We start from the raw sequence: 144,179 nt of genomic DNA on the forward strand, positions 1-144,179 counted from the left end.
TATGCAATTCCCCCAAAATTAGAAGTGCCGGTACAACGCTCCGGACAGCTCCGGCCCAAGTCAAGCACTGCTTGCTGACATGTATTTATAGTGTCACGGCCCCTTCTCTGCAGTGCAGGGGCGGTTCCTCCTGCAGGCAGAGGAGGATCGTTAGTGATTGGAGCTGGCGTGATTGGAGCCACCTGGGCTCAGGACATTTAACTGCTTCACTAACCTCTCTCTCCCTGCTCCTCCAGGTATGATTCTGTTTTGTTTGTTCCTTTGTAGGTTTACTTAGTTTCCACTCAGTCATGTTCACACACACAGATTCATGCATCCATGCCCTTTACATACACCCTACATTATGACATTTCCACACCTCATTCCTTTTTCTTTGTTTTAAGTTAATAGTTTGGTTTACAATAAAGAACTTTTTTGATTGGCCTATACCTGTTCATGTCCCCTCATTTTTGCCACAGGCTATGAGCTGGCCTGTGACAATAGCATGTCAGCTAAAAAGACTGGTACTCAGGCTGGACAAATACCATCTAATTTATTTTTGTCCTAGAAAATACACAAACTTATGAGAACAGGCATGTTGTTTTATCACTAATAGCACACTAAGCCCCCGAATGCTAGCTAGCGCTTACTAACCTAGTCCTTGATCATGAATCCCAATTCCATAAATGCAGAATTATTGAGACCTAGTGCTAACCCAAATAACATGCCTGTTCTCATAAAAGTAGCTAGCTACCTAACCTGCAAATCCAGGTTAGTTATCAATATCTTTGTCTGAGTTGAAATGAATTTGCTAGCTAACATGAGCTAGCAGGGATCTAGCTAGCCAGTTTGAGTTGAAACATTATCTATAGTAAGCTGGCTAACGTTACATCCTATCAAACCTGATTGTCAGGTGCAGCGTTAGCAAACCTTATTTTATATTACATTACACATTAGGGAGAGGCTATGTATTTACCTGCACTGAACAAAAATATAAACGCTACATGTAAAGCACAAAGAGCTGAAATAAAAGATCCCACAAATGTTTCATATGCATCTCTCAAATTGTGTGCACAAGTTTACATCCTTGTTAGTGAGCATATCTCCTTTGCCAAGATAATCCATCAACCTGACAGGTGTGGCATATGAAGAAGCTGATTGATCATTACAATAAAAGGCCACTCTAAAATGTGCAGTTTTGTCTCACAACACAATGCCACAGATGTCCCAAGTTGAGGGAGCTTGCAATTGGCTTGCTGACTGCAGAAATGTCCAACAGGGCTGTTGCCAGAGAATTGAATGATCATTCCTTACCATAAGCCAACCAGAACGTCATTTTAGAGAATTTGGCAGTACGTCCACCCGGCCTCACAAACACAGACCACGTGTAACCACACAACCCCAGGACCTCCACATCTGGCTTTTTCACCTGCTGGATTGTCTGAGAGCAGCCAGCTGGACAGCTGATTAAACTGTGGGTTTGCACAACCAAAGAATTTATGCACAAACTGTCAGAAACCGTCTCAAGGAAGCTCATCTGCATGCTTGTTATCCTCAACAGGGTCTTGACCTGACTTCAGTTCAGCATCGTAACCGACTTCAGTGGGCAAATGCTCACCTTCGATGGCCACTGGCACACTGGCGAAGTTTGCTCTTCATGGATGAATTCTGGTTTCAACTGTACTGGGCAGATGGTAGACAGCATGTATGGCAATGTGTGGGCGAGCGGTGAACAGAGTGCTTAATGATGGCGGTGGGGTTATGGTATGGGCAAGCATAAGCTACGGACACAATTGCATTTTATCAATTTGAATGCACAGAGCTAGCGTGACAAGATCACCTCATGTTTCAGAATGATAATGCACGGCCCCATGTCGCAAGGATCTGTACACAATTCCTGGAAGCTGAAAATGTCCCAGTTCTTCCATGGCCTTCATACTCACCAAACATGTCAATCATTGAACTTGTTTGGGATGCTCTGGACCAATGTGTGAGACGGCGTCTTCCAGTTCGAGCCAATATCTCAAGGCAATCAGACTGCTAAACAGCAATCACTAACTCAGAGAGGCTGCTGCCTACATTGAGACCCAATCACTGGCCACTTTAATAAATGGATCACTAGTCACTTATACAATGCACTCTAAATAATGACACTTTAATAATGTTTACATATCTTACATTACTTATATCACATATATATAAACTATTTTATACCATCTATTGTGTTTTTGCCATCGCTCATTCATAGACTAACATGTACATATTCTCATTCACCCCTTTAGATTTGTGTGTATTAGGTAGTTGTTGGGTAATTGTAAAATTACTTGTTAGATATTACTGCACTGTCGGAACTAGAAGCACAAGCATTTCACTACACTCGAATTAACATCTGGTAACTATGTGCATGTGGCAAATAAAATGTGATTTGATTTGATATCCAGCAACTTTGCACAGACATTGTAGAGGAGTGGCACAACATTCCACAGGCCACAGTCAACAGCCTGGTCAACTGTATTCGTAGATGTGGCAAATTTTGTTCACACCAGATACTGACTGGTTACCTGATCCACACCACTACCTTTTTTTAAAGGTATCTGTGACCAACAGATGCATATCTGTATTCCCAGGCAAGTGAAATCCATAGACTAGGGCCTAATTCATTTATTTCAATTGACTGAGTCCTTTATATTAATTTTAACTCAGTAAAAATGTTAATTGTTGCATGTTGCGTTTTTTTTTGTTTTGTTCAGTGTATAATCTCAAAACGGTGTACCCTATATGCGGTATAGTTACATAAGAGTATCAGCTAGCTAGCTAGCTACTCACCACACACCAGTCACATCCATCATGTTTTTGTTGTATGTTATCCATTACTTGCCATCTTGCTGAATACATTAGAACTTTGCACCAACTTTAAGGAAGCCCATTTTCACTCCTATGCCAAGCAAGTGTGAGTGCGTTGCAGACTTGACAACATGTCCACAGCACATGGCAGCTGGGGGCGGACCACATCTTGTTGTCTCTGGGCAATTGGACATGTAAGTCATCCATACCCAACCCATTCATATCCCTTCTGACGCACTCACTTCGAAATCTCGTTTTTTTCCCTATTTATACTTTGTAGTTAATTTTGACACTAGAATTAATGTTTCTGACTCATATCAGTGACACATAGGCCGTTTATAACCAGGTAAGTTGGTTCTAGGAGGCAGTTCCCCTTTAACCTCTTATGGCTAGGGGGCAGTATTTTCACGGCTGGATAAAAAACGTACCCGATTTAATCTGGTTACTTATCCTACCCAGTAACTAGAATATGCATATACTTATTATATATGGATAGAAAACACCCTAAAGTTTCTAAAACTGTTTGAATGGTGTCTGTGAGTATAACTGAACTCAAATGGCAGGTCAAAACCTGAGAGATTCCTTTACAGGAAGTGGCCTGTCTGACCATTTCTGGAACTTCTTTGCCATCTCTATCTTTTACTAAGGATCTCTGCTCTAACGTGACACTTCCTACGTCGTCCATAGGCGCTCAGAGCCCGGGAAAAAAACAGAATGTCGTCATCCCAGCCCCAGGCTGAAACACATTATCGCCTTTCTCAAGTGGCCGATCAAGGGACTGTGGGCTTAGGCGCGTGACCTGGCCGCCCCCGTCTTTGTGATTTTTTTTCCCCTCTGTTTGCCGAAAAGGAGATTCCCGGTCGGAATATTATCGCTTTTCTACGAGAAAAATGGCATAAAAATGTGATTTTAAACAGCGGTTGACATGCTTCGAAGTACGGTAATGGAATATTTAGAATTTTTTTGTCACGAATTGCGCCATGCGCACGACCCTTCTTTACCATTTTGGATAGTGTCTGGAACGCACTAACAAAACGCCGCTATTCGGATATAACGATGGATTATTTTGGACCAAACCAACATTTGTTATTGAAGTAGCAGTCCTGGGAGTGCGTTCTGACGAAGACAACAAAGGTAATGAAACTTTTGTAATAGTAAATCGGAGTTTGATCAGGGCTAAACTTGGTCGGTGTCTAAATGGCTAGCCGTGATGGCTGGGCTATCTGCTGAGAATATTGCAAAATGTGCTTTCACCGAAAAGCTATTTTAAAATCGGACACATCGAGTGCATAGAGGAGTTCTGTATCTATAATTCTTAAAATAATTGTTATGTTTTTTGTGAACGTTTATCGTGAGTAATTTAGTAAGTTCACCGGATGTTTGCGGGGGGTATGCTAGTTCTGAACGTCACATGCTAATGTAAAAAGCTGGTTTTTGATATAAATATGAACTTGATTGAACAAAACATGCATGCATTGTATAACATAATGTCCTAGGGTTGTCATCTGATGAAGATCAAAGGTTAGTGCTGCATTTAGCTGTGGTTTTGTTTTTTGTGACATTATATGCTAGCTTGAAAAATGGGTGTCTGATTATTTCTGGCTTGGTACTCTGCTGACATAATCTAATGTTTTGCTTTCGTTGTAAAGCCTTTTTGAAATCGGACAGTGTGGTTAGATTAACGAGAGTCTTATCTTTAAATGGCTGTAAAATAGTCATATGTTTGAGAAATTGAAGTAATAGGATTTTTAAGGTTTTGAAAATCGCGCCACAGGATAGCCGTGGCTGTTACGTAGGTGGGACGAATTCGTCCCGCCTAGCCTAGAGAGGTTAACGAGAGTCTTGTCTTTAAAATGGTGTAAAATAGTCATATGTTTGAAAAATGCTCTGAAACCAAAATACCTTTAGTTTTGGTGATCCTCTCAGCTCCGGCTCATTTTCAAGTCCTCTGGTGGTTACAGTCATAACCCTGGAATGGGTAGCAACATAGAAAGAAGCTGGATTGATGAAAACGATGTCCATTTCTTAGATTAACAGCTCATTTTTTAACTTCTCTAGGGCCAGCGGGACGAAATCGTCCCACCTACTCAATAGCCAGTTGAATCCCGTGGCGCGATATTCAAATACCTTAGAAATGCTATTACTTCAATTTTTCAAAAAATATGACTATTTTACACCATTTTAAAGATAAGACTCTCGTTAATCTAACCACACTGTCCGATTTCAAAAAGGCTTTACAACGAAAGCAAAACATTAGATTATGTCAGCAGAGTACCCAGCCAGAAATAATCAGACACCCATTTTTCAAGCTAGCATATAATGTCACATAAACCCAAACCACAGCTAAATGCAGCACTAACCTTTGATGATCTTCATCAGATGACACCCCTAGGACATTATGTTATACAATACATGCATGTTTTGTTCAATCAAGTTCATATTTGTATCAAAAAACAGCTTTTTACATTAGCATGTGACGTTCAGAACTAGCATACCCCCCGCAAACATCCGGTGAATTTACTAAATTACTCACGATAAACGTTCACAAAAAACATAACAATTATTTTAAGAATTATAGATACAGAACTCCTCTATGCACTCGATGTGTCCGATTTTAAAATAGCTTTTCGGTGAAAGCACATTTTGCAATATTCTCAGTAGATAGCCCAGCCATCACGGCTAGCCATTTAGACACCGACCAAGTTTAGCCCTGATCAAACTCCGATTTACTATTACAAAAGTTTCATTACCTTTGTTGTCTTCGTCAGAACGCACTCCCAGGACTGCTACTTCAATAACAAATGTTGGTTTGGTCCAAAATAATCCATCGTTATATCCGAATAGCGGCGTTTTGTTCGTGCGTTCCAGACACTATCCAAAATGGTAAAGAAGGGTCGAGCGCATGGCGCAATTCGTGACAAAAAAATTCTAAATATTCCATTACCGTACTTCGAAGCATGTCAACCGCTGTTTAAAATCAATTTTTATGCCATTTTTCTCGTAGAAAAGCGATAATATTCCGACCGGGAATCTCCTTTTCGGCAAACAGAGGAAAAAATCACAAAGACGGGGGCGGCCAGGTCACGCGCCTAAGCCCACAGTCCCTTGATCGGCCACTTGAGAAAGGCGATAATGTGTTTCAGCCTGGGGCTGGGATGACGACATTCAGGTTTTTCCCGGGCTCTGAGCGCCCATGGAAGACGTAGGAAGTGTCACGTTAGAGCAGAGATCCTTAGTAAAAGATAGAGATGGCAAAGAAGTTCCAGAAATGGTCAGACAGGCCACTTCCTGTAAAGGAATCTCTCAGGTTTTGACCTGCCATTTGAGTTCAGTTATACTCACAGACACCATTCAAACAGTTTTAGAAACTTTAGGGTGTTTTCTATCCATATATAATAAGTATATGCATATTCTAGTTACTGGGTAGGATTAGTAACCAGATTAAATCGGGTACGTTTTTTATCCAGCCGTGAAAATACTGCCCCCTAGCCATAAGAGATTAAAATGCTGTGAAATAGTCATATGTTTGAAAAATTGAAGTTTTTGTATTTTTGAGGAATTTGTATTTCGCGCCACGCCTATCATTGGATATTGGAGCAGGTGTTCCGCTAGCGGAACGTCTAGATGTAAGAGGTTAACCAAGTTTATAAAATCCTCACAGATCTAAAATGTATCTTGATTCGACTAAAATGACAAATTTACAGATATAATGAATATTACCTGATTTGCACATTGACACCAGTGGGTGAAAGTCTCTTCTCACTGCCGCTATATCTCTGACACAACGTCTGTCAGAGATACAGACATACAGCCGGGAAGAACTATTGGATATAAAAGCGATGTCAACTTACCATCATTACGACCAGGAATACATCTTTCCGAAGCGGATCCTTTGTTCAGACCTCCACCCTGGACATGCGATCTTATCCCAGAGGCTGACCCAAAACAACACGGTCGCCGCAGGAGAGGCAGATGAAGCGGCCTACTGGTCAGACTCAGAAGGCGAGCATACCATCCCACTCTTCCGAGCATATTACTCACCATTGTCCAATCTCTAGATGACAAGGTGGACGAAATTAGGGCACGAGTAATCACAACAACATACAGGAACCCAAGTAATTTTGCTCACGCGACCTAGAGTTCCTTACAGTCAAATGCCGACCGCATTATCTTCCAAGAGAATTCTCTTCGATTATAGTCACAGCCATGCATAATCCCCCCCCCCCCCCCCCCCACCCCAAGCAAATCCCTCGTCGGCCCTGAAAGAACTTCATTGGACTCTATGGAAACCATACATCCTGAGGCTGATTTATTGTAGCTGGGGATTTGTTTTATTTTATTTATTTCACCTTTATTTAACCAGGTAGGCTAGCTGAGAACAAGTTCTCATTTACAACTGCGACCTGGCCAAGATAAAGCAAAGCAGTTCGACACATACAATAACACAGAGTTACACATGGGATAAACAAACATACAGTCAATAATACAGTAGAATAAGTCTGTATACAGTGTGTGCAAATGAGGTAGGATAAGGGAGGTAGGGCAATAAATAGGCTATGGTGGCGAATTACAATATAGCAATTAAACACTGGAATGGTAGATGTGCAGAAGATGAATGTCCAAGTAGAGATACTGGGGTGCAATGGAGCAAAATAAATAAATACAGTATGGGGATGAGGTAGTTGGATGGGCTATTTACAGATGGGCTATGTGCAGTGATCTGTGAGCTGCTCTGACAACTGGTGCTTAAAGCTAGTGAGGTCAGATATGAGTCTCCAGCTTCAGTGATTTTTGCAGTTTGTTCCAGTCATTGGCAGCAGAGAACTGGAAGGAAAGGCGGCCAAAGGAAGAATTGGCTTTGGGGGTGACCAGTGAGCTGAGATAAGGCGGGGCTTTACCTAGCAGAGACTTGTAGATGACCTGGAGCCAGTGGGTTTGGCGGCGAGTATGAAACGAGGGCCAGCCAACGAGATCGTACAGGTCGCAGTGGTGGGTAGTATATGGGGCAGTGGTGGGAAGTATATGGGGCTTTGGTGACAAAACGGATGGCATTGTGATAGACATTTACATTTACATTTAAGTCATTTAGCAGACGCTCTTATCCAGAGCGACTTACAAATTGGTGCATTCACCTTATAATATCCAGTGGAACAACCACTTTACAATAGTGCATCTAAATCTTTTAAGGGGGGGGGGTTAGAAGGATTACTTTATCCTATCCCAGGTATTCCTTGAAGAGGTGGGGTTTCAGGTGTCTCCGGAAGGTGGTGATTGACTCCGCTGTCCTGGCGTCGTGAGGGAGCTTGTTCCACCATTGGGGTGCCAGAGCAGCGAACAGTTTTGACTGGGCTGAGCGGGAACTGTGCTTCCTCAGAGGTAGGGAGGCGAGCAGGCCAGAGGTGGATGAACGGAGTGCCCTTGTTTGGGTGTAGGGCCTGATCAGAGCCTGAAGGTACGGAGGTGCCGTTCCCCTCACAGCTCCGTAGGCAAGCACCATGGTCTTGTAGCGGATGCGAGCTTCGACTGGAAGCCAGTGGAGAGAGCGGAGGAGCGGGGTGACGTGAGAGAACTGCGGGGTGACGTGATAGACTGCATCCAATTTGTTGAGTAGAGTGTTGGAGGCTATTTTGTAAATGACATCACCAAAGTCGAGGATCGGTAGGATGGTCAGTTTTACAAGGGTATGTTTGGCAGCATGAGTGAAGGATGCTTTGTTGCGAAATAGGAAGCCAATTCTAGATTTAATTTTGGATTGGAGATGCTTATTGTGAGTCTGGAAGGAGAGTTTACAGTCTAACCAGACACCTAGGTATTTGTAGTGGTCCACATATTCTAAGTCAGAACCGTCCAGAGTAGTGATGCTGGACGGGCGAGCGGGTGCGAGCAGCGATCGGTTGAATAGCATGCATTTAGTTTTACTTGCAGTTGGAGGCCACGGAAGGAGAGTTGTATGGCATTGAAGCTCGTCTGGAGGTTAGTTAACACAATGTCCAAAGAAGGGCCAGATGTATACAGAATGGTGTCATCTGCGTAGAGGTGGATCAGAGAATCACCAGCAGCAAGAGCGACATCATAGATGTATACAGAGAAGAGAGTCGGCCCGAGAATTGAACCCTGTGGCACCCCCATAGAGACTGCCAGAGGTCCGGACAACAGGCCCTCCGATTTGACACACTGAACTCTATCAGAGAAGTAGTTGGTGAATTGTAACAAAGCTAACCTAAATTCTATCATCATATCGAATGTGCGACAAGAGCTGATAGCTTTCTGGATCATTGCTACTCGAACCTCCGTGATGCATACAAGTCCTCCCCCACCCTGCCTTCGGCAAATCTGACCATGACTCCATTTTGTTGCTCCCAGCCTATAGACAGAAACTAAAACAGGAAACGCCCGTGCTCAGGTCAATACAATGCTGGTCTGACCAATCGGATTCCACGCTTCAAGATTGCTTCGATGATGTGGTCTGGGATATGTTCCGGATAGCCTCAGACAATAACATTGATGTATACGCTGACTCGGTGAGCGAGTTTATTAGCAAGTGCATCGGAGATATCGTTCCCTCTGTGACCATTGAAACCTTCTTTAACCAGAAACAGTGGATTGATGGCAGCATTGGTGTGAAAGTGCGAACCACCGCTTTTAATCATGGCAAGGCGACCGAAAACACGACCGAATAAAAACAGTACAGCTATTCCCTCAGCAAGGCAATCAAACAAGCAAAGCATCAGTATGGAGACAAAGTAGAGTCGCAATTCAATGGCTCAAACACGAGACGCATGTGGCAGGGTCTACAGTCAATCACAGATTACAAAAAGAAAACCACCCCTGTCGCAGACACCGACGTCTTGTTCCCAGACAAAATAACAACTTCTTTGCTCGCTTTGAGGACAATACAGTGCCACTGACACGGTCTGCTACCAAAGACTGTGGGCTCTCCTTCTACGTGGCCACGTGAGTAAAACATTTAAACGTGTTAACCCTGGCAAGGCTGCCGGCCCAGACGGCATTCCTAGCCGCGTCCTCAGAGCATGCGCAGACCAGCTGGCTGGTGTGTTTGGGGACATATTCAACCAATCCCTATCCCAGTCTGCTGTCCCCACATGCTTCAAGATGGCCTCCATTGTTCCTGTTCCCAAGAAAGCTATGGTAACTGAACTAAATGACCATCGCCCCATTGCACTCACTTCTGTCATCATGAAGTGCTTTGAGTGACTAGTCAAGGACCATATCACCTCCACCCTACCTGATACCCTATCCATTTTGCTTAACAGCCCAATAGGTCCACTGACGAAGCAATCGCCATCACACTGCACACTGCCCTATCCCATCTGGACAAGAGGAATACCTATGTAAGAATGCTGTTCATTGACTACAGCTCAGCATTTAACAGCATAGTACCCTCCAAACTCGTCATTAAGCTCGAGTTCCTGGGTCTCGACCCCACCCTGTGCAATTGGGTCCTGGACTTTGACGGGACGCCCCCTGGTGGTGAAGGTAGGAAACATCTCCACCCCACTGATCCTCAACGCTGGGGCCCCACAAGGGTGCGTTCTCAGCCCTCTCCTGTACTCCCTGTTCACCCATGACTGCATGGCCATGCACACCTCCAACTCAATCATCAAGTTTGCAGATGACACTACAGTGGTAGGCTTGATTACCAACAACGATGAGACAGCCTACAGTGAGGAGGTGAGGGCCCTCGGAGTGTGGTGTCAGGAAAATAAGCTCTCACTCAATGTCAACAAAACAAAGGAGATGATCGTGGACTTCAGAAACAGCAGAGGCAGCACCCCCCTATCCACATTAAAGGGACAGCACTGGAGAAGGTGGACAGTTTTAAGTTCCTCTGCGTACACATCACAGACACACTGAAATGGTCCACCCACAGTGTGGTGAAGAAATTTGGCTTGTCACCTAAAACCCTGACTAACTTTTACAAATGCACAATCGAGAGCATCCTGTCGGGCTGTATCACCGCCTGGTACGGCAATTGCACCGCCCACAACCGCAAGACTCTGCAGAGGGTAGTGCGGTCTGCACAACACATCACCGAGGGCAAGCTACCTGCCCTCCAGGTCACCTACAGCACCCGATGTCACAGGAAGGCCAAAAAGATCATCAAGGACAACAACCACCCGAGCCGCTGCCTGTTCACCCCAGTATCATCCACAAGGCAAGGTCAGTACAGGTGCATCAAAGCTGGGACCGAGAGACTGAAGAACAGCTTTTATCTCAAGGCCATCAGACTCTTAAACAGCCATCACTAACAGAGAGGCTGCTGCCAACATACAGACTCAAATCTCTGGCCACTTAAATAAACAGACTTAATAAAGGTATCACTAGTCACTTTAAATAACGGCACTTTAATCATGTTTACATAGAGGGATCACTAGTCACTTTAAATAACACCACATTACTCATCTCATGTACATACTGTATTCTACACAATCTACTGCATCTGCCTATGCCATCACTCATCCATATATTTATATGTACACATTCTTATTCATCCCTTTACATTTGTGTGTATAAGGTAGTTGTTGTGAATTTGTTAGATTACTTGTTAGATTTTACTGCACAGTCGGAACTAGAAGAACAAGCATTTCGCTACTCTCGCATTAACATCTGCTAACCACGTGTATGTGACCAATAAAATTTGGGACATTCCCATCAAAGTGTGTTGATTTCACTTCCTGTCAAAACACAACTAGGAAAACTGGTTTGCGATATAAATTAATAGCTCAGCTTTGCTTCTGATTGCAAAATCATTTTTTCTACTGCCAAGTCAAAAGCGCACCTGCCCATTTAATACACAAGCAGTCCACATGCACTGTAAACAAAGGTGGCTGCCAGATCTCACAATGCTTGGGTAGGTGTCAAGTCAATTGTATTTGTCACATGCGCAGAATACAACAGTGAAATGTTAACTTACAAGCCCTTAATGAACAATGCAGATTAAAGAAAAATAAGTGTTAAGTGACAAAATAGATGAGAAAAACATTTAAATAAAAATAACAAATAGTTTGTATTTGTATATATTATGGATCCCCATTAGCTGATGCCAAAGCAGCAGCTACTCTTCCTGGGGTCCAGTAAAACTAAGACAGTCTACACAATTTTTAAAACATTACAATACATTCACAGATTTCACAACACACTGTGTGCCCTCATGCCCCTACTCCACCACATATCTACAGTACTAAATTCAGGTGTATGTATGTATTTATGTTATTTCCCCTTTATTTAACCAGGTAGGCAAGTTGAGAACAAGTTCTCATTTACAACTGCGACCTGGCCAAGATAAAGCAAAGCAGTTCGACACATATAACAACACAGAGTTACACATGGAGTAAAACAAACATACAGTCAATAATACAGTAGAAAAATAAGTCTATATACAATGTGAGTAAATGAGGTGAGATAAGGGAGGTAAAGGCAATAAATAGGCCATGGTGGCGAAGTAAATACAATATAGCAATTAAAACACTGGAATGGTAGATTTGACAGTAGATGAGTGTGCAAAGTAGAAATACTGGGGTGCAAAGGAGCAAAATAAATAAATAAATACAGTAGGGGAAGAGGTAGTTGTTTGGGCTATTTATAGATGGGCTATGTACAGGTGCAGTGATCTGTGAGCTGCTCTGACAGCTGGTGCTTAAAGCTAGTGAGGGAGATAAGTGTTTCCAGTTTCAGAGATTTTTGTAGTTCGTTCCAGTCAATGGCAGCAGAGAACTGGAAGGAGAGGCGGCCAAAGGAGGAATTGGCTTTGGGGGTGACAAGTGAGATATACCTGCTGGAACGTGTGCTACGGATGGGTGCAGCTATGGTGACCAGCGAGCAGAGATAAGGCGGGACTTTACCTAGCAGGGTCTTGTAGATGACCTGGAGCCAGTGGGTTTATTGGCGACGAGTATGAAGCGAGGGCCAGCCAACGAGAGCGTACAGGTCGCAGTGGTGGGTTGTATATGGGCTTTGGTGACAAAACGGATGGCACTGTGATAGACTGCATCCAATTTCTTGAGTAGGGTATATATGCATAGTGCGTATGCTAACGTGTGTGTGTGTGTGTGTGTGTGTGTGTGTGTGTGTGTGTGTGTGTGTGTGTGTGTGTGTGTGTGTGTGTGTGTGCCAATGTTTGTGTTGCTTCACAGTCCCCGCTGTTCCAAAAGGTGTTTTTTTAATTTGTTTTTTTAAATCTAATTTTACTGCTTGCGTCAATTACTTGATGTGGAATAGAGTTCCATGTAGTCATGGCTCTATGTAGTACTGTGTGCCTCCCATAGTCTGTTCTGGACTTGGGGTATGTGAAGAGACCTCTTGTGGCATGTCTTGTGGGGTATGCATGGGTGTCCGAGCTGTGTGCCAGTAGTTTAGACAGACAGCTCGGTGCATTCAACATGTCAATACCTCTCATAAATAAAAGTAGTGATGAAGTCAATCTCTCCTCCACTTTCAGCCAGGAGAGATTGACATGCATATTATTAATATTAGCTCTCTGTGTACATCAGAGGCAAGCTGTGCTGCCCTGTTCTGAGCCAACTGCAATTTTCCTAAGTCCTTTTTTTTGTGGCACATGACCACACGACTGAACAGTAGTCAAGGTGCGATAAAACTAGGGCCTGTAGGACCTGCCTTGTTGATAGTGTTGTTAAGGAGGCAGAGCATTGCTTTATTATAGACTGACTTCTCCCCATTTTAGCTACTACTGCATCAATATGTTTTGACCATGACAGTTTACAATCTATGGTTACTCCAAGCAGTTTAGTCATCTCAACTTGCTCAATTTCCACATTATTTATTACAAGATTTAGTTGAGGTTTAGGGTTTAGTGAGTGTATTGTTCCAAATACAATGCTTTTAGTTTTAGAAATATTTAGGGCTAACTTATTCCTTGCCACCCACTCTGAAACTAACTGCAGCTCTTTGTTGAGTGTTGCAGTCATTTCAGTCGCTGTTGTAGCTGACGTGTATAGTGTTGAGTCATCCGCATACAAAGACACTGACTTTACTCAAAGTCAGTGCCATATGGTTAGTATAAATTGAAAAAAGCGATGGGCCTAAGCAGCTACCCTGGGGAATTAGACAAGTAACTCTTTATCCATATTATAGCAGGGGGTGTAAAGCCATAAAACATCAGTTTTTCCAACAGCAGACTATGATCGATAATGTCAAGAGCTGCACTGAAGTCTAACAAGTTAAAGAGCAGCAGTAAAATAACAGTAGTGAGGCTATATACGGGGGTGCCAGTACAGAGTCAATGTGCAGGGGCACAGGTTTTTTGAGGTAATTGAGGTAATATGTACATGTAGGTAGAGTTAAAGTGACCATGCATAGATAATAACCAGAGAGTAGCAGCAGCGTAAAAGAGAGGGAGGGGAGGGGGGGGGGGGGGGCAATGCAAATAGTCTGGGTAGACATTTAATAGCTGTTCAGGAGTCTTATGGCTTGGGGGTAGAAGCTGTTAAGTATCAGTTCTGAATCAAGTATAGGGTATACTGGGGGAAAATGTTTCCTAATGATCAAGCTTTTGGTGGCGTTCCCCCCAACTACATTGCATTGCATCAACCAATGATTGTGCTCCACTTTATTGACTGCACAGTTGAGCATTTGATTGCTATATCATATGATATGGTTAGCTGATATGTTAAAGTTCATTGGCGCCGGAGGAGATGGCTGCCGTTTTACAGGCTCTTAACCAATTGTGCTATTGTGTGTGTTTTTTTGCCTTATTTGTAACTTATTTTGTACATAATATTTCTGCCACCGTCTGCCACTTATGACCGAAAAAAGCTATCAGGACAGCAATTACTCAAACCGTACTGGACCGCATGGCCATGCACGCCTCCAACTCAATCATCAAGTTTGCAGACGACAATACAGTTATAGGCTTGACACACTATTCAACAGCCAGTGAAATAGCAGGGCGGCAAATTCCTAACAACAAAAATCTCATAATTCAAATTTCTCAAACATACAACTATTACATCCCATTTTAAAGATACACTTCTCGTTAATCCAACCACATTGTCCGATTTCAAAAAGCCTTTACGGTGAAAGCATAACATTAGATTGTTTAGGACAGCGCCGAGACAAGAAAAACCACACAGCCATTTTCCAAGCATGGAGAGGCGTCACAAAAAACAGAAATACAGCTAAAATGAATCACTAACCTTTGATGATCTTCATCAGATGGCACTCATAGGACTTCATGTTACACAATACATGTATGTTTTGCTCGATAAAGTTCATATTTATATCCAAAAACCCCATTTTACATTAGTGTGTAATGTTCAGAAATGTTTTGCCTTCCAAAACTTCCGGTGAATGAGCACATCAATTTACAGAAATACTCATCATAAACGTTGATAAAATATTAAACTGTTATTCAAAGAATTTTAGATACACTTCTCCTTAATGCAACTGCTGTGTCAGATTTCCAAAAACTTTACAGCGAAAGCACACTTTGCAATAATCTGAGTACAGCGCTCAGACAACAACAACAAGCAATACAGATACCCGCCATTTTGGAGTCAACTAAAATCAGAAATAGCATTATAAATATTCACTTACCTTTGATGATCTTCATCAGAATGCACTCCCAGGAATCCCAGTTCCACAATAAATGTTTGTTTTGTTCGATAAAGTCCATAATTTATGTCCAAATACCTCCTTTTTGTTCACGTGTTTAGTCCACTACTCCAAATGGAGGAAGCGCACGCAAAATGTCACTACGAAAAGTTTAAAAAAAGTTATATTTACGTTCATAGAAACATGTCAAACGATGTATAGCATCAATCTTTAGGATGTTTTTATCATAAATCTTCAGTAATATTCCAACCGGACAATTCCAATGTGTTCAGAAATGAAAAGGAACACAGCTCACATGCCACTGAGCTCATGTCATTCTCTCAGTCATCTGACTCCAGGACCTCTTATTCTCACCCCATTCGCAGTAGAAGCATGAAACAACGTTCAAAGACTGTTGACATCTAGTGGAAGCCTTAGGAAGTGCAAAATCACCCCACAGACACTGTATACTGGATAGGCAATCACTTGAAAAACTACAAACCTCAGATTTCCACACTTCCTGGTTGGATTCTTCTCAGGTTTTTGCCTGTCATATGAGTTCTGTTATACTCACAGACATCATTCAAACAGTTTTAGAAACCTCAGAGTGTTTTCTATCCAAATCTACTAAATCTTCTGGGCCCGAGTAGCAGGCAGTTTAATTTGGGCACGTTATTCATCTGAATTTCCGAATACTGCCCCCTGTCACCAAAAAGTTAAGAATTTAGGATGTTTTTAATGAGATTAAAAAAAGACAAGGTAGCAAAAATTATCGGACAACAGTCCATGATATCTCAAAAAGACACCACACAACAAACTACCAATAGCAGGTGTTTCTCATAAGCAATGAAATAGTAGCCTGCCTGTCTATTCCATAGCGTGTGTGTGTGTGTGTATGTGCATGCTATAATATCAATAATTGTTTCCTAGAATGCATCTATGTTTGCATAACCAATTCTGTGTAAATCCCGGAAATCTTCAATCCGTCCGTCCTGTTTACCCGCCATGTCAAGTGTGTTTGCGTGTGGTAATTGGATTTGTGTATATGCAGTATGTGTATATACATTAGTGTTTGATTGTGTTTCTATGGTGTATTTGGGTTTCTGCGTGTTTATATTACTTTCTGCTGCATGTTTGTCTTTGTATGTGAGCAGTGTGTTTGTATGTGTGTGAGAGAGAGAGAGATATAAAAAAGGAAATTCAATAAGACAGACAGACAGAAACATATTTTTTTGCACTTTTGCCTGTACAGAAAACTTCTGATCAGCTTATTTGTCTGCATCCTCTACACTGCAGTCTACTGTTTAAAGCACAGCTCTCAGACCAGCTAGCTCTCAGACAACTGGGCCCATATTCTTAAAGCATCTCATAGTAGGAGTGCTGATACAGCTTCAGTTTTAACTTTTGATCATAATGAATAAAATCACATGGACAAGGGGGACCTGATCCTAGATCAGCACTCCCACTCTGAGATGCTTTGTAAATATGACCCCTGACCTCAGTTCAGTTTCTCATCTGTGGTAAATTGCCTATAGATTGCAGTCATCAATGACAAGGACACAAAGTGATGCGGAAGACTTCCAAATGCATGATGGGTTGTTTCTTTCCACCGATCTTCTCTCATGCTTTACTTTGTGTCAACTGGGTATTTACTAAAAAAAATAAAAAAAATAAGCATCTGTGAAGGAGTAGTAAATACATTTGTGTGGAGAATAGAGAAGGAACTAAGAAGTATTTTACAGGAGAGAAGAGAGCGAGTACAGTTCACCACCTGTCTGTGCATTGGTGGACAGCGCCTGGTGCTGAAATTAGTTCAAGGAGATTTGTTTCCAGGAATCTTTACCAAAGCTCATCTAGCTATTCATCTAGCGTTTCATGCAACCTATACCACTCTGGAGTGTCAGTTATTTAACTGTGTAAATGAGAAAGAAAAACATTTTGTTTTGTTTTTTAAATGGTGTATTTCAAATGTAGCTTTGGTTTTATTGTAGTGTTTAGGCTATACTAGTGATGTCTTTGAAGGACTGCTGAAAGATAAGCCTGCGGGATAAAAGAGAAACAAACCAACACAAAAACAAACATTATGTCACTCTGAAAAAACAGGTCCACAGCCAAACACACCACACAATACATGATCAGTTGCCTTGGATACAATCCTGAACCCATATCACCCTGAATGATAGAACACAATCAATCTTTGTGCTAGAACATGACAACAACCTGGATGTTTTATGCCATGATTAAATGTTATGCTGTTATAATGATTTTATAATGAGGTGCACCTGATGAACATGACAAAGCAAATGAAAGGAGTCTGTGTTTTTCTTCCTTTTGACCTTGATGGAAGTATTTACATGGCCATAATTCAGTAATAATTCAAAAATAATGCATGCATGCTTTACATACAGATCACACATCAACCCCTATGGGTCACATCAACTAAGCCTTTACACCAGGTGCAAAGTTTGAATCGTTAATTTTATTTTTTGCATTCAACTCCACTAGTGGGGGAAGCTTACAGAAATGAAACCATTCCCGGTTTCAGGATCATGGACAGCTATCACTCGAACGCTATGGCTGCGTTTTGTGACTGAGGTTAAATATCTCATATTCTATTTTGCCATCCATTAGGCTACTTGTTGAGCTGACTCTCCTGTCTCTCGAGTCCTCACTATTTTCTAGACTCTGTTTTAGCTTTCAGAGTAGCTGGATTGCTACTGATGCGGCACCTTCTGAAAACAGACCCTTCGGGTGCGTCAGAATGGAACGGTCGCAACTCTAAAGATGTCGCGCACGACACAGCACCTCCAGAAAGTGTTCCAAGAAGAACATGATTGCGACAACTAACCCAGGACCAAGATGACAGTGGACATCAAAAGACAACATCTCAGGCACTTTGCCGCCTAGCAGACACGTAAGCGAAAATCACTGTGCTGACATAGAACCCAGCCCTCATCCGAGAGCCACCACCGGCGGATTCAAGGCGAACGTAAATGCAGGTTGCCGTAAAACGGGTCTACACAAAGGACCAGTGCTGAGCGCAGGCTAGAGCAGAGGAGGGGGAAGCGAGACATGTTGCTACAGAAAACTAGCATCTTCATCGGAGAGCCATGGAGAACGCGGCCCCATCAAATCACGGCTTAATCTCCTCCAACACATTTATTGAATGTGAATTACAGATCATCGCGGAGGTAAACCAGCAGCACCACCTACGATATAACATTTAAGAGGTGAAAAACGCAAATTAGACCCCAAGTCAATGCATGTTGTGGCAGAGAAACCCCCACGGTGGAGTCGGCCGGTGAAGAAGCGCGTTACCAAAATATGACCAGGGGTGCTTGGACGTGTCTGCAGCAAGAAGACGGCTTCAAAATCTGGCTACAACCCCGCGAGAACGAAAAGCCATTCACCGACTCAGAGAGGGCCCAGAGATGGCGACTGTCCTTGGCTTCACTCTTGTTTGTAACCATTCTGCTCTCTGATCACTTATGGTTCTGCGCCGAGGCGAAATTGACAAGGACCCGTGATAAGTTTGCATTGACGGACATGGGAGTTTACCCATCTGCAAACCCAATCCCATCATCCAACCTCCATTTAGCACACAGCAGCCTCCGAGAAAACGAATATGCTATTTTTGTAGGGAATTCTACCAAACCTTTGTGGCGACTTGAAACTTGCCACCGCGATAGTTTATCTAAAAACTGCTTTACTTTTGATGACGCCGACCATTTGTGCAAGGACCTTTCGGAAAAAGAAGGGACCCGGACTGTAAATATAAGTGATTTGTACCTTTCCTTTTGTAATTCTTATTCTCTTTTGGATTTGTTTTACGGGTCTACGAGTCCGGACAATCTGAACTGCAGTCTTGACGTGATTATTGATGGCGATGTGGCGAGGTGCAGCCTGTGCGTCCAGGCGTACCAGCGCTACGACCAACACGCCCTGGAGAAATATGAGGAATTTGAGCTTATGACTCAGAAATATGAAACGGATGCATATTCAGTGAGAACATGCATGGATGAATGTAAGGTAGGCTGACGGGGATCGTCCCCCAATATGTTGGTTTTGCCTAAATAGATGCAGTTTGGTCCCATACAGTCGTCGATCGTCATGGTAACGGATGTCAGATTCAAGGAGATCCTCTGCTCTCTTACCAGAAGGCTCAAACAGGATGAGAAACATATGGCCTTGTAGTCTAAGGTCTTGCATGTGTGTCTTTGGTTGCTTTTTCCACAATTGAGGAGTTTTAAATCGGTTGTGGAATGGAGAAAGAGCCAGGCCTTGAGGTGTCATAACTTTCCTTCCACAGGCTTCACAATATCACTAGAAATAGGCTATTTCCAAGCAAATATCAGCCAGATTTACATGTTAATTCTTTCTGTAAAATGTTGAGTTAGATATTTTATTTTAGTGCTAGGCTAGTATATGGCAAAGACTACAATAGCTACTACTATTTTCCTATTCATGCATTATCCCGCACCGCACCACACGCAGGTGGTGGTCTTTTTTCAGTATTGTGCTGCGCATGCGGTGTAGCGGCCACTCGGTGCCAGGTGTTCCGCCATGGCCACTCCACTCCACATTGAGTACATTTCAATAACGTTAATAGGGCACCGGTGGCTTCCATGCCTAATCCGCCGAGAGGCCTTTTCCCCCGTCGCATTTGGCACTGCTCGTTATTCACCTGCTGTATGTAGCCTAGGGAAGTCTTTTATCAGTCGTAAACTCGACAATGGCGTTGACACAGAATTACGACAGCTGCTCTCTTTTTATCACATAGTCATATTTGAGGTATAAATTATGTGGCCTGGAGGAAGCTCCGACCCTGTAGTATTGTTTTACACTTCACCGACTGGTTGGTCAAGAGCCATTAAAATAGAGGCCTATGTTTCAGTGCACCCTTGCCATCTCTATTCGATAATTGTATGCAACATTCACGAGTAGCCTGCTTGGAAAACATCGTTTAAAGTGCATTCAGGGTTTTTGGTGTTAGATTTCCTGTACCTTTAGAGTTTCAGTATAGAATTGTTGTTTAGTTTTAATGTATTTTTTTTTTAATAGTCGACAGCCACCATGGACGTGTGAGAGCTGTCCATGGTGCTGAAATCCATCTATAGAAAGGCGACGCTCCAAGCGAATGGCAGCCAGGCGGTCAGTATTCATGAACCAGTCAGTGACAACAAACAAACAAATCATAATAAATCATCAATTAAATAAATGCATTTGCTTAAATATGACTATGAATATGTAGGCCCACATAGGCTACAGTAGCGCACCTCATCTTATTCATTCACGTGAAAGATCAACAAAACAGAGGGAGATTGATTCAAAATGTTTTATTCAACATTGTGGAAATCGTAAAGTAGGCCTATATTGTTGTTGGTTGACTGTTGAAGTTTAATGCTCCATATGCTGATGATGCACCAGTAGATTAGATAGACCTAGCCTACATGATATCCAAAGCCACACAGGGGGGTCACAGTGTGGGGTCGAGTTGCTTCTAGACACTGATCTTGGGTCAGTTTCGCCTTTTCCCCCACTAATGGTTAAGGCTAGAATTGGGGGTGGGGGAAATGGGGCACCACCTGAAGTGCTCTATGAAAACAGGTGTCTGTAAACCCGACATATGAGTCATGATAGAGTGTGTGTGTGTGTGTGTGTGTGTGTGTGTGTGTGTGTGTGTGTGTGTGTGTGTGTGTGTGTGTGTGTGTGTGGTGCTGAAAAGACAGCTCCCAGCCTCCCACCAATAGGCCAGGAATCACTGTGATGAGGATGCAGTAACAGCCACGCTATTTTATGACGATTTTGGCAGGATACTTTTGGCAGGATGCTTTCATCCTTGTGAAGCTTATTGTGGTTCGATAATGATGAGGTAACAAAACCAAAACATTGGCCTACATGCTCATATTTGTTTGATAATTATCAAGGGACATCTCCATCACTACGAAATGTTGGTTACGATTAGTTCTCTCTTATCAGTATTTTCAGTTAATTTGTAAAAATGTTTCTTTTGATGAATTTCATCCTCTTTTTCTCTCTCATGCTGTCTCAACCTCTCCTCCAGTACTACCTCCATCCCTGGTTTTGACAGGCAGATGATGGATGTTGAGGACATCACTCTAAACCCCAAAGCCTTTTTAACTCAAATACATCTAGTAAGTTGTACTCAAAGTCAAGGAAAAGTCATTATTACTTAATGTTAATATGGCACTGACTCAAAACTAAATGAGAAGTCACACCAACAATTTTTTTTAAAGATACAGTATGATAACAAACTAACTTTTTTCCCAGCATACTCTACTGCAGGTAGATTTATTGGAATTGTTTTTAATATCTGTGTTTATGCATGTATATTGAGTGATTGATTGATTCAATGTTATGCTACACAAAAATACTTTTTGTAAACTAATCCAATCATTGAATTTTTGCAACGATAAGTGAAATGGTTGTTAACCCTAGCAGTCATTATGAATGCAGATTGCGGGTGAATACAAATCTCAACTGTTGGATAGATTAATACAGACTAGATTCCAATAGGAATTACACATCACTTTGCAAGCCAGCATAATGTCATTTACAGTTAGTGTTTAAAAATGTTAGTACATTTCCCAGGTTTTCCAGAAATCCTGGTTGGAAGATTACAGGAAAAATGTTTGGGGAAAGTTTGCAACCCTACTTGTGAACTGAGTTTCAGGCCACTATACAAGACCTTCTCATATATGTAATGGTTCAATTATAATGATAATATTCACCTAGGAACTCACTTGGGGAAGGCCAAAGGACTGAAAATTGATAAATTCAACAACCATGTCTCAGTCACTAACAAATACAGTCATGGGTGGAAACTATACAAATGGATCAAAAAAAGGCAAGGCACACTGGGAAATTATTAAAATCAAATCAAACTTTGTCACATGCGCCGACTACAACAAGTGTAGACTTTACTGTGAAATGCTTACTTACAAGCCCTTCACCAACAGTGAAGTTCAAGAAGAGTTAAGAAAATATTTACCAAGTAGACTAAAATAAAAAGTAATAATAAAAAGTAACATAATATCGAGGCTATATACAAAGGACAGGGTACCGAGTCAGTGTGTTAGTTGAGGTAATTTGTACATGTAAGTGGGGTTTGAAGTGACTATGCATAGATAATAAACAGTGAGCAGCAGCAGTGCCCCCCACTGCTGCTACTCACTGTTTATTATATATGCATAGTCAATCTTATGGCTTGGGGGTAGAAGCTGTTGAGGAGTCTTTTGGTCCTAGACTTGATACTCTGGTACCGCTTGCCGTGTTTAGCAGAAAAAACATTTCTATAACTTGGGTAACTGGAGTCTCTGACAATTTTATGGGCTTTCCTATGACACCGCCTATTATATAGGTCCTGGATGGCAGGAGCTTGGCCCCAGTGATGTACTGGGCCGTTCGCACTACCCTCTGTAGCGCCTTATAGTCAGATGCCGAGCACTCACGTGCTGAGGGGCTGTGTACTTACCACCTGTGGGGCGGCCCGTCAGGAAGTCTAGGATCCAATTGCAGAGGGAGGTGTTTAGTCCCAGAGTCCTTATCTTAGTGATGAGCTTCGTGGGCACGATGGTGTTGAATGCTGAGCTGTAGTCAATGAACAGCATTCCCCCCGTTCGGTATTCCTTTTGTCCAGGTGCGAAAGGTCAGCGTGGAGTGCGATTGAGATTACATCATCTGTGGATCTGTTGGGGCGGTATGTGAATTGGAGTGGGTCTAGGGTGTCCGGGAGGATGCTGTTGATGTGAGCCATGACCTGCCTATCAAAGCACTTCATGGCTATTGACGTGACTGCCACAGGGTGGTAATCATTTAGGCAGGTTACCTTTGCTTCCTTGGACACAGGGACTATGGTGGCCTTATTGAAATGTGTAGGTATTACAGACTCGGTCAGGGAAAGGTTGAAAATGTCAGTGAAGTCACTTGACAGTTGGTCCGCACATGCTTTGAGTACACGTCCTGGTAATCCGTCTGGCCCAGCGGCTTTGTGAATGTTGACCTGTTAAAAGATTTTGTTCACATCGGCTACCGAGAGTGTTATCACACAATCATCCAGAACAGCTGGTGCTCTCATGCATGCTTCAGTCTTGCTTGCCTCGAAGTGAGCATAAAAGGCTGGTAGGCTCACGTCACTGGGCAGCTCGCTTTTGAATTTCCCTTTGTAGTCCGTTAGTTTTCAAGCCCTGCCACATCCAACGAGCATCAGAGCCGGTGTAGTAGGATTCAATCTTTATCCTGTGTTGACGCTTTGCTTGTTTGATGGGTCATCTGAGGGCATAGCAGGATTTCTTATAAACGTCCGGATTAATCTCCCGCTCCTTGAAAGCGGCAGATCTAGCCTTTAGCTCGATGCGGATGTTGCCTGTAATCCATGGCTTCTGGTTGAGATATGTACGTACAGTCACTGTGGGGACAACGTCGTCGATGCACTTATTGATGAAGCCAATGACTGATGTGATGTACTCCTCAATGCCATTGGATGAAACCCGGAACATATTCCAATCTCTGCTAGCAAAATGGTCCTGTAGCGTATCATCCGCGTCATCTGACCACTTCCGTATTGAGCGAGTCACTGGTACTTCCTGCTTTAGTTTTTGCTTTTCTCTTGTTGCATGTGACATGCTGGTAAAAATTTGGTAAAACTGATGTAAGTTTGCCTGCATTAAAGTCCCCGGCCACTAGGGGTACCACTTCTGGGTGAGCATTTTCTTCTTTGCTTATGGCCTTATAGAGTTGGTTGAGAGCGGTCTTAGTGCCAGATTCATTCTGTGGTGGTAAATAGACGGTAGATAGTGTGGTCTATAGCTTATCATAAGCTACTCTACCTCAGGCGAGCAATACCTCAAGACATTGCGCACCAGCTGTTATTGACAAATAGACACACACCCCCACCCCTCGTCTTACCAGAGGTAGCGTCTCTGTTCTGCCGGTTCATGGAAAATCCCGCTAGCACTATATTGTCCGTATCGTCGTTCAGCCATGTCTTGGTGAAATATCAATGTTACAGTTTTTGATGTCCCGTTGGTGTGATAATCTTAATCGTAGGTCATCAATTTTATTTTCCAATGATTGCACGTTAGCAAGAAGAACGGATGGCAGTGGGAGTTTACTCGCCTACGGATCCTCAGAAGGCTTCCCGATCTGCGGCCCCTTGTCCTGAATCTTTTCTTCACACAAAAGGCGGGGATCTGGGCTGGTTCCAGTGAAAGCAGGATATCCTTCTCGTCGGACTCGTTTTAAAGGAAAAAGTTTCTTCCAGTCCACGGTGAGTAATCGCTGTTTTGATGTCCAGAAGTTATTTTTGGTCATAACAGACGGTAGCAGCAACATTATGTACACAATAAGTAAAAAAAATTGTTACACAAAACGCGATAAAAAAATAAATAAAAAAAATAGCACAATTAGTTGGGAGAATGTGAAACGTCAGAAATGTTCTTCAGCACCATCTTGATTGGAGGCGTGGCTTAGTTGGGGCGGTAAATTAATAATGTACCTTAATAATATACCATTTGTATTACTGCTCACTTCAGCTATTTAAGTTACGTTTCTTAACTTATTTTTTTTGGAAATCGTTTTACTGAAAATGTTTGAGTAGCCAGAACTTATCCGGTTTTAAAGTGTAAAGGGTGTGTTTATCTCGCTCTCTCTTTCTCTCTCATTGATGAGACATGGACAGGGAGTCTTGTCCCAGTGGTGTGTATATGAACTCAGAGAGGTGATAGCACGGTCACCCACCCTTTATTAACTTTGGTATATATCTCACTGTCCAATTACGGTAAAGTATTACAGAGCTTCAGTATTGGAACAGTTATTCCAACCCCAACAATCATGCTTGCATTCCAAACGGCACCCTATTCCCTATATAGTGCACTGCTTTTGATCAGAGCCCTCAAAATTAGTGCACTAAGTAGGGAATAGGGTGATTTTTGTGTTGTTTCTATCTTTAACTACATGCTTTTGCCAGAGTCACTATGTTAGACTGGTCCTATATCTGTTTGTGCTGGCTTGCCAATTCCTATTGTCAATGTTTGGTGTGACAATGAGAATAGGAGTTGACAAGATGGCGCAAATAGATCTGGTACCAGGCTAGAGTCGCTATGTGTCACAATATAGCGTGCCTGATGTAATGCGTTCTGTTGACCAATTGACTGCTGTCACAAGGGGCAGGTTCACAGAGAGGTCACTCTTCAGAGAGTTGTATGGAAACATCTGGACATAGATACTTGTGGCTCAGTTGGTAGAGCATGGCGCTTGTGTGTGTGTCTGTGTGTGTATGTGTGTGTTTAAGTAGTAGTTGGTGGCACTTTCAATTGGTGGACGGGCTCCTAGTAATGGCTGGAACAGAATTAATGGAATGGTATCAGCCATTACTATGAGTCATCCTTCCCTCAACGTGCGTGATCCCTCTGGATTCCCCCCCTTGTCAGACGACCAGGTCATGTAGAATCAGGGTTGGGTAGGTTACTTTCTAAATGTAATCCGTTACAGTTACTAGTTACCTGTCCAAAATTGTAATCAGTAATGTCACTTTTGCGGGATAAATCAGTGTTAAAGTTTACATAGCTGGCCATATATGAATGTTACATTTTACTTTATGGGTTGGCGATGTAGGCTTCGTCTAACCCATCGCTTTCTACTTGCGAAAGTATTCACCCCCTTGGCATTGTGCCTATTTTGTTGCCTTACTTCCTGGAATGAAAATAGATTTTTGGGGGGTTTGTATCATTTTATTTACACAACATGTCTACCACTTTGAAGATGCAAAATATTTTTTGTTGTGAAACAAACAAGAAATAAGACAAAAAAACTGAAAACTTGAGCGTGCATAACTATTTACCCCCCAAAGTCAATACTTTCTCTTGGGGTATGTCTCTATAAGCTTGGCACATCTAGCCATTTTTGCCCATTCTTCAAGGCAAAACTACTTCAGCTCCTTCAAGTTGGATGGGTTCTGCTGGTGTACAGCAATCTTTAAGTCATACCACAGATTCTCAATTTGATTGAGGTCTGGGCTTTGACTAGGCCATTCCAAGACATTTAAATGTTTCACCTTAAACCACTCGAGTGTTGTTTTAGCAGTATGCTTAGGGTCATTGTCCTGCTGGAAGGTGAATCTCCGTCCCAGTCTCAAATCTCTGGAAGACAAACAGGTTTCCCTCAACAATTTCCCTGTATTTAGCGCCATCCATCATTCCTTTAATTCTGACCGTCCCTGGCAATGAAAAACATTCCCACAGCATGATGCTTCCACCACCATGCTTCACTGTGGGGATGGTGTTCTCGGGGTGATGAGAGGTGTTGTGTTTGCGCCAGACATAGCATTTTCCTTGATGGCCAAAAAGCTAAATTTTAGTCACATCTAACCAGAGTACCTTCTTCCATATGTTTGGTGAGTCTCCCACATGCCTTTTGGCAAACACCAAACATGTTTGCTTATTCTTTTCTGGCCACTCTTCCATGAAGCCCATCTCTGTGGATTGTACGGCTTAAAGTGGTCCTATGGACAGATACTCCAATCTCTGCTGTGGCGCTTTGCAGCTCTTTCAGGGTTATCTTTGGTCTCTTTGTTGCCTCTCTGATTATTGCCCTCTTTTTTCATTTTTTTCACCTTTATTTAGCCAGGTAGGAAAGTTGAGAACAAGTTCTCATTTACAACTGTGACCTGGCCAAGAATAAAGCAAAGCAGTTTGACACATACAACAACACTGAGTTACACATGGAATAAACAAAACATACAGTCAATAATACAGTTGAAGGAAATCTATATACAGTGTGTGCAAATGAGGTAAGAAAAAGGAGGTTAAGCAATAAATAGGCCATGGTGGCGAAGTAATTACAATATACCAATTATACACTAGAGTGATTGATGTGCAGAAGATGAATGTGCAAGTAGAGACACAGGGGTGCAAAGGAGCAAGATAAATAAATACAGCATGGGGATGAGGTAGTTGGATGGGCTATTTACAGATGGGCTATGTACAGGTGCAGTGATCTGTGACCTGCTCAGACAGCTGGTGCTTAAAGCTAGTGAGGGAGGTAAGAGTCTCCAGCTTCAGTGATTTTTGCAATTCTTTCCAGTCATTGGCAGCAGAGAACTGGAAGGAAAGGCGGCCAAAGGAGGAATTGGCTTTTGGGGTGACTAGAGAGATATACCTGCTGGACCGCGTGCTATGGGTGGGTGCTGCTATGGTGACCAGTGAGCTGAGATAAGGCGGGGCCTTATCTATCAAAGACTTGTAGATGACCTGAAGCCAGTGGGTTTGGCGACGAGTGTGAAGTGAGGGCCAGCCAATGAGAGCGTACAGGTTGTAGTGGTGGGAAGTATATGGGGCTTTGGTGACAAGACGGATGGCACTGTGATAGATTGCATCCAATTTGTTGAGTAGAGTGTTGGGGGCTATTTTGTAAATGACATCACTGAAGTTGAGGATTGGTAGGATGGTCAGTTTTACGAGGGTATGTTTGACAGCATGAGTGAAGGATGCTTTGTTGCGAAATAGGAAGCCTAGATTTAGAGTCTAGATTTAATTTTGGATTGGAGATGCTTAATGTGAGTCTGGAAGGAGAGTTTACAGTCTAATCAGACACCTAGGTATTTGTAGTTGTCCACATATTCTAAGTCAGAACCATCCATCCAGAGTAGTGATGCTGGGCAGGCGGGCAGGTGTGGGCAGCGATCGGTTGAAGAGCATACATTTAGTTTACTTTCATTTAAGAGCAGTTGGAGGCCACGGAAGGAGAGTTGAATGGCATTGAAGCTCGTCTGGAGGTTAGTTAACACAGTGTCCAAAGAAGGGCCAGAAGTATACAGAATGGTGTCGTCTGCAATTGGGGGGTATCAGAGAATCACCAGCAGCAAGAGCGACATCATTGATGTATACAGAGAAGAGAGTCGGCCCGAGAATTGAAACCTGTGGCACCCCCATAGAGACTGCCAGAGGTCCGGACAACAGTTCCTCCGATTTGACACACTCAACTCTGTCAGAGAAGTAGTTGGTGAACCAGGCAAGGCAGTCATTTGAGAAACCATTCAAATCAAAATCAAATCAAATTTATTTTTATATAGCCCTTCGTACATCAGCTGATATTCTCAAAGTGCTGTACAGAAACCCAGCCTAAAACCCCAAACAGCAAGCAAAGCATGTGAAAGAAGCACGGTGGCTAGGAAAAACTCCCTAGGAAAAACTCCCTAGAAAGGCCAAAAACCTAGGAAGAAACCTAGAGAGGAACCAGGCTATGAGGGGTGGCCAGTCCTCTTCTGGCTGTGCAGGGTGGATATTAAAACAGAACATGGTCAAAATGTTAAAATGTTAAAATGTTCATAAATGACCAGCATGGTCAAATAATAATAATCATAGTAGTTGTCGAGGGTGCAACAAGCACGTCCGGTGAACAGGTCAGGGTTCCATAGCCGCAGGCAGAACAGTTGAAACTGGAGCAGCAGCACGGCCAGGTGGACTGGGGACAGCAAGGAGTCATCATACCAGGTAGTCCTGAGGCATGGTCCTAGGGCTCAGGTCCTCCGAGAGAAAGACAGAAAGAGAGAAAGAGAGAATTAGAGAGAGCATATTTAAATACACACAGGACACCGGATAAGACAAGAGAAATACTCCAGATGTAACAGACTGACCCTAGCCCCCCGACACATAAACTACTGCAGCATAAATACTGGAGGCTGCATAAATACAGCATAAATACTCAACCATTGCTGTTGAGTCTGCCGATAAGAATGTGGTGATTGACAGATTTGAATGCCTTGGCCAGGTCGATGAATACGGCTGCACGGTAATGTCTCTTATCGATGGCAGTTATGATATCGTTTAGGACCTTGAGCGTGGCTGAAGTGCACCCATGACCAACCCAAGACCAGATTGCATAGCGGAGAAGGTACGGTGGGATTCGAAATGGTCGGTAATCTGTTTTTTAACTTGGATTTCGAAGACCTTAGAAAGGCATGGTAGGATAGATATAGGTCTGTAGCAGTTTGGGTCTACCCCCTTTGAAGAGGGGGATGACCGCGGCAGCTTTCCAATCTTTGGGAATCTCAGACGATACGAAAGAGGTTGAACAGGCTAGTAAGAGGGGTTGCAAAAATTTTGGCAGATCATTTTAGAAAGAGAGGGTCCAGATTGTCTAGCCCGGCTGATTTGTAGGGGTCCATATTTTGCAGCTCTTTCAGAACTTCAGCTATCTAGATTTGGGTGAAGGAGAAATGGTGGGGGCTTGGGCAGGTTGCTGTGGAGGGTGCCGGGCAGTTGACCGGGGTAGGGGGAGCCAGGTGGAAAGCATGGCCAGCCGTAGAAAAATGCTTATTGAAGTTCTCAATTATCGCAGATTTACTGGTGGTGACAGTGTTTCCTAGCCTCAGTGCAGTGGGCAGCTGGGAGGAGGTGCTCTTATTCTCCATGGACTTTACAGTGTCCCAGAACTTTTTTGAGTTTGTACTACAGGATGCAAATTGCAAATCCTTGTCTGGTCCGTGAGTTTTGGTAAGCAGCCCTCTCTTTGCAGGTTTGTTGGGATGCCATATTCTTTCCATTGTTTAATAATGGATTTAATGGTGCTCCATGGGATGTTCAAAGTTGCAGCTATTTTTTTATAACTCAACCCTGACCTGTAATTCTCCACAACTTTGTCCCTGACCTGTTTGGAAAGCTCATTGGTCTTCATAGTGCCCCTTGCTTTGACAAGGTTGGCTCAAGGAAGCAGGAGAGGCAGAGTCAAGCGCAGGAGACAGAAAATCTGTGAACACACTTTTAATGAGCATCCACAATGTCCGAACACGGTAGGGCAGGGCGCATACAAACAAATGCTCCAAAACCCAAGCTTAAACACTAAGCAGGGACGCAGCCCACAATAACCTCTGCGGCAAACAAAAACACAGGCAGAGGGAAAACATTCGTTCCTCAAACGACATAAGTCCTGACATAGAACAATCACGCACAAAACACAAACCTACCTAGCTAGACTAACCCCCCCCAACTAACAACTAAAACAAAACAGGTGCGTGCCTAACCTAGACCTAACCAACAGAAAGTGAAACAGAATCGATGGCAGCTAGTAGGCCGGCGACGACGACCGCCGAGGGGCGCCACCATCCGTCGGTGTCGTGACATGCTTAGTGGTGTTGCAGACTCTGGGGCCTTTCAGAACAGGTGTATTTATACTGAGATCATGTGACAGATCATATGACACTTAAATAAAGTCCACCTGTGTGCAATGTAACTAATTATGTGTCTTCTGAAGGTAATTGGTTGCACCAGATCTTACTTAGGGGCTTCATGGCAAAGGGGTGAATACATATGCACGCACCACTTTTCCATAAAAATAAAAAAAATTAAACAAGTCATTTTTTCATTTCACCAATTTGGTCTATTTTGTGTATGTCCATAACATGAAATCCAAATAAAAATGTATGTAAATTACAGGTTGTAATGCAACAAAATAGGAAAAACGCCAATCGGGGTGAATACATTTGCAAGGCACAGTATATGGCTCCTATTGCAGGCTGGTCACTAGAAACACACGTCAATTTCAAACATTTGAAAAGGGTCCTGAGGACTTCGTTATATGCCGTCCTCGGCGCTCACCATAAAAATATCCCTTCAATTATTATTTTTTATTATTTAGTTTTATACTTTCACCAAACCATAGCCCTAACCTTAACCATACGGAATTAATACCTAAACTTAACCCTTTGAGATGTTTCTGTTTTAACCCTGTAACCACGTGAATTTATGGGTCAAAAATCGACGTTCATCCAAATACGTCAAATCCCGAAGTGAAACTATGAGATCAAGTTGCCTACTGACTCTTATAGGCCCCGTTCACACTCAAGTTGTACAACGGATGTACAAAACGTTCAACAAAATAGTTACAACAAAGATCTTCTCTGTACCGGTTTCCACCAGCATCTTCACAAGTTCCTTTGCTGTTGTTCTGGGATTGATTTGCACTTTTCGCACCAAAGTACGTTCATCTCTAGGAGACAGAACGCGTCTCCTTCCTGAGTGGTATGACGGCTGCGTGGTCCCATGGTGTTTATACTTGCATACTATTGTGTGTACAGATGAACGTGGTACCTTCAGGCATTTGGAAATTGCTCCCAAGGATGAACCAGACTTGTGGAGGTCGACAATTTATTTTCTGAGGTCTTAGCTGATTTCTATTTATTTTCCCATGATGTCAAGCAAAGAGGCACTGAGTTTGAAGATAAGCCTTGAAATACATCCACAGGTACACCTCCAATTGACTCAAATGATGTCAATTAGCCTATCAGAAGCTTCTAAAGCCATGACATGATTTTCTGGAATTTTCCAAGCTGTTTAAAGGCACAGTCAACTTAGTGTATGTAAACTTCTGACCCACTGTAACGTTCGTCGTAAGGAGTGGACCAAAATGCAGCGGGTATATTTATCATCTTCTTCTTTATTGAAGGAAAAACACTTAAACAGAAAAAAACGACGAAAACAGTCCCGTAAGGTACACAGACTATACAGGAAACAACCACCCACAAAACACAAGTGAAACAAACCCCAACTAAATATGGCCTCCAATTAGATTCAACGACAACCAGCTGCCTCTAATTGGAGGTCCTACCAAAACCCCAACATAGAAATAGAAAAACTAGATAAACACATAGAAATAGAAAATGTAGAACATAAACCAAAAAACCCAAACCACACAAAACAAACAACCCCCTGCCACGCCCTGACCAAACTACAATAACAAATAACCCCTTTTACTGGTCAGGACGTGACACCCACTGGAATTGTGATACAGTGAATTATAAGTGAAATAATCTGTCTGTAAACAATTGTTGGAAAAATTACTTGTAAACTATCAATATAAAGTCGCACACTCTATGTATAATCTCCCAGCAATTTAATGGGTATTTACCAACGTTTCGGCATCACTGTGCCTTCCTCAAGGTAATGTCATGAATACTTGAACCAGGTTATGTAGGCACACAGTGCAATTAGTGTAACCAATGACAGTGGTGAGGGGTGTGTCATAATCATTAAGTTAATACAAATTAATTTGTGAAACTGTTAAAAAATAGTATATGGTATTTAAATATATTATGCTATTGTTATCATATAGAAACATAATGGAATATTGTACATCATATTACCGTCAACATACATTATTGTTTCATTCAATTTCACATAATTTCGTATTTCATTTTTGTTACAGAAACTGTTTGGCCATAATGACCATTGTTATTTTTGGAGGAAAAAGGGGGAGGCTTGCAAGCAGAAGATACCATCCCAACCGTGAAGCACGGGGGTGGCAGCATCATATTGTGGGGTTGCTTTGCTGCAGGAGGGACTGTTGCACTTCACAAAATAGATGGCATCATGAGGATGGAAAATTATGTGTATATATTGAAGCAACATCTCAAGACATCAGTCAGGAAGTTAAAGCTTGGTCGCAAATGGGTTTTCCAAATGGACAATGACCCCAAGCATACTTCCAAAGTTGTGGCAAAATGGCTTAAGGACAACAAAGTCAAGGTATTGGAGTGGCCATCACAAAGCCCTGACCTCAATCCCATGGAAAATATGTGAGCAGAACTGAAAAAGCATGTGCGAGCAAGGAGGCCTACAAACCTGACTCAGTTACCAGCTCTGTCAGGAGGAATGGGCCAAAATTCACCCAACTTATTGTGGGTAGCTTGTGGAAGGCTAGCCAAAACGTTTGACCCAAGTTCAACAATTAAAAGGCAATGCTACCAAATACAAATAAATAATTGAGTGTGTATAAAAATCTGACCCACTGGGAACGTGATAAAAGAAATAAAAGCTGAAATAAATCATTCTCTCTGCTATTATTCTGACATTTCACATTCTTAAAATAAAGTGGTGATCCTAACTGACCTAAGACATTTTTACATGGATTAAATGTCAGTAATTGTGATAAACGGAGTTGAAATGTTTTTGGCTAAGATGTATGTAAGCTTCCGACTTCAACTGTATATATATATCCATTGATTCTTGAAGAATATAACTTATAAATAGTTTAAGGGGTAACATTTAAATGTCTTGCAATGGCCTATTCAAAGCCCCGACCTCAATCCAATTGAGAATCTGTGGTATGACTTAAAGATTTCTGTACACCAACAGAACCCATCCAATTTGAAGGAGCTAGAGCAGTTTGCCTTGAAGAATGGGCAAAAATCCCAGTGGTTAGATGTGCCAAACTTATAGAGACAAACCCCAAGAGACTTGGGGGGGGGGCATAGTTATGCACGCTCAAGTTTTCTGTAAATCAAATGATACAAACCCTCCAAAAATCAATTTTAATTCCAGGGTGTAAGGCAACAACATAGGAAAAATGCAAAGGGGGTGAATACTTTCGCAAGCCACTGTGGCTACAGTTCGGTTCCCAGGGCTGAGGGCTGGCTCCTGAAACGACTGGCCGCTGATTGAGTTAGCATGTCAGCACCGCCACTGGTGAACGTGACTCTGCCCCACCACCCCCCCCGATGGAACAGCATTGTGGCTGTGTGTGTGTCTCCTTGGAAGATAAGGCTCTCCTTTCCTCTACTGGGGTGTGTGTGTGTGTGTGTTTGTTGCGCTATACTACATGCTGTGGGTACACCCTGCGGGTACACCACCCCACCATAGCTCCCTCCCTCCTTTCCTCCCACCATCCCTGAATGAGGTACAGCCTAATTCAATCACAGCTATGGTATGCTTGTTTTCCTGAATGAGGGAGGAAAGAGGGAGAGGGGGAGAGATTCTGTATGTGTGTCTGTGTATGTGTGTGTAAAGAGAGGGAAAGGCAGGGAGAGAGAGAAAAAGAATGAGGGAGCGAGAGAAACAATATAGATTATGAATGTGTTTGTGAGATATATTATTATATTATAGAGAAGGAGATGTAAAAAAGTATTCTGTGTGTGGGTGGGGGGGGGGGGGGGGGGGGGGGGAGAGACAGAACAACAACAGCCAACTGTGATGAGTGGGAGGGAAACTCAGGAGGAGTAGGAGGACTAGGAGGACTTGACAGGTGTCTCCCTCGAGGGTGGCGGATAAAGATACTGTGAGTTAGTGAAAGGCAATGAATGATGTCTCAGGATATGTGTGTGTGGTTGTGTAGGATTACAACAGGAAATAAATATGACTAAACAAAGTTGTCATCTGTGTCGTCATTGTCAGTGTGGTGAACTGTATAAGGTGTGTATACTGTGCCTTTGGAAAGTATTCATTACCCCTTGACTTTTTTCAAAATGTTGTTACGTTACAGCCTTATTCTAAAAATGGATTAAATAAACGATTTCCGCCAGTAGTCTACACACAACACCCCATAATGACAAAGCTAGAACAGGTTTTTAAAATGTTTTGCAATCCCCCCATTCAAACAGAAATACCTTATTTAAATAAGTATTCGGTAAGCGGTACCGGAGCGCCAAGTTTAAGTCCAAAAGGCTTCTTAACAGCTTGTACCCCCAAGCCACAAGACTCCTGAACAGCTAATCAAATGGCTACCCAAACTATTTGCATTGTCCACACACTTTTACACTGCTGCTACTCTCTGTTTATTATCTATGTATAGTCACTTTAATTCTACCTACATGTACATATTACCTCAATTACCTGGACTAAGCGGTGCCCCCGCACATTATCTCTGTACCGGTACCCCCGTATATAGCCTCGCTATTGTTATTTTACTGCTGCTCTTTAATTACTTTTTACTTTTATTTTACTTATCTATTTTTTACTTAACGCTTATTTTTCTTAGAACTGCATGGTTGGTTAAGGGCTTGTAAGTAAGCATTTCACTGTAAGTAGTCGGCGAATGTGACAAATAAAATTAGATTTTATTTTATTTGATAATCAGACCCTTTGCTATGAGACTCGAAATTGAGCTCAGGTGTGTCCTCTTTCCATTGATCATCATTGAGATTTCTACAACATGATTGGAGTCCAACTGTGGCTAATTCAATTGATTGGACATGATTTTGAAAGGCACATACCTGTCTATATAAGGTCCCACAGTTGACAGTGCATGTCAGAGAAAAAAACAAGTCATGAGGTCAAAGGAATTGAGCGTAGAGCTCCGAGACAGGATTGTGTTGAAGCACAGATCTGGGGAAGGGTACCAAAACATTTCTGCAGCATTGAAGTTCCCCAAGAACAAAGTGGCCTCTGTCATTCTTAAATAGAAGACGTTTGGAATAACCAAGACTCTTCCTAGAGCTGGCCGGCCGGCCAATCTGAGCAATCGGGGGAGAAGGGCCTTGGTCATGCAGGTGACCAAGAACATAATGGTCACTCTGACAGAGCTCTAGAGTTCCTTTGTAGAGATGGGATAACCTTCCAGAAGGACAACCATCTCTGCAGCACTCCACCAATCAGGCCTTTATGGTGGAGTGGCCAGTTGGAAGCCACTCCTCAGTAAAAGGCACATGACAGCTCGCTTGGAGTTTACCAAAAGGCACCTAAAGACTCTCAGAGATGAGAAACAAGATTCTCTGGTCTGATAAAACCAAGATTGAACTCTTTGGCATGAATGCCAAGCGTCACATCTGGCGGAAACCTGGCACCATCCCTACGGTGAAGCATGGTGGTGGCAGCATCATGCTGTGGGGATGTTTTTCAGCGGCAGGGACTGTGAGACTAGTCAAGATTGAAGCAAAGATGAACAAAGCAAAGTACAGAGAGATCCTTGATGAAAACCTGCTCCCGAGCACTCAGGACCTCAGACTGGGGCGAAGGTTCAACTTCCAACAGGACAATGACCCTAACCACACAGCCAAGACAATGCAGGAGTGGCTTCGGGACATGTCTTTGAATGTCCTTGAGTGACCCAGCCAGAGCCTGGACTTGAACCCAATCGTACATCTCTGGAGAAACCTAAAAATAGCCATGCAGCAATGCTCCCCTTCCATCCTGATAGAGCTTGAGAAGATCTGCAGAGAAGAATGGGAGAAACTCCCTAAATACAGGTTTGCCAAGCGTGTAGCGTCATACCCAAGAAGACTCATGGCTGTAATTGCTGCCAAAGATGCTTCAACAAAGTACTGAGTAAAGAGTCTGAATATGTAACGTTCGTCATGAGGAATGGACCAAAGCGCAGCGGGTTGAGTGCTCATAATTAAACTTTTAATGTGAACACTGATAAACAACAAAACAAGAAAATGATGAACGACGACAAAACAGTCTTGAAGGCAACACAGAGCAATACAAGAACAACCTCGCACAAAAAGGATGAGAGCAGAGGAGAGAGAGTTAGCTTTAGCAGTGCGGAGAGCCTCCGTGACACAGAGAAGAGCAGTCTCAGTTGAATGCCCAGTCTTGAAACCTGACTGATTAGGATCAAGAAGGTCATTCTGAGAGAGATAGCAAGAGAGCTGGCCAAGGACGGCACGTTCAAGAGTTTTGGAGAGAAAGGAAAGAAGGGATACTGGTCTGTAGTTGTTGACATCGGAGGGATCGAGTGTAGGTTTTTTCAGAAGGGGTGCAACTCTCGCTCTCTTGAAGACGGAAGGGACGTAGCCAGCGGTCAAGGATGAGTTGATGAGCGAGGTGAGGTAGGGGAGAAGGTCTCCGGAAATGGTCTGGAGAAGAGAGGAGGGGATAGGGTCAAGTGGGCAGGTTGTTGGGCGGCCGGCCGTCACAAGACGCGAGATTTCATCTGGAGAGAGAGGGGAGAAAGAGGTCAAAGCACAGGGTAGGGCAGTGTGAGCAGGACCAGCAGTGTCGTTTGACTTAGCAAACGAGGATCGGATGTCGTCAACCTTCTTTTCAAAATGGTTGACGAAGTCATCCGCAGAGAGGGAGGAGGGGGGGGAGGGGGAGGAGGATTCAGGAGGGAGGAGAAGGTAGCAAAGAGCTTCCTAGGGTTAGAGGCAGATGCTTGGAGTTTAGAGTGGTAGAAAGTGGCTTTAGCAGCAGAGACAGAAGAGGAAAATGTAGAGAGGAGGGAGTGAAAGGATGCCAGGTCCGCAGGGAGGCGAGTTTTCCTCCATTTCCGCTCGGCTGCCCGGAGCCCTGTTCTGTGAGCTCGCAGTGAGTCGTCGAGCCACGGAGCAGGAGGGGAGGACCGAGCCGGCCTGGAGGATAGGGGACAGAGGAAATCAAAGGATGCAGAGAGGGAGGAGAGGAGGGTTGAGGAGGCAGAATCAGGAGATAGGTTGGAGAAGGTTTGAGCAGAGGGAAGAGATGTAGAGGAGAGAGTAGCGGGAGAGAGAGAGCGAAGGTTGGGACGGCGCAATACCATCCGAGTAGGGGCAGAGTGAGAAGTGTTGGATGAGAGCGAGAGGGAAAAGGATACAAGGTAGTGGTCGGAGACTTGGAGGGGAGTTGCAATGAGATTAGTGGAAGAACAGCATCTAGTAAAGATGAGGTCAAGCGTATTGCCTGCCTTGTGAGTAGGGGGGGAAGGTGAGAGGGTGAGGTCGAAAGAGGAGAGGAGTGGAAAGAAGGAGGCAGAGAGGAATGAGTCGAAGGTAGACGTGGGGAGGTTAACCTCTATGGGCTAGGTGGGATGCAGGCGTCCCACCCGTGGTGCACTCCATCAACAGCAGGTGCATTTCAAGAGCGGCAAATTTGAATCCAAATAAATGTCAAAATTCAAATTTTTCAAACATACAACTATTTTACACCCTTTGAAAGATAAACATCTCCTTAATCTAACCACGTTTTACGATTTCAAAAAGGTTTTACGGCGAAAGCATAAATTTAGAGTATGTTAGGACAGTACATTTACAAGAGTTGTGTGTAATGTTTTGTCAATTCAAAGACAGTCAATTCAATCTCCATCAGATGACACTCCTAGGACATTATGTTAGACAATGCATGCATTTTTAGTTCTATCAAGTTCATATTTATATCCAAAAACAGCGTTTTACTATGGCATTGATGTTGAGGAAATCGTTTCCCTCCAATAACCGGCAGTCAAGTCAGCACCAAAAATTAAATAATTAAAATTAGAAAACATTGGTAAAATATTATATTGTCATTTAAAGAATTATAGATTTACATCTCTTGAACGCAATCAACTTGCCAGATTTAAAAATAACCTTACTGGGAAATCACACTTTGCAATAATCTGAGCACTGCGCCCAGAAAAATACGCGTTGCGATACAGACTAGTCGTCATGTTGGGGAGATCTAAAATCGAAAATACTATGTAAATAATCCATTACCTTTGATTCTCTTCATCAGATGTCACTTCCAGGTATCACAGGTCCATAACAAATGTAGTTTTGTTCAAAAAAGCTCATCATTTATGTCCAAAAATCTCCGTCTTGTTAGCACATGATCTAAGCCCGCCGGACTTCACTTCATGAACGAGGGGAAAAAATATATTTACGTTCGTTCAAACATGTCAAACGTTGTATAGCATAAATCATTAGGGCCTTTTTTAACCAGAACATTAATAATATTCAAGGTGGACGAATGCATTCTCTTTTATAACGTATTGGAACGAGGGTACCCAACATGAACTCGCGCGCCAGGTGTCTAATGGGCCATCATCGTTCCATGGCTCTTGTTCGGTCAGATCTCCCTCCAGAAGACTCAAAACACTTTGTAAAGGCTGGTGACATCTAGTGGAAGCAATAGGAAGTGCCAAAATATTCCTCAGCCCCTGTGTTTTTCAATGGCATAGGTTTAAAGGTAATACAACACATCAGGTATCCACTTCCTGTCAGAAAATGTCTCAGGGTTTTGCCTGCCAAATGAGTTCTGTTATACTCACAGACACCATTCAAACAGTTTTAGAAACTTTAGTGTTTTCTATCCATATATAATAAGTATATGCATATTCTAGTTACTGGGTAGGATTAGTAACCAGATTAAATCGGGTACATTTTTTTTATCCAGCCGTGCAAATACTGCCCCCTAGCCCTAACAGGTTAAAGTCACCCAGAACTGTGAGAGGTGAGCCATCCTCAGGAAAGGAACTTATCAAGGCGTCAAGCTCATTGATGAACTCTCCAAGGGAACCTGGAGGGCGATAAATGATAAGGATGTTAAGCTTGAAAGGGCTGGTAACTGTGACAGCATGGAATTCAAATGAGGAGATAGACAGATGGGTCAGTGGAGAAAGAGAGAATGTCCACTTGGGAGAGATGAGGATTCCAGTGCCACCACCCCGCTGGCTCGATGCTCTAGGGGTATGCGAGAACACGTAGTCAGACGAGGAGAGAGCAGTAGGAGTAGCAGTGTTATCTGTGGTAATCCATGTTTCCGTCAGCGCCAGGAAGTCTAGGGACTGGAGGGTAGCATAGGCTGAGATGAACTCAGCCTTGTTGGCCGCAGACCGGCAGTTCCAGAGGCTGCCGGAGACCTGGAACTCCACGTGGGTCGTGCGCGCTGGGACCACCAGGTTAGAGTGGCAGCGGCCACGCGGTGTGGAGCGTTTGTATGGCCTGTGCAGAGGAGAGAGAACAGGGATAGACAGACACATAGTAGACAAGCTACAGAAGAGGCTACGGTAATGCAAAGGAGATTGGAATGACAAGTGGACTACACGTCTCGAATGTTCAGGAAGTTAAGCTTACGTTGCAAAAATCTTATTGACTAAAATGATACAGTACTGCTGGCTGGTGGAGTAGGCTAGCTAGCAGTGGCTGCGTTGTTGACTTTGAACGTGTAGCTGGCTAGGTAACCTCGATAGTTTCAGTACTACACCTTGTCATGATACAAAGCAACTTTGTAGCTAGCTAGCTAACATAACACTAATCAAGACGTTCCTTGTAATGTATTTAGTTTCTACAATGCTGCTTGTCGGTAATAGTTGGCTGGGTTAGGAAAAATGCCGTCGCGGGGGACGGAAATAGCTGGCTAGCTAACCTCGATGGCTGGCTAGCTAACAATTATCGAGCTATGACAAAGACAACTAAGTAGCTAGCTAGGTAACACTGCACTAGTCAAATCGTTCCGTTGTAAAGTATTAGTATCTACAGCGCTGCTAGTCGGTAACGGTTGGCTAGCTGGCAGTGGGTTAATGATGACTAGGTGTGTTGACTAAGTCAGGCGCCGCGTCGCGGCTGGCTAGCTCACCTCGATAATACTCAAACTACACAATTATCTTAGATACAGAGACAGCAAAGACAACTATGTAGCTGGCTAACTAACACTAACACCACACTAATCAAGTCGTTACGTTGTAATGTAATAGTTTCTGCAGTGCTGCTAGTCGGTAGAAGTTGGCTAGCTAGCAGTGATGACTAGCTAGCTAGCAGCTAGCAGTGTTGACTACGTTAGGAGGACGAAGATAGCTAGCCTCGATAATTACTCAATTACTCTAAACTACACAATTATCTTTGATACAAAGACGGCTATGTAGCTAGCTAAGAAGAATTGCTCAGATCAAACAAATCAAGCCGTTGTAATGTAGTGAAGTGTAATATTACCTGTGGAGCGAAGCGTGGTGCGACTGCTCGCTCCAAACTTGAGTAACTTAAAGTACAACCCGAACCATATAAAACAAATACCCCCTGCCACGTCCTGACCAAACTACAAAATAACCCCTATACTGGTCAGGACGTGACAGAATACTTATGTAAATATTTCTAAAAACCTGTTTTTGCATTGTCATTATGGGATATTGCGTGTAGATTGATTAAATAATTTTTTTCCTTCACCAATTTTAGAATAAGGCTTTAACGTAACAAAATGTGGAAAATGTCAAGTGGTCTGAGAACTTTCCGAATGCCAGTCAAATGTTTAGACACACCTACTCATTAAAGGGTTTTTCTTAATTTTTTACTATTTTCTACATTGTAGAATAATAGTGAAGACATCAAACTATGAAATATTACATATGGAATCATGTAGTAGCCATCAAAGTGTTAAACAAATCAAAATATATTTTCATTTTTAGATTCTTCAAAGTAGCCACCCTTTGCCTTGATGACAGCTTTGCACACTCTTGGCATTCTCTCAACCAGCTTCATGAGGAATGCTTTTCCAGCAATCTTGGATTTCCCACATATGCTGAGCACTTGTTGGCTGCTTTTCCTACACTCTGCGGTCCAACTCACCCCAAACCATCTCAATTGTGTTGAGGTCGGGTGATTGTGGAGGACAGGTCATCTCATCCAGCACTTCATCACTCTCCTTCTTGGTCAAATAGCCCTTACACAGCCTGGAGGTGTTTTGGTCATTGTCCTGTTGAAAAACAAATGATAGTCCCACTAAGTGCAAACCAGATGGGATAGCGTATCGCTGCAGAATGCTGTGGTAGCCATGCTGGTTAAGTGTGCCTTGAATTCTAAATAAATCACAGACAGTGTCACCAGGAAAGCACTTCCACACCATCACACATCCTCCTCCATGCTTCACGGTTGGAACCACACATGCGGAGATCATCCATTTACTTACTCTGCGTCTCACAAAGACACAGCGATTGGAACCAAAAATCTCAAATTTGGACTCATCAGACCCAATGACAGATTTTGATTGTTTGTGTTTCTTGGCCCAAGCAAGTCTCGTCTTATTATTGGTGACCTATTACATTTACATTTACGTCATTTAGCAGACGCTCTTATCCAGAGCGACCCTATAGTCGTGGTTTGTTTCCAGCAAATCAACCATGAATGCCTGATTCACGTAGTCGTCTCTGTGAGATGTGTATGTTACTTGAACTCTGAAGCATTTATTTGGGCTGTATTCTAAGGTGCATTTTACTTTAATGAACTTATCCTCTGCAGCAGAGGTAACTCTGGGTCTTCCTTTCCTGTGGCGGTCCTCATGAGAGCCAGTTTCATCATAACACTTGATGGTTTTTGCGACTGCACTTGAAACTTTCAAGGTTCTTGACATTTACCACATTGACTGACCTTCATGTCTTAAAGTAATGATGGACTGTCGTTTCTCTTTGCTTATTTGAGCTGTTCTTGCCATAATATGGACTTGGTCTTTTACCAAATAGGGCTATCTTCTGTATACCACCCCTACCTTGTCACAAAACAACTGATTGGCTCAAATGCAAATGAACTTTTAAGGCACACCTGTTAATTGAAATGCATTCTAGGGGACTACCTTCATGAAGCTGGTTGAGATAATGCCATGAGCTGCCAAGAGCTGTGCAAAGCTGTCATCAAGGCAAAGGGTGGCTACTTTGAAGAATCTCAAATATAAAATATATTTTCATTTGTTTAACATTTCTTTGGTTACTACATGATTCCATATGTGTTATTTCATAGTTTTGATGTCTTCACTACTATTCTACATTGTAGAAAATATGGAAAAACCCTTTAATGAGTAGGTGTCCAAACTTTTGACTGGTACTGTACATCACATAATGTATGTTGTGTAAGTCATTTGTGAGCTTTTGAAATTTTTTCCTCTTGAAAGATAGTAAACATGATCAGTCAGTCCATCCATCCACCCACCCATCCATTTATCCATCCATTAGAATATCCTCGCTCTGAAGGTTTATTATAGCTTTACTGTAAGTATTTTTAATGTAAAGCTAAAAAAAGTTACAATAAGTAATGCCAAAATTCAAGTTACTCAGTGGTTGGACCACATCATCATGGTGAAAGGTAAATCGTAAAGATGAAATACCTGAGTGAATGTATTTTAGGCTTTCACTGTTAGTTTTTTTCAATTGCTCACAAGCATCAGTCAATACTGAAGCCACTTTTTAAAAACTCTTCACACAGTCTGCATTACCAACATGCATCTTGGCCAAACAGTTAATCTCACCTCCAAAACTCAATTAAACCACCAAAACGCTTCATACATATCTCAAAATAAGCTCGTTCGACCATAACACTGGCAACAATTCTCACTCAGAAAGCATACATTGTCACTCATAACACACTGACCTAAAAAACATTGACAACAGGGAGCATTACATAAATAATTAACTTTTTTCTTTGGAGTCTGAATGATTTCACAAAAATAAGTATTTCATTATAGAATAAGAATAACACCTTTTCACTTTATTGACTGTACTAAAGTATATGTACAAGAATGAATCAGAAATGCAGCAATTTGCTTCAATAGCCTTTATTCTTTTCTATATCTTTGCATATAATAATTTTCTTGTGAAAAATAAAAAGTTTAAAAAACAAATTCCTGAAATTCCAGGGCTGCAATAATAAGTACAAAAAATTACATCAACAACATGTATAGTCTAATCACTCATACTGTACAGTACTGTGGGTGTTCTAGTTCTCCCTCTCTCCTATTTGGCCACAAGTTCTCATCAACATCACATCTTATGTCTTCTCTGGTGATGCATCTTGGAAAGTATCTTCTGGAATGTCTAATCCAACCCTGGCAGTCTTCAGGAGAAGTGTCTCCACACCCTGCATTCATGGCATCCGTAAGGACATATGGTCATGTGGATGGTGATCATAAACCTTCCACCTCCACGCAGAGAAAACTCCTATGGGGTTTAGGAAGGGGGAGTATGGCGTCAGGAATAGTACTGACATCCTGGGATGTGCAGCAAAACAGTCTGTGACTGCAGCAGAGTGGTGGAATGCCACATTATCCCACACAATGAAGGTAGGGGAGTTTCTTGCCCCTCTCTCCTCCACTGGCACAAGTCGATTATGCAGGTCATCCAGAAAGTAAATGAGCCTCTCCGTATTGTAGGGGCCAATGAGTGGTTTGTGTAACAGCAAACCATCATTGGACAGTGCTGCACACATTGTGATGTTAGCTCCTCTCTGGCCTGGGACATCCACGGCTGCTCTCTGTCCAATCACATTTCTTCCCCTGCAGCGTTTTTTGCCAGGTTGAATCCAGCTTCATCCACAAAGATGAATGTATGTGCAGATTGTCTGGCTTCCATCTCCATTATTCTCCAAAATCGAGTAAATATACAGTTTTACAGTACTTTACATTACGCATAGCTGTGTATGTACCCTGTTTGGCAACGAGACTAAAAACAGGACACTTGGGTAGGCTTTCAGCTGAGATTTTTCAATATGGTTTCAATATGTTTACTGCAGAAATGCACAACATTTGCCATCATTCTGTTTTGAATGTGTTTTTAACAGTTTTGGAAACAGTGTGTTAGCATTTGAAAAACATGTGCTACAAATATATAGTTTTGCAGGTGGTGGAGTATGAATGAGAAAAGAGTTCATGGATTTCGAAGAATGTGGTCATTGAATGCGTTTTGTGTGAAAGCAATGAAAAATGATTCACAGTTTGGTCCACATACACTTCTGTTTCACTGACTGTGTGAAGCGTTATGACAATGTGACTTCAGTTTTGACCAATGCATGTTAGCAATTGAAAAAAATGTAATAATTAAGAGTCTTTTGACGGACCTGTGTGACAATCTAAGTAACATAATAACAAATCCCCTTCAAAAACAGTCAATTTAAACTACAGATCATGGGCTCCTTCTCAATCCACCACATCCGTCTATGTCGGCCTTTCGCATCTGCGGTGGAAGTTGGCCGAGCTACAGCGGTGTTTGTCAGACTATGAGACATCCCGAAAATCGTTCTTCTCACAAAAACGACTGTAACGTCCCAATGGTTTGGTCTACAAATATGACCACTCTATGGAAATATGAGACTCTCATGAACATGATGGTGTTCTCCCTTTTGCCTTACGACCCCAAAAAGTGTCACAGGACTCGTAAGAAGGTAACCCTTACAAATGAATGGAAGTATGGATGTAGTTTTGTGCCACCAAAAATAAGGGGTTAAATATATGTTCAAAAAACTAAAATATTTCCTGATCTTTCTTATAACTCCTCGACATAGGACAGACACTTCAAAACCTTATTCATTATTATGTATTTTTTTACTGTCTTTTTTTTGCCATTTATGAAGGTGTAATTCAACGTTTCTATGGGCTACAGTAGTGAAGACCAAATTCAATATTTTATCAAATAAAAATAAAAAAGATGCCTAAAGCGTTCCTAAAATTCTAAATCATATAGCTAAATGATCCATGGTCAGACCATCTTAAAACAATTCCATACATTAGCTTAGTAGAACCCCCCCCATTTCCAGGCTTGTAAGACATATGACAAATAATTAACCTTTTTCTGTTTAGAAACATATCGACATCATGAATGGACATAAATGGAACATTATGAGTATTCATGACTGTGTGTATTTGTGTGGGCATGACTGTGTGTGTCTGTGTGTATGTTCATGATTGTGTGTGTCCATGTTCATGATGACTGTGTGTTTGTGTGTGTGTGTGTGTGTGTGTATTGTGTGTATGAGCATGTTCATGACTCTGTGTGTGTGTGTGTGGGGGGGGGGGGGAGGGGTTCTACCTGTCTGCCCCCTCTTGAAATTGTATCTGCATGTTGGAGGGCCTGGACATTATGAGGGAGTATTAGCAGTGAGAGGGGGAGCGAAAAAGAGTGAGAGAGAGAGATGGCGAGAGAGAGAAAATGCAAATGCTAGCATTTTCTCTGTTTCACAGGTGTGCACAGGGGCCTTTGTGTCTCTCATTAGCACCAATGCTATCATCTTCTAGGGCCTGGCGGGAGGAGCACAGAGCTCTCTCTCTTAGTCTCTCTTTCTTTGCTCCCATTTTCTCTCTCTCTCTCTGCTTCACTCAAAAAATAATGGGTTAAAACAACCCAGTTTGGGTAAATATTGGACAGAACACATGTTGGGTTATTTTGACCCAGCCAGTTGGGTCACTTAGTTGGATTGTTGGGTAATTGAGCAATGGGTAGCCTACGAAACAGATTTGAGGAGGTAGCGAGGTAACTTTGGCCAACTCTGAGTTCAACTCGGGGTAACTGGTTATACAAAAGTGGCAAACCTTTTTGCCAGGCAATGAATCCTTCATACCTACCCTACTTTAGGGCAGGCTAACTCACGGCTAACTCCACTTACCCTGAATTAAATTTGACATGTATTCATGGCTGCCAAAGGTAGCCAGGCTTCTCCCAAAAATAGACCAAGAAAAAAACATTGACATTTTTTAATAATTTATCTTTCATCTCTGTTTCATAACTTTCTTTCAGTTCGCAAGAGGCTGAATGTATCTCGCCCTAGAAAGCATCCGAGCGAACGAAACTGTAGCCCTGTATCTCGGTATGTGTAGCGTATCTATATGATGCTTTCTGGTCAGAAAGAGTGTGACATTCTTGCCGCCCATACCATTGAATGCAAGGGAAGCCAACTAGCATTTGACCTCCCTTGATAGAAACAAATATAACATAATAGCCAATCAGCTTTGAGCTAAACTGAGCAAACTCAGCTGTGAATGCTCTTATTGCACCAAAACAAAGTGTCAAGGGAAGCCAGTTTGAATTTGGCTTCAGACCAATCACATCACAAGGCAAATGTCAATATTGACAGAACATTTTTAATTGTTGCATCTTGTTGTGTTGTTATCCACCAGGGGCTAGGTAGGTAGCTAAAACTGCCCCTTTCCTAAATTAGCCATGGATGGAGATAGGGATTTGGACTTGGGGTTTTATTTAATTCTCCAACCATAAATCCATACCCCTGCCCCTGACCTGAATGTTTTAAGCTAATGTTAACTAGCTGGCCTGGCAGGAGTTAGGTTAGCAAGCAAGAATTTTAGCCAGGTAGCCTAGGACAGCAAAAACTAAAAGCGTGTACTGTATGACAGAGTCATAGACTGTTTAGGCAACATTAAAGAGAAGGATGGCATTTGTGTTTCTCTACAACTAGGATGAGTCAACATGTTTTTTCTACACACACACATGCATACACACACACAGAAATCAGTACCATGGACAGCCACATCATATTTACCTTATGCGATTGGTCTAAATCGTTTTCGGTATCTTTTAGTTGTCACTGTATTAGACTAAGCATAGGTGATTAGATGATGTTGAAATGTTGAAGTTGAAATGGTGCTTTGCAACTTGCAGTAATTCTCCGTGGTTCTAAATCAATAGTTATTTAGTAGTCCAAAAATGTCGGAAACATTACCTTGCTTGACCATGCTGTAGGTCATGTAACTGTTTGTTAATTGCAATATGTTTTGTGAACTTCACAGGACAGATGATGTTTTCCTATTTGTAATGAAACAAATATATGGTTGAATTTATTCTGCCACTGTGACTTATTGTCTCGGCCTTAGGCCTACAGATCACGCTGTCAAGGCATATGAACTAACAGGTTATAAAGCAAACAACGCAATTATCACAACACACAGGTTGTTATTTGGCTTTTTTTTCTGGATTGGCTTCCCCAGTGATTTTACCCATGCACTGTTACTGCTGAGCCATGAGTTGAGGACCAATGAAATTAGATTTCCTCTCTCTTGCAAGATTGCATCATCATCCCCTTCATTTGTGAAAGATGACAGAGCCAATATTTTATTAATCAAATGTTTATTCATGTTTTAATTTAATGTTAAATATATCACATTAAAATTTAGTAATGACAAAATGCATTTTAAACTTCACACACTTTTTTACAACTTAATACAATTATTTTATCAACAGAAGTGGGATTGATAAGCACACAAGTCAGCATTAATGATAAGTAATAAAGACATCACTTCTAAAAGCCTATTTCACACCATAGCTTGCTGAATTTGCTAAATAACTTTTCTTTCATTTTGATTTTGGCACAAATGAAAAGGTGGCACTGACTCGCCCATGGATCGATGTTTTAGCATTGTTTCAATGAAGAGTTTGGCATTTAACTAGCCATGTGCGAAAAGCATGCTCAGTTGCAAGCCCGCAAGAGTTAGTGGCATGCGGACGAGCAATATCCACCGTAGCAGAACAAATGAAGCCTGAGTTGGAATGTGAAGCTAACTGAAGCTGGTTAGCTTTAGAAAACCCTGAGTAGATCTACAATGAACAAAAATATAAACGCAATATGTAAAGTGTTGGTCCCATGTTTTACGAGCTGAAATAAAAGATCCCATATGCACAAAAAGCTTATTTCTCTCAAATGTTGTGCACAAATTTGTTTACATCCCTGTTTGTGAGCATTTCTCTTTTGCCAAGATAATCCATCCACCTAACATGTGTGACATATAGAGAAGCTGATTAAAAAGCATAATCATTACACCTTGTGATGGGGACAATTAAAGGTCACTCTAAAATGTGCAGTTTTGTCACACAACACAATGCCACAGATGTCTCAAGTTTTGAGGGAGCATGCAATTGGCATGCTGACTGCAGGAATGTCCACCAGAGCTGTTGCCTGAGAATTGAATGCTCATTTCTCTACCATAAGCTGCCTCCATTGTCATTTTAGAGAATTTGGCAGTGCGTCCAAATGGCCTCACAACTGCAGACCAACTGTAACCACGCCAGCCGAAGACCTCCACATCTGGCTTCTTCATCTGCAGGATTGTCTGAGACCAGCCACCTGGACAGCTGATGAAACTGGGCTTGCACAACCAAAGAAGTTCTGCACAAGCTGTCAGATATCGTCTCAGGGAAGTTCTGCGTGCTCGTCGTCCTCACCAGGGTCTTGACTTGGCTCCAGTTTGGCGTCGTACCTGACTTCAGTGGGCAAATGCTCACCTTCGATGGACACTCTAGAGAAGTGTGCTCTTCATGGATGAATCCCGGTTTCTACTGTACTGGGCAGATGGCAGACAGCGTGTATGGAATCGTGTGGGCTGCTGTCACGTCCTGACCAGTAAAAGGGGTTATTTGTCATTGTAGTTTGGTCAGGGCGTGGCAGGGGGTGTTTGTTTTGTGTGTTTCGGTGTTTTGTGGTTTAGGTTCTATGTTATCTATTTCTATGTTTATATCTAGTTTTCTATTTCTATGTTTTTTTTCTCAATGATCTCCAATTAGAGGCAGCTGGTTGTCGTTGTCTCTTATTGGAGGCCATATTTAGTTGTGTTTGTTTCACTTGTGTTTTGTGGGTGGTTGTTTTCCTGTATAGCCTGTGTTGCCTTACGGAACTGTTTCGTAGTTTTGTTTATTTTGTTCAAGTGTTATCTTTAATAAATTAAGAAGATGAGCACTTTACCCGCTGCGCCTTGGTCCAATCCCTACGATGCCTATGACATTTGCCGATGTCAACGTTGTGAACAGAGTGCCCCATGTTGGCAGTGGGGTTATGGTATGGGCAGGCATAAGCTACGGACAAACAAAATTGCATTTTATCGATGGCAATTTGAAAGCACAGCAACAGCATTTTCCAGTTACCGCCAATATCTAGCAATTTCGCACATCTATTGAAGAGGAGTGGGACATCATTCCAAAGGACGCAATCAACATCCTGATCAGCTATCAACATCCTGATCAACTCTATGTGAAGGAGATGTGCAGCACTGTATTAGGTAAATCGTGGTTGACTGGCTGTCTGATCCACTCCCCTATCTGCATTGTTCTCAAGGGCTGACCATGTTCGGTGTTAATTAGTTTCAGGTACACATCTGAAGCTTTTGGAGAGAGGATATTTTGGCTGCGTTCCAGATCCTCAATCATTTTACAGATGTGTAAATAGCATTGTCTGAGATCCTGAGGCCTATTGTCGTGCAATTCATCCACCGCTATCATTTCATGTTTCAGCATGATCATGCACGGCCCCACGTTGCAAGGATCTGTACACAATTCATGGAGGCTGAAAATGTCCCAGTTCTTCCATGGTCTGCATACTCACCAGACATGTCACCCATTGAGCATGTTTGGGATGCTCTTGATCAACATGTATGACAGCATGTTCCAGTTCTTGCCAATATCCAGCAATTTCACATAGCCATTGAAGAGGAGTGGGCCATCATTCCAAAGGCCACAATCAAAATCCTGTCAACTCTATGCGAAGGAGATGTGTCGCGCTGCATGAGATAAATCGTGGTCACACCAGATATTGACTGGTTGTCTGATCCAATCCCATACCTTTTGTGTATTGTTCTCAAGGGCTGACCATGTTCGGTGTTAATTAGTTTCAGGTACAAACTTGAAGCTTTTGGGGAGAGGATGTATTGGCTGCGTTCCGGATCCTCAATCATTTTCTAGATGTTTAAATAGCATTTTCTGAGTCAGAACGGCCAATAAGGGCAGGAGCCTTTCTACTGTTTCTGTAACATGAGGCAGCTTGACATACATGTACACCCCTTCCCGGAACAGGATGCTAGTCTGTCATAAGGCCTTTCCAGAAGTGTGCACTTGCACAACTTGCACACTTTCCTTCATGTATTTAAAAGCACCTGACTTGTGAAGGCGAAGTGAGTTTCCAATATTGTTAAACCCATGTGGAAAAATTTTACAAATCATACAACCAGAATCGCTCAAGCAAACCGGAAAACAATAGTTAACCTTAGATTTCCCTAGATTTTAAGTACACAGGCTGTGGGCTGGCATGATTCATTACAATATGGCTGAATTCAATCAGAAGCAAAGAAGATCAGAGAGCACGATTTACATTTAAAGGTAATGTTTCCATGTTATGTTAGTATTGTGGAGTAAATACAAAGTTGTTGATTCATCGTAAATTTTCTCCTATCACAGTCATTAAACTCTATAACTGTTTTAAAGTCACCATTCTCCTCATGGTGAAATCCCTGCGTGGTTTCCTCCCTCTCCGGAAACTGAATTAGGAAGGACGCCTGTATCTTTATAGTGACTGGGTGTATTGATACACCACTCTTCGGGTTGGTACAGTCATACTGTTGACACTATGGTGTTGTGTCTATTTTGAATCTCTTGAAACATGATCCCTGTGAGAGGCCATGTACAAAACTTTGATATACTGAGTTTCTTCCAAATATTGTGCAGACATACTTTCTGTTTTATCACAAAAATGTCAGTTTATTGTCTTGTTACTTCAATGTTGTGCTAACTAAAAGCCATAAAAAAATGTGTCGTATCACAACCATTGTGTCAAATGTGCTGTACATCAGTTATACAGCCTGAGTATGTATGGGGCCAGAGAGTGACTAGTCACCCTGCATGAGAGAGACAAACAAATGTTACGTATAAGCAGGTCAGATCTTGGGGAAAAATGCAACTATAAGTCAGTGGCAATGGTTGTTATATAACTCTTATATGCCTTTTAACCGTTCTTATAATTGTGTAACAAAGGTCATTAAACGTGGGACAGTGGTCAGCATTGGGCTATTAATGACTGTCCAAAAGTCATGCATTTGTGTAAATTTGCCTGTATGCTCAATAATACTCTGTAGGCTATTACTAAGCGAAGGCATATATTCTCAGTCTTTCTTATTCTCATTGTCTTTCTATGTTTCTTCATTGATCAAACTGCTGTAGATGTTGTGTGTGTGTGTGTGTGTGTGTGTGTGAGAGAATTTGAGTTTAAATGCACATTTACAACCACAGGTTATGTTGTGTGTGTATATATATATATATATATATATATATATATATATATATACAGTTGGAAGTTTACATACACATAGGTTGGAGTCATTAAAACTCGTTTTTCAACCACTCCACAAATTTCTTGTTAACAAACTATAGTTTTGGCAAGTCGGTTAGGACATCTACTTTGTGCATGACACAAATTTTTCCAACAAATGTTTACAGACAGATTATTTCACTTATAATTCCCTGTTTCCCAGTTCCAGTGGGTCAAACGTTTACATACAGTAAGTTTACTCTGCCTTTAAACAGCTTGGAAATATCCAGAAAATGATGTCATGGCTTTAGAAGCTTCTGATAGGCTAATTGACATCATTTGAGTCAATTGGAGGTGTACCTGTGGATATATTTCAAGGCCTACTTTCAAACTCAGTGCCTCTTTGCTTGACATAATGGGAACATCTAAATAAATCAGCCAAGACCTCATAAAAAAATCGTAGTTCTCCACAAGTCTGGTTCATCATTGGGAGCAATTTCCAAATGCCTGAAGGTACCACGTTCATCTGTACAAACAATAGTACGCAAGTATAAACACCATGGGCCCACACAGCTGTCATACCGCTCAGGAAGGAGACACGTTCTGTCTCCTAGAGATGAACGTACTTTGGTGCGAAAAGTGCAAATCAATCCTGAATGCAACAGGTGTAGACCTTACAGTGAAATGCTTACTTACGAGCCCCTGTCCAACAATGCAGTTTGAAAAAAAATAAGTTTAAGAATAAGAAATAAAATAACAAGTACTTAATGAGCAGCAGTTGAATAACAATAGCGAGACTATATACAGGGGGGTACCGGTACAGAGTCAATGTGCGGGGGCACCGGTTAGTTGAGGTAATATGTACATGAAGGTAGAGTTATTAAAGAGACTATACATAGATGATAACAAAAGAGAGTAGCAGCGGTGTAAAAGGGGGGGAGGGGGGCAATGCAAATTGTCTGGGTAGCCATTCGATTAGGTGTTCAGGAGTCTTATGGCTTGGGGGTAGAAGCTGTTTAGAAGCCTCTTGGACCTAGACTTGGCGCTCCGGTACCGCTTGCCGTGCGGTAGCAGAAAGAACAGTCTATGACTAGGGTGGCTGGAGTCTTTGACAATTTTTAGGGCCTTCATCTGACACCACCTGCTTTAGAGGTCCTGGATGGCAGGAAGCTTGGCCCCAGTGATGTACTGGGTCGTTCACACTACCCTCTGTAGTGCCTTGCTGTCGGAGGCCGAGCAGTTGTCATTCCAGGCAGTGATGCACCCAGTCAGGATGCCCTCGATGGTGCAGCTGTAGAACCTTTTGAGGATCTGAGGACCCATGCCAAATCTTTTCAGTCTCCTGAGGAGGAACAGGTTTTGTCATGCCCTCTTCACGACTGTCTTGGTGTGCTTGGACCATGTTAGTTTGTTGGTAATGTGGACACCAAGGAGCTTGAATCTCTCAACCTACTCCACTGCAGCCCCGTCGATGAGAATAGGGGCGTGCTCGGTCCTCTTTTTCGTGTAGTCCACAATCATCTCCTTTGTCTTGATCACGTTGAGGGAGAGGTTGTTGTCCTGGCACCACATGGCCAGGTCTCTGACCTCCTCCCTATAGGCTGTCTCGTCGTTGTCGGTGATCAGGTCTACCACTGTTGTGTCATCGGCAAATTGAATGATGGTGTTGGAGTCCAGGTGGGAAAGGGTAGTGTGGAGCGCAATAGAGATTGCAACATCTGTGGATCTGTTGGGGCGGTATGCACATTGGAATGGGTCTAGGGCTTCTTGGATAATGGTGTTGCTGTGAGCCATGACTAGCCTTTCAAAGCACTTCATGGCTTCAGACGTGAGTGCTACGGGTCAGTAGTCATTTAGGCAGGTTACCTTAGTGTTCTTGGGCACAGGCACTATGGTGGTCTGCTAAAAACATGTTGGTATTACAGACTCGGACAGAGAGAGGTTGAAAATGTCAGTGAAGACACTTTTGCTAGTTGGTCAGCGCATGCTCACAGTACATGTCCTGGTAATCCGTCTGGCCCTGCGGCCTTGTGAATGTTGACCTGTTAAAAGGTCTTACTCATATCGGCTGCGGAGAGCATGATCACACAGTCTTCCGGAACAGCTGGTGCTATGATGCATCTTTCAGTGTTATTTACCTCGAAGCGAGCATAGAAGTAGTTTAGCTCATCTGGTAGGCTCATGTCACTGGGCAGCTCTCGGCTATGCTTCCCTTTGTGGTCTGTAATGGTTTGTAAGCCCTGCCACATCCAAGCGTCAGAGCCGGTGTAGTATGATTCAATCTTAGTCCTGTATTGATGCTTTGTTTGATGGTTCGTCGGAGTGCATAGTGGGATTTCTTAAAAGCTTCCAGGTTAGAGTATAAATGGTGCCGGAGAAGAATCAGACATTTACGCGCCCCCAACCGATTGTGTTTTTTGGTTCGTTTATTTGCGTTGTTTGTAACTTATTTTTTATATTATTTTGTACATAATGTTGCCTCTACCGTCTCTTATGACCAAAAATAACTTCTGGACATCAGGACTGTGATTACTCACCACGGACTGGCAGAACCCTTTTTTTCCTTTAACGAGCCTGACGAGCCCGACGTGAACGATATACTGCTTTCTTGGGAACAGGCCCAGATCCCCATGATTTGCGTGAAGAGAAGGTGGAGAAAAAGGGGCGGGAGGGCGGGCTGCCTTTTTGAGAATTCGTAGGCAATCGAATAAACCCCCACTTCCATTCTGTTAGCAAACGTGCAATCTTTGGACAATAAAATAGATGACCTACGCGGAAGATTAAACTACCAATGCGGCATTCAAAACTGTAATATCTTATGCTGCACGGTGTCGTGGCTGAACGACGACACTATCAACACACAGCTGGCTAGTAAGACAAGGGTCGGCAGACTATGTATTTTTGTAAATAACAGCTGGTGCACGATATCTAAGGAAGTCTCGAGCTATTGCTTGCCTGAGGTAGAGTATCCCATGATAAACTGTAGACCACACTATCTACCTAGAGAGTTTTCATTTGTATTCTTTGTAGCTGTTTACATACAACCACAGTCAGAGGCTGGCACTAAGACAGCATTGAATGAGCTGTATTCCACCATAAGCAAACAAGAAATTGCTCATCCAGAGGCGGCGCTCCTAGTAGACTTAAATGCAGGGAAACTTACATCTGTTTTACCTAATTTTTATCTGCATGTTAAACGTGCAACCAGAGGATAAAAAACTCTGTACCACCTTTACTCCACACACAGAGACACATACAAAGCTCTCCCTCGCCCTCCATTTGGCAAATCTGACCATAATTCTATCCTCCGGGTTCCAGCTTACAAGCAAAAATTAAAGCAGAAAGCATCAGTGACTAGATCAATAAAAAAGTGGTCAGATGAAGAAGATGCTAAGCTACAAGACTGTTTTGCTGGCACAGACTGGAATATGTTCAGGGATTCCTCCGATTGCATTGAGGAGTACACCACATCAGTCATTGGCTTTATCAATAAGTGCATCGATGACGTCATCCCCACAGTGACCGTACATACATACCCCAACCAGAAGCCATGAATTACAGGCAACATCCGCACTGAGCTAAATATATACAGTGGTTTCTCCTTTAAAAGTTGCAAGTTTACGCCGCGGGACTTAGAGGTCCTTTGTGGTTTAGTACGGTACCCTGCGTCACCACTTCATTGCTCCAGACCAGAGAAAGGGGGAGGTAGAGCTTTTGGGTCCTACTGTCTCTAACTGACAATGAATGGGCGACATAAAGCTAGAAACTGATATTTGTGCACAACATCAGTATTACTTACTAAAACTGTTGTTACACTAAGGTTTTTATTCTTTTATTTTGTTAGTAAAATAATCCTCTTATTGTAGTACTGTAGGCCACTCCCGACTGGTCACGTTGTACAGCGGCTGAGTGGCGCAACGGTCTAAGATGCTGGTTCAGTACCTGTGCTGGACTTGACTGGGAGACCCATGAGGTTATTTTAGGTTTTTGGTTTTTCTCCCTCTAAAAACAGAAATAAATCATTCTAAATAACAAACTGGATTTATTTACAAATTAGTAATAATGTCTCACCCCATTTTCAAGAATGGTATTTTTCTCGCTGATTTTACGTTATTTGAAAACGAAATCATCTCCAAAATATTATTCTTTTTTAAACAAAGCAATTATTATTATTATTCATTTAGAATTATAAAAAAGACCGTTGGATATTCTCACAGATATATTATTAACCCTGTTATTAGCAGGACAATATATATTGGTCATATTGGTCATGGCTCCCGAGTGGCGCACAATGGGACTGCCAAGCAGTTCTCCAGCAGTATCCAACGAAAGTGCGCGAGGTTCAAGGCACGAGGGCAGGGGGCACAGGATGGGCCACAGAGCCGCACACAGAAGACCGACCTAGCCCATGGGGAAGGAAGGAGGAGGAAGGGGGAGGGGGTGGACCCCCACCCTGCCACACTGGCAACATTTTAAGGGCATTGCACTAATAATGGCGCTGCCTAGGGAAACGTTCCCGCTGTACTGTTCTTAGTGCCAGTCTGCACATTCAAACTAAAACATTGTAAGTAATAATGGCATATTTATGCATTCATTAAAAAAAGAATTATAAAATTAGGGTGGAGAAATGTTATCTTAGTGTAACCTTTATTTAACAAGGCAAGTCAGTTAAGAACAAATTCTTAATTACAAGGACAGCCTACCCCTTCCTCCCTTTCTGAGAATTGAACCCCGGTCTCCCGCAATGGATTCTTTAGCTAAATAGCCCAGTACTGTACTCCCGACCATCACGTTGTACAGCGCCATATTTTCCATTCCATCCTAACGGAAACCTAGAGTGTTTTTCGTTTCCGTTGGAATAGAAACACCATAATATTAATCAAATGAATTTAGCAAGTACCAGTCAAAAGTTTGGACACACCTACTCATTCCAGGATTTTTCTTTATTTTTACTATTTTCTACATTGTAAAATAATAGTGAAGACATCACAACTATGAAAAAACACATATGGAATGAGTTAAGAACAAATTGTTATTTACAAGGACAGCTTACTCCTTCTTTCCCATCGGGAAATTGAACCCCGGTCTCCCGTGTGCCCGCATTCTCTAGTACAGCCATTATTGAAAGCTATCAAATGCTTCTCAATGATGCCCTCTGGTGGTTGAACTAGCACTAACTAGCATTAATGGTACCAGTGGTTCACACTTAAATAACGGGCCATAGAATTCTGCGGCAACATGCAAGCTGCACCGCAGTACGCTGCAACTTTTAAAGGAGGAACCACTGTATGTATGTGTGTGTGTGTGTGTGTGTGTGTGTGAGTGAATATGTATGTAAGGGTACAGTAAGTGTGTGTGTGTGTGTTGATGAAAGTATCCCCTCCCTCCACTTGCATCTTGATATCAACTATGCCTCTATCTCTCTATCCACAGTCAAGTCCCTCACTACGCTGACATATTCAATTCATTTAGCAGGCTGGCTTGGCCATGTCATCATCTTGACCATTTTAATCATCCTGATGGGATGCATGCAGCTTAGCCAAGAGTGCACTCTAAGGCTGCGTCCCAAATAGAACCGTATTCCCTATATAGTACACTATTTTTGACCATGACCCAAAAAGCTCTGGTCAAAAGTAATGCACCATGTAAATAATTGGGTGCCATTTGGGACACAAACTAACTCATCCCTACCAGAGAGCAGATACTAACCTACACTGAGGTGTTCAATTTAATTCTGCATAATGGCTGCATACGCTCCAGATTTCTATAGTTCGAGCTAATGTTCCAAACAAACTGAATCAAATTTTATTGGTCGAGTACAAATATTTTGTCGATGTTATCATGGGTGTAGCGAAATGCTTATGTTCCTAGCTCCAACAGTGCAGTATTACCTAACAATACAAAATAATACACGCAAATTAAGAAAGGAATTAAGAAATATAGAAATATTAGAATGAGCAATATCAGAATCCGGAATATAAATATACACTGAGTATACCAAATATTAAGAACACCCTCCTAATATTGATTTGCACCCCCACTCCCCTTTTGCGCTCAGAGCAGCCTCAATTCATCAGGACATTACAAGATTTGGAAATCGTACCACTGAGATTCTGGCCCATGTTGACTCCAATGCTTTCCAAGGTTGTGTCAAGTTGGCTGGATGTCCTTTGGTTGGTGGACCATTCTTGATACACATGGGAAACTGTTGAGCATGAAAAATCCAACAGCTTTGCAGTTCTTGACACAAACCGGTGTGCCTGGCACCTACTATCATACTCTGTTCAAAGGCACTTAAATCTATTTTCTTGCCCTTTCATTCTCTGAATGAGACATACACAATCCATATCTCAATTTTCTCAAGGCTTAAAAATACTTAAACTGTCTCCTCCCTTCCATCTACACTGATTAAAGTGGAGTTAACAAGTCATTATAACTTTCACCTGGATTCACCTGGTCAGTCTGTCATGGAAAGAGCAGGTGTTCTTAATGTTTTGTATAGTCAGTGTATACGATGGTGTGTATAGACATTATGGACAGTATATGAGTAGAAAAGGTGTGCGCAGTAGTAGTTATATAGGATGAGCAATAAGACCCGAGGAGGTGTGGTATCTGACCAAGGCATTCGGAAAATATTCAGAACCCTTGACCTTTTCCACATTTTGGTATGTTACAGCCTTATTCTAAAATGGACTAAATTAAATGTTTTCCTCATCAATCTACACACAATACCCCATAATGACAAAGCAAAAACAGGTTTATAGAATTATTGCTAATTTCTTAAAAATAAAATACAGAAATACCTTACATAAGAATTCAGACCCTTTGCAATGAGACACGGAATTGAGCTCTCCATTGATCATCCTTGAGATGTTTCTACAACTTGATGGGAATCCACCTGTGGTAAATTCAATTGATTGCATATTATTTGGAAAGGCACACACCTGTCTATATAAGGTCCCACAGTTGACAGTGCATGTCAGAGCAAAAACCAAGCCATGAGGTCGAAGGAATTGTCCATAGAGTTCCGAGACAGGATTGTGTCGAGGCACATATCTGGGGAAGGGTACCAAAACATTTCTGCAGAATTGAAGGTCCCCAAGAACACAGTTGCCTCCATCATTCTTAAATGGAAGAAGTTTGGAACCACCAAAACTCTTCCTAGAGCTGGCCCCCTTGCCAAACTGAGCAATCGGCGGAGAAGGGCCTTTGTCAGGGAGGTGACCAAGAACCCGATAGTCACTCTGACAGCGCTCCAGAGTTCCTCTGTGGAGATGGGAGAACCTTCCAGAAGGACAACCATCTCTGCAGCACTTCCCCAATCAGGCCTTTATGGGAGAGTGACCAGATGAAAGCCACTCCTCAGTAAAAAGCAGTAAAAAGCACATGACAGCCCGCCTGGAGTTTGCCAAAAGGCACCTAAAGGACTCTCAGACCATGAAAAACAAGATGCTCTGGTCTGATGAAACCAAGATTGAACTCTTTGGCCTGAATGCCAAGTGTCAGGTCTGGAGGAAACCTGGCACCATTCCTACAGTGAAGCATGATGGTGGCAGCATCATGCTGTGGGGAAGTTTTTCAGAGACTGGGAGACTAGTCAGGATAGAGGGAAAGATGAACGGAGCAAAGTACAGAGAGTTCCTTGATGAAAACCTGCTCCCAAGCGCTCAGGACCTCAGACTGGAGCGATGATTCACCTTCCAGCAGGACAACGACCCTAAGCACACTGCCAAGACAATGCAGGAGTGGCTTCGGGGCAAGTCTCTGAATGTCCTTGAGTGGCCCAGCCAGAGCCCGATTGAACATCTCTGGAGAGACCTGAAAATAGCTGAGCAGTGACACTTCCCAACCAACCTGACAGAGCTTGAGAGGATTTGCAGAGAAGAATGGGAGAAACGCCCAAAATACAGGTGTGACTCATTCCAAACCATCACAATTTGGTTTCGGTTGGGTGATTGTGGAGGCCAGGTCATCTGATGCAGCATTCCATCACTCCTTCTTGGTAGAATAATCCTAACACAGCCTGGATGTGTGTTGAATCATTGTCCTGTTGAAAAACCAATGATAGTCCCACTAAGCCCAAACCAGATGGGATGGTGTGTCGCTGCAGAATGCTGCAGTAGCCATGCTGGTTAAGTGTGCCTTGAATTCTAATTAAATCACAGACAGTGTCACCAGCAAAGCACCCCCACACCATAACACCTCTCCTCCATGTTTTATGGTGGGAAATACACATGCAGAGATCATCCGTTCACCCAAACCGCGTCTCAAAGACACAGCGGTTGGAACCAAAAATCTCCAATTTGGACTCCAGACCAAAGGACAAATGTCCGCCGGTCTAATGTCCATTGTTTGTGTTTCTTGGCCCAAGCAAGTCTCTTCTTCTTATTGCTGACCTTTAGTAGTGGTTTCTTTGCAGCAATTTGACCATGAAGGCCTGATTCACACAGTCTCCTCTGAACAGTTGATGTTGTGTGTGTCTGTTACTTGAAAAGTTCTTGACATGTTCCATATTGACTGATCTTCATGTCTTAAAGTAATGATGGACTGTCGTTTCACTTTGCTTATTTAAGCTGTTCTTGCCATAACATGGACGTGATCTTTTACCAAATAGGGCTATCGTCTGTATATCTTCCTACCTTGTCACAACACAACTGTTTGGCTCAAATGCATTCAGAAAGAAAGAAATTCCACAAATGAACTTTTAAGAAGGCACACCTGTTAATTGTAATGCATTCCAGGTGACTACCTCATGAAGCTGGTTGAGAGAATGCCAAACGTGTGCAAAGCTGTCATCAAGGCAAAGGGTGGCTATTTTGAAGAATCTCAAATATAAAATATATTTTGATTTGTTTAACACTTTTTTTGTTACTACATGATTCCATATGTGTTATTTCATAGTTTTGATGTCTTCGCTATTATTGTACAATGTAGAAAATAGTAAAAAAAATAAAAAATGTGAATGAGTAGGTGTTCTAAAACCTTTGACCAGTAGTGTACGTAAATGTAATATTTCCGTAAATGTTTTAAAAGAAATTAGCAAAAATTTGTAAAAACCTGTCTTTGCTTTGTAAATTATGGTTATTGTGTTTAGATTGATGAGGGGGAAAAAAAACTATTTAATCCATTTTAGAATAAGGCTACAGTATAACTTAACAAAATGTAGGAAAAGTCAAGGGGTCTGAATAATTTACAAATGCACTGTACATACCACGGCTAAGGGCTGTTCTTAAGCACGACACAACGTGGAGTGCCTGTATACAGTCCTTAGATGTGGTATATTGACCATAAACCACAAATCCCAAATGTGCCTTATTGCTATTATAAATTGTTTACCAATGTAATTAGATCACAAAAAATATATATTTTTGTCATACCCGTGGTTTGTGATCTGATATTCACTATATACAGTACCACGGCTTTCATCCATTCAGCATTCAGGTCTTGATCCCCCCAGTTTATAACACAGTATATACTGTTCATATGAAGTGGGTAAAACAGTATGTAAACATTATTAAAGTGACCAGTGTTCAATGACTATATACACAGGGCAGAAGTCTCTAAGGAGCAGGGTTAAGTACCGCTAGTAGCTGGCTGGTAACAGTTACTACAATTGGGGGCAGGGTACTGGGCGGAGGCTAGCTAGTGGTGACTATTTAACAGTCGGATGATCTGGAGATGAAAGCTATTTTTCAGTCTCTCTGTCCCAGTTTTGATGCACCTGTACTGTCTCCGCCTTCTAGATGGTAGCGGGGTGAACAGGCCATAGCTCTTGTGGCTGGGGTACTTGATACTTATCTCGGCCTTCCTGTAACACCAGGTGTTGTAGATGTCCTGGAGGGCAGGCAGTGTGCCTTGGTGATGCGTTGGACTGACCGCACCACCCTCTGGAGAGCTGCGAGGGTACAGTTGCCGTACCAGGCTGTGATACATTCCTACAGGATGTTCTAAATGGTGAATCTGTAGAAGATACACCATTCTACTGTGAAGCTGCATGCCACCTGACTATCAGCTATACTAATCTGTATTTATCTATGAACAGTTTTTAACTGAACTGTAGCAAGTACAGGAATAGATATATTCTGAACAAAAATATAAACGCAACATGTAAAGTGTTGGTCCCATGTTTCATGAGCTGAAATAAAAACCCCAGAGTTTTTCCATATGCAAAAAAAGTATTTTGTGCACAAATTTGTTTACATCCCTGTTAGTGAACATTTCTCCTTTGCCGAAATAATCCATCCACCTGACAGGTGTGGCATATCAAGAAGCTGATTAAACAGCATGCTCATTACATAGGTGCACCTTGTGTTGGGGACAATAAAAGGCCACTTTTAAATGTGCAGTTTTGTCACACAACACAATGCCACAGATGTCTCAAGTTTTGAGGGAGCATGCAATTGGCTGACTGCAGGAATGTCCACCAGAGCTGTTGCCCGAGAATTTAATGTTCATTTCTGTACCATAAGCTGCATCTAATGACTTTTTAGAGAATTTGGCAGTACGTCCAACCGGCCTCACTACCGCAGACCACGGGGGTGGGGCTTTAATGGGGAAAAAATCTTTCTGATTGGCTGGGCCTGGCTCCCCATTTGGTGGGCCTGGCTGCCTAGTGGTTGGGCTTATGCCCACCAAGGCCCACCCATGACTGCACCCCTGCTCATTCATGTGAAATCCATAGATTAGGGCCTAATTAATTAATACAAATGTATTAATTTCCTTATATGAACTGTTACTCTGTAAAAACATATAAATTGTTGCATTTCTTTCTTAGTCTACATGGACCCTGATAAAAGTAATGTCCTATAGAGGCCTCCTGAGTGGCGCAGCTGTCTAAGGCACTGCATCACTGCTTGAGGCAGTATTTCCTCCAACACAATGGTGTGGCTGGCGGGTGGGTGTTAAGGAGTGCAGTTTGGCGGGTCATGTTTCAGAGGACGCATGACTCGACCTTCGCCTCTCCCAAGCCTGTTGGGGAGTTGCAGTGATGAGACAAGATCGTAATTAGATATGATGAAATTGGGGGGTAAAATACCCCAAAATATATATATATTGTACTATAAAGGGAGGCCATACTTTATTTGGATTTTCATACTATCAACAAACTATCTTTTGATAAGTTACTGCTTGCTAAGGTTACCGTTAGGGTTAGCTTTAGAATAACGGTTAAGGTTAGGATTAGAACTAGGGTAAGGTTTATGGTTAGTAGATAGTTAGTTAGTTGAAATGTTGCTTACCTAAAGGAAAAAGTGTGCCATTTGGGACACAGGCAATCATGTGGAGTGCAATAAGTCTGTTTTTCCTCGGCATTATGTTTCTATCGTCAACAATTTGAATGTTACGCTCTGTTATAGGCAACTTATCGCATGAGTTACCGGGACAGATAATAAAGTAGGAAGTGGCATCAGGAGGATTGATAGGATACTTCATATGAAGGCTATTGCAGCCTAAAGTCTAAGTGAGGAAGCCTGTAAGGTCGCCACTGGTCCAAAGGAATATTCCCTTACATTTAAATGATCTACTGTATGTGCTTGTAGTTAAGTCATGGGAATGTGTCTAAGTAACAGCATACGTTCAGTTCATTGTCACACTGTTCGGTATTTATTGTACAGTATAGCCTTAGGAGTTTGAACGATGGTGTTAAACTGTAACATCAAGACCAGGATTCATCCTGTAAATCACCATAGACTGCCATGCAAATGTCACACAACAACATTTAACCTGTGTTTGTATAGATGGGTTTGTCAGCGAATGGGGCCAAAATAACTCTTATTAAAACCTCTTGAGGATACCGTAGGATGGGGGCGCCACAGCGCATTTTGAAAAAAAATCGTTCCCATTTTCAACGGCCTACTAATCAAACTCAGAAGCTAGGGCATGCATATACTTATTATATATGGATAGAAAACACTCTAAAGTTTCTAAAACTGTTTGAATGGTGTCTGTGAGTATAACAGAACTCAAATGGCAGTCAAAACCCCGAGACCGATTGAAACAGGAAGTGGAATTCTGAATTGTGGACTCGACTTCTCATCTTTCCTTATTAATCACACCGTTAACAATGGTTCAGTGAGCACTTCCTATTGCTTCCACTAGATGTCGCCAGTCCTTTCACAGTGGTTTGAGCCTTATAGAGTCAAAACTCAGTGAATGACACGAGTTTGAAATTGGTCACAGGGGATGGGCCATCACCATTATGACGCCGGCGGCCATGTCTGCCCCCACCTTTGGATACGGTTTTAAAGGCCATGACATCATCCCCCTCGAATCTTATTGGCTCTCTTGGTGTTACAGGCCCTGAAGATTTATTTTATACAACGTTTGACATGTTTGAACGAACCTACATGCGGGAGCATTGCATTTTATTCTGAACTTCAGCCCTGCGCTTGGAGAGAGCCATAGGACGCGCTACCAACATCAGGCTAATGGAACGTGAAGTATGGACTTTTTGACCGAAAATACATCTGTTGTGGACCTGGGATGCTTTCTGATGAAGACAACTAAAGGTAGGCGATTATTGACAATATTATACAAGATAAGATGTGACATGCGATTCTTTCCAAGATGGCGCCGAGCTCTGTATATTAGCTAATTTTCTGAGTATCGCATCTCCTTTTATCGCAAAGTGTGATTACCCAGTAAAGTTAATTTAAAATCTGGTATGACGGGTGTTCTCAAGAGATATTCATCTATAAATGTTAGATTGACAATATACATTTAAAAAATCGTTATAGGATAGTAATTTAGGGAAATGTAGCATTGTTTACCGGGACGCTTTTGAGGGGAAATTATGTAGTCAACCTCAGACAGAGATGTAAAATGCTGTTTTTATATATAAATATGACCTTTATTGAACAAAAGAATGCATGCATTGTATAACATGATGTCCTAGGGGTGCCATCTGATGAAGTTTGTAAAAGGTTAGTGCTGCATTTAGCTGTTTTTTGATTATATGTGATGCAAGTGGTTGGTCGGAAAATGGCTATGAAGCTGCTTTTTACGATGGACTCATCTAATATAATCTAATGATTTGCTTTTCCTGTAAAACCTTTTTGAAATCGGACGACGTGGGTCGATTCAGGAGAGGTGTATCTATAAAAAAAATATATATATATTATAATTTTTTTTTTTAAATTATTATTTTTTTTTAATGCTAATTGGCGATATGATTTTTCGCTGGATTTTGATCCCGGTGACGGGATGAGACGCTGAAGAGGTTTTAAGACTAGTTGGTCAAGGTCTTAAAACTGCTGTACTAAGACCTACTCTTAAGACTTTTAAGGCCTACTTTGAGTCCACCTCTGAGATTGACATGAAACACCTGCAGTACCCTTGATCATTGCGGCCTAATGCAGAGCATCAAACAGTGTAGAAGGACCATGTGATGTACCTCCAATGCTTTGAAATCGGATACTTCCCAATAAATCAATCGATCAATCAAATGTATTTTTAAAGCCCTTTTACATCAGCAGATATCAATGACTCCTCGGACCTCTGCTTCACAATCATAGGTGTTTACAGAATCCCTCTCGACCTTTACATCTAACTTCTCTATCTGCAGTGTGAAAACTGTGTTTGTGTATGTGTGTTACCTAGCTGTGGCTGGTGTCCTGTGTGTATTCTGTAAAATAGTTGTCTATTTGCCCTATAGCTCTTTGTATGTAATGTGAAGGATCAAGACCTGTATGCACAAAGCGTCTCAGAATAGGAGTGCTAATCTAGGATCAGTATTTTGGCATGTGTATGTTTACTGTATATGAGACCTGCAGGTCTCTTGACACCTGTGCCAGGAGTTTTTGCTAAGAGTAGTGCTAATATTAGGTTTCTGCCTTAAAGCAGAAAAGAAAAGAGGCGTGTGTCTTTCTCATCCATTGTTGGTCTTATCAGCCCAGCGGGACCTTTCATACGTAATCTCTGCGGTTTGGTTCAGCTGTTCAACCGATCAGCTGGTAGGGAGGCGAAGATTACTGTCAGCTCCTGCCGTTGTGCAATGGAAAGGTGAATTAGCCTAGCACAGAGGGACGCTACTCACGCTAGCCTCGCTCACAGCACCGTTTCCTCTCCATCTCACTGTCTGTGGCAATGGAAGCCTGTGTGACATACATGGCACTGAATTTTGATAGTGTGTGACAATCTGTTTATGATATTTGTTTATGTTCATCTGTTTATGCTGCTCCACCATTAGAGGAGCTTTCACAACTGACTTTCCCTCGATCGAGTGCGTCCATCCGTGTGTGTGTGTGTGTGTGTGTGTGTGTGCAGGTGTCTCACACACCCCATTCATGCATTCATACATGTGTGTGCGTGTATGTCTTTGTATGCTTGTGTTTGTGCAAGTGTTTCTCACACACCCCCACTCATGACCCTGCTGTGATGCCTCTCTGCAGTGCTTGAGGACATTGACCTTGGCAAGGCTTTGACCCACACAGCGAGCCTGGCAGCCTAGAACTCCATGGCAGGCTTATATGAATGAACAACTGTGACTGGAATTTTAACGTAGCATACGAAGCTAAAACCAGTGCTGCAATGAACAACCTGGAACACAGACACAATTCAATCCAGTCCAGCATTTAACAAAATGGTTTTGTGTTCAAATATTTAGTGTAGGGTATTGTAAGGTAAACAACCCATCTGTATTTTACAATCCTGTCAAATTTTTTTTTTTAAGCCTTCCGGCTCTTGTATTTGGAGTCATAATCAGTGCTTAGTTACAATAAGAGGGTTGAATAATAAGAATCGCATAGATACTGCATAGATACGAATTGTGGCTCTTACCACCTAGGTGCTGTATTTGAGGTGTTTCATCGGTCGGTATATTGTAGACCTTAAGCATTTCGCATATCTGGTGACATTAGCCTCTCTACTCTGCAGATTGCAGGGCTGGCTGTCTAGGCACATGGTGTGTTTGTGTGTGTGTGTGTGTAGGACCAGGGGGTTGCTGCTGTGTTTGCTTTGTGATGTTGGTCACCTGCAGGCTCTTTACAGAGACCCAACAGGGAGGCCTCGACTGTCGCTCACTCACTGGGGCGCCCCACGTGCCCCGTTGAGAGACGAACGCAACCCCACACAGACACACACACATGCATATGTCACTGACTGAGACAAACCAAGGTTTCCTGTGTGCAACAAAACAGTTTAAGCCCACTGAGCTAAAGCCTAGACATTAGCTCAGGGAGTTAACGTAAGTCTTCAGGCTTCAAGAAAGGGTACTCATCAAGTGAGCGTGGTTCAACCACTGTTATACTTCACCTGCCTTTGACCTCCTTTGCAAAGACCCATCAGGGTCACGGCACCAAAGTGAGCGACTGGGTTTTAAACCCGGGTCTCCTACCTTCTGAGGCAGTATAGCTGTACAAACAGTCTGCTCTTGTGCACGATGTCCCAGCTCTCTCCCCTTTCATTAGCCTTGCTGACAGGCAGAGAGTGGTGTGTGTTTGTGTTGGCCTGTCTTGAGCCCCTTTTATACTTGGTTTGAACATGCGTCCGTTGTCCTAATCTTGTCCACATTCTGATTGTGGCCACATTTGTCAACACGTGTAGGCAATCAAAAGACTCATTTTGATCTGATTATGATGAGATCTCACCACCTCAGGAAATTAGACACGCATCTTGTACAAATATCCTTGAAGTGTAAACGAATCTGTACAACGAAAGTATATACATTTGACCAATTTCACAGTTGTCCTGCCCTCCCCCAACAAATACACACCGGCCAGTTGAATTAAGTACCTACTGGCACTTTGGTTGGATGCCACAGTACAATACCGTGTCCAGCTCTAAAGTAGCCTGAAGAGTCCTTCGTATTGAAGCCTACATCATATTGGACAGTTGCCTCACTCATGCTCACAGAAAGCTATGCGCATTTACACATCAGATTGGACATCTTCTGCACTTCATTGATAGCTGTAAAATGCTCAGACAGAGAATAAAATAGAAAACAAATAATAATGTAAATCGAAACGGACTGCATTATAATACCAATGTATCATGTTCATATCTGATATAGCAACTGAATTAGACTATTCACCACTCTCCCACTATTCATAGGTGCTCAAAACCAGCTTCTCCCATTGATTCCCACTGGTGAGGTACTTTTTCTTCATGGGAGGAATCTCCACTATCCTCAGAGTCATAGGCTGCGTCTCAAATGTCACCCAATTCCCTACATAATGCACTATTTTTGACCAAGGCCCATAGGGTGGTGCACCAAAGGGAATAGGGTGCCATTTGGGATGCAACCATGCTATCATTGTAGACTGGAGGTAATAAACGGCATGGTTGTTAGTCTGGACTGAGTTCAGGATGAGGAAAACGTTGCAGAAGTTTAAGAAACGGTGTTGTTTTGAATGACTAGTTGAGGAACATTGTAAGTATGGCAATAGACAAAGAATTGTAATTATGTAATTATGGCAGTAGACCAAGAATTTTGGGCTTTGGAGTGAATGGCTGACCAATTAAATGCAGTGCTCTGGTGGATGAATAGCAAGCTCACTCAGGATGTCATCTCTCAAAACAGACAAGAGATGGGCTGTTTGAAAGCGTTAATAAAGGGGCAATCTGTTTGCCAAAAAAGTGGCGGGGGGTGGGTGCACTTTGTTGTTGTTTGAATCCCAGATTGACCATTTACTGTAAGTGCTGGAAAGTCATTGTGCACGGTTGTGACATGTCTGTAGTCTGTGACTGTGAGGAGCAAGTGGGAAATGGATGTGAAAGAGAGAAGACTGCTATTCTTAGCGTGGTGAATACAGCTGAGACACATTTTGACTACTGCATACAGGGTGGCAACAGAGATATGTGTTAAGGGAAATTATTAATTGACCTTACCAGCCAGCTGCCTGTACTTGCAATATGGAGTGTCATTGCCTACCTGTTAGAACATACAGTATATGCTGTATCTGACTTGGCACTATGACTTTTCAACAGTTTATATGGTGATAACATCCCACACAGCTCAAAAATATAAATATATTGTTAAAGACTCCTGCTGAAAGGTCAAAGTGAGAATACCCCACACACTCTCTCTCTCTCTGCTCTGCAATTGAGATGCTCTCTGGCTGTTGAATGGGTTTTATGAACAAATCTGAAAAGTCAACAGATGACTGGTGTTCACCTACAGTAGGGGCTTGACCTCCTGGCTGTCTCCCTCAGCTCTGAGCACCACTCTTGGGTTGTTGTGATGTAACAGTTTTGGCACTGCTGAAGTCACATCAGTTACCATTCCCCCAATACTAACCTTAACCATTAGTGTGGAAAATAAAAAACTGACCCAAGATTAGCGTCTAGAGCCAACTTCACCATATCAAATCAAAGTTTATTTGTCACGTGCACTGAATACAAAAGGTGTAGACCTTACAGTGAAATGCTTACTTACAGGCTCTAACCAATAGTACAAAAAAGGTGTTAGGTGAACAATAGGTAAGTAAAGAAATAAAACAACAGTAAAAAGACAGGCTATATACAGTAGCAAGGCTATAAAAGTAGCGAGGCTACAAACAGACACCGGTTAGTGAGGCTGATTGAGGTAGGATGTACATGTAGATATGGTTAAAGTGACTATGCATATATGATGAACAGAGAGTAGCAGTATAGTAAAAGAGGGGTTGGCAGGTGGTGGGTGGCAGAACACAATGCAGATAGCCCAGTTAGCCAATGTGCGAGAGCATTGGTTGGTCGGCCCAATTGAGGTAGTATGTACATGAATGTATAGTTAAAGTGACTATGCATGTATGATAAACAGAGAGTAGCAGCAGCGTAAAAAGAGGGGTTGGGGGGGACACAATGCAAATAGTCTGGGTAGCCATTTGATTATCTGTTCAGGAGTCTTATGGCTTGGGGGTAAAAACTGTTGAGAAGCCTTTTTGTCCTAGACTTGGCACTCCGGTACCACTTGCCATGCGGTAGTAGAAAGAACAGTCTATGACTGGGGTGGCTGGGGTCTTTGACAATTTTTAGGGTCTTCCTCTGACACTGCCTGGTGTAGAGGTCCTGGATGGCAGGCAGCTTAGCCCCAGTGATGTACTTGCCTGTACGCACTAGTCTCTGTAGTGCCCTGCGGTCAGAGGCCGAGCAATTGCCGTACCAGGCAGGTGATGCAACCAGTTAGGATGCTCTCGATTTTGCAGCTGTAGAACCCTTTTAGGATCTCAGGACCCATGCTAAATCTTTTTAGTTTCCTGAGGGGGAATAGGCTTTGTCGTGCCCTCTTCACGACTGTCTTGGTGTGTTTGGACGATTCTAGTTTGTTGTTGATGTGGACACCAAGGAACTTGAAGCGCTCAACCTACTCCACTACAGCCCCATCGATGAGAATGGGGGCGTGCTCGGTTCTCCTTTTCCTGTAGTCCACAATCATCTCCTTAGTCTTGGTTACGTTGAGGGATAGGTTGTTATTCTGGCACCACCCGGCCAGGTCTCTGACCTCCTCCCTATAGGCTGTCTCGTTGTTGTCGGTGATCAGGCCTACCACTGTTGTGTCGTCTGCAAACTTAATGATGGTGTTGGAGTCGTGCATGGCCATGCAGTCATGGGTGAACAGGGAGTACAGGAGGGGACTGAGCACGCACCCCTGTGGGGCCCCAGTGTTGAGGATCAGCGTGGCAGATGTGTTGCTACCTACCCTCACCACCTGGGGTCGGCCCGTCAGGAAGTCCAGGATCCAGTTGCAGGGGGATGTGTTTGTGTTGAACACTGAGCTGTAGTCAATGAATAGCATTCTCACATAAGTGTTCCTTTTGTCCAGGTGGGAAAGGGCAGTGTGGAGTGCAATAGAGATTTCATCATCTGTGGATCTGTTTGGGCGGTATGCAAATTGGAGTGGGTCTAGCGTTTCTGGGATAATGTTGTTGATGTGAGCCATTACCAACCTTTCAAAGCACTTCATGGCTACGGACATGAGTGCTACAGTTCTGTAGTAATTTAGGCAGGTTGCCTTTGTGTTCTTGGGCACAGGGACTATGGTGGTCTGCTTGAAACATGTTGGTATTACAGACTCAATCAGGGACATGTTGAAAATGTCAGTGAAGACACCTGCCAATTGGTCAGCACATGCACGGAGCACACGTCCTGGTAATCCGTCTGGCCCCGCAGCCTTGTGTATGTTGATCTGTTTAAAAGTCTTACTCACGCTGGCTACGGAGAGCATGATCACACAGTCGTTCGGAACAGCTGATGCTCTCATGCATGCCTCAGTGTTGCTTGCCTCGAAGCGAGCATAGAAGTGATTTAGCTCGTCTGGTAGGCTCGTGTCACTGGGCAGCTCGTGGCTGTGCTTCCTTTTGTAGTCTGTAATAGTTTGCAAGCCCTGCCACATAAGACGAGCGTTGGAGCCGGTGTAGTATGATTCAATCTTAGCCCTGTTTTGACGCTTTGCCTGTTTGATGGTTTGTCGCAATGTTTTCATTATATTTCACAGTAAACTTATATTTTGGATCAATGGTTGTGTAGCGAAAGATGTCTCCAAACAAAATGAATGCACAATGAAAGTTTTTGAATGTAAGACTGGCTGTGTTACCAGTTTGGAGTTTTGTATTAAGACTTTATAAAATTCACCACATACTTGTGAAAATAGCACCAAATAATAAAACTGTAATCCTGGGAGCAAAAGTGTTTGCAATGACATCTTCTTGACGTCTATTGTGACATGGTCTGGTTGTGTACTGCTTGCAGAAATATGCTCTTTCTTTGCAAAAAAATAAATATGTTTTTACATGGTTGTAATCACACCCACCGGATATACAGTATGTGCCTTTTGGTGTATTCAACCAACTGAATTTTACAATGTTCCCTGCACAATTGTTTTGCTGACTGCCACATTTCCTCTCATCCTTTCATTTCTTCTCCATCAGTCAGGCAGACAACAGGTATGTGAAAGGAGCTGAGGCTGAATGAGAGTGTTAAACAGAATGTGGAAAGAGGTTGCTTTTGAAGAGACGGTGGCAGTCAAGGCACCTCAGCTCTAGGGGCTGTCACTCAAAGCCAGCAGGCTTCCTTTGAAGCGTGGTTCTCTGTAGGAAAAGGACCTAACTCTTTTGGCCGTGTGCGCTGATGGAGTGGAGACCTGTGTTTTGTTTGGAAGAGAGGGATTTTAAAAGGAGGGATCTCCCATTTCTTTATGGAAGAGAGGAGGAGGAGGAATGTCAAGTTGCTGAGCTGGACTTGCTCAAGAGCTGGACTTGCTCAACTGATGATGCTCTGTTCAATGGACTGTTTTTCGTTTAGATTTATTTATAATTTTTACAGGTGGATCCCATTGAGATTAAAGCTACATTTTATTACAAGAGAGACCTATTCCCCAAAAAGCAGCAGTCAAGAGACTATATTAAAATAACAATATGATTTACTGGCATCATTATCTCAGTTTTCCTAGTAGATTCATCCCTCCACAGATGTGTATGGTGCAGGGTGTACATTTTCTAACACTTCATGATATAATGCTGAAATGAGTTATGAAGGCCATGTTCCAGGCTAACTACATTGCAGATGCATGCCAGATCTCACAATGTCTAGATATGTGTTTAAAATCATATAATATAGCAATCTGATGCCCGACTGCGCAGACGATGATGTGACAACCGATGGTTGATGCAATGTAATGTCTGCAATGTATTCGACCTGGTATATGTGTGTGTGTTCTCGCGCATGATCCCTGTAATAAGAGAGAAAGCCAGCACATTTACACTGACTGATCTAATCTGTCTGAGAGGTCTGCTTCCTGCAGCCATACTCATAACTCAATTCCCCCTCGGACACATTTCTCTTTCTGTGCACAGACACAAGACACACAACACTGTCAGTCATACAGACACAGCTTGAATGCACACACACACACACACACACACACACACACACACACACACACACACACACTACTCGCCTACAAAGACAAACACGTATTGTTTTCTCTATTGCCTTGGCTTTTCAACATACAGTGCCTTCAGAAAGTATTCAAACCTCTTGACTTTTTTTCCCACATTTTCTTGTGTTACTGCCTGAATTTACAATTTATTAAATTTAGATTGTTTGACACTGGCCTACACACAATACCCCATAATGTCAAAGTGGAATTATGTTTTTCACATTTTTTACTAATTAATCAAAAAAATGGAAAGCTCAAATGTCTTGAGTCAATAAGTATTCAACCCCTTTATGGCAGGCCATAATATGTTCAGGAGTAAAAATGTGCTTAACAAGTCACATAATAAGTTGAATGGACTCACTTTTTATGCAATAATAGTGTTTAACATGATTTTTGAATGACTACCTCATCTCTGTACCCCACACATACAATTATCTGTAAGGTGCCTCAATCAAGCAGTGCATTACAAGATAGAACTGCCAAAGGGGGTGGAGTTGCAATCTACTGCAGAGATAGCCTGCTATCCAGGTCTGTGCCCAAACAGTTCGAGCTTCTACTTTTAAAAATCCACCTTTCCAGAAATAAGTCTCTCACCGTTGCTGCTTGTTATAGACCTCCCTCAGCCCCTAGCAGTGCCCTGGACACCATATGTGAATGAATTGCCCCCTATTTATCTTCTGAGTTTGTACTGTTAGGTGACCTAAACTGGGATATGCTTAATACCCCGGCCGTCCTACAATCTAAACTAGATGCCCTCAATCTCACACAAATTATCATGGAACCTACCATGTACAACCCTAAATCCGGAAACCCAGGCACCTTCATAGATGTCATCCTGACCAACCTGCCCTCCAAATACACCTCTGCTGTCATCAACCAGGATCTCAGTGATCACTGCCTCATTGCCTGCATCCGTAATGGGTCCACGGTCAAACGACCACCCCTCATCACTGTCAAACACACCCTAAAACACTTCAGCGAGCAGTCCTTTCTAATCGACCTGGCCCGGGTATCCTGGAAGGATATGGACCTCATTCCGTCAGTAGAGGATGCCTGGTTATTCTTTAAAAGTGCTTTCCTCACCATCTTAAATAAGCATGCCCTGTTAAAAAAATGTAGAACAAAGAACAGATATAGCCCTTGGTTCACTCCAATCTTGACTGCCCCGGACCAGCACAAAAACATCCTGCATTAGCATCGAATAGCCCCCGAGATATGGAACTTTTCAGGGAAGTTAGGAACCAATATACACAGGCATTTAGGAAAGCAAAGGCTAGCTTTTTCAAACAGAAATCTGCATCCTGTAGCACAAACTCCCAAAAGTTATGGGACACTGTAAAGTCCATGGAGAATAAGAGCACCTCCTCCCAGCTGCCCACTGCACTGAGGCTAGGAAACACTGTCACTATCAATAAATCTACGATAATCGAGAATTTGAATATTGTGCAACGGCTGGCCATGCTTTCCACCTGGCTACCCCTACCCCGGTCAACAGCTCTGCGCCCCCCACAGCAACTTGCCCAAACATCTGCCATTTCTCCTTCACCCAAATCCAGATAGCTGATGTTCTGAAAGAGCTGCAAAATCTGGACCCCTACAAATCAGCCGGGCTAGACAATCTGGACCTTCTCTTTCTAAAATTATCCGCTGCAATTGTTGCAACCCCTATTACTAGCCTGTTCAACCTCTCTTTTGTATCGTCTGAGATCCCTAAAGATTGGAAAGCTGCCGCGGTCGTCCCCCTCTTCAAAGGGGGAGACACTCTAGACCCAAACTGTTACAGACCTATATCTATCCTACTCTGCATTTCTAAAGTCTTCGAAAGCCAAGTTAACAGATCACCGACCATTTCAAATCCCACCCTACCTTCTCCGCTATGCAATCTGGTTTCTGAGCTGGTCATGGGTGCACCTCAGCCACACTCAAGGTCCTAAACGATATCATAACCGCCATCGATAAAAGACAATGCTGTGCAGCCATCTTCAACCTGGCCAAGGCTTTCGACTCTGTCAATCACCGCATTCTTATCGGCAGACTCAGCCTTGGTTTCTCACTTGCCTCGCCTGGTTCACCAACTACTTCTCAGAGTTCAGTGTGTCAAATCCGAGGGCCTGTTGTCCGGACCTCTGGCAGTCTCTATGGGATTGCCACAGGTTTCAATTCTCGGGCCGACTCTTTTCTCTGTATACATCAATGATGTCGCTCTTGCTGCTGGGGATTCTCTGATCCACCTCAACGCAGACGACACCATTCTGTATACATCTGGCCCTTCTTTGGACACTGTTAACAAACCTCCAGACGAGCTTCAATGCCCTACAACACTCCTTCCGTGGTCTCCAACTGCTCTTACAGTTTTTCCCAATTACTATAACACCATTTTGCAAACTAGGCTGATTTTATCAAAATACTTAACACAATTCACAAAACCACACACCCAAACTGCAAAATACCTCATATATCCTGCAAAATTAAGCACTGCAACCAAAACTACATATAGCATTATCAAAATCAAACGTTTGCACGAAATGACACACTTCATTCATATTACCAGATTTTTGTCTAACCAACTACACACTGTTGGGCATAATGAAAAGCACTCATCTTTAGTATGCTTTGCCATAATACTAAAATAGTTCAAATTGTAGAAAATTCTTCAGATGCACGGAAATATTTGCAGATACACACATGCTGTTGAAACATTTTATTTTTTACCAAACAAGTCAGTGCAACATATGCACAGCAGATTACATTGGACTGAAAAAAAATATGCTCACAAAAAACAGTAAACTGAAAAAGAAAATTGCTGAAACAATGTGCAGAAAAAATATATAAAAATAAAAGAGGCAAGAAAAATAATTAGGCAGCATCTTGCCGCACAGCTGGGTCTGGCCACAACGCCTCGTCCACATCACAGGCAATATCTTCCCTTGCCAGACATCGAGGGAAGAAGCGCCTTGAGTGCCTTATCCATCCCTGAATCGCACCCACATCCATCTCATCACATGCCTCTTCCATAGCCTGCACAAGAGGCATGCACACAAAGGGCTGCCGGTCATATACCTTCCACCGCCATGCCAAAAATAACTCTTCTATGGGGTTCAGAAATGGTGAGTATGGTGGGAGGTATTGCACGAGAAATGGTGGGTGGTCAGCAAGCCAGTTTTGGACTGGGGCTGCACGATGAAAGCTCACGTTGTCCCATACTACAACGTACCAGGTTCTTTGATGGTCTGCATCATTCATACGCTCTGGTGGTATGAGAATGTTGTGGAGTCTGTCCAGAAATGTGAGAATATGGGCTGTGTTGTATGGTCCAAGGTTGGCATGACGGTGGAGGACACCATGCGTATTGGAGATGGCAGCGCACATTGTGATGTTCCCACCACGTTGGCCAGGAACATCTATAATAGCTCTGTGGTCAATGACGTTTCTCCCCCTTTCTTATGGTCTTTGCAAGGTTGAACCCAGCCTCATCTATAAAGATGAACTCATGTGGGATTGCATGAGCATCCATTTCCAGTATTCCCTGAAAACAAAGAACAAAAGCAGTCAATATGGTGTTATCCAGTACACTGGGAAACAATGTTGCGTGTTGTGTACTGCAGTCAATATTGTACTTACATCCACATATGCTCGTCTGACCTCTGTTTCTTTGAGAGTTTCTCTCAAACAGCACCTTATAAAGTTGTTTCATTCTGATTTCGTTTTGCTTGAGAATGCGAGCCAATGTGGACAGACTGACTCGTTGAATGTTTTTGAATATGGTGTTGTCTTGGATGATGTGGCTTTGAATTTCTCGTAATCTGATTTCATTATTTTCCAAAACCAAGTTTACAATGGCAGCTTCCTGTACCCCGGTGAACATTTGGCCCCTTCCTCCACCATGGTTGCGTCTCTCAGTCCTTTAGAAAAACAAAAAAAATAGGGCTTGGACAATGCAGCCTAAAGATATTTCCCCCACAGTAGAGTAAATTCTACAGGAAATTTGTGCAGTTAGTGTATGACATCAGCCATTTATGAAGTAAACAGGTGTCACCCAACTGATACACTATGACATGGGGTGTACTACATTGTGTGAAAGAAATTATGGTTACATACCTGTACTCCAGTCTAAATGTCCAGATGACACAGGCGACAGTAAAACGGCTCAAGTTGGGCTGCACTCTCTGTCCAGCCTCTCGCATTGTCAGCCCATGGTTGATGACATGATCAACTAAGGTTACTCTGATTTCATTTGAAAGTTGTCTTCTTTGGCCAAGAACTCCTCTACCAGCTCTACCCCTACCTCTCACTCTTCCTCCCCCTCTCATTCTCCTTCTTCCTCTTCCTCTTCCTCTCTCTGCAACGGTTTCCATTGTTGTTGTAAAAGAAAAGGTGCTCATCTGTGGTCTTTTCATAGTGCTTACTTCCTGATTGAAGTGGTAACAATTAACCATTGAGGTGTTTGGCCAGGTGGCACATGAATTGGCCAATTAGCTCATGTAGTGTCATTTTGAATGGCAGTGTTTTGAAATGGCAAACATGTGACTTTGTCAGATTGTTGTGTCTTATGCAGAGAACATTTAAAAAGTGCCATTTTGAATTGCAAAATGTGTGTAAAGCAGAAAATGTGTTTAGACTTTTGGAGACTTGAGAAGAGGTTTTGCTCTCTGTATGTCATTTTAGTGTGTTAGCAATTGGAAAAAACTGTAAATGCAAGTAAAACTAAATGCACTCTCTTCAACCGATCGCTGCCCGCACTCGCCCGCCTGTCTAGCAACACTACTCTGGACGGTTCTGATTTAGAATATGTGGACAACTACAAATACCTAGATCTCTGGTTAAACTGTAAACTCTCCTTCCAGACTCACATTAAGCATCTCCAATTCAAAATTAAATCTAGAATCGGCTTCCTATTTCGCAACAAAGCATCCTTCACTCATGCTACCAAACATACCCTCGTAAAACTGACTATCCTATCGATCCTTGACTTCTGCGATGTCATTTACAAAATAGCCTTCAACACTACTCAGAAAATTGGATGTAGTCTATCACAGTGCCACCCGTTTTGTCACCAAAGCCCCATATACTGTCCACCACTGTGACCTGTATGCTCTCGTTGGCTGGTCCTCACTACATGTTCGTCGCCAAACCCACTGGCTCCAGGACATCTGTAAGTCTTCGTTAGGTAAAGCCCCGCCTTATCTCAGCTCACTGGTCACCATAGCAGCACCCGTAGCATGCGCTCCAGCGGTTATATTTCACTGGTCATCCCCAAAGCCAACTCCTCCTTTGGCCGCCTTTCGTTCCAGTTCTCTGCTGCCAATTACTGGAACGAATTGCAAAAATCACTGAAGCTGGAGTCTTAAATCTCCCTCACTAACTTTAAGCATCAGCTGTAAGAGCAGCTTACCGATCATTGCACCTGTACACAGCCCATCTATAAATAGCCCACCCAACTAGCTCATCCCCATATTGTTATTTAATTTTTGCTCCTTTGCACCCCAGTATCTCTACTTGCACATTCATCTTCTGCACATCTATCACTCCAGTGTTTAATTGCTAAATTGTAATTATTTCGCCACTATGGCCTATTTATTCCCTTACCTCCCTAATCTTACTACATTTGCACACACTGTATATAGACTTTTCTATTGTGTTATTGACTGTACGTTTGTTTAACCCATATGTAACTCTGTGTTGTTTGTGTCTCACTGCTTTGCTTTATCTTGGCCAGGTTGCAGTTGCAAATGAGAACTTGTTTTCAACTGTCATATGTGCTTAAAAAAAGGTGAAATGAAAATGTTTTAATTAAAATTTCAAACACAGATTCAACCGCAAAGACCAGAGAGGTTTTTCAATGCCTCGTAAAGAAGGGCTCCTATTCGTAGATGGATACAAATAAAAAACAGACTTTGAATATCCCTTTGAGCATGGTGAAGTTATTAATTACACTTTGGATGGTGCATCAATACACCCAGTATCAATACACCCAGTCACTACAGAGATGGAGGAAAACCTGGTTCAGTGTGCTTTCCACCAGACAATGTGAGATTAATTCATCTTTCAGCAAGACAATAACCTTAAACACAAGGCCAAATCTACACTGGACTTGCCTACCAAGAAGACAGTGAATGTTTCTGAGTGGCCAATTTACAGTTTCATCTTAAATCTACTTTAAAATCTATGGCAAGACCTGAAAATGGTTGTCTAGCAATGATCAACAACCAATTTGACAGAGCTTTAAGAATAAATAAAAAAATTATGGGCAAATGTTGCAAAATCCAGTTGTGGAAAGCTCTTAGAAAGACTCAAAGGTGTAATCACTGCCCAAAGTGCTTCTACGAAGTATTGACTCAAGAGTGTAAACACTTACAGTATGTAAATTTGATATTTCATTTTCATTTTCAATACATTTGCAAAAAATTCCCAAAACACATTTTTGCTTTGTCAATATGGGGTATTGTGTGTAGATGTGTGAGAAAAAATCTATTGAATCCATATTGAATTCAGGTTGTAACACAACAAAATGTGAAATAAGTCAAGGGGGGTATGAATACTTTCTGAAGGCACTGTAAGCCTATTCGTCACATAATTTATACCTCATTCAGAGGACTTGAACTTGAAATTAGTACACTACTTTGGACCAGAGCTCAGTGCATTATATACAGATGTATGATCTTAATTTGAACCAGTTTTCTACAGCAGGAAACAAATACTGCAGCAACAGGAAATGTGAATTATTATGTGGATGATAATTAATGGACATTTGTTGTAGGGGTTGATATATTTTTTGTTACGCCAAATCAAGTCACATTTAAAGTGAAAATTACAAAATTTAGAAGCCTTTTTAAACCTCGAATGCACTACATGTTTTCATTTCGTGTTGTGCAGGACATTTCTCAGCAACAAAGAGTGATAAAATTAAGATCCTACATCTGTAGAGAATAGTGTGTCATTTGTGATGCACCATACTGTATCGTTCCTCCAGTGAAAGCTCCAGTGGGCTTCCAGGATGTGTAGACTGAAGAGATGGGGGAGGGGAGCATGAGCAGGGCAGGATGTGCACAAGGACAGGTCAAGCCAACAGAGGGGAGAGAGGCACTTCATGACTCTGTGCCATAATGAAAATCATCCTGACAATAACCGAAAATGTGATTTGTATTTTATGCTTTTTTTGTTTGTGGCGGGTGGCATTACCACGAAGGAGCCGACAGATTTAAGGCTAGCAGCGGGTGGCAGGGAATTTTGGCTGGTTCCCCAAATCAGGGGGATACGCTTTTCTTTGCTACACCACCCCACAGCCCCAGACTGAAGTGAAGCGCATCTGATTCAGTTGTGCCTCATTTGGGGGAAAAATGGACTTGCCACCATGAAGCACATGCCTCAGCTTGATGGAGAAATAATTACAAACATACGTACTGTGCTGCCAAGGCATGATTACAATTACTACCCGCTATCCTTCTACCCAATCCAAAATCAGCCACTATCTCCTAGGCAGTGGTGTAAATTTGAGAGGATTGTGTGGGTATAGACAATATGAAAGTAGCTCCACCTTGCGATCAATAGGTTAGGTTAGGTATATTTTCAAATCAAATTTTATTTGTCAAATGCGCCGAATACAACAGGTGTAGACTTTCCACCATATTTCGCATGTCTATCCAGTCCTCACAGATCTACATATGTGGCTAGGGGATATAGGGATATGGGGTCAGGGGTTCAATTGGGATTGCATGTTATTGTGTGTAACGTCTGCTTCCAACTCACACCCTCAAACACGTAGATCCCCTGAATGCAGATCACTTTTCAACCACTTTCCAGCTCACACTCTCAAACACCTACATCCCCTGAACGCAGCTCACTCTCCAGATCCCAATCACCTGAATTCTAATCACCTGTTCACACACCTGCATGTAATTATCACACTATTTAGTTCAGTTCTTTGCACCACATCACTGTGAGGTTTTGTTTGTTTGTGACGCATATCTTTCGGAGTGCTGGTGGTCTCGTGATGTACTCCTCCCGTGTATGATAGTTTTGCCTGCCTCACTAACGACGCCTTTTGCCTATTACTTTAGCCAATCCTGTTATCTACCTATTGCCTGATCTCTCGGACTTCGTTTACTAGCCTTTTCCCTGCCTGTACTGTTGCCCTTTTGGACCCCCTGCGTATGACCTTCTGCCTGTTCCTGGACCCAGCTACCTGCCTCCTCATGTGGTCCTTTGCAATAAACACCTGCTGCGCCCTGTGCTTGAAACCAGCTCTCTGTCTCCCCTCGAGTTCATTACACTGTGATGTTAGGATGGGAAATGGCGATGATGTACTGTATAGCAGATCACAGCTTTTGACTCATTCTCTATTTATTTCAGGCAACAGATTTGGGCCTAATTTCTACAAAAGTTAACTCAACCCTTTTACTTGCTGAACTGTGAGCACCAACTCAGCCAACCTACCCAGAGCTAAACTTCCTTCCACAGTTAGCATAGCATTAGCCAGTGCCTTGCAACAGTCACTTTGCATTAGTATTACACTGCTCAAAAAAATAAAGGGAACACTTAAACAACACAATGTAACTCCAAGTCAATCACACTTCTGTGAAATCAAACTGTCCACTTAGGAAGCAACACTGATTGACAATAAATTTCACATGCTGTTGTGCAAATGGAATAGACAACAGGTGGAAATTATAGGCAATTAGCAAGACACCCCCAATAAAGGAGTGGTTCTGCAGGTGGTGACCACAGACCACTTCTCAGTTCCTATGCTTCCTGGCTGATGTTTTGGTCACTTTTGAATGCTGGCGGTGCTTTCACTCTAGTGGTAGCATGAGACGGAGTCTACAACCCACACAAGTGGCTCAGGTAGTGCAGCTCATCCAGGATGGCACATCAATGCGAGCTGTGGCAAGAAGGTTTGCTGTGTCTGTCAGCGTAGTGTCCAGAGCATGGAGGCGCTACCAGGAGACAGGCCAGTACATCAGGAGACGTGGAGGAGGCCGTAGGAGGGCAACAACCCAGCAGCAGGACCGCTACCTCCGCCTTTGTGCAAGGAGGAGCAGGAGGAGCACTGCCAGAGCCCTGCAAAATGACCTCCAGCAGGCCACAAATGTGCATGTGTCTGCTCAAACGGTCAGAAACAGACTCCATGAGGGTGGTATGAGGGCCCGACATCCACAGGCGGGGGTTGTGCTTACAGCCCAACACCGTGCAGGATGTTTGGCATTAGCCAGAGAACACCAAGATTGGCAAATTCGCCACTGGCGCCCTGTGCTCTTCACAGATGAAAGCAGGTTCACACTGAGCACATGACAGACGTGACAGAGTCTGGAGACGCCGTGGAGAACGTTCTGCTGCCTGCAACATCCTCCAGCATGACCGGTTTGGCGGTGGGTCAGTCATGGTGTGGGGGGCCGCACAGCCCTCCATGTGCTCGCCAGAGGTAGCCTGACTGCCATTAGGTACCGAGATGAGATCCTCAGACCCCTTGTGAGACCATATGCTGGTGCAGTTGGACCTGGGTTCCTCCTAATGCAAGACAATGCTAGACCTCATGTGGCTGGAGTGTGTCAGCAGTTCCTGCAAGTGGAAGGCATTGACGCTATGGACTGGCCTGCCCATTCCCCAGACCTGAATCCACCAATTGAGCACATCTGGGACATCATGTCTTGCTCCATCCACCAACGCCACGTTGCACCACAGACTGTCCAGGAGTTGGCGGATGCTTTAGTCCAGGTCTGGGAGGAGATCCCTCAGGAGACCATCCGCCACCTCATCAGGAGCATACCCAGGCGTTGTAGGGAGGTCATACAGGCACGTGGAGGCCACACACACTACTGAGCCTCATTTTGACTTGTTTTAAGGACATTACATCAAAGTTGGATCAGCCTGTAGTGTGGTTTTCCACTTTATTCACTAGCTTGCTTTACACGTTTTTGTAGGATATCACTTCACCATGTTCTTACATGTAGGCCTATAGTGCATAGCTTAGCCTTGCATATCCGCCTAACAAATCATAATTACCAAGATTATAAAGCCAGACTCTGTTGTGTAGTAATTGTCCTCTCTTCAGACACTTAGTCAAAAGATGAGGACCAATAGTATTCGTGGCATTCACATGATAGATGTCAGTGTGCAACTCTCAATTCCCTCCCCCTGATGTGCTGTGCGCTCTTCCTCTCTTTCCCCATGCAGAGAACAGGAGAGGAGGGAGAGCAGCGTTGCATGTGAAAGGATCTCAGGGGATACACGTTAGGTCCAGGCAGAAAGGAGAGGAAGGCATGCACGCAAGATGGAGAGGAGTGAGGGAAGGAGGGAGAGAGAGGCAGAGAGAGTTCTTTGTCATCAGTTCTTCTTCATAATCTAAATGCAAATGTGTGGAGTAGTAAAAAAAATGTAATCTCCAAAAACACTTGTGTCTACTATTGAGTATAGTGTTTGTGTCCTGTGTGTGTATATGTGTGTGTATTCTTCATTGATCAAACTGCTTTATCAACACAATGGGTTGCCTGTAGGAGAGAGTTTGAGTTTAAACATAACTTTACAATCACGTGTTGTGTGTAAGTACACTGAATTTAAAAACATTAAGAACACCTGCTCTTTCCATGACATAGATCGACCAGGTGAATCCAGGTGAAAGCTATGATCCCTTATTGATGTCACTTGTTAAATCCACTTCAATCACTGTAGATGAAGGCGAGGACAGGTTAAGGAAGGTTTTTAACCTCTTTGATGTAAATCCCATGGTTTATGGGACCTGCGCTGTTCTGGTACCGGTTTTGACCTATATTTTCATTTATAAGTCAATCTGTGTACACCGTAGATCGAAATCTGACACCACTTGAAGCTGGGAGGTCTCTACCATTTAATTCGCTCTTCTGACTGTCCATCAACTCCTGGCTAAACCCTACTTCACAGCCACTAACAATACATATGCCTGGAATCCTTAAATCATAACCCAACAGGAGAGAGTGGCTTCATCGCTGTACCAAATTCAGAGATCGATTTATAGCCAGTATTCAAAAAATAATTAATAGATAAAAAAATACATCTATAACCTTTCTGTTTGTCATATATGGGCAATATTAATATGAGATGAAAGGCAAGTTCCTAATGAGTTTAGGAAGCCAAGCTGCAGCTCTTCAACACTAAATATACAAATATGTATTTTACAGTATAAGGAAGGTGAAATCTTAGTTATTAATTTAATAAATTGATTATACAAATATTTAGAAAAATAGAAGTAATTTAAAGCCTTACGTAGTTTTGTTGAATAGGAAATATATCATACAAAAAAAATCATTTTCATATTTGTACTGTCTACTGTACAAATATGTCCTCAAAAGTGACGACACCTCAGCAATGTATAACTATCTTAACCAGAAAGATGAGATTTTAACCTTTCTTGGAGTATGTAGCATTACTAGTTATTGTTTATGGCCCTCTCATGATAAATAATTACTTTTGGGTAATTATTTTAGTTACATTTGAAGCCTTGAGACTTTTGACTTATGGATAATTGTGTATGCTTGTCGTTCAGAGGGGGAATGGGCAAGAAAAAATATTTAAGTGCCTTTTGAATGGGGTATGATAGTTGGTGCCAGGCTCACCAGTTTGTGTCAAGAACTGCAACTCTGCTGGGTTTTCCACACTCAACAGTTGCCCATGTGTATCAAGAACATTCCACCACCCAAAGGACATCCAGCCAACTTGACATGACTGTGCGAAGCATTGGCGTCAACATGGGCCAGCATCCCTGTGGAACACTTTTGACACCTTGTAGAGTCCATGACTCAACGAATTGAGGCTGTTCTGAGGGAAAAGGGGTGAGGGGGGGTACAACTCAATATCTGTGTATGTGTTTGTATACTGTATGCAAGAATGCTGTTCATTGACTACAGCTCAGCATTCAACACCATAGTACCCTCCAAGCTCATCATCAAGCTTGAGGCCCTGGGTCTCAACCCCACCCTGTGCTTTTGGGTCCTGGACTTTCTGACGGGCCGCCCTCAGATGGTGAAGTTAGGAAACAACATTTCCACTTAGTTGACCCTCAACACTGGGGCTCCACAAGGGTGCGTGCTCAGCCCACTCCTGTACTCCCTGTTCATCCACGACTGCGTGGCCATGCACGCCTCCAACTCAATCGTCAAGTTTGCAGACGACACAACAGTCGTGGGCTTGATTACCAACAACGATGAGACAGCCTACAGTGAGCAGGTGAGGGCCCTCGGAGTGTGGTGTCAGGAAAATAAGCTCTCACTCAATGTCAACAAAACAAAGGAGATGATCGTGGACTTCAGAAACAGCAGAGGCAGCGCCCCCCTATCCAAATTAAAGGGACAGCACTGGAGAAGGTGGACAGTTTTAAGTTCCTCTGCGTACACATCACAGACACACTGAAATGATCCACCCACAGTGTGGTGAAGAAATTTGGCTTGTCACCCAAACCCTGACTAACTTTTACAGATGCACAATCGAGAGAATCCTGTCGGGCTGTATCACAGCCTGGTATGGCAACTGCACCGCACTCAACCGCAAGGCTCTCCAGAGGGTGGTGCGGTCTGCACAATGCATCACCGGGGGCAAACTGCCAGCCCTCCAGGACACCTATAGCACCCGATGTCACAGGAAGGCCAAAAAGATCATCAAGGACAACAACCACCCGAGCCACTGCCTGTTCACCCCGCTACCATCCAGAAGGCGAGGTCAGTACAGGTGCATCAAAGCTGGGACCAAGAGACTGAAGAACAGCTTCTATCTCAAGGCCATCAGGCTGCTCAACAGCAACTGCAATCACTAACTCAGAGAGGCTGCTGCCTACATTGAGACCCAATCTCTAGCCACTTTAATAAATGGATCACAAGTCACTTTAACAATGCCACTTTAAATAATGGCACTTTAATAATGTTTACATATCTTACATTACTCATATCAAATGTATATACTGTATTCTATATCATCTATTGCACCTTGCCTATGTGTAACGGCTGTCGGGAGAGAGAGTAGACCAAGGCGCAGCGGAGTTAGTGTTCATCATGATTTTAATGGACGAAAGAACACTATACAGAAAAACTAGAAAACTGACAGCCAAACAGTACTGTCAGGTGCAATACGTAACAGAAACAATTACCCACAAAACCCCAACGGAAAAACAGGCACTTGTGTGACTCCCAATCAGCAACAACCAACAACAGCTGTGCCTGATTGGAAGCCACACGGCCAAAATCAATGAAACAGACAACATAGAAAATGAACATAGAACGCCCACCCAATGTAACACCCTGGCCTAACCAAAATAAAGAACAAAAACCCCTCTCTATGGCCAGGGCGTTACAGTACCCCCCCCCCCCCCAAGGCTCAGGTGCGGGACGTGGCCTCTGCTCCACCCTCGGCGTCGACCACTTAGGTAGCGCCCTTGGCCGCGCCGGAGGACTGGTGGGCGACCTTGGCTGCGCCCGGCTGGCGGGCGGTTCTGGCGGCGCTGGACAGGCGGGCAGCTCTGGCGGCTCCGGACAGGCGGGCGGCTCCGGACTGACGGGCGGCTCTGGCGGCTCCGGACTGGCGGGCGGCTCTGGCGGCTCCGGACTGCCGAGACCCACTGGAGGCCCGGACTGCCGAGACCCACTTGAGCAGGCACAGGACTGACCAGGATGGGGAGACCCACTGGAGGCCTGGTCCGAGGAGGAGGCACAGGATAAACCGGGCTGTGGGGGAGCACTGGAGTTCTGGTACGTAGGCTCCTTACCCACACTCCAGGCTGAATGCCCACTTTGGCCCGGCACGGGCGGAGCGCAGGCGTTGGGTGAACTGGGCCCTCCCAGCGCTCTGGAGACACAGTGCGCAGAGCCGGTGCAGGATAACCTGGACCGAAAAGGCGCACCGGAGACCAGACGCGCTGAGCTGGCACAACCCGTCCTGGCTCAACTCGTTCTCCTGGCATCCGCCAAACCCAGATCAGTCCGTCAGACAATCGAGAACAGACGGCTGAGCCACTGTTGCTCCTAAACATTTCCACTTCAAAATATCAGCTATTACATTAACTGGGGAAGCTCTAGCAGGGCAGAAATTTTATGAAATCACTTGTTGGAAAGGTAGCCACATTGAAAGTCACTGAGCTCTTCAGTAAGACCATTCTACTGCCAATGTTTGTCTATGGAGATTGCATGGTTGTGTGCTCGATTTTATACTCCTGTCAGCAACGGGTGTGTCAGAAATAGTCAAATCCACTTTTTTGAAGGGGTGTCCACATAGTTTTCTATATACCGTGCCTTTGGAATCTATTCAGACCCCTTGACATTTTCCACATTTTGCGACATTACAGCCTTATTCTAAAATGGATTAAATAAATAAAAATCCTCAGCAATCTACACACAATACCACGTAATGACAAAGCAAAAACTGTTTTTAGAAATGTTGCCAAATTTATTAAAAATAAAAAACAGAATTAACTTATTAACGTAAGTATTCAGCCCCTTTGCTATGAGACTCGAAATTGAGCTCAAGTGCATCCTGTGATCATCCTTCAGATGTTTCTACAACTTGATTGGAGTCCACCTGTGGTAAATTCAATTGATAGGACATGATTTGGAAAGGCACACACCTGTCTATATAAGGTCCCACAGTTGACAGTGCATGTCAGAGTAAAAACCAAGCCATGAGGTCGAAGGAATTGTTCGTAGAGCGCCGAGACAGGGTTGTGTTGAGGAACAGATCTGGGGAATGCTGCAGAAAAATATTTCTGCAGCTTTGAAGTTCTCCAAGAACACATTGGCCTCTATCATTCTTAAATGGAAGATGTTTGGAACCACCAAGACTCTTCCTAGAGCTGGCCTCCCGGCCAAAACTCTGGAGTTCCTCTGTAGAGATGCGAGAACCTTCCAGAAGGACAACCATCTCTGCAGCACTCCACCACTCAGGCTTTTATGTTAGTGGCCCGACGAAAGTCACTCCTCAGTAAATGGCACGACAGCTTGCTTGAAGTTTGCCAAAAGGCACCTGAAGACTCTCAGACCATGACAAACAAGATTCTCTGATCTGATGAAACTAAGATTGAACTCTTTGGCCTGAATGCCAAGCGTCACTTCTGGAGGAAACCTGGCACCATCCCTATGGTGAAGCATGGTGGTGGAAGTATCATGCTGTGGGGATATTTTTCAGTGGCAGGGACTGGGTGACTAGTCAGGTTTGAGGCAAATTTGAAAGGAGCAAAGTATATAGAGAGCCTTGATGAAAACCTGCTCCCGAGCGCTCGGGACCTCAGACTGGGGTGAAGGTTCACCTTCCAACAGGACAACAACTATAAGCACACAGCCAAGACAACGCAGGAGTGGCTTCAGGACTCTGAATGTCCTTGAGTGGCCCATCCAGAGCCCAAACCTGAACCCGATCTATCATCTTTGGAGAGACCTGAAAATAGCTGTGCAGCAACGCTCCCCATCCAACCTGACATAGCTTGAGAGGATCTGCAGAGGAGAATGTGAGAAACTCCCCCAATATGGGTGAAACAAGCTTGTAGAGTCATACCCAAGAAGACTCAAGGCTGTAATTGCTGCCAAAGGTGCTTCAATAAAGCACTGCGTAAAGGGTCTGAATCCTTAGGTAATTGTGATATGTTTTTTATATTGAATAAATTAGCAAAAAATTCTAAAATCCTGTTTTTGTTTTGTCATTATTGGGTATTGTGTGTAAATTGATGAGGAAAAAACACTAATCAATTTTAGAATAAGGCTGTAAAGTAACAAAATGTGGGAAAAGTCAAGGGGTCTGAATACTTTCCAAATGCAGTGTATAACGTATCAGTTTGTGAGCGTGTGTGCATAGCTTAAAAGAGGAACTTCACTTGCAAGGCTTTAAACATAGAGGTGCTACACTGGCCATGTTTTAACCCCTCCTCCCCCTCACTCTCTCTCCTTTCTTTCTCTCCCTCTCTCTGGCCGTTAAAGCAGTGGATATAGTGACTAATTCCATCTGGATCCTGATTGGTCAGAATGTGTATTGGTCACGGTGATGGTCATCAATGCTTGGAAAAGGTCGCTTGAAACGATACTGAAACCCATTGACGGCACTAGGCTACTCACTCCATTATGCAATCAAGCACACACACAGACACAGGTGCACCGACAGAGTTATTTGTCCACATAATGAATGGGAACCATATAAATATAATTGTATGGGAAAATCCCCTCAGACCATGGCAATTTGACTGCACCCTCATGGGTACCCACCCATGTATTTCTATGCTGGGAACATGACCGAGGTGTTGTCTTTCACACTGCGAGACCTTGGGAACGTAAGGTTCTATCTGCGCAAAGTATAGTTCTGAGATATGTGCAAGCATAGTTCTGAGATATTGAGCATCAAAGTTTTCACGTCCCAGATCTCAGAACTTTTTTTTTGTGAATTCTTCTTTCGTAACCCATTATGAAATGGGCTCCCGAGTGCCACAGCAGTCTAAGTGCAAGATGCGTCACTAAAGTCCCTGGTTTAAATCCACGCTGTATCACATCCGGCCTTCATTGGGAGTTCCATAGGACGGCACACTATTGATTAATAGCAATTGAAAACTCAAGTCATGTGCAAACGCCAGACCCCCCTCTTCAATCCCTGAAATGTCAATCTGGGTTCAACCTTAAGGTTATTTCTTTAATTATTAAAATAAAGAGAATACCCTCCCTTCTTTCTAATCAAATCATCGAATATATTAATTAATGTTCATCACACATTTGTTAAAGCGATAGTTACCGAAAATGACAAATACATTATATCCTATGGATAAGTAGCAACATTGCTAAAGCTTAGCACTGGATTAGTAAACTGATATATTTTTCTGGTCTCTGTCACACAAAGACAGTAAACTACTTGCTAGTTATTAATAAAATGTGGTAAGTTTGTAATTTTTGTGAAATTTCCCTTCCATGGAGGTTTTGGTATTGATATACATAGGACAAGACAAAAACAGCAATGCCTCTCCCAAGGGCCTTAAACATGCTCTAAGGCACCTGTATTTATTTGTTTTTACCATAAAGAGCTTATGTTATGGCCATCCTTCTGAAAAAGCTGTGAGAAAAAAATTGAAGTAATTTAAAAAGAGGACCAGAACCTATTATATGAATAATCAAGGACATGGTATTATAAGGTTCTATCTGCAAATGTATAGCTTTGAGATAATTAGTATTTTTCAAGTCCCAGATTTCATAACTGTTTTGTGACGTCTTCCTCTTTCATGACTCAATAAGTATGTCGCCTTATATACAATTATTTTTGATTGACAATTGAATTGCAAGTAGAACCGTATAGCAGCAAGTTTAAAGGTATTTGCACAGATAGAGCTTACAGGTTTTCAATTTCTTTCATCGTAAATGTACCTTTTTTCTGTTGTTGACACATCTCACATGTAAAGGACCACATAAAGAGCAACTCGATGCACATTTCTGGCCCTTTTGAACCTTAGCTCTTGCCATCCTAGTATTGGGTGACTACAGTGAAAGAAGCAGAGATTTCATAATCACATAGTGCTTCCCAAATGGCTCCCTATTTCCTATATATATTTTGACCTGGGCACAAAAGTAGTGCACTATATAGGGAACAGTCCATATGGTGCCATTAGGAAAACTCCTGACTACTATAACCACTGATCTGTAAGGACGGTAGCCTAATCTAGCCTAGCCTAGTGTATCGCCTACCGAGTAAGATGAGGGCTGTATGAAAGAAAGATGCAGACACAACCTATGTTTTGACTAGGGTCAACAATCCACCCACTTCAGATCCAAAGTTGTTCCTAGTCCGGTCAAGATGTTATTTTTGTTGTGCTGGAACAGCTTGACCTAATGTCTGTGCTATTTCTGGTGCTGTTGTAACTGATTCTGGACAAGTGCAAAAAGTGGCAGTGAGATCCTTGAAATAGCACTGATCTGGAAGCCAGTAATTTCTCCCATGGCAATGTATCTGACTGCAGACACGCTCTCAAGTGCAAGTTTTATGACTATACTCAAAATCAAATCAAGTTGTATTGGTAATATGCGCCGAATACAGCAGGTGTAGACTTCACAGTGAAATGGTTAGTTACGAGCCCATTCCCAACAGTGCAGAGTTAAAAAGTAAGATAAATATTTTCTTCATTAATTAATTTATGTCTGAATTTAGCCACTATCTAATTCTTAAGAGTCAAAAGGGGGTTCTAAGCTGACAAATGGAATTGTTTTAAGATCATACCATGGATAATTTAGCTTTTTTATGTTTAGGGTTTAGATAGCTTTAATTTTGAAGATAGATTGTGGCTTCTATCAATGTAATTGTCTGCATCATTTTCAATCCCCTATATATTTTTTAGGTCAATAGATATACCAGTCAAAAGTTTAGACACACCTAGTCATTCAAGAGTTTTTATTTATTTTTACTATTTTCTACATTGTAGAATAATAGTGAAGACATCAAAAACGATGAAATAACACATATGGAATCATGTAGTAACCAAAAAGTTTTAAACAAATCAAAATGTTTATTCAAAGTAACCACCCTTTGCCTTGTTGACAGCTTTGCATTCTGTCAACCAGCTTCATGAGGTAGTCACTTGGAATGCTTTTCCAACAGCCTTGAAAGAGTTCCCACATATGATGGCTGCTTTTCCTTCACTTTGCGGTCTAACTCATCCCAAACCATCTCAATTTGGTGATTTGGTCAGGTGATTGTGGAGGCCAGGTCATCTGATGCAGCACTCCATCACTCTCCTTCTTGGTCAAATAGCCCTTACACACCCTGCAAATTTGGACTCATCAGACCAAAGGATAGATTTCCGCCGGTCTAATGTCCATTGCTTGTGTTTCTTGGCACAAGCAAGTCTCTCCTTATTATTGGTGTTCTTTAGTAGTGGTTTCTTTGCAGTAATTCGACCATGAAGGCCTGATTCATGCAGTCTCCTCTGAACAATTGATGTTGAGATGTGTCTGTTACTTGAACTCGGTGAAGCATTTATTTGTGCTACAATTTCTGAGGCTGGGAACTCTAATGAACTTATCCTCTGCAGCAGAGGTAACTCTGGGTATACCTTTCCTGTGGTGGTCCTCATGAGAGCCAGTTTCATGATAACGCTTGATGGTTTTTTACAACTGCACTTGAAGAAACTTTCAAAGTTCTTGAAATGTTCCATATTGACTGGCCTTCATGGCTTAAAGTAATTATGGACTGTTGTTTGTCTTTGCTTATTTGAGCTGTTCTTGCCATAATTTGAACATTATCTTTTACCAAATAGGGCTATCTTCTGTGTACCCCCCTTACTTTGTCACAACAGAACTGATTGGCTCAAACGCATTAAGAAGGAAAGAAATTCTACAATTAACTTTTAACAAGGCACACCTGTTAATTGAAATGCATTCCAGGTGACTACCTCTCTAATTTGCTTGAGAGAATGCCAAGAACGTGCAAAGCTGTCATCAAGGCAAAGGGTGGCTACTTTGAAGAATCTCAAATATATAAATATATATTGTGATTTGTTTAACACTTTTCTGGTTACTACATGATTCCAAATGTGATATTTCACAGTTTGATGTCTTTTATTCTATAATGTAGAAAATAGTAAAATAAAGAAAAACCCTTTAATGAGTAGGTGTGTCCAAACTTTTGACTGGTACTTATATATATGTATATGTATTATTTTAAACCCTACCACCTTCCCCTAATTTGAGTAAACTATTGGACAACAACACTTAGGCTCCTACTTCCAGCTTATACATACTATATACATTTTACGGACACAGAATATTTTACATTAGTTATCTTTTGTTTGTTTTTAGTCCCATCCTTCAGCTACTCAGCTGTTTGATTTAAAATGTTAGGACCCCCCAAAAAATATATATATACACATTTTTTTAATAAAACATTGAATTTACCCCCCCAAAAGCATTGATAACACATTCATAAATGGCAAAAAAGACAGTCAAAAAATAAATAATGAAAAAGGTTTTGAAGTGCCTGTCCTGTATCTTGCAGATATAATAAAGCTCAGGAAATATGCGTTGAACAAAAATATAAACGCAACAACTCCATGCAAATGAGATGTGTTGCACTGCACGAGGCAATTGGTGGTCACTCCAGTTAATGACTGGTTTTCTGATCCACACCCCTACCTTTTTTTTAAAGGAGTTTACCACATCAGACACTGGCTTCATTAATAAGTGCATTGACAACAATGTCCCCACAGTGACCGTACATACATATTCCAACCAGAAGCCATGGATTACAGGAAACATCCGCACTGAGCTAAAGGCTAGAGCTGTCGCTTTCAACAAGCAGGACACTAATCCCGACATTTATAAGAAATCCCGCAACAACCTCTGACGAGCCGTCAACTAGGCAAAGCATCAATACAGGACTAAGATCGAATCCTACTATACTGGCTCGGACTCTTGTTGGATGTGGCAGGGCTTGCAAACGATCACAGAATACAAAGGAAAACCCAACCACAATCTGCCCAGATGAGCTAGATGCCTTCTAAGCTTGGTTCGATGCAAGCAACACTAAACCATGCATGAGAGCACCAGGTGTTCTGGACAACTGTGCGATCACGCTCTCTGTAGCCTATGTGAGTAAGCCCTTTAAACAGGTTAACATTCACAAGGCCGCAGGGCCAGACGGATTAACAGGCCATTTTGGTTTACCAAAAAGCTGCCTGGACTATCTGCATTGATCCTTTCTGCACTAACTTTTTTCCTGTTACCTAGTCACTTTATTCCTAGTTATATACATATCTACGTATCTACCTCAGTGAACACGTTCCCCTGCACATCGACTCGGTACTGGTATCCCATGTATATAGCCAAGTTATAGCTAATCATTGTGTATTTATTACTTTTATTACTATCTGTTATTACTTGTCTATTATTTATCTATTTTCTTTTTCTCTTAATTGTTGCTGTCTACACCTGTTGTTACAAAGAATGTGATGAATACAATTGTGACCTGGTAGGGCTACTCGTGATTTTGCTTCAGGCTGAAGGTTCCATCTTCTCTATTGGTCAGGTACTTGCATCCAGCAAAACTGCTCTGGTCTCGGCACTTGATCTCCAGGAGGCCATAGGTGGGGGTTGTTGTGTACTTGGTAGGTGAGACCGAATCCAAAGGGCAGCTCACCATACTCAGAAGGCACATACTATTGCTCTGAGTTTGAGGCCAGCAAGGTTTACATCTGACAGTTGCTTCAAAACGCAGCAAGGTTTTGCAGGACGTTTCTTGCAAACTCTTTACTGGGCAATGGTGTAGGGACTGGACAATAGAGGTTTGGCACAATCCACTCACAAGTCCTCCGGATCTTGTTGGCAGGTGCAATGTCTTTCTTTGGTGGCTTAACTTTCAATATTTTAACTGTATTTACAGGTTTTGACTGCAGACCTGACATATGTGTGGGAATGTGCCATGTTTGAGGCAACAATGTTTTGCTCTCTGTTGGTGGAAAAGACGGGTAGCCCATTTTAATGTAATGAGCTACGGTGTACAGTAAACCGATGGCATGGTTGCACTGTCCTTGGCCCGCTTCGCAGTTTTATTTAGTCTCCATGATGAATGGACTTTCAGGGGAGAACTCTACCTGGAAACAAAGTAAAAACAGAATTGATTTAGACAAGACAACCTAATATTCATTTTAATTCACCATAAGGGACACACAAATAAGAAGATATAATGATATGGATTGTCCAATCAATTGTATAATGCATTAACTTAAGCTATAACAAAGCAGAAACCAAAAGCAGAACAATGCAAAAAAGGCTACTTACCTGAAATTGAAAACAACATTTGTGATTATTGAATAGATTTCAGCGATTTCAGTAGTGATAGGTTTAAAAAAAAAAAAATCATTGTAACTGGTAGGGCCAAAATTATTCAATTTGGGTCTACTAAATCTAATTGAAGATCCATAAACCGTTTGCATTTCAGCAGCGTGATTAGCAAGCAGATTTGAAATTATGTTGGAACTGAAACAGGCTGAATATAAAGTTGGTGTCATTTCAGCGACATTTTGATCATGGCAGAGTGGCTATTGATTGCATTTTTCTGGATTGAAATGAAAATGGTAATTGGGTAGGTTTTACACACATGCAGTACCTTCTATATGTGGATTCCGTGGTTCATGACATCCCAGCGCACGACTAGAATGCATGCCACCACACTTTCTTAATTTGCAAGAAGAAATTCCCATACTCAATTGACACCCCCACTTACCTAACTGACCAGTAAACTATCTGAATTATGTAAAGCTCATTCTTTCGCACGTGCCTGACTCACTCCTCCTGACTGTGAAACCATTGGACGAGTCAAGATGACAAGCACAGCCACAACAACAACAGAGAACGTTAACTACTTAGCTACAATGGTTGTAAGTAGCAATAGCTGAAAGTATTCTGTAATATTGTCAATTAAGTTATGTTAAAATATCAACTTTACACCTTTTTCAACCTACAACGTTATGTTAGCTATAGATAGCTAGCTAGCTACCGAGCTAGCAACAAACTGGTGGCAAAAACACGTACATACACAATCTTACCTTGTACATCGTGAATGTAACCCTCGATCCAGTTACCGTAACCTTTTAGTTGGACTGCCTTGGGCAGTCTGACATCTTCATCTGCCATTTATCAATATAAGTCAATGTTATAGCCGGCAACAGTTGTAAACTATGTGCGCATGACATTAAAACTTCAAACTTGAAAAACGAGAAGTCCACACAATTGTTTTTTTGACTTCTGGGTTCCCCCCTAGGATTTCCCACCTCGGCCTCGCTTTTGTTTCAAAATGGCGGCTGCGTAACTAAAGCGTATGGCTTTAAGCTATATTACCGTCATAATATAATAATACATGGCATTTAGCAGACACTTTTATCCAAAGCGACTTACAGTCGTGTGTATACATTTTACATATTGTTGGTCCCAGGAATCAAACCCACTATCCTGGCGTTGCAAGCACCATGCTCTACCTAATGGGCTACAGAGGACCACCATCAAATGGCCACAATATTTGAATGGCACACAAGATTTGGTTCAGGACTCCAGCACTGTAGGTTCCTGTGAATCACCAATATTAGCTTTATGCTTTTTTCAAACACAAAATAATAAATAAATGGGCTACCTTAAAATGAAAATAGCCACAATGGCGCTGCCCATGATGTCGCAGATGCCATAATGGCACAGATACTATCTCTATGAGCTCTACTGACAGTTTTGTGGGAGGCCTGGTCGAAACTGTAGATGGTGCTGAAATGGACAATGCCGCTTTACAGTCACTGGTGGGAGGCTAATGTAACCTGATAGATGCTGTCCATGGTGCTGAAACAGTGTTGTCCTTGGGAAAGCTGATGTATATTTATTCACAGTTTATACAGACATAGCTTTATCTAACCGTGTGAACAGATGAGTGAGTGAGTGAGTGAGTGAGTGAGTGAGTGAGTGAGTGAGTGAGTGAGTGAGTGAGTGAGTGAGTGAGTGAGTGAGTGAGTGAGTGAGTGAGTGAGTGAGTGAGTGAGTGAGTGAGTGAGTGAGTGAGTGAGTGAGTGAGTGAGTGAGTGTCTGTGGGTGGGTGGGTCCGTGCCTGTGTGCATGTGCTCAAAAACCCCTGTGTTTGGTAATGTAAAAGAGTGGTGTATGGTTTGCGTCCCAGATGGGTAAAGGATTCTTTATCTCTTTTATGAGTTCGAGTTGTGTTCAGCTTACTCCAGGGTCGCATTCAGCACTGCACAATGTTATGGAACGTTCAGTTAGAAATACATTATGAGAACAGACATGCCTTTCATACAGTATATGTAGGGTAAGTAATAATGTCTGCTTTATTCGTGGCATTTCTATCTGCAACATTTAGTGTTTTGTACACTCCTGAACATGACCAATATTATTGCACCAGTTGTTAATCACTTGCCTTTTTCACTCTTTATTGATTTTCCTTTGATTGGAGCATGGCCATGCTGAAGCCATTGGAAAAAGTGACACTTAAATCCTGACCTTGGCTCTCAGCCAATGACACTGGCTGTTCCAGTCGATATCATCATTATCGCTGTTTAGCATGCTCAAAGACTAATTTACACTACAGCTCTAGGAAGCTTTGCCAGCTCTGATCCCCTGACCTTTACTATTGTGTGGGCCTAGATAGACTGATCCGTTGAACCACTAATTGAAACTTTATTTAACTAGGCAAGTCAGTTAGGAACAAATTCTTATTTACAATGACGGCCTACCCCGGCCAAACCCGGACGACGCTGGGCCGGTCGTGCCCTGCCATATGGGACTCCTAACCACGGCTGGATGTGATACTTTTAGATGTTTGTGTATTGTTGTGAATTGTTAGATACTACTGCACTGTTGGAACTAGGAACACAAGCATTTCGCTACACCCGCCAATAACATAAATGTGTATGTGATTTCATTTGATAGGTACATTATGCATTTTTGTGTGAAGGTAGTGTCGTCTACTGGAAGAAAGGGAGATTTTGATTTGATTTGTTTAAGGGCAGAGTCAATTGTACAGTACATTGGCAGTAGCAGCACTATGAATGGTCTTGTGTGGCTCAGTTGGTAGTGAACGGTACTTGTAACGCCAGGGTTGTGGGTTTGATTCCCGCTGGGACTACCAATATGAAAATGTATGTATGGACTAAGGTAAATGTCATATGTTATGGGGCTTGGCTGGGTATCAGAGAACCTTATCCTGAGGATCAATTAGGAAGAGACATTCCCCTCTGCTGGTTGTGTATAGGTCAAAGTAGCAAGAGTAAGAGTTTTATTTTAACCTTTATTTAACTAGGCAAGTCAATTAAGAACACATTTGTATTTACAATGAAGGCCTAGGAAGAAAGCAACAGATTTTTACCTTGTCAGTTACTGGCCCAATGCACTAGGCTACCTGCTGCTCCTGGAGTGCTGAAGAACTGAATACAGGCCCAGGTGATTCCAAATACAATGTACTAAACAGTAATTAGTAGAATCATTGAATTCAAAATCCTTTTCAAAATTCCAGTAACTTTCCAAAAATGTCCCAGTTTTCCAGATGTCCCGGTTGGAGGATTGCTATAGGCTACTTCCTGCTTATTTCCTCCTAATACCAATCATCTTCCAACCAGGATTATGGGAAAGTTACTGGAATTTTGCAGCTTTATACCTTCTGCTATTCTTTTCATATTGTTTTCAAATCAATGACACTTTTAGGTATCAGGTAAGTATGAAAGTAGTATAAGTATAAAAGGCAGGACATAAGTACAAGTACTGTAGTATGAGAGGAAACTTGCCTCTGTATTTACCAAAATAACTCAGCTAGGGCACACTGCCACAACTCCTTGTTCTCCTCGAGATACTTTAATTTAATCAAAGCATTCCTAATCACAACAAATATGATTTAGTCACATGTCATGGGTGGTTTACGTTGACAAATGGTGATTGGCATCTGGTTGTCTTTTATACAGTCATGTATCACTCACACATATCAACTTATAAGGCTGAATCACATCGAATGGAATTTTGCAAGATCTGTGAGAAATGGTTGAATCTGTTTCTGAAAAATGCCTATAGTATTTTCTGGAAAAATGTGTACTGAAAAATCTCTTGTTTTGAAGATAGGATGGATGTTATTTACTAACATTCAGAGCCATACAGAAGACCACTGAGACCTTTGTTATTGAACAGACATAGCTTAGTCTTGATGTCAAAGTAATAGTTTGCTTATTTATGATGGCTAAAACTGAACTTCCCCTTTAAGTTGTTTACATTTACATATGGGTTTCATTTGGTTTAACTAACATGCTCTATTTTCTACCTCTAAGGTTGCCTACAAACCATGGCTGTGTGCACAGTATTTCCCCACCACACAGAGGCATTGTGGGAGGACAGTACCGTGTCTCCAGTACTGCCTGGAGGTTCAGCAGAGGTGTCCCTTCATACTGCCGGACAACGACGATCTCATCCACGGAGGAAGTCCCAGCTTCATATGTACAGGTGAGTGTGGTGGTGTGGACTGATCAATCAGTCAGTCAATCAATCAAGTGTGATTTGTAGCCACAGCTTATACGGGTGGGCGTATATCCACTCTAGGGCTATGCTGTTTAGCTGAGATGCACCATAGATCTAGGATAGGTGGCTTTGGGTCAATTAATTTTGAAATGTACTCAATGTCGGAATTTAGATGGACTTTGGATGGAATTGTATGTTGGAGGATATATGTAATAGTGCGCTTGTGCCCCTGATGATGTCTTGTATTATTACTTTTCACTGGTATCAATAAAGTTGTATGGTTTTGAACTCTGGGAACCTAGCCAACAATGAATTATAGTACTTGTCACTGGCGACATCTAGCTGCCACATAAGGCAGTGTTAGTAAAGTCAATGACACTTCCCTCTAAGTGTAAAGTGTATTGCTGAGAAATCACTGTGATGGGGTACAACTACAGGGTAGAATTTTTTTGGGCACAACTACAGAACCAGAATAACATGACCTACCCTGTCCTGATTTGATCTCAGTGGGGTGCTCTGTTATTTCTTCCCCCAGCCCTCAAAGTTTGAAGTATTTCAATACCGTAATTAGAATAGCCTTTGATATTTTTTTATTACTTGTGCGTCAGCGATTAAATGGTAGGCTTTGCCATTTGAGATCCCTGTTTTTCTGCCGCTCATTTGATGTCTTCCTTTAGTGTGAACTGGCAGTTTCTTTGAAAAGAGATTACACAAGGCGTGACATCAAATCATATTTTCTTGGTCACATACACATGGCTAGCAGATGTTATTGCGATTGTAGCGAAATGCTTGTGCTTCTAGTTCTGACTGTGCAGTCAAATCTAACAAGTAATCTAACAATTCCACAACAACTACCTAATACACACCAATCTAAGTAAAGGGATGGAATAAGAATATATACATATATATAAATACACACACTTCGGGGCTCCTGAGTGGCGCAGTGGTCTAAGGCACTGTATCGCAGTGCAAGAAGCATCACTACAGTACCTGGTTCAAATCCAGGCTGCATCACATCCAGCTGTGATTGGGAGTCCCATAGGGTGGTGCACACTTGGCCCAGTGTTGTCTGGGGTAGTCTCTCATTGTAAATAAGATTTTGTTCTTAACTCACTTGCCTGGTTAAATAAATAAAAAAATATATATGGATGAGTGATTACTGAGTGCCATAGGCAAGATGCAACAGATGGGATGAGTAATGCAAGATATATGAACATTACTAAAGTGAGTAGTGATCTATTTATTAAAGTGGCCAATGATTTCAGGTCTGTATATCGGCAGCAGCCTCTCTGTGTTAGTGACGGCTGTTTAACAGTCTGATGGCCTTTCAGTCTCTCTGTCCCAGCTTTGATGCACCTGTACTGACCTCGCCTTCTGGATGGTAGCGGGGTGAACAGGCAGTGGCTCGGGTGGTTGTTATCCTTGATGATCTTTTTGGCCTTCCGGTGACATCAGGTGCTGTAGGTGTCCTGGTGGGCAGCGGTGTAGATTATATTTACCGTGCTGCAATATGGGGTCGCTACAAAATGTGACTTTTTTTCATTTTGAATTCAGTATAGGGTCATTATTGTTAGGTTATGATACAACAAATGACATAATGATACTGATAGTTAAGTTGTATGAAGACTATGGTTTAACCGTGCATACTGACTGGTATTTATGCTCTTATGCACATGGTAATATGTATTTTTTTGGTGATACATTTCAACAAAACAATGCGTTAACACACTGTAAGTAAGGCTGGAACTAGGCTGGGTCATTTCTTTAGCTTATTGTGGGTCATCTGAATGAATGAATACACTTTATTGGTATTGGGGAAATTGAGTTTGTCATCATCATCAGACACAGGCATGGATGATATAGACACACAGGGACGCATGAGAGGGATGCACAGAGACATGAGCATTTATGGTGTTTACCCACTACTCTCTTCATCCCCCACAGGGCTACTGGGGAGCCATGGGCAGCCCAACAACCAGGCAGAGTGCTGCGACGTCCGGTGGGACTCTAAACCGGACAACCGTTCCCGTGGGACGCTGAAAAGGACTCCAACACCCTCCTGCCATCACCAACAGAGGGTGTCGACATCAGTCACCTCGGCCGCAACACCCACCAGACTGTGCAGCAGCAGCGGCCGGCTGAAGCTGTGCCTGCTGGTCTTTGTTCTCCTGCACACTGTAGTCACCATCACCACCAGCTCCCAAAATTCCACTGGGGTCATCGGTGTGGCTGCCATTTTCCCCCTGGAGGAAAGCTCCTCCAGTGAGGAATAATGGATAAAAATTGCAAAAAGTGAGTGAGTTGAAAAACCGGTTCTGACCAGTTCTGGCTGCTGCGTCTCTGTTCAGAGAGAACCCTGGAAGGTCCCTGGTATGTGCTGTTAAAGCCTAATTGGGCCACAGGAAGTGAGAGCAATTTACCAGGAGCAAAGGATGCTGGGAATTGTAGTCATGTGGAGAGGCGACGACATGGGCGGGGCCAACACACCTCAGACCAAAGGATCAATATCATATCACCGTGTCAATCTAAACCTGAGTTCACCTTTTCTGTCTCTTGTTTCATCAGAATGTACGATATAATTTTCTCTCTCCTCCTTGTTCAGTTGTTTGTGGAGTTTATTGGAATGTGAATTGGTTGTCTTAGAACATATAAGAGGCAGAGAATATTGAAAAAGGTATCACCAACCTGTGTATTTTTATCCACCCCTCTCATCACCAGTAACATTTAGCTTCTTTTGAGGTAACAGACAGTGGATATGCTAACAATATTCTTAACTCAAACACAAACAGAAAGAGTAAACACTTATAGATCCCCGCCTGTCCTGGTGGATACATTGAAAATATCAGTCATAACAGGGTTCTCTCATGGCAGTACATATAACTCTAATCCAGAGCCAGTGAAGAGCAGGTGTAGTATACCTTTTTACACTATTTTGCCGATCTGAACCGTATTGTGCTCGCTTGGATTGTTTTCTTTACACGGTTGCATGGTTCCAGCAAATATGCTGAATGTGTAACCAGGCCAGTGCAGTACAGTACAGCTCAGCTCGTCTTAGCTTGGCTCAGTAGTGTGAATAGGGTAGCAGTGGAGGTCTTGTCACTTGGATTCAAAACTGTCCCACCAATTGGCTTCAGTGTACCTCGGAGTTTATATTATTTGAGCCAATAAGTTTCTCTCTCATTATCCTGTGTCCATGTGTTTGTATGTGATGGGCCCAAAGGGGACGTCGGATCAACAAAGCTCAATTTACCTCAAATCAAGTCACCTGTTGGCTTAGATAGACTCTGTTTTTCTAAAGCAGTACATCCTAGAACTGTACGTCAGGCTTTTGTATTTGACTCATATATTTCTCAATATAAGTCTCTGGTACGTCATACCAGTACATTACAGCCAGTTCTCTTCACACATTGGGAGAGGTGTCACAAGGGGAGACACAGGAACACATCGAAACAAAATATATCTCTTACTGAGTCGTTTTCAGATGCGAAAGTGCTAGTCGAGTAGCATTGAAAAGATCAACCATACCTGGGTTCAAATAGTATTTGTTCTCTTTGAAATATTTTAGCTGCACTCGATTGAGCTTGCCTGGCACAATGTACCCAATGGGATTGTCCCAAAAGTATAAATGAAAACCCTGCCCATGTGGCATCTCCAGACAAGCTCAATCAAATGCTCAACACATTCGACAGAAAACGGACACAATTTGAACCCAGGATGGATCATACATACTCTTTGTCTCTATTTGACCTTATTATCATCGTGACCAAGATAATAACCTTGTATCTTTACACAGATCTAAGGCCTTAGCTAGTAGGCGTTTGTGTGAGTGTAAGGAGTTTTCAAGGGCTGGCTCTACATACTGTATTTACTCCGTTGGTGTGACTGCTGCTAACCGGTACTCATTGATATTGCACGTAGGGGAAGACATCTGATAGGCTCCTTATGCTTTCACCTTTGACCTTGACATCCCCTGTATTATCCTTCCCATTTAACTGAGTAGTGCATATTATGGCACCTTTGTTTTTTCTACGCGTACATATAATCAGTACAGCCGGAATAACTCTAAAGTCAACCGTACTCTGGGCATGAAGACATCAATCTGAGGATTAGGGTGAAGTTTCTTCAATACGCTGATCTTGAGTCAGTTTAGCATTTTACCCACTAATGGTTAGGTGTTAGAATTGGGGGAGGGAAAACTGATCCTTGATCTTTACCTAGGGAAAACTTCACCCTGAAAGGCTATGTGCTATAGCCTTTTCACATTATACTGTTTCCCCCTTAGGTCCTCGTAACAGTTGATTTTCTCACAGACACTCATCGAGGTGAACTGTTCTTTGTAACCATCAATCAACAACATGACTTCATTGTTTCCCTCACATTAACTTTATTCCCCCAAAAGACAGCAGCGGATGTAACCCCCTCTCTGTAGAAATAACCTCCAACAAGCTCCCCCAAACATTCATGATCTGAACCTTGTGGATCTATGCAGATGTCCCAACCCTGTCTGGCCCCGTATATACAGTACTCAAGTTGCACAACTGATGTACAACACATTTGGCAGAATGGTTGTGATACAACTGTTGTTTTTGTGATTCAACAGAGAGTTTGTCTGCACAATGGTTGTATAATAATTTTTCTGAAGAAAAAACACGATGTTGAATGACATGTTATGCCATATGCATTGGACTTCAGTTGAACAACTGTTAACTGGTGTAAATATGTCCTAGAGAAGTGAGATATTCCAGATTGTTCTGTTTTTCTTTTTAGGGAAAGCTTCTTGTGTTTGTTTTTCTTGTTTTTGGTTGCATTTTCTGTTAATGGTCTCACTTCAAACAAACTACAACTTGTAAAGGCTTTATAAGCATCTACAGTATGTAGTGCTTATGAAGACTTTATGCATGCTTTATAAAGCCTTTTAATGTTGTACTTTATTTGAAGTTGGACCTTGTTAAGAACTGTCTACAGCATTGTAAGTCAGATCAGTAGGAGAGAGGATTGGGAAAAGGTGTGATAGGTGTGTGCAAGGAAAATAATGAAGAAAAATTGTAAAAAAAAAAAAAAAAGAACACAGATACCTTATTTATCTTACTATTGTCATATTATCATAAGATAGATGCTTTAGTTTGCAATTATCTTTTCTTTTTCTACAAAAGAGTTTGATGAAATAATTTATAATGCGTCTCGAAAGTCATCATCTTTTTTGAACGTAAGAGAAATGCAGCCACATTTATTAAAATTTTGTTCAAAATAAAATAAAAATGATGTTAAATATGATTGTTGTCTGCTTTCTTTTGGATTGTATTTTATTTTGTACCACTGACCACGGTTACCTGACTGTAGGCCTGTAGCCAGACCAATTGAATTTGGCCAATATTCTGTGGTAAGTGGGCAATCTGGGATTCAAACAATAGCAAAAAAGCAGTCCCCCAGCACTTTTTTGGTGAACAGGTTGTCATGTCCTGACCAGTAAAAGGGGTTATTTGTCATTGTAGTATGGTCAGGGCATGGCAGGGGGTGTTTGTTTTGGGTGTTTTGATGTTTTTGGGGTTTTGTTCTATGTTTTATATTTTTATGGTTATTCTAGTTCTATGTTGGTTTTTGGCAATGACCTCCAATTAGAGGCAGCTGGTTGTTGTTGTCTCTAATTGGAGGCCATATTTAGTTGTGTTCGTTTCACTTGTGTTTTGTGGGTGGTTGCTTTCTGTATAGTTGGGTTACCTTACATAACTGTTGGTTATCGTTTATTGTTTTCGTTTGAGTGTTCACTTTAGTCAGTAAATAAAGGAGATGATCACTATACCCGCTGCGCCTTGGTCCAATCCTTACGACGCCTATGACAGAACCACCCACCAAACAGGGACCAAGCAGCGGAAGAAGGAGCAACGGGAGAAGTATCTCGAGTCATGGACGTGTGAGGAGATCCTCGAGGGCAAGGGTTCATGGAGCCAGGCTGGGGAGTACCAGCGCCCGAAGGCGGAGTTGGAAGAGTCGAAGAGGGAACGACAAAGGTACGAGGCATTGTATCCTCCTATTCAGGAGGTGGAGAGGCAGACCCAAATTTTTTGGGGGGGGGGGAATAAGGGGAGTGTTGCTAGGTCAGGGGGGAACTTCCCGGGCTATTCGGAGGGAGCCGTGGAGCAGTTGGTAGAGCATGGTGTTTGCAACGCCAGGGTTGTGGGTTCGATTCCCACGGGGGACCAGTACGGAGAAAAAAAAAAATGAAATGTATGCTTTCACTACTGTAAGTCGCTCTGGATAAGAGCGTCTGCTAAAAGACTAAAATGTAATGTAAATGTAAACCGGAGCTGAGAAGGGAGTCGAGCGCCGAGCTTGACGCAAGATTCCGGAAGGAGGTACTGGCAGAGAGGGCACGACTGAGCAGGTGTGCGGAGGGGCGAGCGATGCATTACGGGGTGATGAGCACTATCTCGCCTATCCGCATGCACAGTCCGGTGCGGTTGGTACGGGCTCCGCAGCGTTGCCGTGCTAGAGTTGGCACTCAGCCAGGAAGGAGTGTGCCTGCTCAGCGCATCTGGCCGCCGGTGCGTCTCCTCGGTCCAGCTTACCCTGCGCCCGCTCTACGCATGGCAGCCCTCACTCTCCAGCACAGCCCAGTTCGCCCTGTGCCAGCGCTCTGCCCGTGCCGGGCTACAGTCACCATTCAGCCAGGACGGGGTGTGCCAGCTATAAGCTCCAGACCTCTAGTGCACCTGTCCAGCCCAGTACGTCCTGTTCCTGCTCCCCACACTCGCCCTGAGGTGCGTGTCACCAGTTTGGCACCTCCTATGCCAGCCCCACGCATCAGGCCTCCAGTGCGCATTCCCAGTCCAGAGCTTCCGGCGACAGTTCCCCGTCCAGAGCTTCCGGCGACAGTTCCCCGTCCAGAGCTTCTGGCGACAGTTCCCCGTCCAGAACCTACTGAGACGGCCTACATTCCGGAGCCTACAGAGACGGCCTACAGTCCGGAGCCTACAGAGGCGCTCCCCAGCCAGGAGCCTCCAGCGACGCCTCTCAGCCCGGGGCCTCCAGCGATGCTGTGCAGCCCAGAGTCTGCTGAACGGGAGCTACAGCCAGAGCCAGAGCCACCTCCGTGGTGGGAGGATTGGGAAGGGGGGATGTAGCCCTCCCCATATATAGTTCTGTTTGTTTCACTTGTGTTTTGTGGGTGCTTGCTTTCTGTATAGTTGGATTACCTTACAGAACTGTTGGTAGTCGTTTATTGTTTTCGTTTGAGTGTTCACTTTAGTAAGTAAATAAAGAAGATAATCACTATACCCGCTGCGCCTTGGTCCAATCCTTACGACGCCTATGACACAAGTAAACTTCCAGGGCCAGTTTTACTCTGCATCTTCACCAGGTGCAAAGTTTTGCATCTTTTTTTCAGAAAGGCATAAAACCTAAAACATTCAGCTAAAACATGAAACAGTCTTCATTCATTTATACTTATTCTTTATTCTTTCTCTTTATTTTACCTCTTTGATTCGGTCTTCATTGATGCCTTTTTTTATCGAAAGGGAATAAACAATCTAGTGCAAAACTTTAGTAAATCTGGGCCCCAGAATGTTGACGGGTTTGAGTGGTATGGCTTAAGCAATCGATTAGATGAAAGTCGAGGAGTGAAGACAGGGAGGTGCATCTGCCACAGCCGAAATTTGGAAACTCATGTGGTTTTCCAACTGTAAGGCTCAGATCAACATGGCAAAGTTGCCATTGTTTATAAAAGGTTTTTATAATGTTGAAAAAAAGTCACCCAGTCACAAACTGAAATAATATGTGTGTACATTATACAGTGAATATATAAAGTATTCAGAGCCCTTGACTTTTTCAACATTTTCATATGCTACAGCCTTATTCAAAAGTTGATTAAATCGTTTCCCCCCCCTCATCAATCTACACACAATACCCCATAATGACAAAGCAAAAACAGTATTTTTGACATTTTTGCAAACGAAAAAATATGTAAATTAAATATTACATTTACATAAGTATTCAGACCCTTTACTCAGTACTTTGCTGAATCAAATCAAATCACATTTTATTGGTCACATACACATGGTTAGCAGATGTTATTGCGAGTGTAGCGAAATGCTGGTGCTTCCAGTTGCGCTTCTAGTTCCGACAGTGCAGCAATATCTAACAAGTCATCTAACAAGAACTCTGCTGAAGCGCCTTTGGCAGCGATTAAGTCTTCTTGGGTATGACGCTACAAGCTTGGCACACCTGTCTTTGAGGAATTTATCCCATTCTTCTCTACAGATCCTCTCAAGCTCTGTCAGGTTGGATGGTGAGCATCGCTGCACAGCTTTTTTCAGGTCTCTCCAGAGATGTTTGATCGGTTTCAAGTCCGGGCTCTTGCTGAGCCACTCAAGGAGATTCAGAGACTTGTCCCAAAGCCACCCCTGTGTTGTCTTGGCTGTGCTTAGGGTCGTTGTCCTGTTGGAAGGTGAACCTTTGCCCCAGTCTGAGGTCCTGAACACTCTGGAGCAGGTTTTCATCATGGATCTCTCTGTACTTAGCTCCATTCATCTTTCCTTCGATCCTGACTAGTCTCCCAGTCCGTACCGCTGAAAAACATCCCCACAGCATGATGCTGCCTCCACCATACTTCACAGTAGGGATGGTGCCAGGTTTCCTCCAGAATTGATGCTTGGTATTCAGGCCAAAGAGTTCAGTCTTTGGTTTCATCAGATCAGAGAATCTTGTTTCTCATGGTCTGAGAGTCCTTTAGGTGCCTTTTGTCAAACTCCAAGAGGGTTGTCGTGTGCCTTTTACTGAGGAGTGGCTTACATCTGGCCACTCTAAGATAAAGGCCTGATTAGTGGAGTGCTACAGAGATGGTTGTCCTTTTGGAAGGTTCTCCCATCTCAGAGGAACTCTGGAGCTCTGTTAGAGTGAACATCAGGTTCTTGGTCACCTCCCTGACCAAGGCCCTTCTCCCCCGATTGCTCAGTTTGGCTTGGCGGCCAGCTCTAGCAAGTCTTGGTGGTTCCAAATTTCTTTCATTTAAGATTGATGGAGGCCACTGTATTCTTGGGGACCTTCAATGCTGCAGAACGTTTTTGGTACCCTTCCCCAGATCTGTGCCTCAACACAATCCTGTCTCGGAGCTCTACAGACGAATGAATGAAATGTTCTTTTTTTGTCAAATCGCCAATTGGCAACCCATCCCTAATGATATTAATTGACACAAACAAACATTACAATAATTGACTATGGTAATTAAATAATAATTATTCTTACGGTTTTCTCTGCATTGCGTATCACATAAAAATACTTAGTATTAAATAAGGTTATCCAAACAATAATTATATCCCTGGAGTAGTAAAAGAATATAAATACATACATAACATAACATAAACAGATAAATAAATAAATAAATACAGAAAAAAAGAAACAGAAGGCATTTGAACCATCTGGCACAAAAATAAGATTCATATGGAACAATCTATACACAATCTATATATACACGTGCCATTTACCACATAGAAGCTAAATATTTTTATAATTGAATTATAGGTAGCCATTTTTCTTTTATTCCAGGCTTTATCTAAATATTCTGCAAATGGAAATACACAATGGATAAAAAAACAATACGCAGAGGCAATATCCCTGATCTTACCTGTGCACACAGTGATCTCTTGCTTTTAGGTAGGTTATACTTAATATATCTCTCACACACAAATTCACCCTTAATCAAACAAAAGGTTCTCAATTAGGGTTTATGATTAATCTCCTCCACCCATTTATTTTCATATTGCATCAACGGTTGTTTTTTAATCATATCTATGTCTCCCTTAATATTTTTTTTGGACAGATGTTCACAGTCAGACTGTTGAAAAAGGTCAGACATTTCAGTTGCCCAGGCTCCCCCTATAGATCCCAATTCCTTCGACCTCAAGACTGGTTTTTGCTCTGACATGCACTGTCAACTGTGGGACCTTATATAGACAGGTGTGTGCCTTTCCAAATCATGTCCAATCAATTGAATTTACCACAGGTGGACTCCAATCAAGTTGTAGAAACATCTCATGGATGATCAATGGAAACAGGATGCACCTCAGCTTCCTTTCGAGTCTCATAACAAAGGATCTGAATACTTATGTAAATAAGGTATTTCTATTTTTTTATAATACATTTGCGCAAATGTCAAAGAACCTGTTTTCACTTCATCATTATGGGGTATTGTGTGTAGATTGATTAGGGGAAAAAATGATTCAATCCGTTTTAGAATAAGGCTGAAATGTAACAAAATGTGGACAAAGTCAAGGAGTCTGAATACTTTCTGAATGCACAGTACAATCATTTAGTGAGAGTGAGCTTCAATTACATTTATTTCTTCACTGTAGGCTACACATGAATTGTGGCAAAGTGGTTCCTGTCTCAGTCACGTCTTTGGTCACGTTCGCATGGGTAAAACAAAAACACCGGAATGATTCGTTGACATAGAGCCTCCCACAATGCATGCGATGGCTGCAGGATGAAGTTGATGAAAATCAACTGCAGAAACTTGCAGTCAAAACGTCATGATTTTTGTAAAGTTCATGCAGTCGACATGTAGATGAAAGTCAGACAATTTTTATCCCCAGAAAGCAACACACTTTGAAAAGCATGACCATTGACTTGACAATAGTGATCAGCTCGAACGTGCCCATCGGTTCCAGGTTGACTACATTGCAGATCTTGCAAAGCATCAACCAATGGATCAGATTCCTATATCATATGATGTGTTTAGCTGAAATGTTAAACACTTATCCAGCCATTGTGAGATCTGGCAGGCACCTGCAATGTTGTTAGCATAGAATGCAGCCAATATTTGTAAACGTATCCTAGGAAAAATACCGTCACAATATCCTCACTGGCATTGCAGGTGTGAAGCCACTAGAGGAGTGTGACTCCTGAGTCATAACTTGCAGTTCACATACTGATACCCACATGTAGATGTAGTAAGCAGTAATGCTCTCCTGCACCACAAGATGTCACTACATAGCCACTATATAGCCATGGATTCATCCAGTGTGGACATCAAATTATATAACAGTGAGTAGCAGCAAAGTAAAATCAAAGGGGGGGGGAGGGGGCAGGCAATGTAAATAGTCCGGGTGGCCATTTGATTAATTGTTCAGCAGTCTTATGACTTGAGGGTAGAAGCTGTTAACCTCTATGGGCTAGGTGGGACGCCCCACCTACGTAACAGCCACTGGCAGCCTGTGGCGCGATTTTCAAAACCTTAAAAATCCTATTACTTCAATTTCTCAAACATATGACTATTTTACAGCTATTTAAAGACAAGACTCTCGTTAATCTAACCACACTGTCCGATTTCAAAAAGGCTTTACAACGAAAGCAAAACATTAGATTATGTCAGCAGAGTACCAAGCCAGAAATTATCAGACACCCATTTTTCAAGCCAGCATATAATGTCACCAAAACCCAGAAGACAGCTAAATGCAGCACTCACCTTTGATGATCTTCATCAGATGACAACCCTAGGACATTATGTTATACAATACATGCATGTTTTGTTCAATCAAGTTCATATTTATATCAAAAACCAGCTTTTTACATTAGCATGTGACGTTCAGAACTAGCATACCCCCCGCAAACTTCCGGGGAATTCGCTAACATTTTACTAAATTACTCACGATAAACGTTCACAAAAAGCATAACAATTATTTTAAGAATTATAGATACAGACCTCCTCTATGCACTCGATATGTCCGATTTTAAAATAGCTTTTTGGTGAAAGCACATTTTGCAATATTCTAAGTACATAGCCCAGGCATCACGGGCTCGCTATTTAGACACCCGGCAAGTTTAGCACTCACCATAATCATATTTACTATTATAAAAGTTTGATTACCTTTTGTTGTCTTCGTCAGAATGCACACCCAGGACTGCTACTTCAATAGCAAATGTTGGTTTGGTCCAAAATAATCCATCGTTATATCCGAATAGCGGCGTTTTGTTCGTGCGTTCCAGACACTATCCGAAATAGTAAAGAAGTGTCGCGCGCATGGCGCAATTCGTGACAATAAAATTCTAAATATTCCATTACCGTACTTCGAAGCATGTCAACCGCTGTTTAAAATCAATTTTTACAACATTTTTCTCGTAGAAAAGCGATAATATTCCGACAGGGAATCTCCTTTTCGGCAAACAGAGGAAAAAATCCCAAAGGCGGGGGCGGTCGGGTCATGCGCATAAGCCCAGTGTCCCTTGATCGGCCACTTGAGAAAGGCGATAATGTGTTTCAGCCTGGGGCTGGAATGACAACATTCTGTTTTTTCCCGGGCTCTGAGCGCCTATGGACGACGTGGGAAGTGTCACGTTAGAGCAGAGATCCTTAGTAAATGATAGAGATGGAAAAGAAGTTCAAGAAATGGTCAGACAGGCCACTTCCTGTAAAGGAATCTCTCAGGTTTTGACCTGCCATTTGAGTTCTGTTATACTCACAGACACCATTCAAACAGTTTTAGAAAATTTAGGGTGTTTTCTATCCATATGTAATAAGTATATGCATATTCTAGTTACTGGGTAGGAGTGGTAACCAGATTAAATCGGGTATGTTTTTTATCCAGCCGTGTCAATACTGCCCCCTAGCCCTAACAGGTTATTAAAGAGCCTTTTGGACCTAGACTTAACACTCCGGTACCGCTTGCCGTGCGGTAGCAGAGAGAACAGTCTATAACTTGGGTGACTGGAGTCTTTGACAATTTTTTGGGCCTTCCTCTGACACCGCTTAGTATATAGGTCCTGGAATGGAAGGAAGCTTGTCCCCAGTGATGTACTGGGCCGTACGCACTACTCTGTAGAGCTTTATGGTCAGATGCCGAGCAGTTTCCATACCAGGCGGTGATGTAAGCGGTCAGGATGCTCTCGATGGTGATGCTATAGAACCTTTTGAGGATGTGGGGACACATGCCAAATCTTTTAAGTCTCCTGAGGGGGAGAAGGTGTTGTCGTGCACTCTTCACAACAGTCTTGGTGTGTTTGGACCATGATAGTTTGTTCGTAATGTGGACACCAAGGAACTTGAAACTGTCAACCCACTCCAAGGCCCTCCTTTTCCTGTAGTCCACACTCATCTCCTTTGTCTTGTTCACGTTCAGGGAGAGGTTGTTGTCCTGGCACCACACTGCCAGGTCTCTGAACTCTCATCGTTGTCGGTTATCAGGCCTACCACTGTTGTGTCGTCAGCAAACTTAATGATGGTGTTGGAGTCATGGTTGGCAACACAGTCGTGGGTGAGCAGAGAATACAGGAGGGGACTAAGTATGCACCCCTGAGGGGCCCCCGTGTAGAGGATCAGCATGGCAGATGTGTTGTTGCCTACCCTTACCACCTGGGGGCGGCCCGTCAGGAAGTCCAGGATCCATTTGCAGAGGGATGTGTTTAGTCCCAGAGTCCTTAGCTTAGTGATGAGCTTTGTGGGTATTATGGTGTTGAATGCTGAGGTGTAGTCAATGAACAGCATTCTGACATAGGTGTTCTTTTTGTCCAGCTGGTAAAGGTCAGTGTGGAGTGCGATTGAGATTGCGTCATCTGTGGATCTGTTGGGGCAGTATGCGAATTGGAGTGGGCCTAGTGTTTCCGGGATAATGGTGCTGATGTAGGTGGTTCGAGAAGTATAGCTAATAGGCTCATTTTCTGACAATGTATCCCCTGGATTTGATATACCCCTGGTAGCATTTGCTAATCATAATATGCTGTTTATGCTTAGTAGTTATATGTGTAAACAGTTTAGAGGTTTAAGGGCTACGTGCCTTGCTCAAGGGTACAACAGCAGGAGATGGCATCTAAGATGCTGATGCCAGCAACCCTCCAGTTGCAAGCCCACTCCTGACCAGTGGTTCTCAAGCAGGGGTACTAGGCCCAGTGGGGGAACTTGGTCTATCCACAGGGGGTACATGAGAAGACTCATGAGACCATAGGCTTGCTGGTAAAATGTACATGAGGTGGTATTTCATGGGGACTCTGGCAGAGCAAAATTCAGTTGGGAACCACTGCTCTAGGCTACCTGTCAACCCCAATGACTAATGTGTGGTAATGTAATGTATATGACCATTATAATATTATGCCTTCTGTATGGAGAGTCATCTCTAGGAGTAAGTTATCTAATCGATAACACTATAACACTAATGAGTCACATCACCACCACTGAGTGTGAACCTAAGGTGTTGGTTGGGAGAACAATGCTGTGTAAAAGTACTAGTCTGGTATCAGTTACTGCTCTCATCTATGGTGAAGTTACACTGCAAACATTGGGTTTGCATTCTGTCAGTGCTGTCTTTTGCCGGCTTTTTTTTACTTTAACACCTGTAGATGCATTGACTAGCCAATGGGAGTGTAACAGTTCTGTTTCATGGCCATGAATAATTGTGTGACTGTTGATAGGCTGAAGTCCCATTTATACCTAGTTCTAACATGCGTCCTTTGTACTGATCTCATTTCACATTCTGATTGTACCCACATTTTTGACAAATGTAGACAATTAAAAGACGCATTTTTATCTGATTGTGATTAGATCTTCCTTACCAGATGATCTTCCGGAGGTAGTCAGGCACATATTGTGGCTGAATAACTTACAAGTGGAGACAGATCTGGACAGTGAAACAATTTAAATAATCATTATCCTGCCCACTAAAATCATTGACAGGTGGTACCATTTAGCCCCGCGAGCCAGCCTGAGATTGCAAGCTTATCATTTGTCTTCGCTAGCGAATAATTTATGTAAGCTTGCGAAATCAAGCTGGCTCGCGAGGCTAGGTAACAATATGTATTTTCAAATAAATAAATAAATATTATTTAGAAAGAATAGCTGTGAAATAATTTGCCTAGAGGGATGGACCAGGTAGTATAGTCACAATGCGGACACAGTGGACAGATAAACACACATTTTAATACCGTTTGTACACACATTTAAAAAAAAATGTGGGAACAATCAGAATGTGGACAAGATCAGGACACGTGATTTAGTGCCAGGTATAAAAAGGGTTATTGTCTGCATCCAAAATAGCACCCTATTCTCTGCATAGTTCAGTAAATATAGAATAGGGTGCCTTTTTGGATGCAACCATAGTTATTTCTGCTCAGGCATTCTTTTCTCTGCATAAACCTTTCTCTCCACTTATGGGCACTACCTGTGTATGTGAATACAACTAAGATTGTACCCTTAGGGCTAACATAGCAAGGATGTAGGGCAAGATCCAATCAGATTAACATCCACGTAGCGGCTCATTGTGTTGGATGCAACGAAACCACACCCAAATAATTTGACAAATCCCATGCAGCCACATGAGAAGTTCATGCAACCACGTTCCAAGTTCAAACACTCAAATTAGACTGATAGGCATAAAATCCTCCATCCAAATTAACATGAAAACATGCATTACCCTAACATCACTGGTTAGACATTTGAGAGCCTACACTTTCTAGCACCTTTTTGAACTTCTAACACGGTAGGGATAATAAGGAAGGGAGTTGTTTGTGACACAGAAGAGCAGCCACTCATCGATATGACAGTTCATACCGCAGTTACACCTCCAACACTGCTATGCGGATGTCGGCCCATGCTGGGTAATGCTAGTTAACGCTCAATCTTATGAATCCAGGACTTAGTCACGTCAGGTGATCTGAGATGCTTCCTTTTAGCAGCTGTGTACTATTTTTTTATGAGCATGGCCTTATTTCTATTACAGTATATTGGATGACTGTCATTCATATTCCATTCACCTAGCTCAAGGTCACATTGATAGGTTTAGGCTACTATGTTGAACAAAAATATAAACACAACATGTAAAGTGTTGGTCCCATTTCTCATGAGCTGAAATTTAAGATCCCAGAAATGTTTCATATGCAAAAAAAGATTATTTCTATAAGCTTATTTCTATTTCTACTAACACTGTCAGTGAGAATTTCTCCTTTGCCAAGATAATCTATCCAACTGACAGGTGTGGCATATTAATAATCTGATTAAACAACATGACCATTACACAGGTGCACCTTGTGCTGGGCACAATAAAAAGCCACTCTAAAATGTGCAGTTTTGTCACACAACAGAATGCCACATATAACTCAAGCTTTGAGAGAGTGTGAAATTAGAGAATTTGGCAGTACATCCAAACTGCCTCACAACCACAGACCACGTGTAACCATGGTCCAGGTCCACTCCTCATTGGGTGGACCTGGCTCCCAATCCATAGATTAGATGAATTTATTTAATTTGACTGATTTCCATCTATGAACTGTAATTCAGTAAAATCTTAGAAATTGTTGCATGTTGCTTACTATTGGACAAATTCAGGTAGGTCCATCCCTGTTTCATTCCGTTTAAGAAACATTTTACAACAGAATTGGCAGAATGAATACAACCCTAACCCAAACCATAAACGCTACACACCGCCTACATAGTTGTCACCATGATAGCTAACATCATAGTCAATATAGCTACTAGAACAAACGCGTTAGTAAACCCACAATCCAATCCATGTGTACTATGATGGAGTAGTGTACAGCAAGCGGGTTTAGCAGTTACACCAGCAGGCCCCGGTGACAAAAGATTAATAAAACCAAAAGCTTACCTTGAATTGGAAACGTTGGAGTGTTGGATAGCCTCAGCCAGATTGCTAACAAAAATGGAATTCCTCTCTATTTGAGTCAGGTTGTTGAGTAGACTAAATTAGCTGCATTAGCTAGAGTAAGTGAAACTGAAAAAATAAATACAACAAAATATCTCTCTGCCTCCCTGTCTCTCTGCTGGTTCTCCTTAATCTTTGAAGAAAAGTATTTGTTCAAAACTGTTCAACTATTGTCTTTCTCTCTCTTTGTGTCAACTACTCACCACATTGTATGCACTGCAGTACTACCGTAGCTTTCAGTACTACATTCATTCTCTGATCCTTTGATTGGAAAGACAACATGTCTAGGAGAGAACCATGAGCCTCCTAGGTTTTGTATTGAAGTCAATGCAACACACTGTTTTGCAATGAAGGTCTACAGTAGCCTACACATCAGTGTATGGTAGAACCATGGTGTAGCTGGAGGACAGCTATTTTCTGTCCTCCAGCTACATCATGGTTCTACCCTACACTGATGTGTAGGCTACTGTAGACCTTCATTGCAAAACAGTGTGTTTTAATCAGCTATTTGGGGACATATTAATAGTATATTTAGTAAACGTTTATCTAAAAATGATATTTTTTTAATGATTCACCATTTTTATTTGTATGAAATTCACTGAGTAGGATGGTCCTCCCCTTCCTCTTCTGAGACGCCTCCACTGTCGCTGGCCATTCCAGAACTGTCCAGTGCTTTATGAACCATTCTTGAGTGCTTTTTGATGTGTGTTCGGGGTTGTTGTCCTGTTGGAAAACCAACAACCTTTAACGGAGACCCAGTTTTGGGACACTGGGTTGAACATTGCTCTCTGAAACACCTTGATAAGCTACTGATTTTATGATGTCCCCATGTTTGATTGTAAGGAGGGTTATTTCGTTGAATACTTCGTTTGGTTGTAGGTCAAGCAGTCAGAGAAAAGAAGACCCTCCCTACAATCAAACATGGGGGAGGTTCAATAACGCTGTGGGGTTGCTTTTCTGCCCCTGGTAGTGGGGGCCTTGAATGTGTACAAGGCATCATGAAATCAGCAGAAATTGTGAATTATTTAAGAAAAGTGCTGGGCGATATGGACAAAAATCCATATCACGAAGAATTGCCTGAATTTATCGATAACAATAAATAGAACAATACATTTATAACATTAATGTGCTGTACAGTTTGATTTCATTATATGTTACTTAAACTACTACTAGTCGTTTGATGGTTGTAGCCATCAATTGTCCCATTAACGATCACCTATATTAGAAAACGTATTCTATTTCAATCTTCACATTTCTCTAGTATAGGCTTCTTATCGTAATGAACAATATCAGCAAAATGCCTGCGATAAGTGATCCACACGGTTTATCGTCCCCGCTCTATGCATGGGTGCCAATATATTCGACCGCAACTGCTGCCATGCTGTGCTGTGCTGCCAATGCCAATACTGTATTCTAACCACATCCCCTCTCCAGTCTCTATCACCATACACCCTGTGCCTGAGGGATGAGTCCTGTGTATTAGAGTAGAACACAATGTCTCTCTCTCTCAAGGGCAGACTATTAACTTCAAGGTATTGCAAGGGACAATGATGCTCTCAACCCTGGTATACAGTGTTGGTTCCCAGAATATTTGGTTTCAAAGATTTGCTCCACAGGAACTGTATGAAAATCAATGAGAAATCCAAACATGCTGTTAGCGTGTGTGTGTGCGTTCATCCGTATGAGCTTGCGTTCTGTGTATGTGAGCGTATGTTTGTCTGTGCATTTGTGCGTCAGTCGGTTTGTGAAAGAGTGTGTGTGTGAGAGAAATAATTATTCATAACACATAGCAACAGAACTCTGGATTTAGTTCAGAGTCAGAGAGAACTGTGGGGCAAATTCTAGAATTCATCATGAAGAGGGATATACAGTATTTTATTAATGTAAAATCCCTCTTCTGCTAATGTCTAACTGCTCTACAGCAGTGGTAAGCTCTAACAACATAATAGGAGATCCAGATAATCTCATAACCTATCTGATATACTGTATTTCAAATCCAATGTTATTTGTCACATGCTTCGTAAACAACAGGTGAACACTAACAGTCAAATGCTTACTTATGGGTCATTTTCCAACAATGCAGAGTTAAAAAAGACAATAAAATGTTTTAATATTGACACAAGGAATAAATACATAGTGAATAACAGTAACGAGTATTAATAACATGGCAGTAGTCCTTATATCAACAGCATTTCTGCTGGGTGGTTCAGAAAAGTACATGTTGAATGTGTTTTTACATTCTGGAAACTGTCACGGTTGTCGTAGGAAGGAGGAGCGGACCAAAGTGCAGCGTGTGTGTCGTTCCACATTTTATTTACACTGTGAAACTATGCAATACATATAAATAAACTGAATGACAAAAACAACAAACCGTGACGCAGAGGTGAAACATACACTGACTCAAAGATAATCTCCCACAAACCCAGGTGGAAAAAAACCCTACTTAAGTATGATCTCCAATTAGAGACAACGAGGACCAGCTGCCTCAAATTGGAGATCATCCCAAACAAAACCCAACATAGGAATACAAAACTAGAACCTGACAACATAGAAATAGAAAACATAGAATAGAACAAAGAACTACAAATCTCGAATGCCCACTCAAATCACACCCTGAACTAACCAAAATAGAGAAACCAAACGTCTCTCTCTCAGGTCAGGGCGTGACAGAAACACAGCTTTATGTGATGGGGCTGCTTAACTAATCTACTCCATCACAACATTTTTTTACTGTATTTGTTGTATCAATGTTGTGTTACAGTGCAGTTTAACACATTTGTGTTTCAACAACACAAACGAAGATAGTAAAGGTGTTATGACTCATAAAGGTGCAGTGACGTGAGGTGAAGTGGGCACTATCTATTATCAAAGCCAGATTTACTCACAAATAAACCCTGATGCAGCCGAAGTTCACCATACAACATATAGCTCCAACAACCAGAGTGACATACACTTCTCTACACACAGTATGTATTTGGACAGTGAAGTAAACATTTTAAACTTGGCTCTATGCTCCAGCGTTTTGAATTTGAAATCAAATCTTTCATATGAGGCGACAGTAACTTTTATTTCAGTGTACACATTTAGAAGGAAATGAGCCTGGAAAAACATTTTGGGGTTAAAAAAATTGCCACAGAGGGAGAACCTTTCCAGTTCTGAAAGGGGCCTTTGAGGAACCCCTGTGTAAAGATTCAAACTGGAAGCTTTTTGAAGATTGGAGGTGTGGCTTATTGGAGGGGTGGCTTTCAGATAGTTATTTTTGGCCACCCGTTGAGTAAATGTAATTTCTGTTCATCATGTTAAGTTTGTACACACACAGTAATACATTTATTACATATAGTAATTATAGTAATAAAGTGGTAACTATTCAAACTTCAGGATTTGCTCTTGAGGAACTCACAGCTCTGTAAGCCTCACTGAAGCTACAAAACGGTCAATGTCAACCTTAACATGTGATGGTAATACATCAGAACAGATGAACAAGAATGACCTTTACTCCCACGGGTGGCCAAAAATATATATCTGAAAGCCACGTCCCTATTACGCAACACTTACAGTTCAGGGTCCCTCTAGGAAACCTTTGCTATATTGAGACATGAAAGGTTCCTCCAAAAACCTCTGAACTAACCAAAGGTGCAAATATGAACCATTGACTAGCAATGGTTCATTGAGGACTGCAGGGGTTCCTTGAGGATCTTCAGTGTTCCTCAAGTCACCACTCATTCTAAGAGTATATTTTCATATATATCTGTTTTACCGTTTAGAAATGAAAGCACTTCATGTATGTAGTGCCCCCAGTTGAAGTCATAAGTATTTGGACCAACTCACTTACTGTGTATGAAAGCAGTTAAAAGTTAAAAACACCAATGAAAAAAAATATGGTGGATATAGCATTTTGGAGTAAAACTCTTCACATTATCCTAACCTGATGCATTATTTCAAAGTCACATATGTGTTACACATTTGTAATAAACATTACCATGCAACAGTGACCCGCTAATTTCGAAGGAAAAATGCATTTAGGCCTACCTTGTCTATCCTTGTGGAAAATTGTTTGAGGTGCATAATATCCATATTACTAGCTGACTAGGTGAATTACTATTACAGCATATTGAATGACTGTCATTCATATTTCATTCACCCAGCTCAATGTAACATGGATATGTTTAGGCTACTTAGTACATGATACTATAATTTTCCCTATACCCATCATGAGGTTGCTACAACCTAGCCTATGAATGAAAGTTTACAACGCAGGTGCACAGGTTGAGAGAAATTTTAGTAACCAAGGTGACAGACATTGACAGATTCAATACTGCCTCGCACAATCTTGCCTGCATCTAGCTGATCCAGGGTGTAATCCTTTGTCCAACAGTTGCATCAAGAGTTTTTGTTGGACAAATTCAGGTATGTTTATCCCCATTTAGTTCCATTTGCTTACGTTTAAGAAACAATTTTTAACGGAATAGTCAGAATGAATACACCCCTGATCACATGCAAACTCATTTCACTTTCATACCAGCCAGATCATTGAGCGCATCTATGCGCTCTCCTCCTCTCACCTTTTCCCTTCACTTGTGGACTTCAGTGCACAACACATCTGCTGTCTGTGACCAGCCGAAAAAACCTTTCCAAGCCAAACCTTCATATCATAATGGCTACACATAGCCAACATCGTTGAAACCATATTAGCTAAGGTCAAGTCAACAACATAGCTAATAGAACTAATGCATTAGTAAACCCGCTACAATCATGTTGTACAGTGTACAGTTAGCAAGCAGTTTAGCAGTTAAAACGGTAGGCGCCGGTGGCAATACATTAATACAACCAAAAGCTTACCTTGACTTGAAAGAGTTCCAGTGTTGGATGGCCATAGCCAGCTAGTTAACATACAGTATATCCCTCTCTTTTCGAGCTGGATTTTTGAGTAGGATAAACCAGCTAGCGAGCTGCATTTTTCAAAAAATACTACATAGCTAGTTCTCTCTCTCTCTTGCTTCTCCGTACATTTTGAAGAAATGAATTTGTTGTCTTTCTCCCTCTTTGAGTCAACTACAAACCACATTGTGCGCACTGCAGTGCTAGCTAGCTGTAGCTTATGCTCTCAGTACTAGATTAATTATCTGATCCTTTGATTGGGTGGACAACATGTCAATTCATGCTGCAAGAGCTCTGATAGGTTGGAGGATGTCCTCCTGGAGTGGTCGTAATTATTGTGTAAGTCTATGGAAGGGGTTGAGAACCACGGGCCTGCTAGCTTTGGTACTGAAGTCAATGTACCCTGAGGAGGACGGAAACTAGCTGTCCTCTGGATACACCATGGTGCTACCCTACAGAGTGCTGTTGAGGTTACTGTAGACCTTCATTGCAAAACAATGTGTTTTAATCAATAATTTGGTGACATGAATATATTTAGTTTTATCTATTTTTATGAAATTTACTGAGGAGGATGGTCCTCTCCTTTTTCCTCCAAGGAGCCTCCACTGGTAGACATGCCTAAATACTCAAAGGCGCTGTGTGCCTCTCCCACAACATTATTAAGCCTGTACATATGACACATGCCCTGGCAACTATCTGAGCCTTTGATGCAGTATTAGCAATTTGCATAAAAACCACTAGAATCATTGAGGGAAAATATATATTGGGTTACAGAAACACTGTCTAAATGTTAACAATTAAACACTTTTGATGGTGTGAAATTCACTCTGTTGAGAGTGGCTACATATACACACCTCACAAGTGTTAAGATTAACACTACAGTAAGTTAATTTAACATTTAAAATTTTGCTGTATCGACCAAAAGGGAGACAAATTGATATTCTGTCACTTTGTCAAAGAGAGTTCTCATCTCAACATGACACTGTTGTGTTTTAAAAAGCTTTGAGAGCCTTGAAAAATAATTTCCCAGTTGATTTAACAATGAACGCAAAATTACAATATCTGCAATCACTATAACTATAACTTTCATGAAGTTTAGTTTTGCTTGATAAATTGATCTTGAATAGAATAGTCATATAATAGGGTTGATGCTGGAGTGAAATCAATCTATCTTTATTTGAATGTTGTGTGGAATAGCTGTGAATTTTTTCCACCACAACAATGAGGCTGGGTGCAATCAAGAAAACATGGTAACACTTTACTAAGGGTTCTCGAGTGGCGCAGCAGTTTAACCTCTATGGGCTAGGTGGGACGCTTTACTTCAATTTCTCAAACATATGACTATTTTACAGCTATTTAAAGACAAGACTCTCGTTAATCTAACCACACTGTCCGATTTCAAAAAGGCTTTACAACAAAAGCAAAACATTAGATTATGTCAGCAGAGTACCAAGCCAGAAATAATCAGACACCCATTTTTCAAGCCAGCATATAATGTCACCAAAACCCAGAAGACAGCTAAATGCAGCACTCACCTTTGATGATCTTCATCAGATGACAACCCTAGGACATTATGTTATACAATACATGCATGTTTTGTTCAATCAAGTTCATATTTATATCAAAAACCAGCTTTTTACATTAGCATGTGACGTTCAGAACTAGCATACCCCCCGCAAACTTACGGGGAATTCGCTAACATTTTACTAAATTACTCACGATAAATGTTCACAAAAAGCATAACAATTATTTTAAGAATTATAGATACAGACCTCCTCTATGCACTCGATATGTCCGATTTTAAAATAGCTTTTTGGTGAAAGCACATTTTGCAATATTCTAAGTACATAGCCCAGGCATCACGGGCTCGCTATTTAGACACCCGGCAAGTTTAGCACTCACCATAATCATATTTGCTATTATAAAAGTTTGATTACCTTTTGTTGTCTTCGTCAGAATGCACACCCAGGACTGCTACTTCAATAACAAATGTTGGTTTGGTCCAAAATAATCCATCGTTATATCCGAATAGCGGCGTTTTGTTCGTGCGTTCCAGACACTATCCGAAATAGTAAAGAAGTGTCGCGCGCATGGCGCAATTCGTGACAATAAAATTCTAAATATTCCATTACCGTACTTCGAAGCATGTCAACCGCTGTTTAAAATCAATTTTTACGCCATTTTTCTCGTAGAAAAGCGATAATATTCCGACAGGGAATCTCCTTTTCGGCAAACAGAGGAAAGAATCCCAAAGGCGGGGGCGGTCGGGTCACGCGCCTAAGCCCAGTGTCCCTTGATCGGCCACTTGAGAAAGGCGATAATGTGTTTCAGCCTGGGGCTGGAATGACGACATTCTGTTTTTTCCCGGGCTCTGAGCGCCTATGGACGACGTGGGAAGTGTCACGTTAGAGCAGAGATCCTTAGTAAATGATAGAGATGGAAAAGAAGTTCAAGAAATGGTCAGACAGGCCACTTCCTGTAAAGGAATCTCTCAGGTTTTGACCTGCCATTTGAGTTCTGTTATACTCACAGACACCATTCAAACAGTTTTAGAAAATTTAGGGTGTTTTCTATCCATATGTAATAAGTATATGCATATTCTAGTTACTGGGTAGGAGTGGTAACCAGATTAAATCGGGTATGTTTTTTATCCAGCCGTGTCAATACTGCCCCCTAGCCCTAACAGGTTTTAAGGCACTGCGTCCCAATTTGTAAGTCGCTCTGGATAAGAGCGTCTGCTAAATGACTTAAATGTAAATGTAAAATGTAAATGTCTCAGTGTTAGAGGCGTCACTACAGACCCTGGTTTGATCCCGGGCTGTATCACAACCGGCCGTGATCGGGAGTCAAATAGGGCGGCGCAAAATTGGCCTAGCATCGTCCGGGTTAGGGGAGGGTTTGGCCGTGTCATTGTAAAATAAGAATTTGTTCTTAACTGACTTGCCTAGTTAAATAAAGGTTAAATTAAATACATTAAAATAGGGAGGTTGTCACGTCCTGACCAGTAAAGGGGTTATTTGTTATTATAGTTTGGTCAGGACGTGGCATGGGGTGTTTGTTTTATGTGGTTCGGGGTTTGTTGGTATATGTGTTTTGTAGAGGGGTGTTTGTTTAGATTAGTCTGGGGTTTTTGGTTAGGTTCTATGTTGTGTATTTCTATGTTAGATCTAGGGTGTTTAGTCCTATGTTTAGTTAATTGAGATTGGGCCTTCAAATGGAGGCAGCTGTTCCTCGTTGCCTCTGATTGAAGGTCCTATGTATAGGGGTGTGTTTGTTGTGGGAATTGTGGGAGGTTGTTTTTGCATTGTTATGTTTAGCCTGCAAGACTCTCTAGCTGTCGTTCGTTTTTTTTTGTTTTGTTGTTTTTGTGTAATGTTCGTCATAAAATAAATATGAGCATTCACGTACCTGCTGCATTTTGGTCCACTTCCTATGACGGCTGTTACAGAGGTATGCATAACAACTTGTCAGGCCATTCATCAGTAAACTGAAGCTGAAGCTGCAGCACAGCTGGATTAAGCAGCAAGACAATGATCTAAAACACACAATCAAGTCTACATTAACATTTTTCAAAAGCAACAAATAAGAAGTTTGGGAATGTCCTAGTCAAAGTTCAGATATAGTCCCAATTTAAATGTTGTGGCAGGACTTGAAACGAGCAGATCTTGCTTGAAAACCCACAAATGTTGCTGAGTTACAGCAGTTCTGCATGGAAGAGTGGGACAAAATTCCTCCATAGCAACGTGAGAGACTGACCAACTACAGGAAGCATTTGGTTGGAGTCATTGTAGCTAAAGGTGGCACAACCAGTTATTAAGTGTAATGGGGGCAATTACTTTTTCACACAGGGGCATTGGGTGTTGCATTCCTTTGGTTATGGAATACATTAAATAAGTATGTAATTGTTGTATTAGGTTTTGGTTGAAGATATGATAACATTCAGTATAAAAAAAGATGCAAATGTAGAGAAAATTAGAAAGGGGGCAAATACTTTTTCAGAGCACTATATATGAATACATGTATAAATGTCATTCAACTACACAAATCCTCAGTTTCAGGCAAACATTATACGCTTTTGTTCAAGAGTGTGGGGAGGTGTGCCCCTTTGCGATTCATAACATCTACAGCCTACATTTATATAATGAAATATGGACGTTTAGTTGTTTACATAAACATTTGACTTGAATGTTGGCTGTATGGCATACAGAGCCTTCAGAAAGCTCCCCCTTTGATTCTGTGGAACCTCCGTCCCACACGGGTTCAGCAGGAACATCTTCTCCAGGATGACACACACAGGCACACAGGCAAGGCAAGGTCCACCACGAAGTTACAGGGCAGGTAGAAATGGTAGGCCTCCTCCTCGCAGGCTCGCTTCCAACCAAACAGTAGAGCATGGAACATGGTGATGAGCAGAGCGATGAAGCACAGAGACGATCGAGAGAGAGAGAGAAACACATGTGCAGTGCCTCAGAAAGTATTCATAACCCAACACGTACAATCATCTGTAAGGTCCATCAGTCGAACAGTTCATTTCAAACACAGATTCAATCACAAAGACGAGAGAGGTTTTCCAATACCTCGCAAAGCAGGGCACCTATTGGTAGATTGGTAAAAATACAAAAGCAGACATTGAATATTCCTTTGAGCATGGTGAAGTTATTAATTTCACTTTGAATGGTGTATAAATACATCCAGTCACTACAAAGATACAGACGTCCTTCCTAACTCAATTGCTGGAGAGGAAGGAAATTGCTTAGGGATTTCACCCTGAGGCCAATGGTGACTTCACCGAAACTTCCGGTGAATTTACTAAATTACTCACGATAAATGTTCTCGCATACCCCGAGAGCATCTGGTCAGTGGGGTGGTGGCGCTGGAATCCTCATCTCTCCCAAGTGGACAGAATGTCTTTCTCCCCGACCCATCTGTCTATCTCCTCCTTTGAATTCCATGCTGTCACAGTCACTAGCCCGTTCAAGCTTAACATCCTTATCATTTATCGCCCTCCAGGTTCCCTTGATAAGTTCCTTTCCTGAGGATGGCTCACCCCTCACATTTCTGGGTGACTTTAACCTCCCTACGTCTACCTTTGACTCATTTCTCTCTGCCTCCTCCTTTCCACTCATCTCCTCTTTTGACCTCACCCTTTCACCGTCCTCCCCTACTCACAAGGCAGGCAATACGCTTGACCTCATCTTTACTAGATGCTGTTCTTCTACTAATCTCACTGCAACTCCCCTCCAAGTCTTCGAACACTACCTTGTATCCTTTTCCATCTCGCTCTCCTCCAACACTACTCACTCTGCCCCTACTCATTTTACATTTGACATTTTAAGTCATTTAGCAGACACTCTTATCCAAAGCGACTTACAGTAGTGATTGCATACATTTCATTATTTTTTTTTATTTTTTTTCTCCGTACTCAGATGGTATTGCGCCGTCGCAACCTTCGCTCTCTCTCTCCAGCTACTCTCTCCTCTTCCATCCTATCATCTCTTCCCTCTGCTCAACCCTTCTCCAACCAATCTCCTGATTCTTCTTCCTCAACCCTCCTCTCCTCCCTTTCTGCATGCTTTGACTCTCTATGTCCCCTATCCTCCCGGCCGGCTCGGTTTTCCCCTCCTGCTCCGTGGCTTGACGACTCATTGCGAGCTCACAGAACAGGGCTCCGGGCAGCCGAGCGGAAATGGAGGAAAACTAGCCTCCCTGCGGACCTGGCATCTTTTCAATCCCCCCTCTCCACATTTTCTTCCTCTGTTTCTGCTGCTAAAGCTACTTTCTACCACTCTAAATTCCAAGCATCTGCCTCTAACCCTAGGAAGCTCTTTGCCACCTTCTCCTCCCTCCTGAATCCTCCTCCCCCTCCCCCCCTCCCTCTCTGCAGATGACTTTGTCAACCATTTTGAAAAGAAGGTTTGACAACATCCGATCCTCGTTTGTTAAGTCAAACGACACCGCTGGTCCTGCTCACATTGCCCTACTCTATGCTTTGACCTCTTTCTCCCCTCTCTCCAGATGAAATCTTGCGACTTGTGACGGCCGGCCGCCGAACAACCTGCCCGCTTGACCCTATCCCCTCCTCTCTTCTCCAGATCATTTCCGTAGACCTTCTCCCTTACCTCACCTCGCTCATCAACTCATCCTTGACCGCTGGCTATGCCCCTTCCGTCTTCAAGAGAGCGAAAGTTGCACCCCTTCTCAAAAAACGTACACTCGATCCCTCTGATGTCAACAACTACAGACCAGTATCCCTTCTTTTTTCTCTCCAAAACTCTTGAGCGTGCCGTCCTTGACCAGCTCTCTTGCTATCTCTCTCAGAATTACCTTCTTGATCCAAATCAGTCAGGTTTCAAGACTGGTCATTCAACTGAGACTGCTCTTCTCTGTGTCATTGAGGCTCTCTGCACTGCTAAAGCTAACTCTCTCTCCTCTGCTCTCATCCTTCTTGACCTATCTGCTGCCTTTGATACTGTGAACCATCAGATCCTCCTCTCCACCCTCTCCGAGTAGGGCATCTCCGGCGCGGCTCACTCTTGGATTGCGTCCTACCTGACAGGTCGCTCTTACCAGGTGGCGTGGCGAGAATCCGTCTCCGCACCACATGCTCTCACCACTGGTGTCCCCCAGGGCTCAGTTCTAGGCTCTCTCCTATTCTCGCTATACACCAAGTCACTTGGCTCTGTCATATCCTCACATGGTCTCTCCTATCATGGTCTCTCGCCTCCCTACATCTGCGGAAGCACAGTTCCCGCTCAGCCCAGTCAAAACTGTTCGCTTCTCTGGCACCCCAATGGTGGAACAAGCTCCCTCACGACGCCAGGACAGCGGAGTCAATCACCACCTTCCGGAGACACCTAAAACCCCAACTCTTTAAGGAATACCTGGGATAGGATTAAGTAATCCTTCTAACCCTCCCCCCCTACCCTCCCCCCACATAGAAGATATAGATGTACTATTGTAAAGTGGTTGTTCTACTGGATATCATAAGGTGAATGCACCAATTTGTAAGTCGCTCTGGATAAGAGCGTCTGCTAAATGACGTAAATGTAAATGTAAAAAAGAAGGCACACCTGTTAATTGAAATGCATTCCAGGTGACTACCTCATGAAGCTGGTGGAGAGAATGCCAAGAGTGTGCAAAGCTGTCATCAAGGCAAAGGGTGGCTACATTAAAGAATCTGAAATATAAAATATATTTGGATTTGTTTAACACTTTTTTGGTTACTACATGATTCCATATGTGTTATTTCATAGTTTTGATGTTTTCACTATTTTTCTACAATGTAGAAAATAGCAACAAAAAAAAAGAAAAACCCTTGAATGAGTTGGTGTGTCCAAACTTTTGACTGGTACACACAGGAAATGGATCAGTGTGAAAAACTCAGCGGAGTTGCAGTATTTGACACTCAAACTGGTGCGCCTAGCACCTCCCTCTTTAACCTGTCTCCTCCCTTCATCTACACTGATTGAATTGGATTTAACAAGTGACATCAGTAAGAGATTATAGCTTTCACCTGGATTCACCTAGTCAGTCTATGTCATGGAAATAGTTCTTAAATGTTGTGTATACTCAGTGTATATAACACACACAACACGTGGTTGTAAAGGTGTTTAAACTCAAATTCTCTCACACAGGCAACACACTGTGTTGATAAAACAATTTGATCAATGAAGAACACACATTCACTCTACATGGCTAATAAGACATAATGAAGGCCTTCTAGGCTACTTATACATACTTATAAACTACAATTTAGTGGCTAATATGTAAAGTTTAATATGAAGTGTTACAAAAAAAAGGATAACTTAAAATAAACAAAAAATAATGGAAAATGCATATTGTCACGGTTGTCGTATGAAGTAGAAGCGGACCAAAGTGCAGCGTGTGTCGTTCCACATTTTATTTTCACTGTGAAACTTTGCAAAACATACACAATAAACTGAACGAACATAAACAAAAAAAGGTGACGCAGAGTAGAAACATACACTAACTCAGAAAAAATCTCCCACAAAGCCAGGTGGAAAAAACATCTACTTAAGTATGATCTCCAATTAGAGACAACGAGGACCATCCGCCTCTAATTGGAGATCATCCCAAACAAAACCCAACATAGAAATACAACACTAGAACATAACAACATAGAAAAACTAAACTAGAAAACCCCCCCTGTCACGCCCTGACCTACTCTACCATAGAAAATAACATTTACATTACATTTACATTTACGTCACTTAGCAGACACTCTTATCCAATATTCTCAGTAGATAGCCCAGCCATCACGGCTAGCCATTTAGACACCGACCAAGTTTAGCCCTGACCAAACTCCGATTTACTATTACAAAAGTTTGATTACCTTTGTTGTCTTCGTCAGAATGCAGTCCCAGGACTGCTACTTCAATAACAAATGTTGGTTTGGTCCAAAATAATCCATCGTTATATCCAAATAGCGGCGTTTTGTTCGTGCGTTTAAGACACTATCCGAAGTGTAAATAAGGGTCACGAGCATGGCGCAATTCGTGACAAAAGATTTCTAAATATTCCATTACCGTATTTCGAAGCATGTCAACCGCTGTTTAAAATCAATTTTTATGCCATTTTTCTCGTAAAAAAGCGATAATATTCCGACCGGGAATCTGCGTTTAGGTAAACCGACGAAAGAAAACAAAGCATTCTGTCGACGCGGGCACGAGCCTGAGTCTCACAGTACTGTAACCAGCCACTACCCAAACGCGCTACTTTTTTTCAACCAGAGCCTGCAAAGCCACGATTAATCTTTTTGCCGCCTTCTGAGAGCCCATGGGAGCCGTAGGAAGTGTCACGTAACAGCAGAGATCCTCTGTAATGGATAGAGATAATCAAGAAGGGCAAGAAATTGTCAGACAGGTCACTTCCTGCATGGAATCTTCTCAGGTTTTGGCCTGCCAAATGAGTTCTGTTATACTCACAGACACCATTCAAACAGTTTTAGAAACTTTGGAGTGTTTTCTATCCAAAGCTAATAATTATATGCATATTCTAGTCTCTGGGCAGGAGTAATAATCAGATTAAATCGGGTACGTTTTTTATCTGGCTGTGAAAATACTGCCATAACAGGTTAACAAACGAGGATCGAATGTCGTCACCTTCTTTTCAAAATGGTTGACAAAGTCATCCGCAGAGAGGGAGGAGGGGGGGGGGGGGGGGAGGAGGATTCAGGAGGGAGGAGAAGGTGGCAAAGAGCTTCCTAGGGTTAGAGGCAGATGCTTGGAATTTAGGGTGGTAGAAAGTGGCTTTAGCAGCAGAAACAGAGGAAGAAAATGTAGAGAGGAGGGAGTGAAAAGATGCCAGGGCCGCAGGGAGGCTAGTTTTCCTCCATTTCCGCTCGGCTGCCCGGAGCCCTGTTCTGTGAGCTCGCAATGAGTCGTCAAGCCACGGAGCAGGAGGGGAGGACCGAGCCGGCCGGGAGGATAGCTTACTATGGTCAGGACCTGACACATGTTAGTATGTAACAGTTATTTTGATAATAATATCTGACTACACTGCCTACCCTGACTAAATGTCACTGTAAAGGTGTTGTGCTTACCCCCCTATAGTAAAGTGTTACCAGGCTTTCTTGATTGCACCCAGGCTCATTGTGATGGTAGAAGAAATGCACAGCAATTCAACATTACAATGGAGACAGATTGATTTCATTCCACCATCAACCCTTGAGGTTTTGCTCTACAGTATATGACTATTATAGAAAATTGATTACAAAATGATAGTTGGGGGCTGTCTTGTTAGACTTCAGCACAGATTTTGACATCATCGATCACAGTCTGCTGCTGGAAAAACGTATGTGTTATGGCTTTACACCCCCTGCTATAACGTGGATAAAGAGTTACTTGTCTAACAGAACACAGAGGGTGTTCTTTAATGGAAGCCTCTCAAATATAATCCAGTTAGAATCAGGAATTCCCCAGGGTAGCTTTTTAGGCCCCTTGCTTTTTTCATTTTTTACTAACGTTGTGTGGCACTGAGTAAAGCCAGAGTGTCTATGTATGCTCATGACTCAACACCATACATGTCAGCTACTACAGCGACTGAAATGACTGCAACACTCAACAAAGAGCTGCAGTTAGTTTCAGAGTGGGTGGCAAGGAATAAGTTAGCCCTAAATATTTCTAAAACATAAAGCATTGTATTTGGAACAAAACACTCACTAAACCCTAAACCTCAACTAAACTTGTAATAAATCATGTTGAAATTGAGCAAGTTGAGATGACTAAACTGCTTGGAGTAACCATAGATTGTAAACTGTCATGGTCAAAACATATTGCGATGTCGTTTCCTGCCTCCACCCATTTGTGATGCACCGTTTCAGCTTCAATGACTCAACATTTTGAACAGAAACGGACGACTGTAACTAAGGCTGGAAATGTCAATAAAATCAAACTAGCAAGGGCAATGATCACAAGTCAGTCATAGCGTGGCTAATAGGCTAGCACAAATGTGTCAAACACAAGGCCCGTGGGCCAAATAGGACATGCAAGTGAGTCTGAATGAGTCAACAGTTGAGTCATCTACTTTATGAAATTACAGCCTGATTCACTGGCATTGGTGAATTCAATTTCAATTGCAGTGCTTTCATGTAGCCCGTTTACAGCGTTGCGGAGGGAAAGTGTACAGACAAAGCAACTAATATGTTTTAAAGCTTGACAATGAATAACCAAAAAACAAAACCTTCAACAAAACACAGTGCAAAAGAGAAACATGTAGGCCAGGGGTGTCGGCAGGTTTTTGGTGTTTCCTTTCAATTATGACCTAGACAACCAGGTGAGGGTAGTTATTCACTAATTAGTGACCTTAATTCATCCATCAAGTACAAGGGTGGAACGAAAACCCACACTCGGCCCTCCGTGGAAAGGATTTGATGTGATGTAGGCCTATTACAGCAACATTTGAGCAGTAGCCTAGGTTTGCTACTCAACTACAATACATTTTGAGTGTACCATACAGCAATGCTGCATTGAACTGCACTGTTGCTCCATACAGTGCAAAAAAATGAAAAACATGTTTTAAGTTTAATTGTTACAACAAATTATAGCTAAGTTATTGTTATTTGGAGATATTAAATACTTTTGATTAGGGTCGCAGCATATTATGCACATCTGCAAGCATAGCAGCAAAGCTTTACTTGCATCTGCAAGCATATCCCTGGGCTAGCGTATCTATTTATGTAACTAGCTATTTATTTAGCCAGCTAAAAACATGAAGCCTACCGTTAGCTAGCTAGCTAGCTGATGGGAGTATGTCATGTTCTTTGAGGAGTGGGTGAGTGACCAACTTTTTCCCCTTATATCGTTTTTTGTTGGCTACAGCTAGATACGCTGCAGGTGTCATTTGCTTAGCTAGCAAGAAATGTGAATCACTTTGCTAGCTAGGTAGCTATGCTGAACTTGAATGACTGTTATCCGCAGTTAGCATATTGCTTAGTTGTCAATCAAATGTATTTGGCTTCGATCAAATGGGCGGGCAGGCAAGTTCCCATTCAGTTGTCAAAATGTGGGTTGGGAAAAGCATGTATTTTCAGGCAAGCTGCAGATTGATGAGCAGCCTACATTTCTCCATCGTTTATCAGTGCAGTTTTGAAGGCCAACTAGTTGTTTGAGAGGGTTTATCTAATGTTCTCTCGTTAGATTTTAGCTCATCTCGCTCTGGATGGCATTAGTTGTTGATCTTGTTATTGTTGATGTGCATAGGTAACTGAGGGAGAGAGAGCCTACCTTTTCATAGTTGTTTGATCAACAGGATTGTGAAGTTCCCAAATATATGATTGGCTATGGCACACCGGTCTGCATAGACTCCGGTCCTGGACAGGACATATGATTTTATTTGCTTTTATTTACTGCAGTATCTATTAATTGTCCAGGTGCACGGCCACTTTCCCACTCTATATTGCTATAGAATTTTCACAAATGCCTTACGTCATTCCCAAACATTCTATGAATTTCTATGAATTTATGGAAACATGAAAATGACCACATCTAAGTACTCTCTTGTCCCCAAAATAAAAAAAAATGTGTCATATTCTTCCTGTAGGTCTATAAGAATAGATTTTAACAAGAAGACATGTTGCTAAAATGCTGCCAGTTCAACATTAGTTCTAAATCAACACTACAAATGTAACACTGAAAAATAGACAGTGGCCAATTTGTTGTGTAGGTCTCCCTCTGGACAATAGCTCCTCTGAAGAAAATGGTGTAGCTACAGTGATATATTGATGTTATTGCAGGGTTCTCTATCATTCATAAGTCCTTTGAAATGTGTACGTACACCAGCCTCTGGGGCTTCTGTGGTGATTTGTCTTACTTGCAAGCAGTATAAGGCATTTATTTTATTACCCAACAAAGAAACCATTTTGTGGGTATCTTTCAAAAGATGGATACAAAAAAAGGATTTGAATTTTAGAATTCTATAAAAAATGAAATTCTAGTTGTGGAGGCCTTTTAGCTGTGACAAATTAGTCTATTGATGACTCGAATGTCATTAGTTGTGTGCCACAGTATGCCATCATGGCTTTGTGGCTGACTCAACCCCATCTGTCCAACAAACAGACGTCATACATCTATGGTTATGAAGATAGAGCCTGTGAAGTATATGCTAGCCAGCCACCCACATACTCTCTCAGAACACGCATGTATTCACGCAAGAATGCTCCCACAAACGACGAACGCAAGCACACATACGCTCTTAGAATTAGTGGTGACTCAAAGTACCCTGGAGATCCTCAAGGAACCCCTGGAGTTCCTCAAGGAACCATTGCTATTCAATGGTTCATATTTGCACCAGGTTCTTGGAGGAACTTTAAATGGTTCAATGTAGTGGAGGCGTGGCTTAGAAAGGGTGTGGTTTTAAGTTAGATATTTTGGCCACCCATTAGAGTAAATGTAATTCCTGTTCATCTGTTCTGTTGTATTCTGTTGACATGTTGAATAGTGATAGGCATTCTGGCTCTTTTCAGTGAGCTGGCTTGTTTAGCTCAGCTCAGTTTACCAAAAAGATCTGGCTCTTTTGGCTCCCAAATGGCTCTTTAAAAAAATATATGTTTTGTATTTTTTCAAGTCAAACAGTTTGTGATAGTTTGACTATGATTGGTGTTAAAACAATTCTAATTACATTATTAAATGAAATCATACTCTACCTTAACCACAATGTATTTAAAAATGCATTGGTTTGTTATGAAAACGAATGCTATTAAACGTTTGCATTTAAAGTATAACTTTTTTTATGTATATAAACAAAGTGCATATAAATCTAACCATTCAAAATGAATACAATCTGAACAGCATAATAGAATATTGCACCATGTCAAAGAAAAATAAATAACAATTTGCAAAACTGCAGCATCCCACTTAAAACATTAAACTGGCCCCTCTTTTCTCTCTCTTCTTTAAGGCCATGTTATAACCAGCAGCACACAACAATGCTGACCATATTTTGCTTTTATGAGAGATTTGCATTCAGAAATGCAAGCTGCCTCACTTTCGAGGGGCTGATGCGGTTTCTTCTCTCAGTAATTATTTGTCCTGTTTTCGAGAAGACCCTCTCAGAGGGAACGGATGTGGCCACTATGCATTCTCCCTGTCATGGCTTTAGTAAGCCGTGGGTAGACAGAGGCCTTGTTCTTCCACCAGCTCAGAAGATCTGCAGATCTTTGGTGGGGCTCCTCCAAATAGGATCGGACCTCCATTATCTGCTGAGGGATTCCTTCGTGCGGCATCCCCAGTTGCTCTCTCATAAAACAGCATCCAAACAGCAGACGTTTGTGGCACTACTGCTGACGCTTCTGCTCCATCTGATCCCTCTTCTTCCTGTTGCCCTGGTGCCTGAGCCAGCTGACTGCTGGGGCTGTTCCTCCCTGCTGCTGAGGTTATTCTTTGAAGAGCCTCATCAATCGCTCTGGCATCACTGAAGGCTAACTTCTTAAACCTGGGGTCAAGTGCAGCGGTTTCTGATAGCACGTGATTAAATTCCATTCTGTGGAACTTTCTGTCCATTGACGAACAAAGTGTGTCCATCAACTCTGTCACATGTCCTGTGGTTACATTTGCTTCTCTCTGGCGGCTGGCTATGATTCGCTGCAAACCCTTACACAGGAGTATCATATTTGAGGCTGTCACATAGCTGAAAAGAGAGAACAGTAACTTATTAGTTCAGGTTCATGTTTTGTCTACTGATAGCACATTCTCATCTACTGCTCATATACATATATTATACCGGATGAAATAATAATGTAGTAGTAACGCTTACTGTTCCTCTCTCCACTGATCTCCACGGTGACCTGCTCAAAGGGTTCCAGGACTCTGCACACCTCCTCCACCACCTCCCATTCCTCTTGGGTCAGAGCATCAACAGGTGCATTGACAATGACCAGGGTAGAGATGATGGCATCCTTTGACTCAAGAAACCGCTTCAACATATAACATTTTGAATTCCACCTTGTAGTGCAGTCTTGTTTAGGCCTCAGCTCAGGCATCTCCATCTGGCATTGTGTAGACTTTAGTTTTCAGCACCTACTGTGCTCCTGTGGAAGTATTCCACATCTGCTTTCACGTTGTCCACAGTGGACTTCATCACCTTCAGAGCATCTCTTACAATCAGGTGGATTGTGTGGGCAAGACATGGATGATAGGTCCATTTAAAAATGTTCATGGCTTTGGTTATGTTAGCTGCATTGTTGCTAACACAACATACCACTTTTCCATCTACTTGACATTCTCTTGCCACTCTCAACAGTTCTTCTTCCAAGTTCTCAGAGTTGTGTCTGTCGCTGAACTCAAAACAGTCCAGAAGACAGCTAGACATCAAAAATCTTCAATGAAGTGACATGTAACCGACATGTAAGAAGTGGTTACCCTTGATGTCCAGCAGTCAGTGGTACAGCAAACTGCAATAGCTTTTTGGACTCTTTCCCACACTGAAGCCTGTGTGCTCTCATACAGTTGTGGAATAAGTGATTTTGAAAGGGTTTTCCGGCGTGGAATTGTAAACATTGGATTTAGACTATTGCTATAATTTCTAAAACCTCTGTCCTCCACGATCGAAAATTGCTGGAATTCGGTGGCAATCATTTTAGCCAATGCAATATCAATTTGGCCTTGTTTTGCTAGACATAGACTTTGGCATAAACTGGTCCATAGAAGACTGTGTTGCTGTGGGTCGCGGAGTAGGCCTACTTGACTGAGTGGATACATCTCCATGTGTGGCGGTGCTTGCTCCACCACTATCACTAGCAAGCCCTCTAGTTTCTTGAAGCTCCACTACAGCTAGCTTCACAGTTGGGTGCACAGTTCGCATATTCCGGTGTAGGTTGTGAGTAGAACTGGCTTTATATGAGATTTTGTTTTGGCAAATTCTACACTGTGCTCTAACATTGTTTACATTATTAAAATGCATCCAAATGCTACTGTGCTTCCGACTCATTTTCCAGCTGTTGTTTTCACAGCTGTCCTTCCTATCTCTCCTTGGCTGCTAAGTGTGTGACTGTGAGTGAGTTGGCTCGGGCCTCCCTCACGCATCTTTGGTTCATTGGTTGACACTGCATGTCTGATTGACATGAACAACAGGTGAGGCTGTTTGTCTGAGCAGACAGTCAGAATGAATGTGTGCGCTTGAGCATTTAGGCCTATATCATTTTATTTCTATATTCGTTCTTTGAATTAGTTATGTCACGTCCTGACCCTAGTAAGATGTCATTTTCTATAGTAGTGTAGAGCAGGGCGTGACAGGGGGTGTTTTTGGGCTGATCTATGTTTTCCAGTTCTATGTTTAAATTCTAGTTTTCTATTTCTATGTTGGATTGTTTGGGGTTGATCTCTAATTGGAGGCAGCTGATCCTCATTTGCCTCTGATTACAGATCATATTTAAGTAGGGTTTTTTCTCATTGTGGTTTGTGGGTTATTGTCTTTTGAGTAGTGTGTTGTCCTCTCTGCGTCACGGTTTGTTGTTTTCCTATTTTTCAAGTTAGTTATGTATTGCATTAAGTTTCACGTTTAAATAAATATGTGGAACTATGGAAACGCTGCATCTTGGTCCGCTCCTTCTAACAGCCGTGACAAGTTAATTCTATTCATTGAAATCTTTCGATTATTCATATCTTAATTTTTTTATAAATAGATTCGGCTCTTCTGATATGCGAGCCGGCTCCCAATGTTCACCTACAAGAACCGGCTCTTAGAGCTGACTCATTCGTGAACGACCCATCACTAATGTTAAGGTTGTAGCTTCAATGAGGCTAACAGGGGTGTTTGAGTTCCTGAAGAGCAAATGCAAATCCTAAAGTTGGAACGTTACCACTTTATTACTGTGTGTAATCAGCACTGGTAATATTATATTAGAATATGTACTATGCATAAATATTCAATGTCAATTTTCAGTGTACACACTTAAAATAATGAACAGGAATGACATTAATGCTAACGGGTGACAAAAAATAACTATCTGAAAGCTACGCCTTCAATAAGCCACACCTCCAATCTGATAGGGTGCCGCCTCTAAAATATATGATTAAAATGGTTTAAAATTGAAGTCCTCCCATCACATAAAGATTTGTGTTCGAACCATTACTCAGGGGTTCCTTGAATACTCTTTTCATAGGGGTTCCTAGAGGAACCTTATTCAACTGGAAAGGTTCCGATGGTGTGGTAACCCAAAAGGTTCTTTCAGGCACCAAAAGGCTTCTTCGCCTGTCACCATTGGAGAACCTTTTTTGGGTTCAGGTAGGACCCTTTATGGTTCCAGGTAGAACCCTTTTGGGTTCTCCAAGGTTCTACATGGAAGCCAAAAGGGTTTTTCTGGAACCAAAAAGGGTTCTTCAAAGGGTTCTCCTATGGGGACAGCTGAAGAACTGTTATAGGTTCTAAATAGCACCTTTTTTTGCAGACCCACACATGCAAGCAGGCACACACATACACACACAGTCCTTTCATCAATGCCACTCATGCTGTCCACTGCCCCCTAGTAGGCTAGTAATGGAGCCCCCTTGTTTTCAGCCTGGAAAAGGGTGCTCAGACAGAGGAGCCCTTGGCTGATTACCTGAGAGGTGAAGAGACGAGGGGTGGCGGCCAGCACTCTAAAACACCCAGGACTGTTCTTATCAGACACATTGTACATCATAATCAGCCAGAGGGAGTTACTGCATGGAGAATTTGGAGGGGGAAAAAATGTGTGTAACACCTAATCACCTCTTGTGTTTTCACCCCAACCTACTGCCAAAGCACAGCTGCAGCAACCCAAAAACGACATGCTGTTACTCAAACGAGGGGTTACCAAAGGGAATTCATGGCCTTTAATCATCCACACATGTTCATCTTCACGCTAACATGCTGACCACACCACACATAGACATATTGATTTTGTTCCCCCACACCAGACGTGATCAAGACACACAGGTTGAAATATCAAAACAAACTATGAACCAACTATATTAATTTGGGGGCAGGTCAAAATGCATGATACATTTATGTAAATTTAGCTAGCTAGCTTGCTGTTGCTCGCTAATTTGTCCTTGGATATTATCATTGGGTTGTTATTTTACCTGAAATGCACAAGGTCCTCTTATCCAACAATTAATCCACAGATAAAAGGGTAAAAGTTTATTTTCTAGTATTCTCTCCTCCTTCAGGCTTATTCTTCTTTTTGGGACTTTATATGGCAGTTGGAAACCAACTTTAAAACTTCACTAGGGTAGGGGGCAGCATTCAGAATTTTGGAGGAAAAGCATGCCCAAATTAAACTGCCTGCTACTCAGGCCCAGAAGCTAGGATATGCATATAAGTGGTAAAGTTTCCAAAACCGTTAAAATAATGTCTGTGAGTATAACAGAACTGATATGGCAGGTGAAAACCTGAGGAAAATCCATCCAGGAAGTACTATTATTTTGAAAGGCTGTTTTTCCATTGAAAAGCCTATCCATCATACAAAGACTTAGGACCCAGTTCACAATCTCTATGGCTTCTTCGACATGTGGCCAGTCTTTAGGCATTGTTTCAGGCTTTTACTCTGAAAAATGAGGCAGATACATCACTTTCAATGAGTGGACAGTGGAAATTTCCAGACCTGAGTCCTGCGTGTGATCTGGAACGCACCTCTCTTGTTTCTCCTTTTCTATTGACGAACCTATTGTCCGATTGAAATATTATTGATTATTTATGACAAAAACAACCTGAGGATTGATTTTAAACATCGTTTGACATGTTTCTACGAACTTTTATTCTACTTTTTTTTACTTTTCGTCTGGATGTTGAGAGTGCGCTTTGTGCCTTTGGATTACTGAACTAAACGCACCAACAAAACGGAGGTTTTTGGACATAAAGAAGGACATTATCGAACAAAACGAACATTTATTGTGTGACATGGTGTCCTGGGAGTGCCACCAGATGAAGATCATCAAAGGTAAGTGATTCATTTTAACGCTATTTCTGACTTTTGTGACACCTCTCCTTGGTTGGAAAATGGCTGTATGGTTTTCTGTGGCTAGGCGCTGACCTAACATAATCACATGGTGTGCTTTCGCCGTAAAGCCTTTTTGAAATCTGACACAGCGGCTGGATTAACAAGAAGTTTATCTTTAAAATGGTGTATAATACTTGTACGTTTGAGGAATTTTAATTATGGGATTTCTGTTGTTTTGAATTTGGCGCCCTGCAATTTCACTGGCTGTTGTTGAGGTGGGACGCTACCGTCCCACTGATACCAGAGAGGTTATTAAGGTGCATTACCACTACCGATTGGACTGGAGTGTGGACCTCAGTACATCTTTCAATAACCCACGTGGATATATGGTCTTGTGTGGCTCAGTTGGTAGAGCATGGTGTTTTCAACGCCAGGGTTGTGGGTTCGATTCCCACGGGGGACCAGTATGGGGAAAAAAATGTATGAAATGTATGCATTCACTACTGTAAGTCGCTCTGGATAAGAGTGTCTGCTAAATGACTAAAATATAAATGTAAAAATATATGCTCCTAAAAATCAAAGAGCAGATGGGAGAGGTGGGACTTGCAGCGCATTAAGCATCACAAATAGAACCATGTTCTATTTTAACGCCTGGATACGTAGACTCTCGTTGACGCGCACATGACGTGAATGGTGTGGTCAGCATGTCAGTTAAAGGTTTTGCAAAACCCAAAACGCATCATACTCTGACACTTTCTGTATATTGAAAGTTCTATATCTTGAAAACTTGATTGCTTTAGCGCAAAATATATCAACAGTGGACTAATGAAACAGATACCAAAATATTGTTTTTGAGTGGTATTAAGTCTAATGCCGAATTTAATTAGACTCACATTTATGGAGTCAGAAACGCAAAGCCTCAGTCTTGAGGGTTAACGGGTGTATTATAGTAAACCTACAGTAGGCAGACGTGTTGCCTAGGAACCATTTATCTCTCTTCAATGTGGAATCATGGTGACATTCAGACACAGTGTTATTATGGTGAGAACTAAGGAGATAGACTTGCTTCATTCCACCGCCACACTAATGTAGCATCTGAGGACATTGGGCTGTTCATTGGCTCAGATCTGTAAATCCTTCAATATTCAGGATTTTCCTGACTCAGTGAATTATGTCATGTACAGTCCCTTAACCTCTATGGGCTAGGTGGGAAACGAAATCGTCCCACCTACGTAACAGCCAGTGGAATCCTGTGGCGCGTTATTCAAATACCTTAGATATGATATTACTTCAATTTTTCAAAAATATGACTATTTTACACCATTTTAAAGATAAGACTCTCGTTAATCTAACCACACTGTCCGATTTCAAAAAGGCTTTACAACGAAAGCAAAACATTAGATTATGTCAGCAGAGTACCGAGCCAGAAATAATCAGACACCCATTTTTCAAGCTAGCATATAATGTCACATAAACCCAAACCACAGCTAAATGTAGCACTAACCTTTGATGATCTTCATCAGATGACAACCCTAGGACATTATGTTATACAATACATGCATGTTTTGTTCAATCAAGTTCATATTTATATCAAAAACCAGCTTTTTACATTAGCATGTGACTAGCATGTGACTAGCATTCCCACCGAACACTGCCGGTGAATTTACTAAATTACTCACGATAAACGTTCACAAAAAGCATAACAATTATTTTAAGAATTATAGATACAGAACTCCTCTATGCACTTTATGTCCGATTTTAAAATAGCTTTTCGGTGAAAGCACATTTTGCAATATTCTCAGTAGGTAGCCCGGCATCACAGGGCTAGCTATTTAGACACCCAGCAGGTTTAGCACTCATCAAAGTCAGATTTACTATAAGAAAAATGTTATTACCTTTGTCGTCTTCGTCAGAATGCACTCCCAGGACTTCTACTTCAATAACAAATGTTGGTTTGGTCCAAAATAATCCATCGTTATATCCAAACAGCGGCGTTTTGTTCGTGCGTTCTAGACACTATCCTAAAGGCTAAATAAGGGTGACGAGCATGGCGCAATTCATGACAAAAGAATTCTAAATATTCCATTACCGTACTTCGAAGCATGTCAACCGCTGTTTAAAATCATTTTTTATGCCATTTTTCTCATAAAAAAGCGATAATATTCCGACCGGGAATCTGCGTTTAGATAAACAGACAAAGGAAAAGAAACCATTCGGTCGAAGCGGGCATGCGCCTAAGCCCATAGTACTCTGAGTGGCCACTTGCCAAAAGCGATAAAGTGTTTCAGCCAGAGCCTGCCTCGATATCGTTCAACGTTTTCCAGGGCTCTGAGACCCTATGGAAGACGTAGGAAGTGTCACGTTATTGCACAGATCCTGAGTCTTCAATAAAAAGAGCCAAGACGAAACACTACTTCTCAGACAGGCCACTTCCTGCTTGAAATCGTCTCAGGTTTTGGCCTGCCATAGGAGTTCTGTTATACTCACAGACACCATTCAAACACTTTTAGAAACTATAGGGGGTTTTCTATCCAAAGCCAATAATTATATGCATATTCTAGTTACTGGGCAGGAGTAGTAACCAGATTAAATCGGGTACGTTTTTTATCCAGCCGTGTCAATACTGCCCCCTAGCCCTAACAGGTTAAAATTCAATATAATGGCATTTAGATTCACCATGTGTCAAATGGAAATGTCACAGGGTGTTGGTTATTCAAGATCATTCAAAGTCCTGAAATGTTGTGCCAGAGTCTGGTCGAGTGGTAATGCTCTCAACTCTGGGGGTTCGATCCCTGTGTCTGCAATTTTTCTATGCCCCACATTTATGTCTGTTTTGTCTAGATGGAGTACAGCTTATATAAAAATTGACCTTTCGTAGCAGGTTTGGAGAACTTACCAGCAGTGTTAATTTGACATAAGCTGTATCCCATCTAGACATGACCCTTTCTGTCAACCCCCTCCACTTTCCCTGACATTCTGAAATGCCAAATAAAATGTGTTCCTCAAAGAAATTTGCCTGGGACAGAACACTTCGAGAGGACGTTTACATCATGGTCTGTTTGGCCTACCTTTGGCTGAATTAAGATTTTCCATATTCCATACAGTTTTAGTATCAGGGTTGGGGTCAAAATATGTAAATTCAGATAGTAAATTGATATTAAATTGAATGGAAAATAGCCCATCTTTTCCAGTGAGGATTTTTCCATATTCATGGAAAATGTATTAATTGAAATACCTTCCCCCTCTGCTCTTCTAGCATACTTTGCATTTTGAACATTTCACAAAAAGAGATGATAAGTCTATCACAAGGCTGAGTGCTTGATTGTGTACCTTTTAGAACGGACATGCAGAGCAGAAAAACCATGGAGTCACGTTGTGAGATCAGTTTGCCACCTTTGATCTGGATTTTCTATACGTGCCTGTACCTACATTTGAAGTCGGAAGTTTACATACACCTTAGCCAAATGCATTTAAACTCAGTTTTTCACAATTTCTGACATTTAAAACCTGTTGGGGATACCCCTTCCTGTTCGGATCCCGTTAACGGGATTGCTTGACAAGATACAACGCGCGAAATTCAAATCAGAATAAATCAAATAATTTAAATTTCTCAAACAATCAACTATCTTACACCCTTTGCAAGATAAACATCTCCTTAATTAACCTGTTAGGGCTAGGGGGCAGTATTGACACGGCTGGATAAAAAACATACCCGATTTAATCTGGTTACCACTCCTACCCAGTAACTAGAATATGCATATACTTATTACATATGGATAGAAAACACCCTACATTTTCTAAAACTGTTTGAATGGTGTCTGTGAGTATAACAGAACTCAAATGGCAGGTCAAAACCTGAGAGATTCCTTTACAGGAAGTGGCCTGTCTGACCATTTCTTGAACTTCTTTTCCATCTCTATCATTTACTAAGGATCTCTGCTCTAACGTGACACTTCCCACGTCGTCCATAGGCGCTCAGAGCCCGGGAAAAAACAGAATGTCGTCATTCCAGCCCCAGGCTGAAACACATTATCGCCTTTCTCAAGTGGCCGATCAAGGGACACTGGGCTTATGCGCATGACCCGACCGCCCCCGCCTTTGGGATTTTTTCCTCTGTTTGCCGAAAAGGAGATTCCCTGTCGGAATATTATCGCTTTTCTACGAGAAAAATGTCGTAAAAATTGATTTTAAACAGCGGTTGACATGCTTCGAAGTACGGTAATGGAATATTTAGAATTTTATTGTCACGAATTGCGCCATGCGCGCGACACTTCTTTACTATTTCGGATAGTGTCTGGAACGCACGAACAAAACGCCGCTATTCGGATATAACGATGGATTATTTTGGACCAAACCAACATTTGTTATTGAAGTAGCAGTCCTGGGTGTGCATTCTGACGAAGACAACTAAAGGTAATCAAACTTTTATAATAGTAAATATGATTATGGTGAGTGCTAAACTTGCCGGGTGTCTAAATAGCGAGCCCGTGATGCCTGGGCTATGTACTTAGAATATTGCAAAATGTGTTTTCACCAAAAAGCTATTTTAAAATCGGACATATCGAGTGCATAGAGGAGGTCTGTATCTATAATTCTTAAAATAATTGTTATGCTTTTTGTGAACGTTTATCGTGAGTAATTTAGTAAAATGTTAGCGAATTCCCCGGAAGTTTGCGGGGGTATGCTAGTTCTGAACGTCACATGCTAATGTAAAAAGCTGGTTTTTGATATAAATATGAACTTGATTGAACAAAACATGCATGTATTGTATAACATAATGTCCTAGGGTTGTCATCTGATGAAGATCATCAAAGGTGAGTGCTGCATTTAGCTGTCTTCTGGGTTTTGGTGACATTATATGCTGGCTTGAAAAATGGGTGTCTGATTATTTCTGGCTTGGTACTCTGCTGACATAATCTAATGTTTTGCTTTCGTTGTAAAGCCTTTTTGAAATCGGACAGTGTGGTTAGATTAACGAGAGTCTTGTCTTTAAATAGCTGTAAAATAGTCATATGTTTGAGAAATTGAAGTAATAGGATTTTTAACGTTTTGAAAATCGCGCCACAGGCTGCCAGTGGCTGTTACGTTAATCTAACCACGTTGTCTGATTTCAAAAAGGCTTTACGGCGAAAGCATAAAGTTAAATTATGTTAGGACAGTACATTGAAAATAGCTGTGTGTAATGTTTTGTCAATGCAAAGACAGGCGTCACCAAAAGCAGAAAACCAGCTAAAATGATGCACTAACCTTTGACAATCTTCATCAGATGACACTCCTAGGACATTATGTTAGACAATACATGCATTTTGTGTTCTATCAAGTTCACATTTATATCCAAAAACAGCATTTTACAGTGGCGGTGAAATTCAGAAAATATTTTCCCTCAAATGTTGCCGGTGAATCAGCGCTACAATTTACAAAATTACTATTCGAAAACATTGGTAAATTATAATATTGTCATTCAAAGAATTATAGATTAACGTCTCGTGAATGCAACCGCATTGCCAGATTTAAAAATAACTTTACTGGGAAATCACACTTTGCAATAAACGAGGTGCTATGCTCAGAAAAATAGGCTAGATACAGGTTAGCGCCATCTTGGAACCATCTAAAATCAAATATACTATTGTAAATATTCCCTTACCTTTGATTATCTTCATCAGAAGGCACTTCCAGGCATCCCAGGTCCACAACAAATGTAGTTTTGTTCAAAAAAGTTTATAATTTATGTCCCAACAGCTCCTTCTTGTTAGTGCGTTCTGTAGGCTACTCAAAATGTACCGAAGCCCGCGAGACTTGTCGCCACGAAAGAGCAACA

General features: G+C 42.2%; 1 protein-coding gene and 1 non-coding gene across 2 annotated transcripts; both read left to right on the plus strand.

Annotated features, from left to right (window-relative positions):
- The first annotated feature begins 18,122 nt into the window (after positions 1-18,122).
- nalf1a (NALCN channel auxiliary factor 1a) lies at positions 18,123-103,692 on the plus strand. The gene is made up of 3 exons (XM_014151342.3): positions 18,123-19,422; positions 98,245-98,416; positions 100,376-103,692. Exons 1-3 carry the CDS (start codon positions 18,718-18,720, stop codon positions 100,702-100,704), a joined length of 1,206 nt encoding a protein of 401 aa, XP_014006817.1. The 5' UTR covers positions 18,123-18,717; the 3' UTR covers positions 100,705-103,692.
- Positions 103,693-138,749: 35,057 nt separating this feature from the next.
- trnae-uuc (transfer RNA glutamic acid (anticodon UUC)) lies at positions 138,750-138,825 on the plus strand. Its single transcript has one exon. It is a non-coding gene; the product is annotated as a tRNA-Glu (tRNA).
- Positions 138,826-144,179: the final 5,354 nt, after the last annotated feature.

This window comes from Salmo salar, chromosome 17, assembly GCF_965601325.2.
Source record: "Salmo salar chromosome 17, fSalSal1, whole genome shotgun sequence".
Taxonomy (NCBI): domain Eukaryota; kingdom Metazoa; phylum Chordata; class Actinopteri; order Salmoniformes; family Salmonidae; genus Salmo; species Salmo salar.

Bases quoted from the DNA above. Each gene is read 5' to 3' on its own strand.
- nalf1a (XM_014151342.3), top strand. From the start codon at position 18,718: ATGACCAGGGGTGCTTGGACGTGTCTGCAGCAAGAAGACGGCTTCAAA. The intron at 19,423-98,244 runs GTAGGCTGACGG...TCTACCTCTAAG, and splicing joins CATGCATGGATGAATGTAAG to GTTGCCTACAAACCATGGCT. The intron at 98,417-100,375 runs GTGAGTGTGGTG...CATCCCCCACAG, and splicing joins TCCCAGCTTCATATGTACAG to GGCTACTGGGGAGCCATGGG.